This window comes from Ammospiza caudacuta, chromosome 12, assembly GCF_027887145.1.
Source record: "Ammospiza caudacuta isolate bAmmCau1 chromosome 12, bAmmCau1.pri, whole genome shotgun sequence".
Lineage (NCBI taxonomy): Eukaryota > Metazoa > Chordata > Aves > Passeriformes > Passerellidae > Ammospiza > Ammospiza caudacuta.
Genome location: NC_080604.1, coordinates 5,881,726 through 6,020,827, shown reverse-complemented (window position 1 = coordinate 6,020,827; position 139,102 = coordinate 5,881,726). Strand labels below are relative to the sequence as shown.

The 139,102-nt window shown below is 51.6% G+C and overlaps 5 protein-coding genes across 7 annotated transcripts in view; 3 read left to right on the top strand and 2 right to left on the bottom strand.

Annotated features, from left to right (window-relative positions):
- Positions 1–36,451, top strand: part of RAD54L2 (RAD54 like 2) — a 46,857-nt gene extending 10,406 nt beyond the window's left edge. Inside the window, exons 2-22 of one of the 2 annotated variants that reach the window (XM_058812725.1) lie at positions 15,256–15,454; positions 16,837–16,976; positions 18,550–18,681; positions 19,412–19,644; positions 20,127–20,309; positions 20,585–20,718; positions 21,432–21,628; positions 22,307–22,649; positions 23,506–23,683; positions 24,156–24,407; positions 24,981–25,099; positions 25,403–25,518; positions 26,516–26,615; positions 26,942–27,147; positions 28,377–28,552; positions 29,271–29,467; positions 29,580–29,776; positions 30,246–30,335; positions 30,888–30,980; positions 31,193–31,657; positions 34,272–36,451. In XM_058812725.1, coding sequence (XP_058668708.1) covers positions 15,256–15,454; positions 16,837–16,976; positions 18,550–18,681; positions 19,412–19,644; positions 20,127–20,309; positions 20,585–20,718; positions 21,432–21,628; positions 22,307–22,649; positions 23,506–23,683; positions 24,156–24,407; positions 24,981–25,099; positions 25,403–25,518; positions 26,516–26,615; positions 26,942–27,147; positions 28,377–28,552; positions 29,271–29,467; positions 29,580–29,776; positions 30,246–30,335; positions 30,888–30,980; positions 31,193–31,657; positions 34,272–34,339 — 3,818 coding nt within the window. In that variant the 3' untranslated portion in view covers positions 34,340–36,451. Of the gene's footprint in view, positions 1–15,255; positions 15,455–16,836; positions 16,977–18,549; positions 18,682–19,411; positions 19,645–20,126; positions 20,310–20,584; positions 20,719–21,431; positions 21,629–22,306; positions 22,650–23,505; positions 23,684–24,155; positions 24,408–24,980; positions 25,100–25,402; positions 25,519–26,515; positions 26,616–26,941; positions 27,148–28,376; positions 28,553–29,270; positions 29,468–29,579; positions 29,777–30,245; positions 30,336–30,887; positions 30,981–31,192; positions 32,686–34,271 lie in introns of those variants that run through there. The other variant, XM_058812724.1, reaches the window with a different exon arrangement.
- Positions 36,452–36,982: 531 nt separating this feature from the next.
- Positions 36,983–48,607, bottom strand: LOC131562894 (semaphorin-3D-like). Its single transcript, XM_058812680.1, has 17 exons — positions 48,484–48,607; positions 43,220–43,380; positions 42,498–42,560; positions 42,155–42,274; positions 41,741–41,843; positions 41,512–41,640; positions 41,078–41,223; positions 40,743–40,857; positions 40,566–40,635; positions 40,071–40,215; positions 39,772–39,994; positions 39,566–39,654; positions 39,151–39,192; positions 38,729–38,886; positions 38,458–38,522; positions 38,079–38,209; positions 36,983–37,994 (listed from the first exon to the last, which is right to left on the bottom strand). The coding sequence occupies exons 1-17, from the start codon at positions 48,605–48,607 to the stop codon at positions 37,587–37,589; spliced, it is 2,292 nt and encodes a 763-aa protein (XP_058668663.1). The 3' UTR covers positions 36,983–37,586.
- A 17,377-nt stretch (positions 48,608–65,984) lies between these two features.
- RBM6 (RNA binding motif protein 6) lies at positions 65,985–124,808 on the bottom strand. Of its 2 annotated transcripts, XM_058812728.1 has the most exons (23): positions 124,629–124,808; positions 120,258–120,367; positions 116,740–118,078; positions 115,088–115,177; positions 114,024–114,093; positions 101,674–101,747; positions 82,276–82,350; positions 80,660–80,720; positions 79,137–79,205; positions 77,804–78,055; positions 77,148–77,308; positions 76,190–76,287; positions 75,674–75,716; positions 75,033–75,093; positions 74,005–74,096; positions 73,164–73,316; positions 72,207–72,296; positions 71,435–71,524; positions 70,552–70,818; positions 69,927–70,001; positions 69,232–69,329; positions 67,897–68,008; positions 65,985–66,212 (listed from the first exon to the last, which is right to left on the bottom strand). In XM_058812728.1, the coding sequence occupies exons 2-23, from the start codon at positions 120,299–120,301 to the stop codon at positions 66,087–66,089; spliced, it is 3,540 nt and encodes a 1,179-aa protein (XP_058668711.1). In that variant the 5' UTR covers positions 120,302–120,367; positions 124,629–124,808; the 3' UTR covers positions 65,985–66,086. The 2 variants fall into 2 exon arrangements, with proteins under 2 accessions (XP_058668711.1, XP_058668712.1); XM_058812729.1 differs by lacking the exon at positions 124,629–124,808 and having other exon boundaries at positions 120,258–120,432.
- Positions 124,809–124,811: 3 nt separating this feature from the next.
- Positions 124,812–130,050, top strand: MON1A (MON1 homolog A, secretory trafficking associated). The gene is made up of 6 exons (XM_058812727.1): positions 124,812–125,029; positions 126,282–126,423; positions 126,653–127,120; positions 127,310–128,075; positions 128,171–128,318; positions 128,754–130,050. Exons 2-6 carry the CDS (start codon positions 126,297–126,299, stop codon positions 128,892–128,894), a joined length of 1,650 nt encoding a protein of 549 aa, XP_058668710.1. The 5' UTR covers positions 124,812–125,029; positions 126,282–126,296; the 3' UTR covers positions 128,895–130,050.
- A 1,734-nt stretch (positions 130,051–131,784) lies between these two features.
- Positions 131,785–138,856, top strand: MST1R (macrophage stimulating 1 receptor). The gene is made up of 20 exons (XM_058813000.1): positions 131,785–133,002; positions 134,174–134,362; positions 134,444–134,569; positions 134,647–134,817; positions 134,980–135,149; positions 135,238–135,415; positions 135,501–135,646; positions 135,752–135,913; positions 136,057–136,150; positions 136,255–136,482; positions 136,562–136,708; positions 136,785–136,944; positions 137,025–137,117; positions 137,199–137,432; positions 137,516–137,596; positions 137,669–137,850; positions 137,924–138,033; positions 138,129–138,294; positions 138,376–138,512; positions 138,586–138,856. The coding sequence occupies exons 1-20, from the start codon at positions 131,785–131,787 to the stop codon at positions 138,854–138,856; spliced, it is 4,263 nt and encodes a 1,420-aa protein (XP_058668983.1).
- The last annotated feature ends 246 nt before the right edge of the window (positions 138,857–139,102 follow it).

The window sequence follows — 139,102 nt, the reverse complement described above, 5'->3', positions numbered from 1 at the left end:
AACTTCCAACCTCCTCCCACTTATGATTTAGATGAGTTTGGGGAAGAAAATACACCAAGATTTATATGAATAAAATAAAATTAGAAAAAACAGATTTACCAAATTTTATGCCTTATGGTTGAATCTGAAACTCACTAAAGTCAATGGAAAAACTCCTCTGGTTTTCCATGGTTGGTTTAGATCTTATCAAAAAAAGAATTTTTATTTGCAGTGCAGTGTTTGTTTAAAAAGCAAATGATTCTCAAAGCCCAGCAATACTCAGTTGCCAACACAGAGTGTTGTGGGTCCAAGTGTGAGTCTGTCTGAACCGTTCTGGGTGGATAAACAACACCTTATACCGTGTCCAAGTCAAACCTGGGATTCTTGGGTGTTTTCTGTGTTGCTAAAACAACATGGAAACTAGGGCAGGGAAAGTGGCCTTAATGATGTGTATGTGCTACTAGCAGGTGCTAATCAAGAGTGAAATGTGGCTGTCAAGCCTGGTTCATGTTCAGTAACTTACAAACAATTTGGGTTAGTAGGCAGCTTCCCTGCACAGTGGAGGTCAGTGGGGTGTGCAGAAGGAGCTGCTGGGTGTGGAACTTGGCTGGGAGAAAGCCATGGTGTGGGGAAGGGACTGTGCAGCCAGCCTGGAGCAGTTAAGGGTGGGCAAGAAAGGTCTCTTGTGCTTGATGGGGTGGTGATGAGGATGAACAGCCTGGAGGGAAGGGCACCCCCCCAGCTTGCAGGGACCAAGAGCAGGGTGGCACATCAGAGATGCAGTGCTTCTTCTGCTGCTGTCCTTGCTGGGCTTGGGTCAGGTCAGGGAGCAGTCATGGAGCTGCTCAGCCTGTGGAGCAGGGACTGAGAGGTTCAAGGTGGACAGCAGGCATGGGGCTGGGGAAGGAGCTACTCCACCTTGAAGGGAATGCATGTTTTTGGACATTTTGTTGAAACTTATTTAGTTTAACGGACTTCAGTTTGATAATGTTCTTTGCTATACAGGGGAATTAATGTCCTAAAACGCTTAAACACTTTATGGTCAAGTTTCTTGTCCCTATAGACAGGTTTAAGTATGAGTTTTAATGCTTGTGAATTTGCAGTGTTCAGGGATGCTGACATTGCTGCTGGAAACACTGGTCAGCCAAATAAAAAACCTGTTCTGAAGGACCTTTCTCTTAATATTCTATGAAAATACAAACTTCATATTGTTGTGTGGGTGTTTTTTAACAGGTAATGCCCTAAGTTGTTAGCAAGGGAATCTCTCAGGTGACAAAAGCTTTTTGAGAAGCCTCTTGTGACATATAGCACAGTTTGTACAATTGCAAAGAGCTTGTGATTTGAGAGGAGGAAGGTGAGGTGTGACAGCTGGGTAAGATTTCAGACCCCAAAAAGGGGGGGAGAACCTTGTTCCTTACTGGTAAGACTGGCCTCATGGAAAAGCTGTTCAGTAAATGGACTTATCTGTAACAAGATTACCTTCCATGAGGAGATCATTTTATAAACTGACTGTTTCAGGCAGATCTAATTCTTGGTTGTGTGAATAAGTGTTTATCCTGGCTAGCAGTGGTGGCCTCACCAGGAGCCTGTTGTGACTAGAAGGGCTAGAAAAATTGCTTCTCCCTTTTGCATGCTGAGTTGAAGGAAATTCCCTTTTTGTTGCTGTGTTACAGAAGGACAGGTATAGGTTTCCTGTTTCCCCCAGTGTATTGAACTTCCATTTTTCTCATGCTTGACTACTGTAATGTGGATGTGTTGTGGTTTAACCCCAGCTGGCAGCTCAGCCCCACACAGCCACTCACTATCCCCTAGTGGGATGGAGGAGAACATTGCTGGAGTAAAAGTGACAAAGCTTGTGGGCTGAGATAAAGATAGTTAAACAGCAAACCAGAACAAGGAATTCATCAACTCCTCCCCATGGGCTGGCAAGTGTTCAGCCATCCCCAAGAAAGCAGGGCTCCATCACAGTGCCAGTGACTTGGGAAGACAAACACCATAGCTCTGGATATCCCCCCTCTCCTCCTCCTTTCCCCAGCTCTACATGCTGAGCATGACACCATATGGTCTGGGATATCCCTGGGGCCAGTTGGGGTCAGCTGTCCCAGCTGTGTCCCCTCCTCACTCCTTGTGCACCCCCAGCTTCCTCACTGGTGGGGCAGTGTCAGAAGTACAAAAGGCCTTGACTCTGTGTTAGCCCTGCTCACCAATAGCAAAAACATCTCTATTATCAATACCATTTCCAACATAAGTCCAAAGCATAGCCCCATACTGGCTTCTAAGAAAAGAATTAACTCTCTCCCAGCCAAAACCAGCACTGCATGCTTTACAAATACCAGTTGTATTTACCCAGTACTTGTTTTTAAATCTTGCTTTCCAGATTCATAAATTTGTTAGGTCAGATGCTGAGGTCATGTTTGCTTATTTATTCCAACTGTACAATGTCCTTATAAGGTCTGTTACAAGATCCTTGGCTATACACTTCTTTAATATATTTGTCCCTCTTTTCCCCCTTGATAAACATTGTGTGCCAGCCAGGCTGTTTGAATCTGTGACATAGGTGAAAGGCTGTCCTGTTACTGAGGGTCTTAATTGTAATACAGTTCTTTTTTTTTTTTTTTTTTTTTTTGTGAAATTTATATAGCTCTAACTATGAAAAAGCATATTGGGTTTGGGTTTGTTTCACTTCAAAGTTGTGATGTACCCTGAAGCACTGAGGGTGTTTTGATGGCAGCAAGCACTCACAGTGCCCTGCTACCCTCTCAAAGAAAGGTCAAATGAAAATGGCTGGAGTCACACAAAGGGGAGCTGGGCTCTGCCCTGGCTGTTCTTGCAGACTTTTAGATCAGCTTTAGATCAGCTTTTGCTGTTGTGAGTGCAGCTCATTGTCCTGCAGGTCTGTATGGGGGCTGTTCGGACACCGCCTGCTTTGGGTTCCTTGTGTGTGTCCTGGCTTTCCCAGAGCTCCCTCACCAGTTGTTTCAATAAACAGCTGACTTTGTTACATGGACAAATGCTCACTACCAGAGAGCTAATTTCATTATGTTCAGCCGAGGTTTGCTGTTTATTACTGGCATTAGATATGCCTGTGAAGGGAACTGGGCGTGGATAAAGTCTCTGCAACACTTAAGAAGGTTAAGCAGGGTGGATAGCCTTTAGGGGTTCAACTACAGCTTTAAAGGACTTATTCTGCACTTCTTTTTTCTCTCTTGTGCCTGTCCTGATGCAGGTGAATTACTGGGACAAAAACTCAAGTAATCTCTCACTCCACAAATTCTAACAAGTTCTTTCCTGAAAACTTAGAAACTTGCAGTGGGCTACAAGCTGCTGGTTTAACCAAGCGAACAGGATGCTCTTTCACCTGTTGTTGTTCAGACAGGTTACCAGCTCCATCAGATTGCTCAAGTTTCAGTCTCAGTTGTCCAGGTTTCTTGCAAATTAGACAGCATCATGCAAATAGCTTGTAAAATCACCATTGTTTTCAAAGCCAGAAAGTCTGTACTCCTTTTTGCATCTCCTTCCCACCCACCAGTGAAACTCAGAGGCAGAGTTGTGGTCCTGCGTGTCCCCTGCTCTGAGTGTCCTGTTGTCTGTTGGGATTCCCCTTGCACGGGGCCCCACCGGAGCCTGAGTGGTTATGTAAGGATTTTTATTTTATTCTCAGTCTTGGTCTCTGCCACTAGTTGAACTGGATCACAGGCTGAGTGAATAGGATCTGATCCGTACGGCAGCGTGCAGCTCTGCCGCTCCAGAGGAGAGAGACCTCCCCTGTACACACCCACTCAGCCTCCCTGCTCCTCTTCTCTCTTCTGAAACTCTTTTCCCAGGCAAACTGAGCTTGCTGCCGCTGATCGGGAGCGCGTACGGAAGCCAAACCGTCCCGGCAGCACAGCTCCAGGCATCGAGCCCCAGTGGAGCAGCAGCTACCTCGGGCAGGGCTGTGTTGTTTGACTCTCCGAGCAGGGGAGGAGATAGTGACAATTTTTATTTAGGCTGAACACGAGGCATATTTAACTAGTTATGTAACGGTGACCCCAGTCCGTCTCGGCTGGGTGCAGGGAGGATATATACGTACTGCTTCTCGTCACACCAGCTGGGTGGATTCAAGCACTAGGAGCTATTTACCAAAGTTATTTCCAGAAGCTTTAAGTGCAGGTTTCCCTGCCTGTACCCTGGACTGTTTTATCAGCAGTCTTTTCCCGCCTGCAAACTGAACAGCCAGTGAGGGTGGATTTATGCTCGCTGGGCTGTGGGCAGAGATAAGGAGTTGTCAGGAGTGACTGGAAACTTTTGTCCTGAAGACCCTGAGACACGAATAGCAGAAGAGCTGAGAGTGTGCAGCCACGTTGAACAAGTGTGCAGGCAAAGGGCTTGCCTTGGTGCACTGAGCAGCATGCTCCTCTTGGATGAGTCTCAGCAGTTTCCAGGTAGGACACAGGTGGGGGATTTTATGGGTTGATTTTTCTTTCTTTTTCTCCCTTGTTTTCTTTTCCTTCTTGCTTTCCTGTTACAGGCTATTAATTTTCCCACCCCTGGGCAGGAGCACCCCACTCAGTGGCTGGTAAAAGTCATCAGGAACCAAGGCTTTTCTGTAGGTCTCAGGTTTTAATGTGCTCCCTACCAGGCAGGGATGGAAGACGTTTTGATTTCAGAGCCTTGCAGTGCCTGATGGAGGGGGCATGAGAAGGAAGCTCACTCTTCTTTTGCGCCTATAATTCTGAAGTCTTTGGTCATGTGACATTCTGGGTCTGGCTGTTATTGTTTCTGCTGCTGTTGTGTTGTAATTCTGCAAAACTTCTTTTTTCCAAGAGAGGAGGCAGTTGTTAATAGCAGTATCATTTTATATCCACTGTCCTCTCCCCCACCCCCTTCAACTATGTGTGGATACTTTCTCTGCAACATCCTACTTGATAAGAGTTTCAAGAGCTTCTTTTGTCAGTGAAATATTTGGTGACTTGCTGACCGGGCAACAATCTGAGCACCAGGCAGAGCTGTTGGTGCTTGCTCCAGATCCCCTAATTAGTGCCTAAGAGACTAAAAGCTACTTGGCTGTTTTCCCCCTATCAAATGGGAGATGCTGGTGAAATCCTAATGGGAGTTCACAGTTTGGGGATAGCTGCCACCTAATTTGTTTGCTGGTGGGAGGATGTTGGAGAAAAAACTTTGTTCAGATTTGAAGAACTTTCTAAATTTGTAATTTATCTTCTTACTTTGAGGTGAGGTACTTTGTGATGCCAGGCTTCTTGCACTTTGTTCATGTGGCAAATACCTCCAAAGTCATGCTTGGAACCTAACAGACTGATCAAAAATGGTCCCCAGGAGTTCCAGCTCTGGAATCCTGGTTTACTACGGAAGTGCAGTGTGGTTGTCATGAGGAGTTTTTATAGAAATAAGCCATGGAATATTTGTACCCATTAGTGGGAAGGGGGTTTAGGAAAAAAAAAATCTATCTTATTTCTCTGGTTTTGGTGGCAGGAAAAAGAAGCTAATTCTGGGAGAGTGTGAACTGAGAAAAAAGGAATTACAATAGAAAATGAGTTTGGATAAATGAGGAATCTGGGTGATGATACAAGTGGCTTATGTAACTTAGTCTAGATAATAGGTATAAAAGAGAAGACAGGGAGGGAAAGATGCTTTTGGAAATGAGACTGTAGGTCATAGATGGAGGGAAAATACAAGGTTAGAGGCTTTTCAAAAATTTGGGTTGGAAGGTATTTGTACAAAAGTAAGAGAGCAAAAGTGCAAATTAACTCATCTTTGTACTTCTCAAGTTGTAAAGTCTGGGACAAGGTTTGTCATAGCCTCTACCAAAGTCTCTAGCAGTAGAAAATGATCTCCCTTTGAGGGAGCCTTTTTAACTTATATATTGAAGTTCTGTTCTGGCTGGTGGATCCAAGAGTGTGTCCACCACACTTCTGCACAACCTGCCTGTCCCAAAAGAGATGATAAACTGCACAAGGTCACTGAGTGAGTCTGTGCAGAACTTACACGTCATGTTCTTCCCTGGTTTTGTGCTTCAACCACTGAACAATGTTTCTTTTCCTCTCTGATTTATCCGGCTTTTCCTCACTCCAGGTGCCTGAATACTTCTTTGGGGTATTCAAAGTAACAAGCACCTGTATATGCAGTGCTGTGATACTTTTTTATTTTAAAAATGTTGATAGAAAGTTTGAGCAGATTTTAATTACCACTAGCTAGTAAATCAAGGTTTGTTGCAGTACACTACTTATCCCCCTGTTATCCTGCAAGAAAAATGTCTTTTATGTAAAAATCCCTGTTTCCTTGTGATATACACATATATTTCTTACTTGACCATAGAGGTAATTGTAATTTTAGCAACCTTTTGAAGAAACAAGTGCCTGTTTCTTTTCCAGGCTGTAATGTGCTTAGATTTTAGGGTGTTGTGTATTTTTAGGGTGGGCATCCCTGTGGCATTGTGACTTCAATTTGTGTGAGTCTGATTGCCACAAACAACTTTGCAGCCTTTTGTCAAACTCCTTTAGCAGCACCATTATTTTGGAAAGGAAAACTAGAAGCAGATTGTTCTTCCAGCAATGGTGTTTCATCCTGATCTTTCATCCTGGTCTTATTAACTTTCTCCACTGCTCTCGGTCACTTTTCTGGCTGCAGTTGATGGGAGAAGTGCCAGTGGAATGCGGTAGCACACAGGCTCAAACTCAACAATTTGAATTTTTCTCCCAAGTGATGCCTCCCTCATTAAACAGAGTCCTTAAAACTTCCTCTGAAATTTCTTTAGAGACTGAAGCAGAAAAAGGGAATGTAGATGAAGTTCCTGTGCTTTGTTACAGTTCTAAGAAAAATCCACAACTATGTTTTGTTTTTTTTTTTAAGTAGGAAATTATATTTATGGAGAAGAAAGAGAATTGTTGTTTAGAGCATAGGACAGGAAGCCAATAACTTGAGTTACTCAGCACTGATGCCCACCTGATTGCTTTGATTTAGTTTCTTCCTCTGCAAGATGGACAGCAGGGTGTTTTACAGGTACTGTGAGGAGCTCATCATGCCCATGAGCTCCTTTGACGCTGACTAGGGTACAAGTGACACTATTATCATTTTGAAATCACTCCTCCCTTATACCACTACCATCAGGAGCAACAACAAAGGAGGACTCAGATGCTGGAGGTTGCCTTGTGCTGGGATTATTTCCCATGCTGCTCTCTTAAATTAGGAGAGAGTGTCACCTGCCTTCTCCCTGTCCTTGTTAGCAGGTCCTGAGCAAAGCTACGATGTGAGCTTGAGGCAGAGATTAAAGTTCAGCTGGTGCTTGCTGTTTGTTTGCCATTTTGGTGGCCTTGGAAGTGTGTGGCAAAATAATCCCTTCTTTATTATTTCTCATTGCTCTGAGGGTATGCTGATAAAAAGCTACAACTCCCAGCTACCTAGTGTAAATTAATGCTTATGTAATCATTGCATAATGCAGAATGCTTGCTCCCCTACTCGTCCTCTTTTCTTAGTCCCTGAAATTTATCCCTAGAAGAGTCATGGTAGCAGCCAGCTGGATTCACTGTGCTTGGAATATGTCAAGCCCCCATATGCATCTATTTTCTGAAGCTGGAAAGGGGAAATTTGTTACCTAAATCAATATTTAGCCACCTCAATAAACTAGATCATATTTCTCTTTTTTAAAAAAAGCTTTGAAGTGTTGTGAAAATAAATAAGGTTAAATCCGGTTGCTTGTGGTTTAGATCCCCATGGTAATTTTTGTAATCTGGCTGACAAAACTCTATTCTGGGTTACTAGTTAACTGGGATAACCAGAAAGGGGAGCTTTCAGTTCCCTCCTGCGCACAGCTTGTTGAAAACTTCCCAGCACTCAGCCTGAAACATTTCCTGACTCCAGAGCTGTAGCTTTATGTAACTTATTGCTCTGCACACCCCTGGCTAAAGGACAAATGTGACCGATCCCTGCCTCCCCTGCTACCTCAGTGGGTGCCTTCCTGTCTTTGTTTCCCTGTCTTCACTAATGCCCACAGTGTCTGTGCAAGAGAGGGGGCACGGCAGGAGGGAACAGTTTAGGTTTGAGGACTTTCTTCAGGAAAAGTAGTTTTGATTCCATATCTAGAAGAGGGATGGCAGATAGCTGTGTTCTGTATCTCTCCAGGTGTATCTCTCCAGGTTGCCATCTCAAAGCACTATGAAAATGTTTGATTTGAAATTTCACAACCCTCTTTTGAGCTGGAAATGGATATGGGATTGCCCAGTGCTCCAGAGGAACCATGAGCCTCTGGTGCCTGCGAAAGGGAGGACAACCAGACGGTCATCTCACCTGGGCTGCATTCAGGGCCTTGTGCAGGAATGGGAGGAGGTCCTGAGGGGCTGGGTGCCAGAGCAGGTACCTGCCACACTCCAGTGGCAATGGGGTGCCTGTGGCTGCGAGCCTGTGCCATACAACAGTTATATAAGTGCTCTTTGGTGTTTATGTAACCCGGGTCTCAGCGTCCGCAGCATTGAGGCCCAGCCAGAACAAGATCTCTTGGGTATTTGGGGCCTGGTTCTGCTTGCATAATCCCAGGGTTAGAAAATATATCGCCTGTCACCAAAGTTGGCTGTTTGATATTCCAGTTTGCCTCTCGGCACTTCTTGGCCGCTTCCTTTCCCTTTGGTTTCTGGGTGGTATATTCCTAGCTCCTACCCTTCAATTCTGCTGCCTTTTGTTCCTGAAGGATTCCTTCAGGCCAGGAAAGGAGTTTTATTCAGCAGCATAAGCTCATCAGCAATTGATATGCTGAGAGATGTCTGAAGGAAAAAAGAAGGGCAGTGCTGCCTTGTAATTGATCTTTTAAAGTTTTCCATTTATTTGGGCTTACTTCTTGCCAGAGGAGACTGGAGATGGGTTTGACTTGTGTGTGCTGATGGTCTGGCTCCCTCCTCATGCTTTGGCCCACAGAGTCAGTGCTGGTGGCTTTTCTTTAGAGCTCATCTCTTCCCTCCATCCTCTGGTCCTGCACTGGGGACAGAGACAGCCTGCCATCCCTTACCAGCAGATTTCACGTAGGTATCTTGAACCCACAGCGAGTGATCGCTTTACTGATACTTAGAGAAATGAAAAACATGTTACTCAGACTTCAAGCAGCACTCTTTGTTATACCAACATGACAGACTCTGTGTCTGGTTACAGTGACAGGTATGAACGACAGACCTGGGGTGGTTAACTCCTAGATAAATGAGCAACGGGCATGAAGACGTACGTGCTTTTTGACAGGTGGGGGAAGCTTCCCCCGGGAGCAGGCTCAGCCCGAAAGAGCGATCCTTTGTGCCTGGCAGTGGCGTGGCTGTGACTCAGCAGGACACCGGGCACGGCAGCAGAGCCGGGGCGGGAGCAGTGCCGGCGGTCGGTCACTGCCGTGGTCAGTGGGCTGCGTTCCGCCGGGGGCTGGGGCTGCCGGTCCCGCGGCTCTCGGCGTGGCTCCCCGCTTGGCCAGGGCGCGGTGCCTGCCTTCGGAGCTCCACAGCCGTGGTCCTGTGCGGACAGGCGGACAAAAGGCTGGTCCGGCTGTCGTGCTGGCAGCAGCTGCCGGTGACCGGAGAGGGGCGGCCGGGCGCGGGGTCCGCCGTGCCGGGAGCAGCGCGGGCGGGCGCGGGTGCCGCGGCCGGCGCGGGGGGGCAGGTGTGCCGGGTTATATAATACTTACATAATTAGGGCTTTGTTAAGCGCTGGTGGCTGGGAGGGGCGCCCTGCCGTCGAAGACTGAGCCCGATTATTTTCCGGGGAGAACAAAGTCTTGTTCCTAATTAGCTGCCCTGCCAGCGGCTGCCGCGGAGAACCCCGAGTGCCCGTAGGGGCTGCGTCCTGCTCTGTCCTGCTCCGACCCGCTGGCTTTCCCAGTGCTTTGGGTGGAAGCAACCAGGTGCTGATGTGTGCCGTCTTTGTGCCTCTCCTGGGTGTTGCAACAGGTAAAGCCTGGAGGAAGGGACTCTGAGCTTTTCCCTTACTTTCACCTCCTCTGTATGTGAGGGGTTTCACAAGGAATTTACCATCTCTAGCCCAGCCTTGAGGTGCTCAAGTGTTTTCACACAATGCCACCTCTGTGAGAGGTGCTCTGTGCAGACACCACTCCTCCCTTCTCGCATGGCATCCATGCAACAGCTGCACCAGTTGCATACAAAGAATATTTTGAAAATTTTTCATTTTTATTGCACAGCTGAGTACAGGATGAGCCAGAGGACTCTGGCTGTTGCCAGCCTCTGGGTGGATTGCTGTGCTGCAGTTAGAGAGCTGCTGTTCTTCAAGAGCCAGGTACAGTTTCACTCTGGCATCACCTACCCACCACTCCAGTTCCCAGCACACTGGGGAAACATCACATAACCCAGACAGCACCTTCCAGGCTGTCAGAGCCTTTGTAGCTGGGCTTGCTCTGCAGAGTTGCTCCTCCAGCCTTTGCCACTCCAGTTGTAGTTCAGTGTGTCAGGGACTGAGCTGCAGCTGGAGCTGTGCAATTAGAGTTTCTTTGCCATCCCTCAGTGCTCCTCCCATTCCTGCTTTGACAGCTCAGTACCGGCTGTAGTAGCACTAGCTAGTATTAGCTAGTCTCTGACAGGCTTTTGCCCACAAACTGCATAGAAGTTCCCAGAAGGCTTCAATAATATTTAACTGCTCTTTGTTCTTTGTGCAGGATGAAAGAAAGCTCCCAAAGTAAGAATTAACTGCTCACTGCTCTGCATGCAGCTACCTTCTCTACCATGCATGCACATCCCTGTGTGCTCCTACCTTAGGGTAGGAGCACACCTACCTGTGTGTTCCTACCTTAGGGCAGGAAATAATGCTCAAAAACTCAGCAAATTTTTCTATTTGGTATCCTGAGTTTCTGTAGTGAAATGTTTATTTTAGAAATAAACAGGTGTCTGGGTTTCAGTGCTATGTCTTCCCTGGAGTCACTGGAGTTACCCTGGCAATTGAACTGGTCTCCCAGGAGATGTACATACCTCTAGCTAGCCCTGTTAGCTGGCTACTAACTGGGCAGGCAAGGAAGTCACCAACTTGCACAGTAGCTTGTCCGCTGAGGGGTTTCTTGGCTCTTCTTATGCAGGAACCTCAGGTAGGAGACCCTCAGATCTTCTGAATGGGAATTTCTGTACTCCTAGGAGTGCTGACTGTTGCTAGAGCCAAACTGTGGATGCACAGACTGGAACTTACTGAGGGCTGCCTTGGAGCATGGAGATTGGCTATAACACTGATTTTCTCTTACCTTGATGTCAAGACAATGTTAGTTACATGAATGTCACACCTGAAAACAACCTGCTGCTTCATGACACTTCGCAGCAACCTGAGCCATTTTGCAGAGCAGGCTGTGTCGAGAGCAGTTCACTGCTGAATCCATGAGAATATTCTCCAGGCTGGATCCTGTGCTGTTTTAACAGAAGTTTGAAAGGTGATGAGGTGCAATAGGAGGTGCCTGACTGCAGGACAGATCTTTTGCTGTGTTACACATCATGAGTCACAGCTGTGTGCAGTGTTTAGGGACAGCTCTGGCAGTCACACCTCAGAGGGAGCATCTGAAGCAGCGTTACACACAGCAGTCACGACTCTCTTACAGAGACTTCTAAACTGTAACACTGTGACATGCAAGTGTTGGTCGAGAAACCAAACACCTCCCCCTATTTGTATGTACTTCTGGGGGTGGTGCTTGCTGCTGCTTATTGAGCAAAGAAAACTGCCAACCTCTGACCTGCAGCACAAACCAGAGCTGTGCTGTTAACCAGGTCTGTTGGGTTTTGAAAGTGCAGGCACATTTCACACCTCTAAAGTGCATGAGAAAGGATAGTAGTGCCCCTCTTGGCATTCGGGGTACCTTGCAGGACAGAGTGCCTGGGTGTGTGCAGGTGTCCATAACCACTGGGAACTGTGCTATAACCCACCTGAAGGAGTAGCTGCATTGATGCTACTGCCATTTCTCCTGGGAGATCCTCTTTGTAGATCTGGTCACACAGTGCAAAACATGGAACAAAGCTGGCGTGAACTGGGTGATTCTTGGTGCCCACAGCTTATAACCATGGGATGGATTTACACCTTTGCCAACAACCACACCTGGCTGTCTTCTGCTGGGCAGACTTGGGCCTGTATTTTCTGTTGTGGCTCATCTTGCTGTGCAGGGCTGTGCTGGGTTGTCACCCCCAGGCTGGTAGCAATGCTCTTCTCAAGCAGGCAATGTGAATAGGTGCCCAGGTCTTCCTAGAGTGCCCAGCAGCTCCAGCATGATCAGACAGTTGTCAACATGCAAACGTGGCTGATGAATTTTTGTGTTGTGTAAAACACTACTTGTATAACTATGGCAGAGTAGTATGTCAAGTGCCTGTTACAAAACCATAATTGCCTTTCTGTTGTCTATGTAGGTTTGGCAAAATTGGGGCAGGATTATTCCATTGATTACCTGAGGGGACCTGTTCAACTAGGCTGTTCCCACACTCCCCCCAACCCAAGATCAGACCCGTTCTTATACAAAATAGGTGTTAGTGTGTGTAGTTATTGTTTCTTAATGTGTTTCTGTCCCAGTGTGGGTCCCATTTACACAGCTTGGAGCTCACCAAATTGGAGAGCAGCCACATGACTGCAGCAGGGAGCTGTGCTTTTCATCTGGGTTAGGTTTAGGCTGTGCACATAATCAGGAGTTTAATACAAAGCAGCAGCAAAACAATTCCTGCTTGTAACTGCCAGCTCCTGCCACAGGTGTGGTGGGAGCTGTTGCAAGGTTAGACTTGTGATTTTATCATTGTGTTAGTTAAATTTTGTGTAAAGCTTTATTCATGGTGGTGGCAAGGATAGGAGCAGCCTTTGGGAAGCTCGCTGTCCCCTGAATCCCACTGCAGCTGAATCACTGAGATGTTTGGAGCTGTCGCTAGCGTGGAAGAGTTCTCTTGATGCATATGTGTCAGGAATGTGGGCTGAGGCACAGATTGTGTTCCTCACCTCAGAACTTGTATTGGCAGGACAAACACCAGCCTGAGCAGACGTGGCTGTGGCAGATGAGGCCTTTTACTCAGTGCAGGACCAAATTTATCATCAAATTTTGGGCTTCAGGCTCCTGGTCGGATGAGAATTATATTTTAAAAAACCTATCTGATCCAGCTGTGTGTAGGTTTGACCAGAGCTCCTATTACATATCATTAAAAGGAAAGAAAAGGTAAAATGCAGAAATGGAATGAGCCTTCATAGGGATTGCAGAACACATCTGTAAACATAGAGGAGACATAATAATTTGGGCTCCTGAGCCTTTAGGTTTTGCTATTGTCAGCCTTGTCCTGAAGACACCCTTTTGCCTGGCACAGTGCAGGTGGAAGGTTGGCTGCTGGTGGGCAGTTGCTGGAGTGTGGGGAGGGAAGAGCTTCCTCTTCCAAACAAGCATGGCTTTGTGCTCCCTGGTGCCTTGTCAAGGTCCTCAGGCCCAGGGTGAGATGGCAGCAGTGTAACCATGGCAGTGTTTGTCTCCGGTTTAATGACTCATCCCAGAGCATGTGATCACGTGTGCAGCCTCCCTGCTTCCCTTTGCCCTATTTCATCCAATCTTTTGATCTAGTTATATAACCAGGAGTCAAGAGGGGTGGGGGGAAGGAAACAGTGCTGAAGAATTGCAGGTAATGTGACTAAAATGTGTCTGTAGCTCAAATAGCAGAGTTGTTGTCTGGGAAGCCTGAGAAACTGGGTTTATTCCCAGCACAGTTCTCTGTCTGCAAGTGAACTGATGCTTGATATCTGAGCTTGTTAGTCTAAGGAGACATGGTGGAAGGACGGGGCTCCAAGACCTTGGCTGTGGTAGAACTGCTGTGCTTGTAGCAGTGAACGCCTTTGCCTTTATCTCCATAGCTATAACTCTCCTTGCATTCATCATGAGATCTGTTCCATCCTGTAAGCTGTGGACACCTGGTTTTCCAGTATGTGTAGGGCTTGCAGAGACAGATATTCACAGAAATGCTTGAACTCCTCTGCTGGTACTGGTCCATGGTGGGCAGAGCTCTGAAGTCCTAAATCTGTTCTGACATAGACTTGCAGCAAATGCTGGGGTGGGTCTGGTGGGATGTCTGGAGAGGAAGTTTGCAAAGTTGCTGCTTTTGAACAAGGTGTGAATCTACTACTTGTCATCTCAATTTTAAGATGTGATGCGGGAGATAAGGTTAATTTAATGGGCATATCAACATGACAGCTGTAGGTGCAATGTGCTGTACTGAAGCATCCTTCATTTAAGCTCCCAGCATTTTGAGAAGGAATGCTCTCTGTCTCCAGATCCCTCAGAGTCACAGTGTGATGCTTGTTGGTTCTGTATTACTTCATCTGCCACATTCCTCTGCACTGATGTCTTCTTTCCTTCAAAGTTCTGTCTAAGTGTCATTTCAGTTCAGTCATTAGCTCAGATACACAATGTAAGCAAGAAAGCTGATTACAAGATGAAGTTCAGGGTATCTCTTTGCCTGACACAAGGGGACAAGATGCTTCAAAGAAGCTATTACAACGCTTGTCAGAAACAGTTTACTTCAAGGGGAGCTTTTGAACACAAACATTTACTTTCTTTGCTCTGGAAGCATTAGCTTGGTCACTGGCAGCCTGTTGAAGAGCCAAGTGTCACATAGAACAAGGTGTCATTTCACATTGTGTTTCAAGAGTGGAATCAGGCACAAATGGAAGTCTGAAAATCAGAGAATAAAGAGAAAAAGGAATGCATGTGGTTTACAATGTAGAAAGAATATTGCCACTTATATTTTGTTTGACAAAAAGTGTGTTGGAAATTACCATTTAAACCATGAGAGTGAAGCCTCGTGCTAAAACCACTGAGCTGCCTGCTGAGCCATGACCCAGTGTTTGAACCAGATAACCTTTTACATACTATGTTCTGTTAGCTTGGGAGATGGTTACACAGGTGTCATATAGATGGAAATTTCTGCCCTACTTGAATGATGTGAAATAAAGAAAAAGAAATTCAAGTTCCTATTTTCCATCAGAGCTTATCAGGCCCTCATATAAACAGACTCTTGGGGTAGCAAGTGCTCCACATGGACCTAAATAATCTAACTTGTTTTCTTGTCAGGGCACTTTTGGGCTGTGTTGAGGGGTGTTAGTCTTGGCTTTCACTAGGGACGCGTCCTTCACAGTAAAACTTTTAAACTCCCTTTGACTGTCAGAAAGGACCCCAGTTTTGACCCTCAGAGTGACATGCTCGCAAATGAGTGAGAGTAGGGCTTGTCAGTTCCTGTTCAGCTCAAACCCTGCTGATTGCTGGTGGAAGAGGCAGGCTGGCACAGCTGTTCCCATGCCATGTTGTTCCCCTTGCAGACCAACCCCAGGAAGCCGTGTTCAGCGGTGACCATGCGGAGCACGCGGAGGATGGAGAGTGGCAGCGCTCGACTTCAACTACCTCATCTCAGAGCGAGCGGGCAGAGCAACTCTTGCAGAACCAGCACAAGAGCCTGGCCTCTGAGGACACCAAAAAGAAGAGGGCTCAGAAACCGTCTCACATGCGGAGGAACATAAGGTAAGCAGCAGCAGCAGGACAGAAAGAGCTCAGGTCACATATGGTGGTGAAAACAGAATCTCTGCACTTTGCTTCTGAGCTACATTGTGCCACTGCTGGCAAACCAGATGGTTTTTCTTTTCCAAAACCTTAGGATTTCACCAGTGGGAGTAGAGTGATCTCAGACTGGAGTGCTGCATGTGGGTGCAGACTTGTTTGGTATTTCAGAAGAGTGAATATTTGGTTATGGAATATATTGCAAAAATTGTGTAATTGCTGCTGTCTTTTGAGAGATGTAATTGAAAAACAGTGCCACCATTAAGTAAATACCAGTTTCAGATATTTGCTGAGGTGAATCCTATTGCAAACAGCCTAAAATACAGTCCTTTCCTGTACTATCCTGGGTACTTGTTGACAGGAATGCTGATGCTATGACTAGCAACTGAAATGTTGGAAGTCAATTTCACCTGGATTTTATAAAGCAGTAGTTGTTTGATTGTGTAATTCACCACATATTCTGGGACAGGTTGTGAGGTGGTAAATCACTAGGAAATTTTGCTCAAGGGAATTTTATAAGCTCAGAGGAGAACTAATGGAGCAGGAACTTCTGTGGCAGCAAGTGGCTCTCACGGCCTGTGCTGGTGGTCTTTGGTTTCTATTCAAGCTTGTGCAGATTGATTTTCTTAAAGCTGAAGGAATAAACACTGAATAGGCCTTGAAAAATGGGACTTCATTAGGATGAAGGAGATGTCCATGAAGTGTGGGGTTGAGTGGTTTTAAAGGCTAGTTTGGGGAAGCTAGATTTTACCACTGCTTGTACTGCACCTCTCCTCTGGCAAAAGCGCCATGTGACACTGAAGCAGGGGAAAAGCAACTTCTGGAAGTAAATAAAATTACCTGTAAAGGGAAGGTGCTTTGAGGGAATGCCTTGAAACAATTGTTAAAACCATTAGAGATTCTAGCTCCTCAAAGTGCTGTCAGCAGAGAATCGGGGTGATGACTTTTTGTGGGAATATATGGGAATTTTCTTCCCATATATTTTCTTTGCATGGCTTAGTGCATTTTGTGTTTATAAACTGTGTATCAATAAAAAACACCCTTTCAAGCAGAAGAACTGGTCTCTGGTAACCTAGTTTAAGTATGTGCTTACCCACATACCTATTTCCTCCTTTCATTACTTTGCTTCTGTTGAACTTTTGTCTTTTCCTTGAGTGATGGTAGTGTTATCTGTAGTGTTGAAATAGCTGTAGAATTTGCCCATATCTTTTGGGGGATGATGTTCCTACTCTATGTGGCTGACAGAATACCTGGAGCTTGTCAGTCCTCTTTGCAGCAGCTGTGTAGCTATTCATATTTTTGGAAGAAGTGGAGGGTAACCAAATCCTGTTTGCCCCTGTGTTCAGAAAGCTGTTGCGTGAGGACCAACTGGAAGCTGTGACAAAGGCAGCCCAGCAGGAAGAGTTGGAGAGAAGGAAACGGCTTGAGCAGCAGCGGAAGGATTACCCAGCCTCTATTCCAACTGTTCCCCTGGAGTTTCTTCCTGGTAAGCACTGGGAGATGCCAGCCAAAGCAAGAGTTCTAAGGGTAGATGCTGAATGAAGAAGGTGGTGTCCATGAATGAATGAAGAAGCTTGTCCATGATAGGACAAGGCATAATGCGTTTGACCTAAAGGAAGGTAGATTCAGGCTAGATACAAGGAAAAATTACTGTACAATGAAGGTGCTGAAACACTGGCACTGGTTATGCAGAGATGTGGTAAATGCCTCACTCCTGGAGACATTCAAGGTCATGGTGGATTGGGCTTTGAGCAAGCAGATGTAGCTGAAGATATCCTTGTTTGGTGTAGAGGGGTTGGACTGAATGACCTTTGAAGGGTCCCTCCAACCCCAAACATTCTGTGATTCTATGCTGTACTTGGACTTTCAAGTGTAAAGTCTTGGAACAGCAGTTCCAAGCCACTCGTGGGTTCAGTGTAGGCAGTTCCACTTCTGCCCTTGTTTCCTATTAAGGATACAGTAGCTGCTTGGTGAAAGGTGCCAGGTAATGTTTGTTGAAGATATTTTGACGCACATCAAGTGTGTGTAGGGGGATGCTGAAACAGATCTCTCTTGTCTTTCCAGCTGGTATGGGAGCTTAAATCAACAGGCTTGGCAGAAATGCCAGATCCTGTTTGTCCTGGGAATGGTCTGGTAATGCATGTGTCTGGTACTGGGGATAGTGGAGCAATGACTGGGTGCACATATGTTGGTGATGTAACCTTGGCCTTCCTTGCATGTTTTGGCAAGCAGTGAGTTGCAGACAGTATAAATGGTTAAGCCTCACTCGTGTCTTTGGGTGAATATGTTACCTTGCATTGTTTCCTAATGTGGATCATTTTGGTGATTTAGTTTATAGCACAGCTTTAAAAGGTGTAAAGGGCAGAGAAGTGCAGCTGGATGTTGGGCAAGTGTAAGGAATTCTTGAGTTGGCCTTGCCTCTTGAAGAAATAGATATTTTCCCACATGTGCAAATGCTAAAAACACTTTTGCAGAGAAGGAATAAGAGCTGTTTAAAACACTTTGGCTTACGCAGAGTAGGTTCAACCCCAGAAGAATGTCGTTGCTTGCTGTGTCACTGCAGTGATGCTGTTTGGCCCCATTAGCCTCTCCTCCACATGGCAGCACTAAAAACATACAAACAAATGCTCTTGATCAGCAAAAGTTGTTTATGATATGTGGGATGTAATTATTACAGTGTCCCTACTAACAAAGAGCAGTTATTATCCCTCCAGCAGTTGGTACTTTCTCTGCTGGATGAAACACAGCTTTTACTGAGACCAAAAAAAAGAGAAACAAAGGGCTTTAGCATGTTACATGGTCAATGTGCCCCAGTCAGGGCATGAAACAGAGGGTGCCATCAGCAATGGGCTATTGTTTCAGCATATTGAGAATGGAGGAGTTTGTGACCCAGGAAGCTGAGTCATAGCAGGATTGTAGACAGTGAGAGTCTGTTATGGAAAATTCCAGGACTAAGTTGTTGGAGCTAAAGTGGAAGGAAATACTGTCTGGTTTCTGAACAGTTTTGTCTCCTTCCCCATTATTATGAATTACTTATTGTTTGTAATTTATGTTTGTAGAGGACATAGTTTTCAGAACAGCAGAGGCGACCCAGCTCCCCCCTCAGGTCCTGGCTGAGGAAGTGATCTGCCTCGACAGTACCAGCAGTGGCAGTGAGGATGATACTAAAGGAAAAAATAGCATTAAAGATGGTAAGTGACCAATTGCCTCAGCCTGCTCTTCTCACAATATGCTGTTTATTTAGCCACAAGTCTGTTTTCATCTGTTCAGATGCTCTGGTGGTGAATCACTTCAGACTTTTGTAGGCCTATTGCTTTCCAATTATATGGGCAGTTCTGGCCTGTGAGTCCTAAAATGACATTTATAAAATGGCCTGTCAGGCCCTCTTGTGAACTTGTGTTTATTTCTGCTTTATAAATGCACTTAATTTTGCCCCGTGCATTGCTGAAGAATGCTTACAGGAGATGTGGCACCATTTGCTACGTGTAAAAGGAGCATCTAAGTAGTCAGATCTGCAGCTGGAAGTGGTTTTGTGTCCCTTGTCCCAAATGGATTCAACCGGACTCCTTGGTGATCCTCAGACATTTATATCAATCAATAAAATTCATGTCTGGGCTTGGGAATTAAGAAGACATATGGAAGAGAATGTAAAACACTCCTAGAAACTGTCTCATGTTGTCTTTGGATCAGCCCAATTTAATGTTCTCTGAAACATTTGGAAGCCAGGGAAGCTTTCATATGCTGGTCTGAGGGGCATGGTGTGTGCCTGTATCATGCTTGTTCAGGATACATCATTAGGCCAGGGTGGAATTGCAAATGCTGGAGGAAGCCTTATTTCCTGATAGATTTTTTCCATTCATGATAAACCCTGATGTCAAGTTAACTTTGTCCTTATTCTCTCTTGTTTTGGTTACTTTGCAGAAGTGATTGAGCTGAGCTCAGGAGAGGATGATGCTCTCCAAATTGTGGACAGCAGTGACTCTGGCAATGAGGGGGAGGAGGATGGCAGTGAAGAGAGCAGTGGCTCTCATGTGAATGATGCCTTAAATCAGTCAGATGCTCTGGGGCAAGTCATTGTCAACATCAATCATCCACCAAATGAGGAGGACATTTTCCTGGCTCCCCAGCTTGCACGTGCAGTGAAACCTCATCAGGTAGGCTTTGTTAACCTTGAAAATGCCATGAATTCAGGCAAGCCTGCCTGAGAGTCTCAGCAGAACTTCTTTGGTGAGCCCTGTGACCAATCTGGTTGTGGTGGTGACTGTTGTGGACAGTCAAATGATAAAACTGAAGTAGAGGAAGGCCAAGGCTCTGTATAACTTCAGCTGCTGTTACTATCAGACCTTTGTATATTTAGATGAACTTCTAAAAACAAAATAATATTTATAAACAAACTAATCAACCCCAATTCAGATCCTCTGGCTACAAATTAATTTTATTTCTTGATATAGTCTCAAGAAATTCTATGAGCATCTAAAAATAATGAGTTTCTGAACCTTCCTTAGATTAGAGTAGTTTAATGAACTTGAAACATGCCCTTTACATTTTCATGGTCCTCGTGCACTCTGTAAATCCTTACCCATCTCGGACTTTTTGTCTGCCACCATTCTAACACTTTTTCTACTTTTCTGCCTAGATTGGTGGAATCCGATTCCTTTATGACAACTTGGTTGAGTCCTTGGAGAGATTTAAAACCAGCAGTGGGTTTGGGTGTATTTTAGCACATAGCATGGGCCTGGGCAAGACCATACAGGTGATCTCTTTCTTGGATGTACTTTTTCGGCACACGGAGGCAAAGACTGTTCTTGCCATTGTACCTGTAAGTAGCCACATGAAGGGCTGGCTGAGGGGCTTCCCTACACTGCTTCTTTCTTTGCATAGAGAAGGTTGATTAGTGTCCCATCACTCATCAAGCTTTATCACATCCTTGCTGCTCTTACCCCTCTTTCATTCCCTGTGTTCCTGAATTTGCATGCTGCGAGCTGCTGCTTCCATCCAAGCATGCTGGGTGTCATTCCCTAATCTCATTTCTGCTCTTAAAAATCCCAAGTGACTCAATTGGGTTTTTAATTCTTCCATGGCTAACTTTTTCAGGTGAATACACTTCAAAACTGGCTAGCAGAGTTCAACATGTGGCTCCCAGCACCTGAAAACCTTCCTGCTGATTATAACTCCAAAGAGGTCCAGCCCCGCACCTTCAAAGTCCACATCCTGAATGATGAACACAAGTAGGTGACAGTAAAAGCTTTCTGAGCTCTTGGCTCAGGGACCTCAGCTTCTTCCTGGGTCATTTTCCTTGCCTGGATCAGGGCAGTGCAAGTGCAATGGTCCTGGGGAACTCTCAGTTCATTAGCTGTGTCTATACACCTACCTGTTGATGTCTTCACCCTCTGGGTGGGATATATTTGAATCTGCTAATGCTGCTTCAGCCATGTATTTACTGTTGGCCAGGATCTGGTGTACTGTGGGGGACTGAGTGAAGAGAGTGTCTTGATCTGAACCAATTCTGAGCAGGCTAGAAGGGAAGGAAGCCTGGGGGACAGGAGCATTGAAGGAGACAACAGGATAAACAACTGGAAGATTACAACCATCTGCACTGGCAGCTTGTTCTGCAGATGGTTTTTGCAGGGGCAAACTCAGCAGCTCTGTAAAAAGGGAATTCTTGAGTTCTATATGCTTTTGTGCATGACAAACTTCTACACCTCAGTTCCTGTAAGGATTTGTCATTCTCAGTCCTGCTCCATGGCATATCAAAGGTTTCCCCCCGGCTCTGTATCTGTTTGTTTCCTAAAGAAATTTCATTGTAAACCTCCATCTGGTTTGATGTGAGAAAAATGCTTTAAAATACCCATTGAATGGGTATTTTTTCTCATCAGACTCCAATCCAGTGATTCAACCTGAACTTGGAGTAAAGCTTACAGTTTATTTGGTTGTTTTGCAGGACAACAGCTGCACGAGCAAAGGTGGTGAATGACTGGGTGACAGAAGGTGGTGTGCTGCTGATGGGATATGAGATGTACCGTCTCCTCTCACTGAAGAAGTCCTTTGCCACTGGCAGGAAGAAGAGAACAAAGAAACAAACTGGCCCTGTCATTATTGACTTGGATGAGGAAGACCGGCAGCAGGAGCTTCTGAAAGGTGGGAAGTCAGCCCTGAAGAGGGGAGAGTGTGGCCCTCCTGTCCAGCTGTCTGTCAGCTGTGGCAGCACAGGGAAACAGCCTATTACTTGCTTTTAGTATCACTGACATAATAGAACTTTGCTGGGCAAGATTGTCTTTGGAGGCAGAAGGTTGTTGAGCTTTGTCTGAGTCTTTAATTTCTTGAAAGAGCTCCAAGTAATTCAGTACACTGAACTCTGGGATTTCTCATTGTGAGATTTGCCACTCTGATTTGATTCAAGACACCCAACTTGATGCAATGCAGGTCACTGAACAGAAATTAAGGGACAGTCATGTTTGCTTATTACTATATTTTGCTAAATCAGAAGTACTGTCTAATGAAATGTTATCTCCTGCATCTCTTGGATACCTGCTATCTCTAGGATAGTTAGTAAGAAGAGAACTAGTAGAGTTAAGAGTGAAACTGCTGGTATTGTGGAGAATAGGGCTGTTGTGGCTGTAGACATGAGTTGGATGAGAAGGTGGCCTGCTGTGAGGTTGGCTGATAACATTCTAGCCTTGCTCTCTGCACCCACGGATACCCACCTCTGCTTTTTTGTCTTTCAGAAATACCCCTCTATTGTGTAGCTGGTGACCTTAAAAACCAGAACTTTGACTTATTCATCTCTAACTAACACTTAATGTCCCTTGTCCTCAGGGATTGAGAAGGCTTTGTCTCGCCCCGGCCCAGACGTGGTTATTTGTGACGAAGGACACCGGATAAAGAACTGCCACGCCAGCACCTCGCAGGCGCTGAAGAACATCCGCTCGCGCCGGCGGGTGGTGCTGACCGGGTACCCCCTGCAGAACAACCTCATCGAGTACTGGTGCATGGTGGACTTTGTCCGGCCTGACTTCCTGGGCTCCAGACAGGAGTTCAGCAACATGTTTGAGCGGCCCATCCTGAACGGGCAGTGTATCGACAGCACCCCCCAGGACGTGCGGCTGATGCGCTACCGCAGCCACGTCCTGCACAGCCTGCTCGAGGGCTTCGTGCAGCGGTGAGTCCACGGGCAGATCTCAGGGGGGTAGCCCATGCAAACAGCTCCTTCATCACAAGTTACCTGGCATGTTTGTGCAGTGCAACTAAATCTTGATGCCTTATAGAATCATGGAATTGTTTAGGTTGGAAAAGACCTGTAAGATCATCAAGTCCAGCCATTAACCCAGCACAGCCATCACTAAAGCTTGTCCCCATGTGCCACACCTACGAGTCTTTTAAATCTCTCCAGGATTGGTGACTCCATCACTTCCCTGAACAGCCTGTTCCAATGTCTGACCACCCTTTCCATGAAGAGATTTTTTCTTATATTCAATCTAGATCTCCCCAGAACAATATGAGGCCATTTTCTCTCACCCCATTTTCTCTTGCTATTTCTTTTCTCTTGTTTTTTGGGAGAAGAGGCTGTTCCCTTCCTGAATATAACCAGGTAGTCATGGAGAGATAGAGGTTTCCCCAAAGCCTCCTTTACTGCAGGCTGAGCCCCCTCAGCTGTTCCTCATCAGACTTGTGCTCCAGACCCTTCCCCAACTCTGTTGCCTGAATCTGGACATGCTCCAGCACCTCACTGTCGTGTAGTGAAGGACCCAAAATAGAACCCAGGATTTAAGGTGGGGCCTCACCACTGCTGAATACAGGGAGAGGTTCACTGCCCTGACCTGCTGGCCATGCTATAAAGTTGGTTTGCTTTGGTACCACAGACTCTGATAACAGAGAACTACACCTCTAGCTGCCCTGGAGTGACCTCAGGTTTATTTTGATGGCTTAATAGCCAATTTGGATGTGTGCTTTATGACATCCTTATCTTAGAATTCCCTTCCCCTGTATTTATCTCACTCTTTTTATTTCCTCCACAGGCGAGGCCACAATGTGCTGAAGGTTCAGCTCCCATCTAAGGAAGAGCATGTCATTCTGGTGCGTCTGTCCAAGATCCAGCGGGCCCTTTACACAGAGTTCATGAACCGCTTCCGGGACGCAGGCAACAGCGGCTGGCTGGGGCTGAACCCACTCAAAGCTTTCTGTGTCTGTTGTAAGGTATGTTTTGGCAGAAAATGCAAAGAAAGGTTCTAATCTGTTGGGGAAAGAGTTATATAAGTCAAAGAGGAGGTAAAAGAGGGAGATCATCTCTCCCCAGAGTGCTCTGCAGTGGTTCAACAGTATTGTTATCTTTGCTTCCAGAACTGGGATGCAGGGATGTTAAATGTCTCTTTCAAACTGTGCAAGAAACCTGCTGGCATCAGCTGCAACAATCTGGGCTGATACCTTAAACTGCATAACTGTACCTGCTTAGTGCAATTAGGCAGCTTTCTCTGCCTTTGTGCTGTGTGGGGTGCGCAGTGACCTCCTGGTTTGTTCTCAAGGAAAGAATTGGACACATTTAAAGATATGAGAGCCAGAAGAAGTATTAGTTCTTTCCTTTGAATAGCTGTGGAAGCTTTCAGGTCAAAATCATTGGCAAGCAGCAGACCAGTGCAGGTCTAACCACTTCCTTTCTGTATCCCTTCAGATCTGGAACCATCCAGATGTGTTGTATGAAGCTCTGCAAAAGGAGAATCTGGCAAACGAGCAGGATTTGGATGTGGATGACCTTAGCACAGCAAGCACTAATTCCCGCTGCCAGCCTCAGGGAATTAAAGTTAAAACAGAAAGTAATGCTTTGGCATCACCAGTTGGAGAAGCTACTAATAGCAAGTTCCTCCAGAGTGTTGGCTTCAACCCTTTCCAGGAGAGAGCAAATCAGGTCGTAACTTATGAGTGGGTGAGTGTCACTGCTGGAAAACTCTTCGTTTGGAGAGTCTGAAAGACTGGACAGTTTTCTGAAGCAGAGTAAAGAGAAGACTCTTCTGTTTGAGTTGTGGGTTTCTCTTATGTTCTCTTTACCACAGAGCATCTTGATAAGCAGAATCTGCGTAGGGCTAGGAGGGGTTTGTGGTTCTCAGGAGGTAGAAGTGTAGGCAGCACTCTTATGTCATTGTTGTCATCTGACCAAAAAGGCTGTGGAGTTTGTTATTCTAAATAAAGGTGTTAGGGTGAAGTTTGATCTAAATAAGAGGGTGGTAAATCTAGAAGGATGGAGGAAAGCTCTTGAGATGAAAGAGTCATGAGAGGTTGAGAGGACAGTGAGAACTTCTTCATTCATGGAAGAAGTTTGTCATGTGGAGCTTCTGGAATGGGAGATAGCAGCAGTAGTTGGGAGTATCTTGGTCACCTCAAGCAACTGGATGTAAATAACCTTGTTGCCATGATTTATTTCTCTCACCTTGAGACAGGGTTGTTGAGCTAAACAGGGAATGAGCAACTCCACCTGTAATAGTCTCCTGTTTCTTGGTAGGCCAAAGACATCTTGTGTGATTACCAGACGGGAGTCCTGGAGAACTCACCCAAGATGGTGTTACTTTTCCACCTAATTGAGGAAAGTGTGAAGCTTGGAGACAAGATCTTGGTCTTCAGGTAAGCAGAGTATCACCAGCTGATCATACAGTCAAATACTGGAGTAGTTGGATCCCCACCCCAGTACTAGGAGGTTTTTACAGAGTATGAATGGTGTGGCAGTTCCCCTTTTTTTCCTTTATTGTATTAATGTGGATTTTTATCTGTGGATAAAACTTCTGCCACTGTCACATTTACTAGTGAGGAGTGTGCTGCACAAACAGGGTTTGACAAGCATCAGCACTGTCATGGTTGGGGAAGGGTTCTGATACTCCACTTCTGCTGTTGGGAACTTTTTCCTGAACAGAGATCTTGGTTTTGCAGCCAGAGCTTGTCCACCTTATCTGTCATTGAAGAGTTTTTGGCAAAGAGACCGATGCCGAGTCCTCCAGGCTCAGATGGAGGAGTTCATAACTGGGTCCGAAACATCAACTACTACAGTGAGTGCATCCAGTCCTCCTCTCTTTTGTTGTGACACTGTTTGATCATGTGAAGGACTAATTCCTGAAAGTTGCCCACCATCTTCTTTTAGTTGTCTTTGGGTGTGAAAATGCTCTGCTGAAGCATTCTTCTGATGAACTTCTTTCAGACTGTTTTTACTTTAGTTGTTTTGGAAGACAGTGTCAGTTGGATAGCAGCTAAGCAGTAATTTCCAAATCCTCTTTTGACATCTTACTTAGAAGATGTTAGACATCTTTGACATCTCACTTACACACTACTGCTTTTTTTAAGTTGCAAAAGATACTTTTTGCTTCATGTTGGCTATTTGCTAGATCTTGCTTCCAAAACCAGAATCACTGTGCAATGCTTTCCCTTGCTCAAGGCTGTGACTTCCTCTCCCTTATTCCCCAGCTTTAAATCTTTTCCTGGTATGGGTTGTTGCTTTGTGTGGCTACTTTGCAGGCCAGGACTGAGAAGAGTGGTGGATATGGTGTTCCTGATTTTTGCAGAGCTGCCAGAAGCAAGCTGCTGCTCAGGAACAGAGACATGACACCCCCTTAACACCAGCACTTTCTATGCTCAGGTCTAGTTTTCTGGGGGTTTGCCAAAGCCTTTACAATTTTGCTTTCTCTTGATTCCTGGAGCTTCCTGCATACATGAGGCCTTTGTTCCTCTTGTTCCTGCTTGCTATCCACCTTGCCTAAAGCAGAACCTTAAAGGGCTAGATGTGTTGTAGTGCTCCTAGGCCTGGCCTTGACAAGTTTGAGTAATAGTTACTTGATATTTCAGTTGATCAAGTCCCAGCCTGGCTGGCTGCATTACACCTGCCTTTTTGGGCATATTACAGGTACAGAGTGGTCCAGTTGAGATCCTGGAGTATGACTTGAATTGGTTTGGAGCCAGTTTCAAAGCTCAGTGTTTGGAAAGTGGGTTTATTCTGATAGAAATCCCCCAAACCTACAGAGCTTTTACATGTATCTTTAATTCCATTGTCAGGACTGGATGGCAGCACCTCTGCCTCAGAAAGGGAACGGCTGATTAACCAATTCAATGATCCCAGCAATGCCTCTGTTTGGCTCTTCCTTTTGTCCACACGGTGAGTTGGCTGCAACAGAAGGGCACGGGGGAGGACTCGTACTGTGTTCTGGATGCATGTGGGTTTTCAGTTCTTAACTTCCTTTGTAATGTGCTCTCCATGGTATGACAGTGCCATTGGCTTCTGAATTCTCTAGAGATCTAGGATTTCAGCCTTAGGCCTCTGCAACAGCTTAACAGTCTTGGAAAGTAAACTCAGGTTTAAAGTTTGACTGGAAAAAACTTTCCATAGACCCTTTATGGACTCTTGGCTGTGATGGTTGTCCCTGCCTAGAGGTTTTGAAAATTGACCATGGCAGCAGTTTGAAATTTGCCTTAATTTTCCAGTGCTGGGTGTTTGGGTGTGAACCTCATTGGAGCAAACAGAGTGGTGGTGTTTGATGCTTCCTGGAACCCGTGCCACGATGCCCAGGCCGTGTGCCGGGTGTACCGCTACGGGCAGAAGAAGCCGTGCCACATCTACAGACTGGTGTCTGATTACACCCTGGAGAAGAAGATCTATGACCGCCAGATCTCCAAGCAGGGCATGTCAGGTGAGTGTGGATGAACACAACGTTCCACTCTCAGCTTTCACTCCCCTTAGCTCCTATGACTCCTGTTTCTGTGGGTTTTGTAACTTCTTTTTTCAAGGTTGAAAAATAGAGAGGTGACAGGCACCATCCCAGGGCTATGTTTGATGTTTGAGTTGGCAGTGACATGGGATCCTGTAAGAAATTCATGGTGATAGAGCCAGCATCCTGCAGCAAGGTTGTGGTCCCAGTCCACTGCTGAGCCATTTACTTCCCCTGCTCGTCTTCTGGTTACTGCAACAGACTGGAGACACAGGAGGTTGCTCATCCTGTTTTCCTTTCTGCCTGGATATTGCTTATCATAAACTGGGTGTTACTACTTAAATAGTTCTGTGTCTCCATTTTCCTGCAGTAAGAGAGGGAAAATAGCTAAATTAAAGCATATATTGACACCTTTGACTGTTAGTGCTTGCTTAGGTGCCAGGAATAAATAATTCATTGTGGTTCTGACCTGCCTTTGTACCATAAGTATCTTTTGTGCTGCCTTGTTCCAGTTGTCAAACTGCTCTCACAAAATGTGCAGCTGAGGGTTGTGGTGACCCAATGAGAGCTCTGTGTCCTTCTTTGCTCAAAACTCCAGAGGCAGCAGCCCAGCATGATCAGCTCAGTTTGCTGTTGTGCACTTGAGGTGAAGTCCCCTGGCAGCTGGCCTGGCTCCCAGGAGAGTCCTGGATAGAGGTGTTTTCTCCATGTGCTCCCATTTGACCTGTTTGCAGGAGGGAATGTTCAAGGAAAACATTCAGGCTCTTGTGAGTGAGGGAATGTGTCTGCTTTTCTGAGCTTTCCACTTTAGTACATAGTTATTAATTTGAGCCTTTTTGGTGGGATTTGTGGGAGAACACATACTGATATGGCTGCAGTTCTGTCCCAGGATGTGTATGTTTACAGCTTGTTATGTGAGATGGGCCACTATCCATAATTAGTTTTGTGTTCCTGTTTGTCAGGAGCTTGGTGACCTGCACAGCTTTGCTGTGCAGTCTGGAACACAGGCACGTGTCAGCCTGACTTAGTCAAACAGGCTCAGCTCTGAACATGATGATTTTTCTCTTTGCCCTGACATTTACAGAATATTTCTGAGGATTGTGTAGATTGCAGGGAGGGAGTTGCATTAGGACAGAAGTGTAGGAAGGGCAACAGGCAAGCAGTGCTGATCTCTTCCCTTGTCTGCTCACTCCTTTTGCTCTCTTTTCCAGATCGGGTGGTGGATGATCTGAACCCAGTGCTGAACTTCACTCGACGGGAGGTAGAGAACCTGCTGCATTTTGTGGAAGAAGAATCTGACCCTGCTCAGCTCTCCCTCAATCCGAGCAAGATGAAGGAGTCTGTTCTACAATTAGCCTGTCTCAAGTATCCTCACCTCATCACCAAGGTAAGATTAACCTGTTTCTTTGCTGGCACTGCCCTGCACAGGCAGGAGTGGGCCTGGAGGAGTCTGGCAGTGTGATGGGGCCATGGTGGCAAGAAGGATGCTGGTGGGAATAGGCAGAAAATTCTCTAGAGAGGACCCAAAGATCCCTGCCCTTCCCTGTGATATCTTCCTCTCATCTAGAAACACCTCTGTTCTGTACAGGTTTGGGGGCAGGTTGTCAGGCACCCCTTTCTTCAGCTTTGTGCTGGGTGTGAAGGTGGCAGTGGAATATCCCAGCTTGCTGCCAGCTCTTCTCCTGGGGTGACTTTAAACTAAAGCTGGAACAGGCAGCACTGGCCTGTGCTGTCAGGAGTGTCACTGGCAGGGTGGTGCTGCAGATTGGGCCTGTGCCAGGTGCTGTGGGGCTCTGGGGGCTGTGTGACATGGTGGTGAGCTCCGTACTTGTGCTCTTGGCCTGGCCAAAGTTCCTGGGTTTTGCTGTGTGCTCGTGGTAAGTGATGGCCTTGGTTGGGCAGGTGATGGCATTAGCTGGCTGTCACCCTTCAAGATGAGCCTTGGGCACATCCATAGCGTTGCCCCCACTCATGCTTTGCCATGGCCAGCTCTGCCAGCCTGGGAAGGAGACAGGCTGCGGCAGGAGCGGGCACTGCCGTTGGGGGTGTGCTGGTTCCCTCTTGTGGTGTGTGGGTGCCAGAACCGCGGTGCTGTGGGGTTGCAGGAGCCTTTTCAGCACGAGTCACTGCTGATCGACCGGAAGGAGCACAAGCTGACCAAGGCAGAGAAGAAAGCAGCCAAGAAAAGCTATGAGGAGGAAAAACGAGCATCCGTCCCTTACACCCGGCCGTCCTACGCACAGTATTACCCAGCCAGTGACCAGAGTCTGACGAGCATCCCTGCCTTTAGCCAGAGGAACTGGTGAGCACCTGCCCCTTCCCTTCTCCCCACGCTGTAGCCATGAAATGAAGGGGCAGATGATGCTTATCACTGTGGGGCAGGTGCTGCACTCTCCTTCCTCCTCTCTCACTAGGCGACCAGCCCTCAAGGGTGAGGACAAACCAGTGGCAAGTGTCCGCCCAGTTCAGTCCACCCCCATTCCAATGATGCCCCGGCATGTCCCCATGGGTGGTGCAGGATCAACCTCAAGTTCCAACCCTGCTGTCAACTTTCCCATCAACTATCTACAGCGAGCTGGTGTCTTTGTGCAGAAGATTGTTACCACCACAGGTGAGTTGCTACTGCTCAAAGTGGGTTGGGTCACGATGCCCATGGTGAACTGAGGATCAGGGTGAGTTGCAGATGCCCATGTGGGCTGTGGACAGATGGGCATCAGAGGCAAAGATACTGTCTCTCTGCATTTGAGTGGTTCCTCTGTGCCTGGAGGAGTTTCCCTGCAGATATATAAGACCCATGGACCTGGTGGATTGTTGGGAGTGAACTTTCCCTGATAGGGCCTGCAATACTGTCGCTCATGGTTCTGGAGATGCTGTGTCAGAACAGCATGGCTTTAGCTTCCTTGGGGCTTCTGCTACCTTCTTGTGCTGTGTAGAAATAAATCCAGGGCTTGCTTATAGCACAGCACACAGGAGAGACAACTGCACTGCAAAAAACAGGGTTGGTGGTGCACCTGCCCTCTCCTGGCTGTGGCTGACATGTAGCTTAATGGACACTATTCTGTTTCTTTCCCCACTGCCAGATATTGTGATTCCAGGTACAAATACATCCACTGATGTACAAGCTAGAATCAGTGCTGGCGAGAGCATCCACATCATCCGAGGGACAAAAGGTAATTCTGTCCTGCTAAGACTTGTGGATAGGGTCCTAGCCAGTGCTAATTAGCAAAGAAAATCATACAAAGGCATGAATCAATCCCTTGAGAAACAAAGAAACAAGAAGGGAAGAAGGTCTTGAGTTTGCAGTAACTCTGTTGCAGCCCATGCTCTGGGTGTGCTGATGCTGCCTGGCTGTTGCATCTGGGGCTGCTCCTGTCCCTCAGAGGAACTGTTGAACTTTGTGCTCAGTTCTTCCTTCTCACAACACTCACTGCAAGTCCTGAGGCAGCCACACACTTCCTGGTTCTCCCAGAGCAAACTGTTTCCAGTGTGAAGTTCCACATTTCCTACTGGCAGCACACTGGGAGGGGGGATGTCCAGTCTAGGAAAGCTGAAAGGGTGAAAGGGGAGGTTGAGGAAGGGGCTAAAAGCCCTCCACTGGGCCTATGCAGTACTGCTGTCCTATTCTTGCCCAAGGAAACTTGCAGGCTTGTAGATCCAGGTTCTGAGCTGAGGCTGGAGTTGTAATGAAGTTGTTGAATGAAGTTTTCCTGCCTCTGTTCCAGGGACATATATCCGGACCAGCGACGGTCGGATTTTTGCCATACGGACCACTGGGAAGCCAAAGGGCAATGAAGACCGTCGGACAGCTGCCTCAGGTAGGGGCTTGTGGGTGCTGTGTGGGGCTTGCAGGTGTGCTCTCCTGCTGGAGTGTCTGGGGCAGCATTCCCTGTATTCCATCAAGTCTGTGTTAAGGCTTGCCCCACCGTATCCCCAAGATATTTCCACCTTCCTTTCCACTGTTCCCTCTTGGCCCGCAGGTTTTTCTCTGAGGTCGCGTTTCTCACCTGCCCCATCTCCTTCTTTGCAGGCTCCCAGAGCTCTTCCCTGGAGTCCACGAGCAATGGCAGACACAGTGCCTCATCCCCGCAGCTCCCCAGCGCGGAGGAGCTCACTCGGCCCATCTCCCCCGACAGCCCCGAGATCATCAGCGAGCTGCAGCAGTACGCGGAGGCGGCGGCCGCACGCGAGTCCCGCCACAGCTCTCCCAGCAGCACGGCGCCGCAGGGCCACGCCGCCCGCACGGACACCGCGCCCGGCGCCGCCGCCCGAGGAGCCGAGCAGCGCCTGGGGGGTCCCTGCGTGGCTCCCTCCGTGTCCTCGGCCCTGCCAGCCACCAGCCAGCACGGCGATGCCCACCCGGTGTTGGACTTACGGGGCAACAAGCGCAAGTCGACGTCGCCATCGGCTCCGGAGGAGCAATCCCGGAGGCAGCAGAAGAAGCGCCAGTTGCCGTCGTCCTCGCAGCCGTACGAACACGGGTACCCCGTCTCTGGTGGGTTCACCATGCCTCCTGTCTCTTTAAACCACAACCTAACCCATCCATTTGCCTCCCAACCAGGAAACTCCTTGTACATGGGCACTGGCTCCTCTTATTACCAGCTGCCCAATTTACTCCCAGACCCTCATCTGGTGTTCCCTGTGACTACTGACCCTCTGCTGACAGCCGGCACCGCCAGCTCTTCTGCTGCTACCTCAGCCACCGCCAGCGTCCCCTCATTCATGCTAAACCCTTCTCTGGCAGGGGTGCTGCCCAATTACTCGCTTCCCTTCACGCAGTCACTCCTGCCCGAGCCCAGGATGTTCGCTCCTTTCCCAGCCCCCGTCTTGCCTAGCAGCCTTCCCAGGAGCATGGCATCTGCCTACCCTGGCTACATGTCCCCTCACTCGGGCTACCCAGCTGGGGGTCTCCTTCGGTCCCAGGTGCCTCAGTTTGAACCCCAGGAGGTCCCAGAGGTGGGATGCAGCTCTAATGACGAGGACAAAGACGACGATGTCATAGAGATCACAGGGAAATAAAAAGGCCCAGCTCCTGCTCGGTCTCAGCTCCGCCACGAGGCAAAAGTTGCAGGACCTTTTTGGGAGTCAGGATTTTCCCTCTGGGCCACGGCAGTGGGTGGAGAAGGATGCGAAGGGTGTGGCGTGGGGCTGGTTTTGTTCTTTTCATTTGGTTTTGTTGTTTTTTAGCTGTCAAGGATAAGAATTGTATTAGGGGCTGGGAGAGGGGAGAGGGATAGAGTGGACCTTTGAGAGCCGGGGGAGCAAGAGCCGGGGAGGAGGGAAGTAGCAATGCAAACTGTAGGAGTGCCTCCCCCCACGCTCTGTCTGTCTGTCTGTCTCTGTTCTCTGTCTTGTCTGGCCGTGGAGGCTTGGTGTTGTGAGTCACTGCCCTTCTCAGGCCTGGAGGTGCGGGCTTGACCGCTGGCAGGGCTGAGCTCCCTCTCACATGAACTGCCTTATCTGTGAACTTCTTTCACTGCGAGAGGGGTGGGCCGGGGGTGACTCCACCAGACTCCACCTTTGTTGGGGACAAAGTGTTTTTAATGGGGAGGGAGTGGGGAGGCATCTACATTGTGTATGTTGGGGCAGGGAGGGAGGGGATTGATGTCAAATAAAAGAAGAAAGAAAAGAAAAAAAATATAAAAAAAGAAAATACCCCACAAATTGTCACCCTCTTCAAATTCACATGAGACTAATGTGAGTGGAGGGCTCCAGGCAGGCTCCTGTGCCAGGGCTCTGGTGGGGGGCTCCCCCAGGCATTTCTGGAGGGTCCCATCCAAGGTAGGTTGGACCTGTGAGTCTGATGCCACCTCTATGTGCTAGGCCAGATGAGTGGAGCAATGCCACATGTCTTGGTGGCCATCAGAGGGGAATCCTGCTGACTTCCCTGTATCCTGCCAGGCTGTGTGAAGGCCACGTCTCATCCTGCTGTGGCCCACCAGATCCAGGGGTGGGTGGGCTCGCTGCTGCTTCTGAACAGCACCAGGCAGTGGAGAAGGTTGGGAGGGGACACTGGACCAGTGCCAGTTGCTGTTGAATCTGTGACTCGAGAGACTTTCTCCTGCACAGAATCTCTACATTAATTTATTTCATGAAGGCATAATATTTATTGTCTGGGGGAAGTCTTTCTTTCTACTTTTAAATTAATTTCCATATTAAAAAAATAAAAAGCTGGCCTCCAATCATGCAGTGGTCACTTGTTGGGTTGTCTATGTGGGGACAGAAGCAGATGGTTGACCAAAGCCTAGCCTAGGAGCAAGGGCCTACTGTGGAGGTGGCCCGTGGCTGACCCGGGTGGCACCGGTTGGATGTGTTCCAGCAGGACATTCTGCCAGAGCAGGGGCTGCTCTGGGTGCTGAGCAGCTGGAGGGAAGATGGAATCCTCTTATCATGGGGCAGGTGAAGGAGCACATGTGGAAGCCTCCTGTGCTCATTCCCAGTGAGAAGAAGGAGAGCTGTGAGGTGTGTGGAGCTGGGAAAACAGAGCTCTTGCTGGGGAAGTGCCTTTCCCCACGCAGGGAGTGCAGAGCCTGGTCCTGGCCCTGCCAGCCAGCACCCCAGCTGTTCTCAGGGCCAGGGCTCCTAGGGAGAGGCTGGGATACCCAGGTGCAGCTGGACTCGGAGCATGTGTGTGTGTGTGTGGTGTGACCACGCTGGGAAAGGCATGTGAAATGCAGGAGCCTCCGTGTCACATCTGGGTATCGCCATGCAGGAGCTGTGCTCGCCTGCCTTGGATGGCCCTGGAGCTGGTGGTGGCCTGTAGGGGGCCCCTAGGCCACGGAGGCTACAGTCACTGTGCTTGCTGGGACCAACTAGGTGTAGGAAAGGGCAGGATGTCCTAACATCCTCCACCAAAGGGGTGCTGGAAGATGGGGACCTCCCTTCCTTAGAGAGAGGGTTGTGTGTGCACGCGCGTGTTACGGAAATACAATAAAAAATGTTATGGGGCTTTCCTAGTGTCTTTCTCTGTTTAATGGACATTGTCTGTCAAACATAACCACACCATTCATAGAAGCCTTAGATCAACAGTTTAGCTATGCAAATTATTTTAATTATTTTTTTAAAAAATCAAACATTAAAATAGTGCTTTCTTCTTTAACATATCCTAGGAGTTGAAAACCGAGGGGTTCTGAGCAAACTGCTGGACAACTTGTCTTTGGATGCACCATGGAAATAAAAATCAAACCCCCCCACAAAAGTAACAAAGCAAATTAACTGATGGTGTTCATGCAAGTTTCTCCAAAGACTTGACAGTGCTGCATCTGTGAGTCATGCCCTCCTGTGCTCTGTGTGTCCACCTCATGCACTACCCTGTGACACTGATTGTATGACCAGCTTGCCCAGATGTCCGTTGCATCCCTGTGAGGCTGTCAGTTTTCCTGTGGATTTGGGGAATGGACCTAGGCAAGGGCTTTCCTTGTCAAGAGTAGCAAGTGTTGAGACCTGTGGGCGCGTGTGGGAGGTGGGAACATGAGCAGACCCCCAGAGCCCTGCGGCCACCCCAGCCCTTCCTCTGGGGCTCAGAGTTGTGGGGCTCATCCAAAGGACCCTCCCACGTCATCTCTGAATGGGGCCTGTGCTGGGACAAGGTGTGAAGATGTGGCTGGGGGCAGTCAGCACCGTGGTTGGATGTGGTACTGGTGACTGCACACCTCTCTGCTCCTTGCCTCTCCAGGAGAGTGCCCAGGGCTTCCAGAGCAGGCCCTGGCACATCCCTGTGCTGCCACCTGATGCTCTCCAGTGGTGCCCCTGCAGAGCCTGAGCCCTGTGGCTGTAGGAGCTGAGGATGACTGCCATTCTGCTGCCATAGGGTGCACGATGTGCTCCGGGCTGGCTGTTAACCCAGCAGGGCGAGGTGTGAGGACTGTTCCACTTCCTGTGTGGCCATGGCCTGCACAGTCCTGGCACCCTCCTGTGCTGTGGCTGCTCTGTGCATGACCCACTGCTGGCAAACATGCACAGCCCAAGCAGCTCTAGTGCAGGGGCCCTGCACAGCAAGTGCCCCAGGGCAGCCCCAGCCCCAGCTCTGCCTCAGCCACCAGCCCTGGGCCCCCCTCAGGGAGGGGATGGGCCCTGGCAGAGCCTCGGCTGAGATGGGCACAGAGATACCCTGACCACAGGGCTGCCATTGGAGCTGGCAGTGGCTGGGGCTGCTCCAAGGCACCTGCTCTCCCACGGTGCCCTGGGAAGGATTTCCTCTGCCCCACAGAAGCCACAGGGGGTGTGGGTTATCCCCAGTGGGAGGAGCTCTCTAAGCTCTACAATTCCCCTCCCATAGGGCCTGCTCTTCTTCCTCATCTGCTCTCCCCAGAGGTTTCTCCTCTCCAGCATATGACTCTGCTGCAGAGGGTTCTCTCCTGGTTTTCCTGAGCTTGGAACAGGGGCTTTACCTGCATGGGTTAAATTCTTCTTTTGCTGCTGAATTTCTGTCTCCAAATGACCTGATGGGAAGCAGCTGCTGGTTCTCAGAGGGGCTGCGGGTGACACTGAGGACAACAGCGCAGGACTCTCTGCAGAGGGTTTTGGACAGTAAAGATTTCTGAGCACAGCCCAAGGCCAGGGCAGATGTGTGGAGTCCTTGGCAATGGCCAGCTGGCCTCTACGCTGGCACCCAGCCCTTGGCCCTTGCCTTTGGTGGGAGGTTTGCTCTCCTGGGGACAGTTGGGTGAAGGCTGGGTACTGCTGTGGGACAGTGCCATGGGCATGGGGCGGCTGGTGCTGCTCTGTGCCCTGGGCTTGGTGGGCTTGTTGCCCCCACTGCTGCTGTGGCTCCTGGGGCTTCCTGGGGGGCTGCAGGGTGGGGACAATACAGCCCAGCCTGGCCCATGTTGGGCAGGATCTGCTGCACATTGTCCTGGAGTGTCTGGGAGGGTGGGGAGGTTGGGTGCAGCTACTTGGAGAAAGCAAATGTTCTGGCAAGCAAAGGGTGGGATTTCCATGGGGTCTTCACTAGAAATTATGTGTACTTTGACTTAATGATGTCTGTGAATCATAGAATGGTTTGGGCTGGATGGGACCTTAAAGATTGTCTTGTTCCAGCCCCCCTGCCGTGGGCAGGGACACCTTCCACTAGACCAGGTTGGTCAAAGCCCTGTCCAGCCTGGCCTTGGACATTTCCAGGGATGGAGCAGCCACAGCCTCTCTGGGCAACAAATTCAAGAGGCTGAAGGAGCGAGGATTGCTGCTGGTTTGGGGGTGGCTTCCAGGCCAAAAGGGACAAGTGCAGCAAATACCTTCACAGCTGGTATTTCTCGCCACCCTGGAATAAATTTTGTTGATCCAGTCTTGGAAGGACCATGGGTGAGGGAGGGCTAGGGTGGGGGGCAGAGGTTGAACAGGGACCATAGTCCAGCTAGATTCCAGTGAGGGATGGCTCCTTGCACCTTGAAGCAAGCACTCCCTGTGAAGGCACAGTGAGGGGGCAAGTGAGGGAGAGCAACTCTGCCACCTCCCAGACAACCACCACTGCCTCATGGTGCCGCTTCATGGTGCCCAGCTTGGAGCTGGAGTCTGGCACATCCATGGGAGCCTGAAGGAATCCATCACTGAGTCTCTTTGGGGTTTTCTGTTGGTTTGGGTTTCTTTTTCTTTGTTTTTTTTTTCTTTTCTTTTCTTTTTTTACTACCGCCTTAGTTTGTGGCCTGTCTTGCTGTGGTTGGAAAGAGTATTGCTACCGGGCGGGTCGGTCGGTTGGCCCCACGCATGATCATGTGCTTCCCTCTTCTCTCTGTCTAATGGGATGTGCTCGCCTGATCTCCCAGAACAGAGACTTTGAACAATTTGTTGTTTATATGATGTATTTATTTTTACTTGTGTTTCATGTCATTTTTTAAAAAAATAATAAATTGTAAGTTGGTATAACTGCCTGTTGCTTCTCCTTTTTTTTTTTTCCCAGTAAAATAAATATCAAAATGAAAAAAGGAAAGTGGTGTCGTTTGAAGTGGGTTAGAGCTGGGCTGGGCATGAGCATCTCTGCACATCTGGGGCCCAGCCTCAGCCAGCAACTGTGTCCTGCTGCTTCCAGCAGCACCTGGGCTCCATCCACACCTCGGCAGCCACCCAGGTGAAAATCCTGCTGCCTCCGGAGCCGAGGGAGGCATCACACTGCTGGCCCTTGCCCCTCCCTGTTCTCTGTGCATATTATTGCTGCGGCTGATCGTCAGTCAAAGCCAGGGAAAGCAAGGACAATAAATATTGTGCAGGTAAATAGCTCTGAGCCTCGGGGAGGAGGCGCGGGCTGCATGCCTGGGCCCCGGTGCCCCGTGGGGCGCGGACAGGCGGCGGGGCTGGCGGGGGCTGAGGTAGTAACAGCGAGGCGGCTCTGCACGGCAAGGCCAGAGTGTCCCGGAGCTGGTGCCGACGTGCGAGGAGGGCCCTGGAGAGAGCGGGGAGGAAGCTGTGGGCAGCCCGGGCCCCCTCTGCCCTCACAGGCGCTGCGGGTGCCTCCGCACCCGGCCGTTCTTGCTGTCCGGGGCCTGGTGCTGCCACTTGTGCCAGGCCCGCTGCCGCTGCCGCTCCTGCAGCCGCAGAGCATTGCAGTAGGCATCCAGGCTGGTGCCCGGGGCGCCCAGGGCCCGCGGGAAGCCCTTGGAGCCCGGCTGCAGCTCAGTCCGGGGCCGGGGGCTCTGCTGGGTCCCTCCCGGCTCCTTGCTCCGTTTGTACGGGGGCAGCTCGGCGGCCTCATGCCGGATGAGGCGGAGGCTGTAGCGGGTGAGGAGCCGGGAGAAGGAGCGCTCCACCGCCTGGCACTCGTAGGTGCCCACGTCCTCCCTCGACAGCTGGCGGATCAGCAGCCCTTGCTCCAGCACCAAGAAACGTCCGTTGTTCCTGACCTGGGGCAAAGACAGAGCTCGTGGGTCAGTCCTTGGGGATAAAAGGCACCCCTGCTCCCGGTCCCTGCCGCCCTGTCCCCGTACCTCGCTCGGGGCCGTCTCCTCGCCGCGCCGCACCAGCCAGCGCACCGTGATCTGCGGGGAGCGCGCCAGGCACTCCAGGAAGGTCGAGTTCTTCTCCACGCCAAAAACCACCTTGTCCACCGCGGCTGTCCCTGCCCAGGGGAGGGGGTGAGTGCCCTGAGTGCGGGCTGTGGGACCGGAGGGAGGGAGGGCAGGACGGACAGCCAGCCCGCGGTGGGGGCACGGGTTTCCCAGGGCAGTCCCTGCTCGCCATGGCGCTCCCCGGGCACAGCTGGCTGCCCCCACCGGGGCTGGCGCTCCCCGGGCACAGCTGGCTGCCCCCACCGGGGATGGCGCTCCCCGGGCACAGCTGGCTGCCCCCGCCGGGGCTGGCACTCACCCTCTGCTGTGTCCTGGCACTGGCTGAGCGGGTCAGCTTTCAGCACGTCCTGGCAGCGGGCACGCCTGTGGGAGAGCAGAGAGGGCTGTGGGATCCCTCCGTGGCAATGCTCCAAAAAGGGGGAGCAGGAAGGGGTGGGTGGCAGGCAGGCAGAGTGGCAGTGGGGGTCTGGCTGATAGGTAAAGCTCAGGGGCTGCCGCTTGCCCTTCTCTGCTCCGAACAGCATCACCTTGCAGGGGGATGCAGGGGGCTGGCCCGGGCACACACCCACCTCTTCTCGGTGAGCAGGTGTGGGGCGCAGATCTTGCTGTCCCAGGTGCAGTAGGGATCCCTGGCCAGGCAGCAGTCGGTGCAGGTTTTGCCGTAGAGCTCACATCGGTACAGGGAGAGCTGGAGCAGCCCATGGGTGCTGCTCACAAACAGCTCCTGCTACTCGGGAAGCAGGACAGGGGCAGTCAGAGCCGCGACTAGGGCTGGCAGGGAGCAGAGCCCTGCCTGTGCTGGGTGGAGACACTGGGGGACAGTAGGAGAGCGAGACAGAGCCTGCTGTTCCCTCAGTGCCCAGGATCCTGTTCCCTAAACGTGGGCCCCCTGGGGCCAAGGGACCCGGCAGAGTGGCTGGGATCAGCTGGCCTCTATCCCTGTCCCCAGGGATAGAGGCCAGCTTTAGGGAGAAGCAGAAGGGACACTCACCCGCTTTGGTGATAACTTCATGTCCAGGATGGGAGAAGGTACCTGGAGGGGGAACAAGAGGGTGCTGCAGCCACGTCAGTCACTACTGGGTGCCCCCAGGACAGCCCTGCCCAGCAGCCCTGCTTTCAAACCTGAGCTCAACCCTCCCATTTCAGTGTGGGCTCCAAAGTGCAACCCACATGCCCCCTCAGGGACTGGATGGGGAGCTGGAAGATGACTCGGCTCCAGTCCCACTGGCACCCCTCGGTGTTTTTCTGCTGCCCAGGGCGGGTAGAAGCCCTCAGCAGCGAGGTGAGAACCTCCCTGAGAGCGGCAGTGACTTCTGCAGAGCCCGCAGGGAGGTGCTGCGGCCGGGGGAGGCTGTGTGGTCCCATCCTCTCACTTCAGCCCCCTGTGCCACCCTGGCTGCCCGTACCTTAGTGACGCTGATCTCCTCCAGACTGATTACCTCGGGACTGCGGCTCGCCCCGCCGGCCAGGGCCACCTTCAGGACTTTGCCGTCATCTGTAAGGGCAGCGGGCGGAGGAGCTGTCAGGGCTGGGAGCCCCCCGGGCTGGCGGCACCAGAGTGCCACCCGAGCTGCCCGGGTGGCAGCGCTCCCAGGCCGGGCTGAGCTCCCACCTGTGCCCAGGAAGAGCACGTCGTAGTCGCGGCTCTCCGTGTCCAGCCGGTGCACCAGCAGCCGCCGCAGCCGGTAGGGCACATTGACCCGGACCAGCACGGGCTGCCGGCCCTGCGGGTACACGGGCTCCCACATCAGCTGGTGGCTGCGCATGAAGCTGATCAGCTCGTCGGGGAAGTCCTTGGTGGACTGCAGGAGGGGGTCGTAGGTCTCGCTGGGGCACTGTGGGACACAGGGGCTGCATTAGGGCCGGCCCAGTCCGTCCCTCTCCCCCTCCAGCTGCTCCCCCTTCCCTCACCGTGCCGGGGCGGGGGTAGGGGACACGGCCCTTGTATTCCACCCAGCGGTAGTCGAATCCCTCCTTGTGTGCGAAGGGGCCGCTGAAGGCGGCTCTCACGGCAGCCATGGAGTAGACGCAGACGGCAGAGCCACTGAAGACGCCGCTGTGGAGAAACACAGGGCTCTCAGTGTCCCCCTGCCCCACGGGGACCAGCTGTGTGCACACCCACCCCCCGAGCGAGCCCACGCTGTCCCTGGCAGCCCTGGGATCACGCACAGCACCCCAGGGTGACAGGAATTGCTTTGACACAGCCCGTGCAGCCTGGGGATCACTGACTGCCACAAAGCTGCGGTTTAATGATGTGCTGGTGAACTAGCAGCAGGGAAAGTGGGGAAATGCTGGCGGCCCTTCCTCAGCCAGCTGGGTGCTGGTGTTGCCCTTCTCCCCACAGAGCTCCCTCTGAGGGGGGCAGCATGGTGGGGGCTGCACTGTCCCACACAGGGCTCTGCTCACCTGGAGACCGTGAAGAGCCCAAAGACAAGGGGGTTCTGGGGGTCGCGGGTGCGCAGCAGGAAAACATCCTCTGCAAAGAGAGGGGTGGAGGTGAGGCACAGGATGCAGGTGGGCATCCCGGGGCTGTGCTGGAGGGAGCAGCCCTGCAGGAGCTGCGTTACAGGGCTGAGCACTCACCCAGCTGGTCGAAGTGGGTCTCAGTGCCCTGAGGCCCCGGGATGGAGCACACCAGGCGGGCCTTCAGGAACGTGCTCCAGCGGTTGATGAGTCCACGCTTCCCTCCAACATCGTTCTGGCAGGACCAAAGAGCCAGGATCAGTCCAGCCTCTCTGAGTCTCCTCCACTGCTGTGCCCTCCTCACTCCCACAGAGGGACACCCCCAGCCCTGAGCTCTCTGCCTGTGGCCGGTGTGCAGTGACACCCTCACATTCCTCTGCTTGGGATGCTCCTTGGTCCAGAACGGCTAAAACTCACCTGGTGGGACAACAGGCCACAGGGTGTTGGCAACTGACCTTGCAGACCCTGGCCACCCTGGCATGGATGTGCCGCTGCTCCCACTGCCCAGCGTCCATGGCCGTCTCACGGAAGAAGATGTAGACTTTATCATCATTGGGGTTGTAGGTATCAGGGATGGTGTAGGCACCAACAAACATGGGCTCTGAGGGGGAAAGGAGCAGCACAATGTGGCCCTGTGCCCTGGTCCCACCCTGTGGTACTGCCCTGAAGCCCTTGGGAACAGTGTGAGGTGCTGAGGGGACACACAGCACAATTCCCAGTGCTCAGGCTGTGGAACGTGTGCTGGAGCATGGGTCCCACCAGCGTCTTCATCAGTGCTTCCCTCCAAGGAGAGAGGGCCCAGGTCAGAGCTCTGGCCCCAGTGCTGGCCCCAGCCTCTCCCCAGCTGGAAGGAGAGGCCCCCATTGCCCACAGGTGCCCCTGCTCCTACCGTGCAGCCAGTGGTCCTGGTTCTGCTCCGTGCGGATGTAGCTCTGCTCAGCCCCATGCACCCAGGTCCGGAAGAAGGCAGCGCTGCTGCCCATGAAGTCACTGGAGGTGCCTGAGTACAGCTCCCCACCTGCAGGGGTGGGGATGTGGATGGGAAGCATCACCATCCAGCACAGATTATTCCCAGCAGTGCCCTCCCAGCCTCCCATCTGCTCCTCCCTCCCTCTTACCGATGAGGAGTCCCGTGAAGGATTCGTGGGGGCTGTAGGGGCACCGTCCTCGCCCCGATTCCAAGGAGTGGGTCACCAGCTGCATGCGGGGAGCCCGGGCACCCTGCCAGAGCCAAGGGGGAGATGTCAGCCCAGGGGGAGCCTGGGAACAAGCCAGAACTTGGGGGAAAGAGTGGGAAGGAAGTTGGTGTCTGTGATGAGTGGGCTCCTCAGGGGGATGCCAGAACCTGGTCCCATGCCCATGGGGACACCCTGACACCCCCAAGCCAGAGCTGCTCTCTCCATGCCAATGCAGGGCCTGCACCAGGCTGGCCACACTCCCGAGGCCCTGGGGCTCCCTCTCCCGCTACTCCCAGGGTGAGGGGTCCCTTGGCACCTTCTGCCATAGGGATTGTCTGTCCAGGGGTCCCTCACCTTGCCCCGGGCTCCCAGCTGGATGAAGGCACAGACGGGCTGGTAGGAGCCGGTGCCGCAGGCGAACACGTGGCTCTGGTTGTAGGGCTGCAGGAGGCGGATGTAGTTGGCACATTCGGTCTGCACAGGGGAGATGTTTGTCAGGGTTGAGCCCTGCTGGCTGCTGGGGGCGCAGAGCCCGGCCAGAGCCTGTCCTGGCAGCTGCTCAGCTGGGCCCGGCTCCGGCTGGCTCCACAGCGCCGTTCCAGGCAGACCCCCAGGCTCCCCTTCGGGCTGACGGGGTTGTTTAATATCTCTGCTGAGCTGCCAAAGGCAACGGGCGGCGGCTGCCAGCCCCACTTACCTCCACGTTCTTCCCTGCCAGCTGGCAGTGCTCGACCTGCTCCCTGGGGGCTGGCCAGAAAATCTGAAACACAAAGACCCCGTGGATGCAGCCCCGCTTCCCTCAGCCTGCCGTGGCAGCCCTGGGAAGGGGCTCAGCCAGGCTCAGGTGCACAGGGAGAACATGGGGTTGCTCTGGCACAGGTCTGACCCCCTCTGAGTCCCCAGTGGGCAGCCTGCCAAAGCAGCTCGCAGTGAACCTGGCGTGGGGACAGAGGCTGGGCGTGCCGTGGCCCACCCAGGCTGTGGCAGGCCCTCCTGGATCCCAGCCTGTGGGAACACCAGGCTGCAACCCCTTAATAGGATTTTCTTTTGTTGGGCTCTGGCGGTACAGCCGGCCAGCAGGATGTCTTGGGATGACATTAGTGGAGTCACTGCTGCAGCTCTGGAGGCAGCACAGGGACTGGGTGTGACACAGGGCTCTGGGCACTGCCTGCAGCCCACCCAGGTCACATCTCCTGGCCAAGCCACCCTGTCCCTCCGGCGCCAACCCTTCCCAGCAGCTCCACCAGGGATGGGCTGACCCCACAGATTGAGACATCCTGGTGTAAATGTGTCCCTGGTGGGGTTGGAACAGCCCAGTTCAGAGCACATCCACCTCCACGCCCTGGCACTGGGACAAGGAGTGGTTCCCAGGGAGGAAGAGGCCAGCCTGGCCAGGGCCACCATCCTCCCAGCACTGACCTTCTCAGGCTCTCTGCTGGGATGGTCCAGGTGGAGAAGGAAGATATGGTTTTTTGCTCCCACCATCAGCCAGGCCCTGTCTTCATCCACCAAGAGGGCTTGGAAATCCATCCCATCCCCTGAGGCCAGCAGCAGGCGAGAGCTGTTGGATTTCAGCAGGTCTGAGAAGCACAAACAAGGTGGGAGAAAGAGAAACCCATCCATGAGTGACACAATCTGCAGCCAGAGGCCCCATGGCCCCTCTCTGGGGCAGCTCTGGTTATCTATCCTTGCTCCAAGGGTACAAGACATTCGTGCCACTGCCTTGGCAAAACCCACCACCCTTGGTGCCCCTGAGCCCATCATGGAGCCTCCTCCATGTGCTTAACTGAGGGAAAAAGTCACTCCTACAGAGAACAGAGCTGCTCTGACCTTGCCCTGGCTGGGCTGTTTGCAGGCACAGCGCAGGACAGGGCAGGACAGGGGTTCAGCCCCAGTAGCTCAGAGTGCTCAGCTTCCAGCCTGCCTTCCAGAGGAGCTCCTGGAGCCCCAAAGCCACCCTGAAACCGTGGGCAGAGGATGGAGCAGAGAGGTGACTCACTTGCTGTGACTCCTGGTGTGTTTTCCCCGGGCTTCAGATCAAGAGAATTTACATAAAAAAGGTTTTTTGCTGTTTGCTGGGGCAAAGCATCCCTCCAAGGAAAGGTTGGATGGAAACAGAGCCAACACAACCTGCTCTGAACACCTTCTGCACCCACCCCTAAGTCTGTGAAGTGGCTGCTGGGCTCTATCTCATGCACAGCCTCAGGCAGGTGGATGGATCCACTGGAACTGACCCTTGTAGGGGAGATCCCCATCTGTGCCTCCAGTGCCACATTTCCCACTCTGTGTCCTGAGGTGCACACAGCACCCCAATCCAGCACCCCACATTTCCCACTCTGTGTCCTGAGGTGCAGCCTAAACCCAGCCTTGGACTGGCTCAGGGAAAGATGCAGGGGTGCCCTGACCCACTGCGCTCCTCTGGGAGCAGAGACAGGGCAGAGGGAGAGGCTCTGCTCTACTGGCTGCAGCTCCTCCCATGCAGCTCCTCCCGTGCAGCAGCCGGGGCCGCTCTCCAGGCCCTTCTGGCACGGTTGTGGCCATGTGGGTGTGTGAGGAGGACAATAAGCTGTTGTGTCTTGGTTAAAACTCCGGAAACAACATTCCTGGGGCCAGTATTGGTCCGTGCTGTGCAGTGCCAGGTTTGGGAGGGGTCTGTGGGGCAAGCCCCCCCCAGTGCAGCAGCTGCCAGCCCCAGCCCTGCTGCCAGGGATCAAGATGGAGCTTCCAGAAGTCATAACACATCTCTTCCATCTCTAGAAAGGCCAGGACGTGGCTGGGGACAGAGGGCTGGCTCCTCTGGTGAGGCTGCTCCTGGCTTTGGTGTAGAGCAGGGTAATGGGAGGGGGAGATGGGCTGCACTGGATGGGGGCTGAATGGAGGTGGAATGTGGCTGGAAACTCAGGGAAACCTGTAAGATCCGGGCTGAAAGTCTGCCTCAAGCCCGAGGGAGTGCAGCAGAGTGTCAGGAGCAGGGGAAGGAGGCGCTCAGGGAAGCTGGGTGGATGCAGTGTGGCCGGGGGGATGCAGCATGGCTGGGTGGATGCAGTGTGGCTGGGTGGATGCAGCATGGCTGGGTGGATGCAGTGTGACTGGGTGGATGCAGCATGGCTGGGTGGATGCAGTGTGGCTGGGGGGATGCAGTGTGGCTGGGTGGATGCAGCATGGCTGGGTGGATGCAGTGTGGCCGGGGGGATGCAGTGTGGCTGGGTGGATGCAGTGTGGGTGGGTGGATGCAGTGTGGCCGGGGGGATGCAGTGTGGCTGGGTGGATGCAGTGTGGGTGGGTGGATGCAGTGTGGGTGGGTGGATGCAGTGTGGGTGGTGGATGCAGTGTGGCTGGGTGGATGCAGCATGGCTGGGTGGATGCAGTGTGGCCGGGGGGATGCAGTGTGGCTGGGTGGATGCAGTGTGGGTGGGTGGATGCAGTGTGGCTGGGTGGATGCAGCATGGCTGGGTGGATGCAGTGTGGGTGGGTGGATGCAGTGTGGCCGGGGGGATGCAGTGTGGCCGGGGGGATGCAGCATGGCTGGGTGGATGCAGTGTGGCTGGGTGGATGCAGTGTGGCTGGGTGGATGCAGTGTGGGTGGGTGGATGCAGTGTGGGTGGTGGATGCAGTGTGGGTGGTGGATGCAGTGTGGGTGGGTGGATGCAGCATGGCTGGGTGGATGCAGTGTGGGTGGGTGGATGCAGCGTGGCTGGGTGGATGCAGTGTGGCTGGGTGGATGCAGCATGGCTGGGTGGATGCAGTGTGGCTGGGTGGATGCAGCACGGGCGGACGTGCGGCCCCGGCTGCAGGTGCGGGGGACGTGGGCACAGGCACGGCTCCATCCAAAGGGAACCGGCTGCCCCGGGAGGCTGTGTCACTTCCTTCCACTCCTTTTCCAGGGCAGAGGGGAAGCAGGGCCAGAGCCTGCGGGCTCGGATGTCCTCTGCTCCCTGCTGCGCCTGGCAGCGCGGGTCCCTGCCCGCATCCAGCGGCCAGGCTGGCTCCCGGCCGGTGCTTCCCTCTCTCCTGCCCCGGGCAGCTCCTGTCATGGCAGGGACACAAATCCTCCTCTGCCAGCAGCAGCTCCAAGCCACATCAGGGAGCTCCTGGTTCTCCTCCTGCTGCCACAAAAACCACACAGCCCTGCTTCTCTCGTGTGCCCAAGGGCTCTCTGGGTGGCAGAGATACAGGGCAGAAGGCTTCCCAGCCATTTCCCACCAGCTGAATAGGATTAACAGCTAATTCCTGTCCCTTCCTGCAGGCCATTGTCCCTGCTGGGTCTCCAACAACCCTCCTGTGTCTGCCAACGCTCCCAGGACCTGCCTGATCCGGGGGAAATGTCAGGCAGGGCTCTGGGAGGGAGATTGGGGTGGGAGGGCAAAGGCTCATCCAGTACATGAGTGTAATTAAGGGGAATGGGTACAAGGCTGGTCCCAGTGCATGTCCCTTGCTGGTCACTGTCTGACCTGCACCAGCTCTGTATGAGGACAAGGTCAGGCAGGGTGCTGGAAGAGCCCTCTCTGCTGCCTCTGTAGTATGTGGGAGAACCCTGGAAGGACTCACTGCCCTGCACTTGCACCCTCCTGCAGGTTAATGACCAGGAGGGTCTGAGCCTGACCCATGGCTCTGCTCCCTCAACAAGGGACATTGAGTGCTGGGATCCAGAGCCAGGAAGCTGCTGCACAAACCCCAGCCTCTTCTCCCGCTTGGGTCATTAGATCCAAACCTGATGCTGGAGACAGGGAACCAGGGGGGCTCTGCAGCAGCCATGCCATGGCCAAATCTATGGGTGAGCCCAGAGAAACATCCTCTCCTTTGTGTTCACTATCTCCCAAGGCCACGGTGTTTGTCTTTATTGCCGGGACCACTATGGATGGCCTTGTCCCATCCATCATCTCCTCCTGCCCCTCAGCCACAGCCTTCCCCGTGCAGGGTGACCCGGAGCTTCCTGAGGTCACAGCCCGGCTGTGCTGCCCTGTCCCCTTCCCCCTCACAGCCACAGTAGCCCACGGAGGAGATCCTGGAGCCCAGGGCAGGCTCGGTGCTAAATCGGGTATGGCCCCTCACTGCTGTTAGCTGATAAGGGCCGTGCAGAGCAGCCCTTGGGGTGCTAACAGAGCCCTGTGACCTCCCGTGCTCCGGAGCACTTGCTGAGTGTTGGCAGGCTCTGAGTCCTGCCTGGCCACAGATCAGAGGCTGCCAGAGGAGCCTGTGCCAGCTCCCGGGATGTTCCCTCAGGAGGAGCTGCCAGGGCTGCTGTGCTCTCCTGCTGCCCAGCCTGGCAAGGAGAGGCTGCCCCGGGCTGACCCGGCCGAGCCCGGCTGCCCCGTGTGCTGTTCTAAACCTCCTGGGCAGGGCGGGAGCCGCTGCTGCTGCTGCTGCTGGCCCCGTGCCCTGTGCCCCATCCTTCCTGTGCTCTCCCGGCCCTCGCTGCTGTCATTTCCTTCTCTCGGCCCTGCTTACGTGTCCCCTCGAGGCTCTGCCCGCCACCCCCATCCGTGCTGGGATCTGAGGGCAAGGCTGATCCCGTGCATGGACTCTCAAAGCCCTCCTTTTATTTATATATTTTTTCCTAGGGGTTTCTAAACCTAAACTTCCCAAGGCATTGTGTCCTTGAACCTGCCCCGTGCTGTCCATGAGTCACATCCCTTCAGCCATTGTTCACTTCGAGCTTGAGCCCTCCTGATGCTGGGAGCTTCCTCTTCTGCCCCTGCCCAAGGCAGAGGGCCCTTGGCATGCCTGGCCCGGGACTCTGGGGGGCTCTGAAGTCAGCAGTCCCCTTTCTGTCCAGCTGCCCCAGCAGCCCCATCTGCCTCCTCTGGCTCCAAGGAAAGGCAGGGCTGAGCTGGTTCTGGGCTGGGCTATCAGCAGGGCCATCTCCTCACACAGATATCCTGCATCCCTGGGAGATGGGAGATCCCCCTGCTCCAGGGGAGCATCTTTCACTGTGCTGGTTGCCCCTGCCTGGAGAGCAGCTTGTCAGGGTGATGGAGCGGGCCAAGCATGGCCCTGGAGCCTGGAGTGCCCTGCCCATGGGAAAGCTGCTCCAGCCTCTCCAGGTGTGGAGGGGGCTGGTCCAGCCCTCCTGATGGTCACATCCAGGGCAGCACTGGGGATGTGCTGAGCTGCCATCCTCCAAAGAATCTTGCTGGTTTTTACACAGGAGAAGCTGGAAGCAGCTCAATTGGCTACATCCATGCTGCCCATTCATGGCAGTGTGAGAAGCTGCCAAGCTGGCAGGGTTCTGCTCTAGCTGCTCAGGCCATTCCCCTCTAGGTGCTCCCTTTCCACACTTCTCTGGGCTGTGTTTTGTGCTACCTGTCAGTCTGCCCTTGCTGCATCTTCAGGTCACCAAAGCATCAGGCTTGAGAGGAGCAAACTGTGCCTGCTCTGAAGAACTCATCATGCAAACAGAGAACCAGATGCAGGGAGGAAGGGACAAGTGCAGCAGGGAGATGATCTGCACAGGGGATCAGTCTCTCCTGGCAGAACAGGAGGGTCAAAAGCAGGAGGGCTGAACTGGGGTAGGACTGTGGGGGTGGGAGGCAGAGGAAGAGGCTGGTGAGACTGTCCCAGGGCTCAGTGTCCCTGTGAGCTGAAGGCAGGGGACATCCCCAGGGTACCCAGCTCTGCCCCAGCCCAGGACACAGCTCCCCCAGCCCTCCCAGGCAGGTGCAGACCCCGAGGAACCCCCTTACCTTTGTAGGCGAGGCGGAGGCGTGGGGCGTGCTGCTTCCATGCCCTGGTGCTGCCCAGCTGCTGCAGGAGGAGGCAGAGCAGGAGTGTGGCCAGGGACAGCCAGTGGCCAGGGGCAGCCCTCATGCTGGCACAGGGCACTGGGCAGGGTCTGCCCGTCCTCACAGCACCATGCTCCAGCACTGAGATGCCACCGCCAATGCCAGCTGCAAACAGAGAAGGGAGAGGCTGCAGCTGTGGGCACTGGGGCGGTGCGGGCACTGGGCAGGCAGCTGTGGCTGGCACGCTCTCACCTTCCACCCCCTGGGGGCTCCAGCACATCCCATGCCCAGGGAGTTCACAGGGCAGCTGTTCCAGCCTGCCCAGGGGAGGTGTGTGGGGTGGTGCCAGCGTGCCCACATCCTGTGGAACCTGGGAGAGCCCCCAACCTTCCAATGGGCTCTCAAAGCTTGGGCATCCTCTGCTCAGTCTCTGCTCAGGCTCCGGTGCTCGGCAGGGCCTGATGAAGGATCCCTCATACTCATCTGTTCTCAGCTTGGGGTTAAACCTCATCCCTTTCACTCAAAGGGTAATTAATGTTTTGGAGCACCACCCATAAATGCCATTTCTGTGATCTCCCCAATGTCATCCGTGGCTCTGTGTGTGCATGGCAGAGATCTCTGGCCAGGATCTCTGAAATTCCTTGTCACCACAGGAGCTCTCTGAGGCCACCAGCATCCGCTGGCTCCAGGGTCCTGAGGGTTGGTAACACATACCCCCACTTGGAGGGTACAGGGGTTCACATCCTTTAACACCCCCCTGTTTAACACCCCCCTTTGGAGGGTGCAGGGGTTCACAGCCTCCCACAGCAGCTCCCACAGCCCCTGCCAGGAGCAGGGCTGGCCTGCCAGCTCTAACCACTTAATCCAGGCTACTTAGAGGCTTTTTCTCCACTTAAGAAAAACCTGGTCCCTACATGGCAGCTCTGACTAACTCCCCCTCTTGCTGCAAATTAACTTCTTCCAGTCCCATGACTGAAAGATTTAAAATGAGCTTTTTGGCTCATCCCTGGCCAGAGGCTCTTGGCACAAGGAGCAGGGGATTCCTGCCATCCCAGCAATGGGATGTGGAAGGGATGGTGGAGCCAAGACTTTCCACTGCCTTGCACAAGGAGGAGTGCTCAGCTCTGCCTAGGGAGGAGGTTTTGGGCTTTCTCTCCCTCTCAGCAGCAAACTGTGGTTGGGCTGGATGCAGCTCCTTTCTTGCCCCTTCCCTGCCTTCACTGCTGCCTGGATCTGTCTCTGCTCAGCACAACCTGCTGTTGCTCCAGGTCCTTCCCCTGTACAGGACACCTGGCACCACAATGGGACATGGATGTGACTCAGGGTGGTGGCTGTGCTGTGCTCTGTCTCTCTTTAGTTTGGGACAGCTCTCTCCACCCAGCCAGCCCTTCCTGGGCACGTTTCCACATCAACCATTGCCTAGGGAGGGGACAAAAGCCACCTCATAAGCATGATGGGTTTGGCCAGGCACAAACTGCTCCTGGGTTGTGGAGAGGTGGGATAGGAGCCCATCAGCCTCATGGGGATTCACAGGCAGTGCTGCCCTTGCTGCCACAAACGTCCCCAGCAGGCAGCAGTGACAGGCTGCATCTCAGCCCTTACCTTGCCCAGCACCTGCAGTGCCCCCCAGAGCCACCCTGGGCACTCCCAGCCATGCCCTGAGCCAGCACTGCTGCCCCAGGGTCACCACGAGGATGGGGCTGCCATCTCACAGGGATTTTTTTCCTTTGCCGAAGTGTGTTGTGTTGCTGCAGGACTTGGGAAAATGCTGTCCTCTAATTGAAGGGTTCTATAAATGGAGCTGGGTCTGTGCTAGGCCTGACTTTGGGCTAAGGCAGACTTGGAGGAACTTTTCACGAGCCAGGGGATGCCAGGGCAGGCTGGGATTCTGCGGATGGCAGGCAGGGCACTGCTCCTCCCTCAGGACACGTTCACACGCGGTGAATTTAGGGCCAGGCATGCACTCCCCTGTGCAGCTCAGCTATACCAGAGCTCCATCTCCTGCCCTGGGAATGCCAGAAGCAGGGCTGATAGCAGCAGGAGCCACAGCCATGCCCAGGAGGGTCCCAGAGCCCTGGCAGAGCTGGGCACAGGTATAGGGGAGCGAGGGGTTTGCAGCAGATAAGGAAATTTAAAACCTGCCAGAGGATAACCTCCAGTAAGAAACACTTCCCATGAGTGTCATCCCTCCATGGGCATTTAGGGGCTCCCTCCCATCGTGCCCAGGCTGTGGTGAGGCACATTCACCCCCTGACACCCGGCTCAAATCCTGGCACAGCCCCCTTGTCCCTTGGCACAAGGACATCCCTGGCTGTGCCAGGCAGTGCAGGGACACCGGGAAACAGATCAGCTGGAGGGGAAGGGCTCACAGAGTCTACACAGAGAGGGGGAGCTCGGGTGCCTGGAGGATGGAAACAAGCTGGGAATGATGAATCCAGGGTTAAATTAAACACTCCCGACAGCTTTAAATAATCAACTGCCCAGAGCTGCAACTCTTTCCATCTCAGTTTGGAGAGGGAAGTGCTGGTGAGGGTGGGCTGCTAGAGAAGGGGAGGCAGGGGCTGACATTTCATACTCCAGGCACCACAGGACACACAGGGGAGGACTCAGGGGATGGCAGAGCCTTGTTGGGGGGCTGGCAGTGACCAGGAGTGCCAGGCATGGGTGGCACAGATGGTGACACCACGGTGCTGGGCTGAGTCTGCCAGCAGTCCACCAGGTGCCCTGGTCCCAGCAGCTTCCCTGTGCCCTCCCTCCCTCCCCTTCTACTGGAGATCTGCAGAAGGGACAGAATCACAGAATGGTTTGGGTTGGAAGGGACCTTCAAGATCATCTTGTTCCTGATGGTCACAGGCAGGGATGCCACCCGCTGGGTCAGGCTGCTCTGAGCCCATCCAGCCTGGCTGTGAACACTTCCAGGAATGGGGCATCCACTCCATCTCTGGGCACTCCATGCCAGGGCCTCACCACCTTCACTGTAAAGAATTTTTCCTGACATCTAGTCTAAATCTCTCCTCTTTTAGTTGGAAACCGTTTCCCCCTCAGCACTATCTGGCGGTGTAGAAAGTCACTCCCTCATTTTTATGATCTCCCTTTAATTACTGTAAGGCTGCAGTGAGTTCTGCACAGAACAGAAGTCCAGCAGGTCCGGGGTTCTGGGCTGTCACACAAAATCCCCTGGAAAGCCTTGCCAGAGCGTGAGCAGCCCGGAGAAAAGACAAATCCCCTCTGTTTGAGACGGGTACAGGAGGGAATCGTTTATCCGCGGCAGCACCAATTTCCTCCTGACAGCCCCTTTGTGTTGCAATGCCGTGAATAGTTTAAAGCAGCCCAAATTTCGGCGGGGGAAGGGCGCTGGCAGCGGGTTTATCAGGCTGTAGATTATCTGTGAGAGGGAGACATGCCGAGCTGAGCTCCCGCAGCACCGACAGCGGCGCTGCCATGTGCTCGCTGGTGTCACAGCCCCGATTGTGTCCCGATAATCCCCGGCGCGCTCACAGCCTGCTCGCTGCCTTCTCCGCTTACACGGCAGGGCCAGGGGGCGAAATGCGGCTCCCAACAGCTGGGGAACCTCGGGGGAAAGGAACGGGGGGAGGAGAGGCACCGCATCCCGGTCAGCATCCGTCCACAGGGATCGTCCCCACCAGGGGACAGAAGCGCTGGGCTGGAACTCGGCCTGACAGGGGGGAGCCCAGACCCCCTCCATGGGGCTGGTGCTTCCCAAGGATCCCAAGCACCCAAGCCCTGGCTCCCAGGCTCCTGAGGCTGTCCTGCCTCTCCCAGCACAAGCCCTGGTGAGGGTGATTCCCTCTCTGCCTCTTTTGGGAGCCGGGACCAAGGAGTCACAGCCTGGCAAGGGAACCGAGGGCAAAGCCAGGGCAGGAGGTGCAGAGGACTCGGCCCGGGTGCCCGTCCCGCACACGGCTGGGCTCAGCCGGGTGGTGCCCGCGCTCCTGCCCTGGCAATGCCGGGTGTGAGGGGAGCGGGCACAGCCCGAGCTGCGGGCCCCGAGCCTTGGTGAGCCCCTGCCCGCAGCTGTCCCTGAGCACAGCCTGCCCCTCCCTGCTCAGCCCGGGCCGTGCCCGTCCCTCCCCGTCCCCTGCGGGATGATGGATGCCCCGGCAGCTGCAGCGAGAGGCAGCTGTCGATTTCTCCGGTGGAAGGACAAAGACACATGGCGAGCCCACCCTGCCTCCCCCGAGCTGCCAGGCTGGGGCAGCGCCAATCCCGGAGGGAGCCCGTGCTGCTGAGTGATTTGTGGGAGCAGGACGTGACGGTCCCGCTCCATGACATCAAAGCTGGGACCACAAACCAAGTGCCAGAGCTTGGGTGGCACTGGGACAGCACGGCGTGCCCTGGGGAGCATTGGAGTCCCAGTGAAACCTTCAGCAACGAGGTCACACACAGATCTGCAGAGACGAAGGGAAGAGAATTTTGGAGGGGTTGGATAAGGGATTGCTGGGCAGCAGCAGAAGGCTGAGGCTGCTCCAGGTTCAGCCCCGTCTCTGCCATCACAGCCAGGAGCCAGCAGGATGCCGTCCAGCTGGGGCATCCCCCCACTGCTGTCCCCTGGCTGCAGTGAGCCCCAGACCTCCCTCCCTTGCCAGACAGCCCTGCTGGAGTGTGCCAAGCACCACGGGTGGGGAGGAAGGCCCCCAGCTGCCACTGGCACCCTGCAGACCCTCGGGATGCCACCCCTGCCAGCCAGGGGGCTCCCTGCCCACGGGCACTCGGTGACAGTGGCAGAGGGGGCAGGGACAGCCCGGGGCTCTGGGTGTTATCAGAGGGACCTGAATGTCTGTGGTGACACCCAGAGCAAGAGCACAGCACAGTGCTTGTCTCCCTGAGGTTACAGCAGCTGCAGGCACGCTCCAGTTGGGACCACATCCTCTGAAAGCAAGTGGGGAATTGCCAAGCCTGAGGCTGGCCAGGGTATTAATAACTGTTTATGAAGGGATAAAGAGCTGGCTTCCCTTAACATCCTGCTAATCCCTTTCTTGAGACGCTGCTGGCTCAGTCCCCACCTTTCCCTTGCTGCTGAGAGGTGAAGCCTGACCTGGGCTGGCTCTTGGGCATCTGGCTGGGAAGGTGGCCCAGCAGTGGGCTGGTCTCAGGGCACAGTGACAGGCACAGTGAAGGGCTGGACCAGCCCCTGCTCCCAGCCCCTGCAGGACTTTTAGATGTTCCTGAATGTGCTGCTTGAATGGGACATCCACTGTTCCTCCTCCTAATTTACCCCAAGGGCACCCAGCCCTAGGGGGGCAGCAAGTCCAATGTGCAGAGAAGGCTGAATGGAGTCACAGCATTTATTGCACCTTGCAGGTCTGCTCTCACCCAAAATGCTGCCAGAGCACAGGCAGCTCCCAGCACAGAGCAGTGCCACAGGGCTCTGGAGTGGGCAAACCACACTGGGACACCAGTGGGAAGTGGCAAATTCCCAGAGGATTGGGTCCTCCATGGACAGAGCAGAGGAGGGACAAGTGTGGGTTAACTTGGTGTATTAACTCTGGGCTGACTCGGCATACTAAATTCCCAATTTGCCTCCTAGTGCAATTGAGAAGCTTAAATTTCCTTCACAGAATAACAGAATTATAGGGGTTGGAAGGGACCTTTGGAGATCATCCAGTCCACCCCTCTGTCAAGGCAGGGTCATCTAGACCAAGTTACACAGGAATGAGTCCAGGTAGGTTTGGAATGTGTCCAGAGAGGGAAACTCCACAACACCCCTGGGGAGCTGTTCCAGTTCTCTGCTACCCTCCATGTAAAGTTATTCCTCGTGTTGAGGTGAAAATGTTGTATTTGCTTCACGGCCATTACTCCTCATCCTGCTGCTGAGCACCACTGAGGAGAGTCTGGCACCATCCTCTTGGCACCCACCTCTGAGATATTTATTTGCACTAATGAGATTCCCTCTCAGCCTTCTCTCCCCCAGACTAAACAGGGCAACTCCTGCAGTCTCTCCTCAGAAGAGACACTTCATTGGAGGGGGCTTGCCATGTTTAATGCTGTGTCAAGTACCCAAGGAAGGCAGAGAAGAGGCTGTGCCTGCCTGCTGAGCTGCCAGGCCAGGTTCTCAAAGGCTCGGGGGTCCCCAGGGGCAGCCCTGAATTCCTCAGAGCCATTTATACCCCAGTGCTGAACCCCCCCCCTTGCCACCTGTCTGCCACATGGCCTGACCCCCAGCACAGCCCTGGGGAGGCTCCCCTGCCCCACACCGGAGTTGTTCTCTGGGCTTCAGATTTTCCAGGCTCAGCCTGGGTGGATCCCACATGTGCTCAGAGCTGGCAGGGGCTCCAAGGCCAGGGATCAGGAGGGACTGCAGCAAGGGACAGCTCTGCCCGTGCTCCTTGCCATGGACTGCCTGTAAAACTTCCATGGGTGACCCCTGGGGCTCCAACACAGAGCTCAGCAGCGCTGGGGCACCAGCTGGAACCCAGTGCCAGGGCTGCTGCCCCTTGGTGGCCTCTGGGAAAGAGGGGTGGGCTTGGCTGGGTCCTGGTGGGAGCCCTGTAAAGGATTCCAGCAGAGACCCAAGGGCTGGGAGGGACAGCTCCATCCCCGGGGTGTCTCCAGGGAGAGCTGGCCTTGGGGAAAGAATTCCTGTTCCCTGGGCAGGCTGCAGCCTGTCCCAGCACTCCCAGGACAGCACTGATTGCTTCTTGAAGATGCCAAGGCTTTCTGCAGCAAGCCCACAGGACCTGCAGCATTGATTTCCTTCATTCACCTTGGGATTATTGCTTCCACCTCCAAACCTTCATTCACCTTGGGATTATTGCTTCCACCTCCAAACCTTCATTCACCTTGGGATTATTGCTTCCCACCTCCAAACCTTCATTCACCTTGGGATTATTGCTTCCACCTCCAAACCTTCATTCACCTTGGGATTATTGCTTCCCACCTCCAAACCTTCATTCACCTTGGGATTATTGCTTCCACCTCCAAACCTTCATTCACCTTGGGATTATTGCTTCCCACCTCCAATCCTTAATTCATGTTGGGATTATTTCTTCCTACCTCCAAACCTATCGGACAGGGATGCTCAGCACCACTCAGAGAGCTTTTAGCTTGGCCACGTCTCCCTGTTCCGGGCAGGAGCTGCCATGAAACACCTGCTCTGCTGCCCCGTGACCCGGCTCATGAGCCCTTCACCACTGCCAGCCAGCGACACGGCTGCCGGTGACAGTCCCGGGGCCACCCTGTCCCAGCTGGGCCTCCCCCGGCGCTTTCAATCCCAGCCGTGTTTTGTTTTCATCAGCGGGAGCGCCGCTCCCGGCGCTGCGCTAATTGGAACAGGCTGGGCAGGCGTGGGGGGCTCCGCCGGAGAAAGTATTTTAATGAGGATGGAGGTGCCTGACCTGTTATCTGCTTCTTCTCAGAGCCTCTTGGCCGGGCTCCCCGGGAATTCCAGCCTGGATTGCCGGGTGAGGGCCCTCGGAGCCCCGCGGAGCAGCGCGCTCCGGCAGCGGGGACGGGATCTGGTGGCTCCCGGGGCATCCCTGCCATCCCTGCCATTCCCCGGGAGCTGGGACTGGCTCTAAGGGCTCCCGGGGCATCCCTGCCATCCCTGCCATTCCCCGGGAGCTGGGACAGGCTCTAAGGGCTCCCGGGGCATCCCTGCCATCCCTGCCATTCCCCGGGAGCTGGGACAGGCTCTAAGGGCTCCCGGGGCATCCCTGCCATCCCTGCCATTCCCCGGGAGCCGGGACAGGCTCTAAGGGCTCCCGAGGCACTGCTGCCATCCCTGCCATTCCCCGGGAGCCGGGACAGGCTCTAAGGGCTCCCGGGGCACTGCTGCCATCCCTGCCAGCCCTGTCATCCCCCCAGCGCCTCGGCAGCGGCCCCGGGAGCTGCCTGTCCCAGGGCTGCGGCTCCTGTGCCGGGTATTTCCCAGGATCGGGGACCAGCAGGGAGCTGGGATGGACACCGGGCCGTTCCCCCGGGCAGCTGCTCGGTGTCTCTCCCCTGGAGAGGCCGGGTGGGCTCCGGGCAGAGCTGGAGGTGCAGTGGCTGGAGGGGTTGGGACAGGCCGGGGGCTGGGCTGGTGTCACAATGTCACAATGCCCTGCTCTGGGGGAACAGGGGCAGCCGCAGCAGGATGCCCCAAAGCACATGGCTCCCCTGCTTTTGTCATTTTTTTGTCATTTCCCTTTTTTTGTCATTTCCCTGCCCTGCAAACACGGAGAAGCCAGCCCAGAGCATGGACACCAGTGGGGCGCCCCCTCCCTGCACGGCTCCTGTGTCTCCAGAGGGTCAGGAGCAGACAGCACCCTGTGCCATGTCCTCCTGCCCAACCCTGACCTCACCTGAAGGCCTCTCTGCCCCCATGGACTCATCTGCACCATGATGGCTCCACCATGGAAGGCCACCGTGGGGTCATTACCCTAGCGTGGGGCTGAGGCACAGATGGACTAAGGGACCTGCTCATGGCCAAATGGGAAGCACAGCAGGGCAGGCATTGACCCCAGGTGTCTCATCTTCCCCAAAGAGCAGCTCATCCTCCCAGAGCCCAGGGCAGCTCAGCACTGAGCCTGACTCCATGCACGTGGCTTTGGCACACGGTGGCAGAGCTGTCACTGTCGCTGCTGGGAGCACACACTGTGGGAACGCCAGCTCCCCCTCAGAGCACAAGCAAGGCACAGATTGAAACTGAAAGCCCTTGTTTCCCTTTTCACACTACAAAGAGCTCAGGCCAGGCTAGCTGACATCAGTGGTCTCCTCCTAGACAAGGGGGAAATAAAGCTGGATCTGACGGTGGGAGAAGCAGGGGAGTTCCTGTACACAATAAGTGGCAGCTCGCCAGCACACGAGAGCAGAACAATGACCCCACACAGCTGAGTGCCTGTGAACAGTGTCCTTCCAGGGAAACCAGACCCTGGGCAGGCTCCCAAGCCAATGGGGGCTGATGCTGGCAGCAGTTGTGCTCATGTCATGCCATGCTGATGCTGGAGAGGGTTGTGCTGGTCTGGAGCACACATGTGGCATCCCTGCAGGTACAGTGAAGCTGGGGAGAACAGGGGTACATGGAGCAGGGAGGTGGCAGAGCCCAAATATCCTACAGTGACTACACAGGGGAGTAACAAAGGTTTATCTCTGCCAGGAGAATAGAGTGCTCCCTTCTGGGTACCACAGAACCTCTGCCACTCATGGCATCTACCTGCAAGGAGGTGCTGGGGCTTTATGGCTGGGTTTTGGGATAATCTAATCTTTAGGGAGGGAGAATGGCTGGGTGCTCTGTGCTCGGAATCCAACCCTGTCACTTACACAGGTCCTTTCACCATCCTGTGCTTCAGTTTCCCCAGGTAAAATGTTCTGGAGAGGGTACAGCCAGCTCCTGTGAGCAGGGCAGGAGCAGGGAGGCATCAGGTGGCTTGTGAGGACCAGAGGACCAAGGATGGAGACCCAGGGCAGGTCACACTGTTTTCATTCTCTCTCCCTGTTCCCACTCCCCTCTCTGCTCCCTGCTCCAAGCAGTGGGGAGCACAATCCCTGATCTGACCACACCCAAATGGGGGGCTCCTCAAAAAGGGCAGGTGAGGCTGGGTGTGTCCCCCCATTCCCCATCCAAAGGCCATTCCTGGCTGCCCCCCAGGCCAGGACGTGACTCAGCTGACTGACCTCTGTGGTTTGTAACCTGTGTGAGGCCTGTAGGGATCCAATTGCCCTGTGCTGTCTGAGCCACCTCTCTCTGTAATCCCAGACCGAGTGGGGAGAGACCAAACTTGGAGGAAGAGGCAGCTCCAAGTCTGGGAGCCAAAATTTACAATAAATGTTCATGCCTGCAGTAAACAGCCCCTGAGAGGGTGCCACAGGAGCACGGCAGAGAGCCAGGCAGCAGGAACCCCATCTGGAACCCAGCCCTGCTGGCAAAGGGCAAGAGCTGCCAAGGACCCCAGACTGGGCTCCCCCTCCCTGTCCTGAGCTGGGTGCTGCTGCTGGCACCACCACAGCCTGGCATCACCTTGTCCAGCCAGATGAGATGGCTCAGGCTGTGGCAGCTGCTCTCCAGCCTCTGTGCACAGGCATGATGGTATTTGGGAGAACAACTCACATCCTTGGGGGTTTCCTGTTTAATTCTCAACCTAAGGAACTGCAGCAAATGATCCCTGTCTTACACGCTTGTGGAATTCAGCGAGATTAGATTAGGGGTGAATGCTTCCCATATTTCTTATAAGGCTGATATCTCTGCCCTGGCTTTCGGGTTGACTTCCCCATCCCCGGCTCATTAATCACCGGGGTGTTTGTGTCTCTGTCGTTTTCAATGGCGTTAACTCAGCAGGAGCAAGCTGTCTGTTCCAGCAGCCCATCGTGTGGAGCCAGTGACCCGGCAGGGCTGCCTGACCCCTCCCTTTGAAGGCAGAGCGAGGAGTGGCCGGCAGAGAGCCGGGACACGCTCCACTTGGCCAGGAGAAGGCTCCCCATGGCTCCGGCTCGGGGCGCGTGGCCGGCATGTGTGCGGGACAGCGCTGGGGCCACAGCTCCTGCAGCTCTTCCCCCTTCCCTGGGCACATGGCTGCAGGAAAATGCTGCTTTCCAGTGCAGCAGTATTTCCCCGACAGTGCTCAGCAGCTGGGTCAAAGCAGTGGTTCCTTAAAGGCAATAAAGTCCTTAACTAAGGGCAGGCTCACTGGAGCTGATTCCCAGTGGGCAGGGCATCCCATGGCCTGGCTGCCTTCTAGGGCTGCCACACACTCAGGAGCTGTGATTCATGCCAAGGGTGGTCTTATTTCAAGGATAGAAAGAAAGAAATTACCCTCTTTGTCTTAATTAAAGTTCTTCCAGTGTTTTGCTATTTGTTTCTGCGCATAAACAGCCCATTCAGCCTTCTCCTTCCTCCCTCACCCTGAGCATCATCCCCTCACACCAAAACTCGCCCATCACTCTCAGGACACTCAGGTATGCAAGGCCCCCAACTCCTGGCCATCCATCCCCAAGATCTGTGATGCTTCCAAGCAGAGGGATCATTAGTTAAGGGACTCCTTTGGAAAGCACTCAGCATTTCTGAGGCTCTGTTTCTTTTCTGCCTGCTGTATCATTGACCCGAGTTTCTGAGAGCTGAGGCATTGCAGAGGGGGTTGAAGGAACACACTTTCCCTGTCCCAACAGATTTTATAAAGCCCAAGAAGAGGACAATTCCCTCACTGATTAGGGAGGCTGTTTTTTTCTTCTCCTTACATCAAGAACAACACAACCGTTTTGGAGGCAAATGATTGATTTTTATCTGGTGAGGAAGGAAAAATCTGACAAAGTTATCTCTGAGCAGTGGGAAAGCCCCCAGCATGGGCTAGTGACAATTAGCCCAGTGTGGGTTTTGGGCTGTTAAACCTCAGCAACAAAGCAGAGCATTGAAGCTGAGAAACCCTAGAAAACAGCTTCAGTGTAGTAAAAAAGCACAAAACCTCCCGGGACCCAAGTTTCAGCATTAAAAGACACAAAAAACATAGAAGATCAGGGGATCAGAGCAAGGTGATCTTTAGGGTCCCTTCCAACTCAACCCATTCCATGATTCCGTAAGGATTGGTAGAACTTTCCATGCCATGCTGGGGCAAGCAGAGCGGCAGGGCGAGCCCTGCTCTCCCCGCAGGGGCTGGGATAAGCCCGGTCACTCGTGAGTTACCCGGCACGAAGCTGTGAAACACAGATGACAGGGCAAGCAGGGAACCCCGGGTGCTGCTGCCCCGGCAGTGCCGCCCCAGGCAGCTCCCACGGAGCCAACCCTGAGCAGCCCGGGCTGCCCGAGCTCACGGACAATTAATTGAACCCATCGCTCATTACTCACCGGCCCGCGGGCTCCCAGCGGCGATGCCCACCCTGCTGCTGCTCCAGCGGCTTCTCCCAGGGCAGGCAGAGCACCTGGAGCTGCGGGAGGAGCCGGAGGTGGGAGGACGCCGGGGGCAGCCCCTCGTTCACAGCCAGCCCCGGCTGCGGGAGCCTCCGCGTCCCCTCCGTGCGCTCGGCGCAGTTGCCATCTAGCGGTGCGGGAGCGGCCGGGCTTCCATGGAGCCACAGGGAAATAAATATTCGTGTTTTCCCGGAAAGTTCCATCCCTGCCCAGCTCATGGAGGGGGAGAGGAAAGCACCGGCTGCAGCTCCTGCTGTGGATTGGGAAGGCAAAGAGCAGTGGATGGGAGAGACTCGTGAACACGAGCATCAGGGCTGGAAAGGAAAGCTCTGGTCCAGAGAGAAAGGTGGTGAAAAAGCAAATCTGGGAGGATTTGGGCTCCAATGCACAAGCACGGTGCAGCAGGAGCAGACACAGATACCCAAGGACCTGATGTATTAACTATAGATTTCCCCTTGAATCCTGTGTTCAGTTTTGGGCCCCTCACTACAAGAAGGACATTGAGGTGCTGGAGAATGTCCAGAGAAGGGCAATGGAGCTGAGGGCTCAGTCTGATGAGAAGGGGGCAACTGGGGGGTTCAGCCTGGGGAAAAGGGGGTACAAGGAGTCCTTATTGCTCTCTACAACTCCCTGGCAGCAGGGTGGAGCTGGGGGGCGGGGTGTGGTGTTCAGGCTTTTCCCCCAGACAACAAATGTGTTGTGGTTTAATCAGGACAAGAGGACAGGACAAGAGGAAATGGCCTCAAGTTTTGCCAGAGAAGGTTTAAATGGGATATTAAGAAAAATTTCTTCACTGAAAGGACTGTCAAGCATTTCAACAGGCTCTTCAGGGAAGCGGTGGAGTCACCATCCCTGGAGGGATTTACAAGTCCTGTAGAAGTGGCACTTGGGGACATGGTTTAGTGATGGGCTTGGCAGTGTTAACAGCTGGGCTCAGTGATCTTAGAGGTCATTTCCAGTCTAAATGGTTCTGTGATTTACAAGGTGTTTTTTAGCTCCAGACAGGCTCTGGGCTGATCCTGCAGCCTGAACGCCCCTCAGTGGCTGGGGAGCATGAGGTGCATTCCTGGAGCATATTGGGTTTGGTTTCATCTGAAAGGAATCTGGTTGATACTGGCCCAAGCCAGGCCTCTCCTGAGCTGCTCCAGGACACGATCCAAAAGTGGGGGAAGCTGTGAGATGGATTTCAGAAGTGCACCCCAGAGCCAAATTAATGGATCAGGCACAGCCCAACAGAACTTTGGTGAAAAGGGACTTTCCTGTCTGTGCAAGAGCTGCTGGCCCCTCTCCTACACCCCAGAAACAGAAGGACCCAAGGGAGTTACCAAGCCCCTGCTGAGGCCCTGAGGATGCTAAGTGGCCTCAGGTGAGCCCCCATGCACCCACCTGCTGCCCACTGGGCTGGGAGCTCCATTTGAGGCTAGGTCAGCGCTGTGAGCCCTCTCTCAAGCTGTGCTGCAGCTCCAGCCTTCTGTCCTGGCCACATTCAGGCTGAGGTGGGGCAGCCCCAGGTCATGGATGGACCTTGGACAGGAGGCACAGGCAGCTTTGTGACAAGCTGGGGTGACCCTGCTCCTGCTGGTCCCCCTTAACAGGAGTGCAAACCACCACAGCACAGGTGCTCAGGTCCCCAGGCTGATCCTCTCCTTCCCTGGTGGTGGAGCCCAGAGTGGGGCAGAGGGATGTGCTGGCTGGGAGATGCTCACTGGGTGCCTGCAGCAGCAGCAGTGCCTGTGGGGTGGTGGCTGGGGCAGCTCCAGGCTGAGCTCCAAGCTGTTATCCAGCCCTCTGCCTTTTCTGGACCAGCCCATCCTTCCATTGTGTGGGACAGGGGACTCTGTCCCTGAGGGGCAATGCTCACATTCCCAGCTTCCTCACAGCACTCCCCAGCACTCCACAGGGAAAGAGGTGCTTTAACTTCAGCAGCTGGGCAGGACTGGCCTCCCCCAGGCTGCAGAAAGGGCAGAGCAGCACAGACCCACACACCCACCAGCAGCAGTTTGACCAGACCACAACCCCCATCAAAATGTGCTGGCAAGAAAAATCCACATGAAGCTTGGACAATTGTGTCCATGCTTATCCCAGCTATTCTGGGCACTGTGTGACTGACTGTAGTGTCATTCATCTTCCTTTGAAGCTTTGTGCTACCAGAAGGAAGTCCATTAAAGTGCAGCTTCGCAAAGATTATACTTGGTGACATTTGAAAGCATTAACATCCCCAGTACAGGAACAAAGAACAGAATGGTCTTTGTATGGATATGGATAAATAAGGAAATGGAAAACCTACATTAAAACAAGGGCATGAATTGAGCAGCAACCTCCTCTGAACACTCAACTCCTGTTTCTCAAGTCTTAAAACATGAAATGAGCAAAATTGTTCATCATATTCATCTGGTATCTGAGGGGTGACTCCCAGCCTCGTCCTCCTTCCAGCAGCCCCCTTCTCCCTGAGGCAGGTCACTGCTGCAGAGGGAAGTGCACCCCCTGGCTTCTCTCTCTTCTTCCCTTTTACAAACACTTTTCTCAGCCCAGCTTACTGGTTTTTTTATTTACAAGGCACAGCTCCAACCTTTTACATAAATATGTTTCACTGAAAAGAGCCTGAGTCACTGCTGTATCAGTATTAATATGAATAAATATTGGAAATCTAAGACTATCTACTTGCTTTACATTGGAAAAGGGTGGAAAAAAGAAGCTCTTGCCCCAGAACCTCTCAGATGTCTGAAGCCGCCTCCTGCATCCCAACTTGTGTGACTGATAGAGTTCAGAGATCAACACTCCCTTGGGCAGGGGTCAAGGCAGAAGTGCCTCCAACCCTCTAAATTATGGATTTAACCTCTCCTTTGGTTCCACTCACAGTCCAAAGATCTTGTTGCCTGTTCCTTTCAAATTAAATAATCCCTTTAACCCCCTTGTTCTGCCTTTTCTCCCTGGGCTTTTTGTACACACAGTTCCATTCACCCCATCCTTAGTGCTGGTCATGGGTCACCCCAGTCCTCCTCCTGTGTGTAACATCTGCACACCAAGCAACTGCCCACAGGACTTACCCTGTGAGCTGTTCCAATCCTCTTATTAGGACACCTTCCAAAAATAAAAATAAATTGTAACTTGAGCCATACCCATCGCCACAGGATGGCACACAAGGCAATGTGCTGAGCACAGGCACAGCAGAAGCTGTGTGGTGAGTAATCTCTGAAATAAAAGCAAAAGAGTTATAAGATGTAAAGGTAGCTGCAATTCAGCCACGGCTCTGGGTCACCACACTTTAAAAAATATTAAAGACATCAAAACCACTGCACCAAGGATAAATAGTTGGGCTTTCTGCATCACCAACTACGCTGCTGTTTTCCCAAGAGAACATGATGTTTTCTAGTTTGGTGCTTCTTTGTAATGCTTTTAGCTTCTCACTCTATTTGTCTGCTCCAGTTTGTGAACAACCTCCTTCCAGTCACCTCAACCAGCCCCAGAGGAGGGCTCCATGTCCCCTAACCCTGGATATGCCCCTGCAGATGCACAGCTTGGGTGGATGCCATGCCTATGGAGAGATGCATGTACAGTCTATACACACACATCTTCAAGGGAATACACTGGAGCTCACTCTGGGTTACCTTGGGGAAATGGAATTTCCAGGAATTAAGTCAGTATCTATCCAGGGGACACCTTGATTTTCCAGAATACCTCCTACAGTTCAGGTGTTCCCAAGCCACACACAGCCCGTCCCCAAAGTCCCACACCTGTGGGAATAACACTGTGTTGCTCTGACCTCTTATGACTCAAACAATATTCCCGATTTCCCATAAACTTTTACTATGATCATCAACATAGTAGAAGCAAACCCACCAAGTATTTCTATGATTAATGCAAATAATGGGAGGTATATCCACCACCACAGACAGAAAAAGGATTTCTCACTATTTGAGATGGATACATTCTGCAAGTAGGTATTTTTAATTACTTTTTTTTCTCATTTTCACAGCAGTCTGTTCCTGCTCCTCTTCTGTTCCCGACTTAAGCCCTGGCAATGGGCCTGCAAGGAAAGTGTTGTGTTGCTTCTCCTTTCAGACATGCACATCACAGATTAGAAGTAAGCACACAACTAAGCCAAGGAACACACATTAGTTAGTGTGGTCCATCTGTCCAAGGGAAGCTGCTCTTACATTTATCTGCTTTGTTATCTTCTAATTAATCACGTATTATCAGTCGTTAACATGCTCTCACCAAGATGCATGTACCCAATTAGCAAATAATAAAATCAGCTAATGAGTTCTCACATTTGGCAGCTGTGAAGGCTCCCTCTGGGTGTCCTGGTGCTCTGTGGGTGCTCATTTTTGACACACCCAGGTGCAGGACAGCCTGAGCTGCAGCTACCAGTCTGCACCCAGATTCCCCTTCCCTCCCTGACAATGCTGCCCCATCCCAGTCATACTTCTTCCCTCTTTGTGCATGGATAATTTCCAGACTTGACAGCACCACCTTGTTATGCCACCACCCTTTCTCCCTGTGTGGGAGTTCATCCCCAGGAGCCCATCACCTTCCTCACCATCCCTGACATGCCTGGGGCTCCCAGGAGGACTGAAGGCCCTCACCCCCCATGTACTCACCAGCACCATGCACACCTCCACCAGCCCTGGGTGCAGCACCAGGGGCCACAATACTGCAAATGAGTCCACCACAGTCCTCTGGCACTGCTTGTGCCAGAGACAAGGAAACACAACTTGGACAGGTCTTCTGCTGCCTTTGGAAGTTGTCAGCTCTTGCAGGTGGCTCTTCACCTCCAAAACCTGCTGTCTTCAGCTTCCACATCTCTTGCTTTCCCTTCTTTGGAGTATTTGAAAGCAGTGTCAGGCCCTGCTCTCTGCCATGTGCACAGGAAGGTGGTGGTGGGCATGAGATCTGCTCCCACCAGCCACAGCCACTGGCATCATCCTCATCCCTGCAGGCCATACTCACCCCTGTCCCTGCTCTGCTCACACACTCAAACTTTCCTGTGCTTTGGTCAAACTGCTCCTGCTACAAATTCCTGACTCCACACCTCCCCATGGCAGGCCAGCAGCACTTCCCTGGCTTTTCCTCTGTTCCCCTGACCCCCTGGGCCAGCATGGTGATATCCCCACGAGGGTCCCCACACAACAGTGCCACCAGATCCAGCCCACCCCACATGGAATGCCCAGACAACACCCAGCACTAATGAAGTGACCTTCAGCCAATTAAGCTCTTGCTAGTAATTGAACCCCACTGACCTCATCAGTTGCCAGGATGAATCCCACAGAGATCATTCCTGCTCCTGAATTCTTCCCAGGCTTTGGGCCATCTCCTGCTCCCAGCTCCCACCCTGACCCAGCAGTACATGGCACCAGGGGTATCTGTCCCTGAGATAACAGGGAACACTGCAGGACAGTGGCACCACTGGTAGGGTCTCCAAGCTACCAAACCTGTTCCAGTCCTACTGACGCAGCAGCAACTCCCAGTGACCTCATCAGCAGAGAGCAAAACACAATGGTAACCTTTCAAAGCACCATGCTTTTAAAACACACCACTTCAGCCACAAGACAAGCACTGACAAATTTTCAGTTTTATTAAAAAAATTCTAGCAGCAAAACCTGTAACAATTCAAAAAACAACCAAAAAAAAAAAAAAAAAAGAAGAAGAAGACCAAACCTTCAAAAGAACATGACACAGAAAGAGATGGAGATGGAGAGAGACAGATCTGGGGTTGCTCCACTGTTCACTCCAGTTCCTTATAGCGGGCGAACATGACCCTCCGGACGGCGTCGCGGTACGTCTCGTTGGACTGCCTCTTGGGGGGCTTCCCTGGGGCCCCCAGCCCAGGGCCCTTCCTCCTGTTTTCTGCCTGCAAACAGACACAGCTTGTGTCAGTGATTCCTCCTCCCATAAATAAAAAGCTTCCCTGGGCTGCTCCAGGAGTGCTGAGTGCTCCCGTGTGGATCCGCGAGCGGAGGAAGAGCAAACGCTCTGTGTTCCTCCTAAAGCTCTTTGGGAAAAACTACAGAGCTTTGTGGGCAACAAAGGCAGCCAGCAAATGCCCAGGGGGAATCAAACCCCAGGGATCAGCCATGGAAGAGCAGACAGAGGAGTGGGCAGCCAAGGTGGGCAGCCAAGGGTGGGCAGTGCCGGCAGCCACGGGCAAGCCAGGATTGAACACGAGCAAAGGAAAGCTCTGGGCTCCTGGGGAGCTGTTTGCAGTTTGCCTGCATTGGCACAAGCTCAGCTGTTCTCTCTAACAGAGCTCCCATGGGCACTGGTACCTCACTCGGAATTTCAACCAGTTTTGAAGGACTGGCTTCTGCAGCCAGCAGCTGCATTATTCAGCAATACTTGCCTGGAGTTAGCCCAGGAGAGCAGGCCTGAGGCTGGAATTTGCTCTGGCTTTTCAGTCCAACCTACCTGAATACCAGGGATCTCACCAGCTGGGCCAAGAGATCAGAGTTGAGTGGGGCTGGCATGGTCACATGGCTTTGCCCAGCATGACTTGGGAGTGAAAGGCAAGCACATTTCTTCTGGCCTTTCTATGAACTGTAGGAGGGCTGTGCTCTGCCATCAGCTCCCCGTCCAGAGGGGGAGCCCTGATGGGAGCTCAGACCTGCCAGAGTGTGGCGCTGGAGCTGGCTCTGGGCACAGGGACCTCACCACGAGGACTGAGCAGCAGCTCGGACCAGTTCCTGCTGTCTGCACTGAAGAGGGACTCTTGCCTCATGTATATGGGCTTAAGCAAACATGCGTCACAAAGCCGCAAATATTTGCTTTAATGATCTACTTGACTTCAGGCTGAACATCACCCTGTGAACCCTGCTCCAAGCTGCCTGTCCCTCAGCAGAGAGCTGTGGACACCACAGCACCTGGCCAGCCACAGACCTGCCACCAGAACACAGCATTGCTCGTGTGGCCCTGGGCAAGGCAGAGCAGACCCTGCCCCAGGCTGTGTCGCTGACAAACCCTCTGCAGCAAATAAAGGTCCACTGAGAGACCAGCCTGTCACACTAGGCAGGATCTACCTGACCCTGCCTGTCCCTGACATCCTTTGCCCATGGGCCTCTGCTCCTTGTCAGGTGCTATATCTTGGTATTATCTTCTGATGTCCAGAGTCTGCAAGAGCCTCACAAGTGCTAAGCAGTGCAGACACAGAGCATCTTGGGCCCTGTGGCTTGGCTATGCTCACAACTCCCCAGGGGAAGTTCACCTTTTTCCCCAGCTCACATCGCTGCAGAGAACTGAGCTGGTGACCAGTTCAAACCCCAGCCTGGCCTTGAGCAGGTACTAATGAGATGCTCACACCCTTCCTGCTCACTGTTACTCTATTTTCAACACCTCCAGATCCGTACAAATTCTAACCTTGTTCTACAGCCAACATACTTGCAGCCCCTCCCAGCCTGCAAAGTTCATCGGTGCACACATATTATTCCATCAAGCAGGTGCTGAGATTTGCATGCAGCCTGACTTGAACTCCCTCCAGCTGTCCTGGGAAACATTATGGGCTGCAGGACAGTGATGTGCTCTGAAAGGCAGGGAAGACTCACCTCCACTGGTGATGCTGTGCCCTGCTGGTTGTGGCCAAAGCCCTTCTTCCACCCTGGAGACTGCACCATTCGGTTCCCTTTGTTGTTACTGTCAAGCCTTGGGTCATAGTCACTGCAAAAGAACCAGAAGCAATTGTCCAGTCTTGCAATGCTTCAAACACACACCAGGGATATTTAGCTTTGCTAATAGAACCTTCATTGACATTTCAGTCTCTCATGAGGGATATCCAAGTTTCTTGCCAGAAGCACACCGCCTAAGGAAACCATCAGGGCATATTCTGTGTGCAGGGCTCACACACCTCTGAGTGCACAATTTCTTGTCCCACCTCAGGGGGAAATACACCAGGGCACAGGAAATGAGCTCAGGCTTCAAAATATTTACAGTGTAAGCAACCCAGGAGCCTTCTGTGCTTGTATTTCTTAATTGAAGTCTTAGCAATAGCATGAAAGCAAAGTCCAATCCCTGCTGCTCTGTTAGAGCTTTCCCTTTTCCCAGTGCTGTGGTCATGGAGCTCAACAGATGCAGTGTTGATTCGGACACTTTCTCCCACCTCATTATTCATCCAAGACCATTATCCAAAAGCCACAGTTCTGAAAACCTCTCAGCACAAAAGACTCTTCCTCCAGACAATTTCTACTTTCCGGCTGCTGGTGACACTGCGCACAAACTGTTTTAGTTTATCCACAGCTATTCCAGGAAAACAGAGGGAAGAGAAGATGTGGATGTTTAAACTGCAAGACACAGAGGACAGGTCTCCTTCTGAGGTGCCGTGCCAGAAGACACAGGCACATAACCAGTTCCATGCTCAACACATGGCTGGCTGCTCCCCAGCCCACTGAACACGCGAGCTCACAGCAGGCAGGCCTGTCGGGAACTTCACACAGCACGCACTCTCTTCCTCCACCTACTCCCAGCGAGATGGAAACAGCTCCCAGCGTTCCTCTGAGTCAGGGAACAGATGAAACACAGCTTTGCTCTTTCTTTCAATGGCTACATGCCAGGACAGGAGGGCAGCAAGTGCCTTAAGGACGAGGTGGATGGGAACAGGCTGTGTTCTATTCTGTGTCCAGCCAGACCCACTCAGACCCACATCTCACCCCTCCAGCACCAGGCAGCTTTTCTCTGCCCTGCCCCAAACCATTGTTTCCACCCCAGCCCCACCCTGTGTCCTGCAGCACAACAGGCTCTCACTTTGAGGAGCTCTGTCTCAGCCTGTCTGGCTGTTACTTTACAGACCTACCCCACTGGACAATTCCCAGCCTTGGTCTGCCAGCAGCACACACCCCATCCCAGCCTCAGCACCCCCAAAGAGATGCACCCAGAACAGCCCTTACCTCTCTGAGTCCTGCTCATATCTGAGTCGTTTCCTCTCTGGTGAATCCATCTGCTGGAATTTCTCTCTCCGGTCATTTCCTTTGTCTTTATGCCTCCCCTTCACAACAGAAAGGGTAAAGTAAATACAGGAGCTATGAAGGATCCAACACTGCAGGAGACTGCTCTGCACCCAGGTCTCATCTCATGCTCAGCTGGCGGGAAGGCTGTCCTGGGGACTCACAAACACTGAATGCTCACATCCCACATTCATTTGCTCTGTTCAGATGCCATCTGTTGGGCTGACCCAGGGCTGCTGCAGCCTTGCAGCTACTGCACCAGGAGCAGCTCTGACCTTCCAAACATTGGACAGGTACAGCTCTCCTGTCCCTGGCCAGGCAGCAGCAGTCCATACACCTCATTAGTTTTAGATGGAAATCTGTGTCCCACTTAGTCCAGAGCTCAGTGCTGGCTTGCAGGACAACAAAACCACACTCAGACCCTTCTGTGAGGAGCGAGATCTGCTCTTAGAAGTCACAGAACTACCTACAGGTCCCTGTGCAGAATGAGCCCTCAGTTCACTTTTGGGAGGCATCTGATGCCTGGTGCCTGTGTGGATGCCTGCTGACACCTGGAACATAAGTGGAGGGTCCTCCTGGCACCACCACCTCCCAGTGCAGAAGCACAAGCAGCTGCGTGCCCACCACCACCGACGCACCTCACGCTCTCTCTTCTCCAAATATGCCAGTTCCTGCTCGGATCGTTTAATCTTCATGTGAATCTCCAGGTTTTGCTGGAAGGAGGAAGACAGAAGGCAGCATCAAGCAGAGAACACAAGCTGTCAGGGTCATCTGCTCCACCCATAAGAAGCACAGGTAAAGCAGCATGCTCTTGTACCTGCACTGTACCAGGCACAGCAGCCTCTCTTGCAGCCCAGACCACCTGCTCCCCCACAGAGGCCTGGAGCAGTAAGGAAGGCAACCAGTCCTATTTTAACCCATATGCAGCTTGGCTTTCCCAAAAGCAAGAGCTCAAAGGCAGCACAGAACATCAGAACATGGGGGTGCACGTGCCAAGTTCCTACTGCTCTCACACTTGTGTGTGCCAGCACACCACTCTCCCCAAGGCTCAGCTATCTCACTACAGCTTACAAAGTCACACCTTGATGTTACAGCACTCCCATGGCAGGAACAAGCAGTTCACACAATGCTTTGAACAGAGCTTTGGGGGAACTTTGCCTGCTGCTGTGTCGATTTCAGCACAGCTCTTCCCACCCAACCACTGCATTTTCCTTGCAGCTCACAAAGCCACTGAGCCAACGGCAACCCCCAGCTTCCCCATACCTTGTGCAGGTTGGAAAGCTGCTGGTGCTTGATGAGCACCTCCTTGTTGGGAAACTGCCTCCTGCACAGCAGGCAGGCCAGCTTGTTCCAGTCAGTCAGTTTGTCGTCGCTGGCCTTGGCCTTCCGCGCCTGCTCCTCGCGCGGTGCCGGCGGGTGCGCGGGAGGCGGCAGCCACTGAGCCTGGGACTGCTCCTCCTCTTCCTCCTCATTGTCACTGTCTCCTCCATACTCTCCCAGCAGTCCTATCAGAGGGTTCACCACCTTGGGCTGAGGGAAGTGGAGAAAAGTGTGACAATTTGTAGCATCAAGCCTACCAGGCCAGCGGGGCTTTGCTTCCCCAGCCCATCTCCCCGTGACTCCTGTCTCTGTTCCCAGCAGCACAGGCAGGGAACAGGGAGGAGCTGGCTGGCTTCTTTCCCGTCTCACCACAGGGTGGAAGCCCTTCTGCTCTCTAGACAGGCCTTGCTTTGGTGCCAGGCTTTTCCAACTTGCCACACACCTGAGAGCGCAAGAAGCCAGGCGAGGCAGTGGCTGTTTGGCAGCAAGCTGCTGTCACTCACTTCCTCTAGAAATGGAGATCAGTGAGATTTGGCCTTCCTTAGCCTGGAGGTGGCTGGAAGAGTTTTCTGCCTTAGGACTGGCTGAGTGAGATCCTGCTTGAATGCAGGTAAGAAATGTGCCCATGCTAGAAACCCACAAACAAAGTCAGACTTATAAAAACAAACTGCCTTCAATCCCCAGCACTCCCTCCTCTGGCATGAGAGACATGAGAAACATCTCTGGCACCTCTGGCACTCACAGTTGCAGCCAGGCTGTGCTGATCCTCCCTAGAACTGTATCCAGGCTCACACAGGTCAAAACACAATCCTGTGGAGATACTTACTGGGGCTGCACTCTCTTCCTTTTTCACAGAAGGAGGTAAAGGCTTTTTAAAGACATCTTCTGCAGAGAACTTCTCCTCTCCAGTCTCAGTCTGAAACAGTCAAGAACAGGTCTTGAGACTGCCATAGCATGGACTCAGAGCACACAACATGTAAGCACTCATTCAAACAGGCCCCCAGGGAAACCAGGTGGTTGGCAGAAATGAGTTGTGGTTCTAGTGGGAGAGATTCCCATTCTGGGGAATCCAGAGCTCCCCTGGAGCTATACTCATGATTTCAGAGACAGCTGCAGCAGCTCACCATGCTGTCCCAGCCCACCCCACTCTCATTCTCTGCTACACTGTGATGCTGACAGTGATCTCAGTTGTGCCTCATAGCAGTGAGGGAGCTGGGGCAGGGCCAGGTCACATTTGAGCAGCTCTGTGTGTGCACAAAGGACATGAAAACCACGTGCAAAGCCTACCCCACTGCCAGACAACACCGATTTTCTCTGCTGTGACTGTGGCACAACATATGGCCAGGCTCAGCCAACATGGTGGGGTTTCCAGGATCCTCTTTATCCTGGACAGAGGGCACCAGAGACTGCAGCCAGCACTGCACAGGGTGAGCCTGTGATGCTCAGCTGTGTGCTCAGCAGCACAAACAGTAGGCTGGGATGAAGCTTCACTTTCACACATTTTACAGAGAATTGGGCTGGAGCCCTGGACAGGCTCCAATTTAGTGGCTCATGAGTTACTCATACTTGACCAGGGAAGACAAGTGTTAACACCTTACCAGGCCTGTGCTCTCCTCCTTCTTCACAGAGGGAGGCAACGGCTTTTTGAAGACATCCTCTGTAAAGAATCTCTCCTCTCCAGCCTCATTCTGAAAAATCCAAGACTGGGCATTAGGCCAGAGATAACACAGGTGTCAGAGAGCACAGTGCAGCCAGGAAGCCACTCCTGAGCATCCATGGAAAACAGGCAAGTGGGAAAAATGATTTCTGCTGGAGATACTTTTACCCTCCATTCAGACAGGACCATGCTTCTCCTAGGTCAGTGTCCCTGAAAGCCACCATACCTCGTGACTCCTTGGCTGGCTTGTCACCAGCATCAGGGAGAGCTACAACCCAGGTGCCCAGTGCTGGTCATGCCACTGAGCACATTCAGACCAAGAAGCAAGGAAGAACACAAAGTTTCTGCACTGGTGGCTAAATCACTTCCAGCAACTCTCCTGGCATTCCTCAGGTCCTGTCAATATCACAGCCCTGGGTTCTGCTCAAACATCACTTTGGGCAGCTGCTCCCAACCAGCAGCTCCCACACTGGCATTTGCTGACTGGGAACAGCAGTGAAGGGCACTGTCCTGGGACTGGAAAGGGGCAGGAACTGCAGTTAGGGGAGAGCTGAGTATCCATCATCATCTGACTGGGTGTGTTTAAAGGTCTCTGTCAGTATTTTGTTGTCTATTACAACAGTTGGGTGCTTTCAGCAGCATGAGTGAAACATGTCTCAGTTACCTGGATGTGTCTGAATCCTTCATCACAAGGAAGGGATGAGAAGCCCTGGATTTAATTCAAGGAGAGAAAAAGTTCCAGAACTTACTCCCTGGCTGGACAATCACTATGTTCCTTTCCAGCTGCTGACCCCACTGTCTTCTCTCACTGTCCCTTCCTTTTGGAATCCTCTAATTACTCTCTTTCTAACCTCTTTCCTCAGCTTCCTGGTGTCAGGTCATGCCTGGAGCGAGTTACCTTAGCAGAAGTACTTTTCCCTTTGTCCTTTTTGTCCCTGTTGTCCCTGCAGTGTGGCTCCTTCCTGTCACTTGTCCACTCCTGGCTCCCGTGCCGCCGCCTCCTGCTCTCCGTCGGGGGTGGGGAGGGCTCCCGGTCTATTGTGACTTCCCTCTGAAAGAGGCATTTGGAGCAGGCTTAGCCCAGCCCCTGCAGGTTTCTTACTGGGCTTCTTGTCCTCGCTGAGCTGGGGAGACCAGCACAGTAGGAAGGGACTGCAGAGGGCAAAGGCTTCAGAACTTTGCTGGGGGAAAAGCTGAGCACGGCCAGGTACCACAGCACTGCCCTGATCTCCCACGGCATGGACATCCCCAGGATCATGAAAACAAGATTATATTCCCAGAAAATCTCTGATGATCGTTCTTTTTTTGCATCCTTACAGCTACTGCTGGCCAGGGTTGAGAAGCAAAGACACCACAGATGAAAACAGAGCTCTGCTGTCCATTCTTTCTTACAGACAGTCACATATCACATGTCTACAGCAAAATTCAGCTGTGATGCTCTGCCTGTAAGTCTGCTCAAGGAAAAGCAGACTAAAAACTCTCCAAAGTCAGAGCTTCAGAGGCCAGAGGCGGCTACAGCTGGATCAACACACAGCTAATGGGTTCCTAGGCTCTCATTAAGTTGATATTTTGCAACATGCATCCCTTTCACACAGGTCAGGAGACAGAGTGAAAAACACAAAGCTGCCTCTGTACTGCCCTACACTGGCTTGTCTTCAGGATGTGGCTGCAAAATTCCTCCAGAAAAGAGCAGTTTGTAAGAACATATTGCATGTAAAGCTTCCCTCCCACAGACTCACCTGAGTTCTGGGGTCATAGTATGTCCCAGCTATGGGATCATAGTAATTCCCAGTGTCAGGATCATAAATGTATGTGGACACATCTGATGGTGCTGAAAAGAGAGACAGGAGTTAGCACCACAGGCTTCCAAAAGCAGAACTTACCTTTTACAAAGACAAAAGCACAAACATTACACTGGTGAAAGGATCAATAATGGGGAAGAATTCTTTTTTTCTCCTGGCAAGAGAGGTATGAGTATCTTCAGATCCCTTGACCTACATAATCTTTTCTTTAAGGAATAAGGGGGGTGATAAGTTTTCATAATTCTGGTTAGGACTCTGGGAAAACTTCCATATCAAAACAAATTTAGAGGAGCTGTGCTGAGATCACAAGACCACAACACTTGGTCATGAAATTCAGTAATTTCCCTAAGAATGGGGTAATGAGTATCTACATCCACCCACTCCTGTGAACAAGGAAAAGCTGTTCCCTCTCAATCCTGTTTAAAGTGATGACACCCCCCACATCCCTTCCACCCCACTGGTGCATGAAAGCTCCCAAGAAGAAAGGGGAGTGAACTATTTCTACAGGAAAAGCCAAAGGCCTTAAGGGTAGTAGGCCCATAATGTCAGGAATGCTTCTCATTTCCGAAGTGTCCTTTGACAGACCTCAGAAATGCTATATATAAATCACTAAAACAATCAGGAGTGCTCCTCCAGCTCCTGGCATTGCTGCATCAAATGAATTTTCTTCTGTCTTCTCTAGTAACTGCCAGGCTGATTTTATCCCATCAGTTTTCCACAACAAGGAAAAATAGGCAGCAAGTTTCCTTTATCTGCATGTAGTTTCGCACAGTGAGAATAGAGAGAAACACATCATCAGATAGGAAAATGTGACTAAACAAAGTTGGCAAAGGAACTCACAAGTGGGTGTAGCAAACAAACCTACTCTTAGCCTTTAAAAATATTTTTGGGCTGATTTCTACATGTCAGTGCCCTTTTAAGGAAGAAAAGTCTCCACAGTAGGAGTGAAGCAGAGTTTAACTTACACTGTGCTCTGGTGCGTCTCTGTGATTCGCCACCCCTCCTGTCTCTCATGCCCCTTCTGCCCTGGAGTAAGTGAACAACACAAACAGATCAGAGACTTTAACAAACATCAGATTGCTTCTCCTCCCTCTAAAAGGCCCAAAGTTCAGGAGAAGGGCTCATTTATCCATCCTAAACAGAGCACAAGCAGACAGTTTTTCACCTACAGAGCAGTGTCTGTAGATGTCAGCAGTGCCTGACACGGACACTGTCACAAAGCACGAGATCTCTGCTCAAGATGGTCATAGCAATCTGTATGGAGGCCATCACCCCATCCAGGATATGGGAAGAGTCCTGTAGTCTAGTAACAAACACTAAAGAGATCAGTCATCAGTGAAATCACTCTTTAAAGTGTGGCATCAAGTAACCCAGCCCAGAACTTCCTCCAGCAGCACTGACTTGCACTTCTATACAGTGATAATCAGTGTGAGGGGCAGAGCAGCAGTGTGCACATTTGAGCATTATCACCCCATCTTCAAACATGCTGAAACATGTTCTGCAGTATTTCAGCAGCCCAAAGAGAAAAAGCCTAACAGAGCCAAGCCCATCACCCCCCAGTGCTCCCTCCCTTTAAGCAACCTGCAGGGAAGCTGTGCAGACCTACCGGGCCATAGTAGGAATTGTCACCGTGCTCCCCATAGTCATTCCTGTTGAGATAAAGGTTGCAAGTTAATGGCAATTTGGTTTTACACTAACCTCACTATATTCAAAATGATCAGCAGGACCAATAAAGGCAGAAAGACCATCTTTTCTGGCCACATGTTGGACTGTGTCCATCCCAGGAGACAGACTTGGCAAACCACTGTCTCCACAAGAAATATGACTCCACTCTGCTGTGTCTGCAAAGATGAATCTCTCCACATGTTTTTTAAAAAGCTGAACCCACTAATTCCTGCAGAACAGGATTTGATGGCTGGACAACAAGATGCATTATGATCACTAATCCCATTCTGCTCAATCACTGAAGCTTTTCAAGCTTCACTTCTCCAACATATTTTTTGGTTGTAGGAACATCTGTGCTAATTCCCATGCCAAACTTTAAGCACCTGCTCTGACAGCAGAGTTCCAGCCTCACTGTACAGCACATAGAGGACAACTCCACTGCCTCATCTATCAGTACCTTCTCCTCCCTGTAGCAAGATTCACTTCCAACGTACGCCCATCAATGCAGATGGGGGGATCCAGGTTCTGCAGTATCTTCAGCAACCTCAGCGCCTCCTGAAAAAGGAAAAAGAATGTCCCTTTCCATGAGAAGGAAACAGCACATTTTACACATCCAGTCTGCCAGAAAGGAATGTTTTGTGCTCAGCAGGACAAGAAACACAACAGTAAATATTAGTCTAAGTGTCAGTGAAGGGTATTTAGGATGCGACAAAAGGGATAAATGCAATGTGAGGTTCTCTGCTTGTCCTATGACCACTTACAGCAGCCAGCTGGGGACAGCATTCTCCTAGGGCTGCCAGGCAGTGCAGCACTGTGGCTGCTGCTGTCCCGAAGTGTTTTGGTAAACAGTCTCTGGACCAACATCAAAGAACAGCTGTGGAGTCTGGGAGCCACCCAGACAGAGAAAATATGAACCCTCCAACATGGAAGGGTCTGTTAATTGAGATTCTTGCCTTCTACAAACAAATTGGATTCAAGTTCTCTGCAAACCAAATAGCTATGCAAGAAGTGTTCAAGTTTAGAGTGTCTTAAAAGAAACATACTGAGGTGAGAAACTTAATCAGTGTCACAGATTGTGACAACAATCAATCTTTGACTCCTAAAGCCAGAGAACAACAGCTGGACCAGCTGAGAAGAAAAGGGAGGAAAAGCCCCTTTTTTACTTCTACAGGAAAAGCCAAAGGCCTTAAGAGTAGTAGGCCCATAATGTCAGGAATGCTTCTCCTTTCCAAAGTGTCCTTTGACAGACCTCAGTCTGTCAAATTCTTGTACCTGGTCAGACAAGCAGAAGAAAGGACTCACTCCAGCACAGCAGCCTCACAAGTACAGAGCTCTCTTGCATTTCTGTGGTTTCCTTACCTCTACAGATACCAGATGCCAACAGAGGGAACAGGTGAAAGCAGGAAGGTACTTACAGCATGAGATTCCAGCTCAATGAAGCCGTAGGTCTGCCCCATGCGCCCGGCCTTGTTCTTCATGATGCGCACGCTGGACGTGGAGAGCCGCACGTAGGGGGCCAGGAGCCCCACGATCAGCTCGGGGGGCGTGAACCGAGTGATGCGCTTCAGCATGATGGCTGAGAGACAGCCAGGGAGCAGCCCAGGGAGAAAATTAGGGGAAAAAAGATAGTTTAGAACCAAATTTACCGTGACTAAACCACTCAAAGCAAGAGCACAGCTCCTTGCAGTTGAGTCTCAAAGCCATTGTTTTTTTCTGTCCACTTTGCAAGATGCTCCAGTTACCTTCTCCAATTGCTAACCTTTCCTTCCCAGAAAAGAGGAGAAAGTGGCCCCTTCTCAAGAGCTCAGCCCAGGGTAACTGCTGGCCCAAAAGGCTTTTGAAGCTGTGCTAAGTTAACTGTACCACCCTAAGCCAGCTCAGCCTGAACGAATTTTCCTAAAGGCAATTTGTCAGCACCTTTGGAGCTGGACAGCCCTCCATTACTCTCTGCCACAGATTTGCACAACATAGAAAGAGCCTACAGAAGTTTTAGTGAAATGCTGCACTTTCTGCAGACAACCTCATGGAGTGCAAGCAAGAGGAATCCAAAACTGGTCTTTGAGTCACTCACTTCTGCTTCCTCCACCATCTGGTGGCGTGGCTTCCTCTGTTTCCCTCTGAGAGGGCGGCTCCTGGTGCCGGTCCATGTCCCTTCTCTTCTCCTGTGAGGGCCGACGCTCTCTCCCTTCATCTCTCTTCCTTGGCTCCTGTTCCTGAGGCTGACATTCCTGCTGTGGAGCAGGAACTGAGGGCTGGAGAGGCTGCTTTGGAGATCCTGGTTGACCTGACAATTCTTGCTCAGGTGTTTCAAGCTCTGTCTCTGCTATTAAAGAGGAGAAATGAACTGGTTTCACATAAGAATGTTTCAGCAGGTATTTTTTTTATCCTACTTTCTGGCCCTTGCAGCAGTGCTCCTTATAAAAAGCCAAGCTGTACTGCCTGTTGCATACCCACTGTTTTAACATTTGGCAGACACAAGGCTTGTTCAAGTGCCAGCACTCTTCCATTGCCTTGTTTTGTGTTGGGCTGCTTTATAGGACTTTTCTAGTCAGAGACAAGAGGCTTTTGGCCTCCTTTTAGTATTGGCTCTTGCCTGAACAAACGAGAATCCAGGATGGATTTAGACATTCCTTCTACATCCAGGACAACCCTGATGGCAGTGATATCCTTACTATCCATGATGTACTCCTGATCATCCACAACCAAGCAATATCAACTAGCAACTGTCACCCTGTTTATATGCTAGAGGAAAACTGGGTTCAGAACCCCCTGAGACCACTGAGTGAAACACATCCATAAAACAGTCACAGATTTTATCAGGTGCCTACTGACCACAGCTGAGGCAGAAACAATATGGGAACACCCTGCCCCCCTAGTCTATACCATTCAGAGAACATAATCCCAACTAGTTTCTGCACTTGAAGGCCCCTGGATAGCCTGGCTTCACTGCAAAAGAGATCTCTACCTGAGCTTCCAACGCTGCTGGAAAGGGAAGCCAGATCTGTGAGGCTGCAAAGGCGGATACCACCAGCCCAGCACCTGCTGCTGAAGCCTCTTCCCACAAAGAGAAGCAAATGAGGGTGCAAGACATGGCACAGTGAAGCTTCCCTCTTTAATGTCCCTGAGAGTCAGTCCCTGCTCTCCTTCTGTTTGGGCAGTGGGCGGCATGGCAGAACACACAACTGTTGGGAAAGCTGCACAGTGCCTTGCTTGGCTGCCAGCACAGCTCACCTTGGACAGGCTTGTACTCATTTGTCTGCAGTTTGTAGAGTGCAGAATTTTGGCTACAGAACCTCATGGAAAATTTGCACATGAAACCAGTTTGCACCTGCAGCTGTGAAAACTGCCTGTGCAAATCACACAGACATGAGCAGAACCCTAGAGATGGGAAGGGCAACTCTTACTGAATTCTTGCTCAGCCGATGTGTCCTCTCCCTCAGCACCACCTCTGGACTCTGGGCCTGCTCTGCTCCCTGTAAGAGAGGCACACTTCAGTCCACTTCACACCCATCAGTCACAAAGCATGCCAGAACTCATACAAAGCTGCAGTAACCACTGCAAATTCTTGAGACTTGCTTTGTTTCACCCAGTCATAGAGAGGTTATCTTATTGCACCCTTTCCCAAGAAAAGCAGGCCAGTAGGAAGCATTCACCACAATCTGTCTTCACAGCAGGTAAAAGGCTCTGTTTAATTTGCTCCTGGGCAGTTTCATTACAACCCACAGCTACGGTGGACCAGCTGTGTGAATTTTGCCTTCTCAACACTGATGGAGGAGCCACAGAGCATGGAAAACACAACCACAGGGACAGGGCTTCAGTAAACAGAGATCTGTGCATCAGCAATGGATGTACTATCCTTCTACCTGAGACAGGAGTGCAATTCATGGAAGTCTGCTCAAGGATAAGAGTCAAGGCTTACACAGTGGCTGTAATGGCAGGCAGTGCCAGAGGAGGGTGGAAGACTCACTCGTGGCACTACAGCCCCTGGCACTGCACCCAGGGATGGAGAAGGTGGGCACAGCCATCATCCCAAAGAAATCAGGTCCTCACAGAAGTGTGTTTTGGCTCTTGTGCCCTCCCACCCCAGAAATCAGAGGTGTTGGGTGGGGTGAGGAGAAGCTCCTGGAGAACTCCTATCACACATTTTTTACAGAGAGCAAGGTGAGTTCAGCAGCTCCAATCCTGGATTCACCTCTTATCTCCTCTCCCAAGAACAAGTGATAGGACAAATGGAAAGAGTCTCAAGTTGCCCTGGGAGAGGTTTAGATTAGATATCAGGGAAAATTTCTAGACCAAAAGGGTGGTCCAAGCACTGGAACAGGTTACCCTGGGAAGTGGTAGAATTACCATCTCTGGAGGTGTTCAAAAAATGTGTAGGTGTGGTGCTTAGAGACATGGGTTAGTGGAGGACTTGGCAATGATGGGTTAATGGTTGGACTTGATTCCAGAGGTCTTTCCAAACTTAATGGCTCCATGATTCTGTGATCCTAATCTGCAAGTCCCAAAAGTGAGGCAAATCTGAATCTCTGAGTAACACTAAAACCATCTGCATCTCCCAAGGAAGGTGGGTTGAGGGGAAGCCATCTCACCTACAGAGAGCAGTACCAGCTCACAGTGCCAGAGGACACAACTGTAACTCCCTGGATCAAAGGACAATACCAGACAGTAGGAGGGAAAGGCTGTGGGCAGTAAAACACCCCTCCACCAAGCCTCACAGCAGCAGAGAACCTGACAGCAACCCATTGCATGTAACATCTTTGGTGTGGACAGGCAAAAAGGGTCTAAATGAAGGAAAACTAACAATCCTCCCACACAGTGCTCAGCTAGTCCACCAACAGGGATGCCATGGGAAACCAGAAGAGAAACTTACTTGTCAGGTTAGATGAAACTTTTAACTGACCAGGCTCAGGGGAGCAGATATACTCACCATCTCTTGGGAGCTTGCAATAGGAACAGGAAGATCTGTAGCCCACAGTACACACCTTACACTGCAATGGAAGACGGACAGCATGAGGAAGTCGTGTTTTGAAGGCAGTGGGTACAACCTGCTCCAGAATTCCAGACTCTGCAGCGTGCTTTCAGAAAGTAACAGCCATGAAAAGTTACAGTGATGGGGAATGGCAGCAGGGGCCTTTGCTGAAATTGTGGGTACATGCTCATATGACTCACAGCTGGGTTTGCCTTGGGAACAGGGCTTTCACACAACTATGGAGCACACATTTATTCACTAGTCCTTGAGATGGAACTCTGCCTCCTCCCAAGTGATGCTGGATCAAAAGCTCCCTGCTAGGCACAATGTTGATTCAAAGGGTCCAAAGTTACCTTGGCATTCTCTAACCTGAATTCACCCCTCAAGCAGTGCTGAAGTCTTTATCTGAGCTGTAGACACTGATGTAATTTGGAGAGTTCATAATGAGGTGTATGCTAACCAAGAGGCAGAGCTGTACAGGCTTGGATGGTTATCCCACCTGGAGCCCCTGTGGGGAGAGCCAATTGCCCCATTTTCACAGCTCTCACCAAACACAGCACCCCTGACTTCCTCAAATGTATTGCTACTGTTTCATAGCAATTTCTTCCTATGACTGAAGCCTTGTGGATGCTCTGGGGCACAAAAAAGCTCCTTCAGGCCATGGCTACACACAGCAACAGTGGGGACATACAGTGCAGCCACCTCAGTGCACTGAGAGCTGTTTGAAACCATTGCTTGAAACTTGTGTCTCCACCTCCAGAGCACTGCAAGCAGAGCTGAGGCACAGAGCAACAGCTCTGCTTGCAGCTGAGTGCATCCATTCAGCTGGATGAGGGTCTCTGTAGCCCAGAGTGACCCAGTGGACAAGGTGGGACTCTATCTAGAACCAACCCATTCAAGTCCTGCTGCAAACTCTCAGCCTGTAGTCAGTGGGAATGCAGGCAATAATCCTGTCCTTTCTCCTGCAATCACCTCCAGCCTGCTGCAGCCACAAGTTCCTGTACTGGGAGAACCTTGGGAAGGGCATAGGAATAAACTGACCCTTGGGCAATGGTGCCTTCCCAAAAATGGACCAGTTCCAGCATGAACTAGACTTGGCTCATGCTGCCTAGACTTGGATCCATTTCCCTGCTTCCTTCCCTGCTGCACTTACCACAGCCACAGCTAGACCACAGGTTCCTGTGTGAGGCAGAGGGGTGGTTACACACATGAACCAGAGCAAAGCCTGTTCCATTCTGGTTGGCAGAATCACTGTCTCATTGTGGTTTTTAAGGAGAAAGGATCCACACGCTATTTTCTCTGCATTTTAAAAAGGAACTACTGCATGGGGACAAAGCTGCTCTGTGCATAAAAAATCTAAATCTGGCTACCTGTACCACACCCATATGCATGCAGAGGTGAGACCTAAAACAAGGTAGGCAAAAAACACAGTTTAGAAAGGGCAACAGCTTCAGGGCAGGTATTAATTACTCTGAGGGACTTTGGCCACCGAGCAAATATCCAAACTCCTCTGAGCTGCCACTGCCAGGAGTGCCAGCAGGGGAAGCAGAAGGCAGCTCTGAGCACATACTTACACGTTTGCAGCGCCAGAACTCTGGGCAGGGAGTGTATTCAAGGGTCACTTCCTTGCCACCGATGGTAAGAGTTCCCTGTTGAGACAAGGGGGTCAATGACCAACGTGCCCAGCACACACAGGTTACTCAGAGGCAAAGAAAGGGGTGAAAGCTCTGGTTCCTAAAGGCCTTGCAAGTGAAACAGGGTGAAAGGGGGAGAAAGTCTCCCAGTTCAGTTAGCTGGAGCTTTGCCATGAAGTGGGAGGGAAACAGCCTGTGCCCTGCTCTAGCATGGAGCTACAAGGCTGTGGTAGCTAGCTCCAGAGGAGGCAGGCAGGAGAGGCCTTGCCACCTCCCAAGAAGAGCAGAGACAAGGAACTAGAGTGGGAAACTGCTGTAAGCTGCTTTAGTCCAGGTGCTGGCAAGGGGCAGCTGGACAGACTCCCTCATGCCAGCCACCAGGTTGGCCTCAAGGCAGCTACTCGAGGAGGAATGTGTGGAAAAATCCTCTCAGGTGAGAGAATTTTCATACTTGGGTTAGTCTTCATGCCAGTCATGAACCCATGGCTTTTCTTCAGAGAAATACACCAGAAATGTGCTGCTGGCCCTCAGTCAGCAGAGCCAGTGCCCTGCAGCCAGCCCTTCCCTGCTGAGGCTGGCCTCGAGCACCTGAGCAGCAGCACCTAAGGGCCTCCACTGCCCACAGATACACTGCTTCCAGATCCTCAAGTGGTGCTTTGGAGATGTGCCAACACACCCACAAGCTCTGCTGAAATACAGATAGAATGGGTCAGAGGTACAGGTTCCCTGGCTCCTGCCTGGAGCAGCAATGATTGCTGGTGGCTCCCATCTGCCAGGGACAACAGGACATGCCTGGGCACGCAGGATGCAGGCAGGCCAAGTCACAGATGCACACAGCCAGGAGACATCTCCTGTCACTGGAGGCACCGCCAGACCACGCAGCCTGGACTTCCCAGTACCACAATTTGAGACTCAGCATCAACAGAGACCCAGACCCAGGTCTCCCAAGTCCCAGGAGAGCAGCTGCCTGACACACAGACAGATGCCAGGGAGCTGTAAACAGTCCCAGCCTGTTTTGGGGACCTCTGCTGAGTCAGAAGCTTCCCAGGTACTCTGACCCAGGAGCCTCACCATGCAAAAACCCCCAGTGCAAACCATGAGCATGAAAAAACAAGTTCCCAGAGTTATTATTCAGAAGTCATGATACACCCATGCATAAACTGCTCTGCAGAACGTGAGGGAGATGCTGGGGAATATGCAAAGTGGGAGTGAGGAGTTCATAGAAGGGAATCACTGAGTGGCAGTACAACAATCCTTTAACTCCTACGAAAGAACACGGCAGGGTTCCACCACCTCCCCTCTTCACATCCTGCCTTTTATGAACCAAAGCCATCCTTTCCTACCAGGCCTATGTTGAACACTTTGAGGGGTTCCTTTCTGCCACCCAGCTGCTTTCCAACATGGATCTGCCTTTGCCTGACAGAAAGCTGAGCCATTCCCACACCTTGCCGAAGTCTGGTGTGTGCACTCAGAGCACCCTGCTGCATCTTTGGAGAACCTGCTCAGGGCCTATTCACAGCAGGGAGCATTGCTCACTTCACCTGTTTATAAGAGGCTTTGCACCCTCTTTAAGGCATGTCAGGAAACACAAATGAGAAAGGGAAGTGGATATCAAGGCTGTCCCAATGGAACTGTTGGCCCCTGAGACAGACGTGCTCCCTCTCCCAAGCGGGGTACCCACCACATCCCAGCACACACTCAAGAGATGGGCAGTGCCAGGAGCAGGCTAGAAATGCCCATGGGTGCCTCAGGGCACACTGAGCAGAGGCAGGAGGAGAAGGCAGGGTGCACATCCTCATGAGCCCAGGGAAGTCCTGGGGAACAGCAGCCTCTCACCAGGCAGCTGCAGCCCTGCCTAGGAGCTCAGGAAACCAAAAACTCGATTAGAGCACATCTCCTCTGGCAGGGGCAATCCATCACAGAGCTTCATCCTTCTCCCAGCCACTGAGGACAAACCTTGCCAGAAAGCCTTAAGATTATTTTTGGTTTTATGGAAAATGGTATTTAAGTGCATGTTGTGCTGGTGGTGCTGGTCCCTTCCGCAAATTCCATTTTGGGAGGCTGCAGAAAGTGTCTCTTGCATAATTACTCCCTGATTTCCCTAACACCCTGCTGATTGCCTGCTCACTTTTTCAGCAAGCTCTCTCTTACTGATTTCTTCTTGATAAAGTAATTTTCAAGGTTGCAATCATCATTTAACTCTCCAAAATGAGTCTTTCGCTTAGGACACACATTGTCAGGATTCAGTGGCTTTGAATTCCTCATTCTCCCATTTTGTTACTAGATTCCATCACAAATATTTTCAGAACCTTTATTTTATCTAGTGCCTGTCTCTGCTTAACTCCTCTTCATCTAGATCTTTTACTGTGCAAAAATTTTTGGATACTACTCTAAATTTCAGTCCAATTGAGCAGATTTCAATTGAGCAAATCTTGGTGAAATGACAAAGATTTTCTGAAAATTTCAGGGAATAGTGATGGGGAGGGGGAAGAAGGGTAAGCTTAAAGTATGCCGCATATTGTGTCTGGCACCATATTTCTTCCAAATTCAGGCACTTTATCCTGGACTTTTTCACCAACCTGCACTATGTCTGTTAATTCCTCTGTATTTTTAATACCCTGTACTTTGGAGCAGCTTGGCTTTTTCTAAGTCAGAGTGAAACAGAAATGTCTCTCTGGTCTTCCCAGTCAGGAACCTCCCCCTCATAACTAGCAGTAAACACAGAGTTGACTCACCAGTGGAGGGTTTAAAAGGCAGCACAGCTTTGCAGCACCAGGACAGCAAGCTCTCAGCCATGGAAATGCCCACATTTCCAAGGGCATGAACAGATTCTACTGTTTTCTGAACTGCCAAATTCATCAAAACAGAGCATCAGGACTTCACTGCTGGGAGCAATGCTTTGTGCTACTGTTTGAAACCTTTCAAACATAGTTATACATGGATTTTTTGCTTAGAGATCATTGGAGATGCAACAGTGAATTCTAATCCAAGGGATACAATTCAGTCTCAGCCAGTTCAGCTACTAAAAAATCTGCCCTATGGCCAAGTATGTAAATAGTCCTGTCAGCAGACTGATCCATGGAGCAACCCTGCCATGAGATGGTCCTAGAGAGCTGTGCCAGGAAACCATAAAGCCTGTTTGCAGAGAGCACACAGAGTGCAGCCATGTCTCAAAGTGCTTCACTGAGCAGGGACAAACCCCACAGGAACATGTTGCTTTTACAGAGGGAAAGAAAAAAGAGAAAATCCCTTAGCCATGATATCCACAGGTGATGCAATCCTTCTGAAAGCACTTTGGAGACTGTGTCAGCAGGGCACAGGGCTTCAGCAACAAAGCTAGTTTCACTAAAGCAGTTTCCATGCTTTTTGTTCCCAAAAGTAGCATTAAAGAATACCAGGAATGTAGGCCTACCTGTGAGAAAAAAGCCAGACCACACCCTAGGACATATCACGCTCACTTTTGAAGTTGGGTTTAGTTCACCTCTAGTTTACCCTGTGTGTAACAGCACTCCTCTGCACAGAGCCCAGCCTGGCTCTGCAAGTACCTGAGCACTCTGATCCTGCTTCCTAGAGAACCCATGGAGATACTGCCAGGGCCAGGAGACAGCCTGCTGCAGGTCAGGCACGGCACAAGCCACTGCTTCAGCTGCCTTGCTGTCCATTAGCATTTACAGTTAGCACGCTGGGCTTTTTCATGCTTGTTGACAGCCTTTTAATGATGATGACTGGGGGTTGAGGAGGGGGAGAACTTGCCAAAAAAGTATCTCTTTGCTCTCAAGACTGAGATGACAGAATACAAATCATCACTGTCAAAGCTTCTGCTAACTGTTTCTCTAAAAAAAAAAATTAGAGCATCCAAGAGTGACCTAGAAAAGTGGAAATGTGGAAGGAGAGCTCTCAGAACACAGCCACTCCCTCAAATAAAACCAGGCTTCTCCTTTGACTGAATCTATCCAAACACTGAATTCTTCAGTAAAATTTCCCTTTGGAGCCTCCAAGCAATGAGCTGACAGCGTTCCAATATTTCACCCCACAGGTCATGCCTGGGCAGCTACAAGTGGGACTGTGGCACCACAGGGAGATGTGGATGCAGCAGGCAGCACCACCATGGACTGCTGTGGAGGAACGTGCTCCAGCTCCTCCAGAGGGATGGCCGCAGCCATCCAGCCAGGATGCCACCATCCCTGGTCACAAGGAAGACCACAAGTGCCTGACTTAGTGGAACAGCAGTTATCAGTCCCACCTTTACAGACAACACACCTGGGGTGATGCACATCAATTCTGGAACAGAACCAAGGCTCAGCTACCAAGCACCCAAATCCACAAGGATTACAAAGCCAGACTTTTCTTCTTGGCTACAACCCCAAGGCAGTGCAGGAGGTGCCTCCACCACAAGTGAACCCTTCTTCAGACCACCTTTAGCAGCTGGCTCATGCACAAACCAAACACCACGTCAGCTAATTATTTCCTAATATTGTTTGTGGTCTGATTAAATGGAAAATATCTGTACCATGAACTGAAAGGTTCAGGTATCCTTCTTGCTGAGTAATAACCAAGCTGGAACACTGGTTATGTGGCTCAACACGATAAAAATTAACTGAAAATACCATTTGTAAACAGATAAAAAGTTGCATACGAAGATTAGGACAAAAGGATGCTTATGGGCAGCACAGTAAAGCAGACACATTAAAATACCACACTAACCTTGTTTACATGATGTTAATTCAGCCCTCTTCTGCATATTTACTATAATTAGGATAGTTATTCAAAAATCAGTATACATCCGTCATTTAAAAATTATTTAAAATTATTAATGACAAGTGTTTATTGCCTTGGGAATGCTCAGACACTACCCCAGGAGGCAGTCTGGGAATGCAGTGCATGCCCCTGCTCCCAGCAGCACTTCTCTGAATAAAAAGCTCTTGCCATCCTCAGGGTACATTCCAGCCCTGGCCTCCACATGCCCTGGGTGGCACAGCACAGGAGACAAGGGGCTGACAGCACAAGCCACGTTATCTAATTGGAACTGCAAATCAGAATGCATTCAGGTTCTGCTCCTATTTGAGTATGGATTAGAAATGCAGATTTAACAGCCCCCAACCACCACACAATACAAGTTATGTAATGGCATCCTATTCCACTGGCATGCACCATGCAGAGGCTGAGTGGGAGCTGGCAGGGAGAGCACAGGGTTCTCTCCCTGACAGGATTCACCTCCAAATCAGGCAGGCAGGTGAGATCAAACACCAAAGGTCTCCCTAACTACCCCCAGCTGCTCGTGGAATTGAGGAGGCAGCACCTTCCTGGGATGAAGCAGAGGGCAAACACCTGGAAGGGTAAGAGACCAGCTGGATATATTTCAGAAGATCATCTCAGCCACAGAAACCAGCTTCTCATCCCCTGTTTTCCATATGCTGAAGTTTTTATCCCTGAACTCATCAGCAGCTGCTGTACAAGGGACTCAACTGCACAGAGCAACAGGCAGTACATGTGCTTACCTCTGACAAAAAGCAGATGAGAAAAGCTGTGAACCCACAAACCACAACCCATCTCTAATTAAACAGTCAGAAAATGGAACCTGACATGGAGCTGAAGAAACGAGCAATGCAGGCTGCTGCAGGGTACTGCAGCAATCTGGCATTTCCTACAGCAAAAGTAACTACAAGCAAATTCCTCATGAAGTGGGATTTTCCCCAAGGCTCTCAGCCTCCTTCTCGAGCTCTCAAACCAGTTGCAGCTCAGGGATTGCTTTTTATTGGCCTGATCGAGCAGTGCATCCAGCACTCTACTGCTGAGTGGCTTACAGCCAAGGCAGAAAATTCAAGATATACAAGGGAAAAGGATGGTTTGAAAAGTGGTGGATCCCTGAGGAATTGTTACATCGCCAAATGGATCCAAACAACTTTGCTGTGCACTATTATTACAGATTTCTATCAAGGCTAACACTGAGATGACAACTGACAACATAAACACTGTGTTAGTGGCCACCCAAAGAGCAGGACACTTGGCTCTTGGGCATCAGAGATGCTACAGAACTGAAGAGCACGTGGCATCACCTTGCAGCATTTAGCAGTAAGGCATTTATTTCAACAGTGATCCAAGGCCAACCAGCATGGCATGCTCAGGGCTCCTGGTCTTCAGGGTCAGGAGAGGCCTGAGAATGAGAGCCCAAAGCTGTCACCATCCATCCTGAGCTGACAGAACACTGCTTCAGGCACACCACTGGTGGGCATGTTAAACAAAACTGGCACTAACACAGAACTAGGCATTAGGAAGATAACTGAGAGAGTCCTAAACATTCAGTAGCTAAATGTAACAGATTAAGATGCTATATAAGGATTATTTTAACCCAGATACCTTCTGGTACTTCTTTTTCAAAGTCCCTTTATTGAAAACCAGCACTGGGACCATCCACCCTGCCCCACAAGCTTCCATATCTACTTGCTCCCTCCTCAGGCCTCCTCCTGCCTGGTTATCCAGGCCATTTGTCCTTCAGCGGAAGGTGCCAGTCTGCATCCTTTAAGTATCTTATTTCCACAGACACCCCAGCTAGCCTGCTGAGACACCTCCAGTTTTCTTCCTACGGTTTCTAAATTCCCTGGATACCAGCCATCCCCTTTTTAAGCAAGTCCCAGTATCTTTCTACAGCTCACCTCCCCCCACCGATATCCTTTTCGCAAATACACACAGAAATTGCTTTTCAGACTATGCCAGCTCTCTACATTTTAATGCTTGAATTTTGAACTCCAATTCAGCTCCAAGTTAGGACTCTCAAAGTGCTTATCTTTTAAACACAGCATTTGCTTTGCTTGTCAGCACTCCCAGCCCTGCTCTGAGAGCACCAGCACGGTGGGCACAGGCAAGCTCCCAATTACAGCTCCAGGGAAGATCACAGTGATGTGCCACAGCTGGGGAGAACACACAATGTGCTCAGCACCTCACGTGCTCAAGGGCCAGCTCTGGGCAGCAGGTGATATGAATAGCTGCTGCATTTCACCATTTAAGTAGATTTCAACCTGTCTGAAAGTTTTCTTTGATCCAGTGAAGCCAAGTGGACTTTCACATGCCACTCAAGGCCCTAATGCATCTCCTCCTGGCTAATGCCAACCTCCAGCTTCCCTCACTCCTCTGAAGAGGGCACCTTTGCAGATCAGCTTATAGGATCACTGGGAAAAAAATGGAAATTTTAAAATGAAAGCCTTTTCTTTGCATCATGAAGGAGTCAGAAGAGGATTTCTAGAGTCCACACAGTGAGGATCAGGGGACAACAGCTCAAAGAGGGACAAGTTCTGTGCTCTGGTGTTACTGGCTGTGCTTCCACTCCACAGCTAAGAGAAGCATGGAGTTAAGGCCATATAGTGAGAAACTCATGCATATGAGTTTCTTCAACAGCTGGACTTGATCTTAAAGGTCTTTTCCAACCTCAATGATTCTAAGTCAAACACTCACTTTCATGCTCAGAAAATTATCAATCAGGTTGAATCCTCTATTTGAAAAATATACTTAAACTATCAAAACTTAAAAGTATTTAAATATTTAGCATATTGAGTATCATTATTCACAGATGGCTCTAGGGAAGGATCCACCTGGCTCTGCCTCATCAATATTCCTTTACTTTTCATGGGCTGCTGCATGGACAATGTTTGAACAACAGCTGCTTCACAGACCCCCTTCTCTCCCAACAAAGGGACTTCCCTTCTCTCTCCAAAATGCTGCTCTACTGCCTGGACATATTTCTCTTTTATTTTTTTTACATGACCACCTTTTTCCTCAAAGGTCATCTCATCCCATCTCACTGTTAAACAATATAAGCTTAAGCACATTAGCACAATGCACTAATCCAGTCCAGGACCTTCCTGTGCACCTCCCTCAGGGATACTTTACAATTAGCAATGGCCATAAGGAAGCTGGGAAACAATGAGGAAACACCCTGCACCTTAATCATAGGTTTGAAGCACAAATATCAAAACCCTAAAGAGCATTCCCAATGCAAAATCATGGTGGAAAAAAAGGCTGGAAAGCTCTGCCTGAAAGGGACGAATTTATTGCTAGACAATTTAATTAAGCATTTGAAGACCCCACACAAAAAGAACACATGTTCTTCCACTGGAGCATGTACCTATGGGATTCCACACCAATTCCAACACCTGCACAGGGAACAGAACTCAGGGTGTTCTGTGCAGCAGCAAACGTTTGCTAAGAACACACCAACTGTGATGGGGAAGGGTGTGCTCCAGAGGCTCCTCCAGACACAGCTCCAAACTCCACTCTTAGGCACTCAGAGCCCTCCCTGGCAGTGCCTTCTCTGCAGCCAGTGCCCAGGCAAGCTCCCTGCAGGACAGTTTCTCTGCTGAAAGGACCCAAAAACCCTGGGAAGAGGAAGTACTGAAGAAAAGAGGGTTTTATCCTTAGAGACATCATTTCTCAATATTCCTAGATTCCCAGTTAATGACAGAAGTGGGTGTCTGATCCTGCCTCCCTCAGGACAAGAGCCCTGCCACTTGCCACCAGCAGTGCAACACTTACCTGTGTCCTCCCAGTGATGGTTCCCAGCACACCACTGTGACCTTGAGGTGGCCTGTCCAAAAGCCATATCCAGATCCTTAATGCTCACACCTGGACAGAACATCAAGGCAGCTGGCCCACCTTCAGGCTGGCACCTGTACAGATTTCTGTGTCTGAGCAGATGCTGCCTCCTGAGAGCTCTTCTCAGGAACTGATTTGGAAACCAGCTGCTTTAACCTCTTGGCTCAGTATTTGCCAAGAAACCTGACACAGCCTGAAAACAGTTATCCAAGCCCTTTGGAGGGAAATGATTTTTCCCTGCTAGCCTGGCTTGGGTGCAATGTAACACTAGTGGGTGTCACAGTTCCTTGTGGAACCCAGCACCTCTTCCTTTTTCAGGGCACTGAGGTTTAATAAGTTCATTCAGGCAACTGCACAAAGTCCAGAGGTAAATTCAGATCATTCCTTCCTGGTCAGTTCCCAGAACTGCTGAAGAAATGAATTTAGTGCCTTGTCAGGGTGCAGAAGGAGTGACTCTCCAGGCTCTGGTGGCTGACCTCAGCTCTTTGGGAGAGTACATCCAGAGAGGTGAGTGTGCAGGACAGCAGTTCCTCTGACAACCCTGACACCAAGGAAGGAAAAGAAACCAGTTCCTTGTTGTGCCGAAAGTGCCTCAGCATGGCTGAATTCCTAAGGGATTGGGAAGGGGAAACAGCATGCACAGAAATCTCTTTAAACTGTCACATAAGCTGCACAGCAGTGGGTGGCTCAGATATTGTGACTTGAACCCCCTGTGGGACTTGATTGAATATCTGGTGGCTCAGGACAGAGACTGGCCCGTGCAGACTGAGGGCAGCCAAGCACAGGGTACTGCCTGCAGCTCCCTGTGTGCTGCTCACCTCTCTGCAGCAAGCACTGGAACACCAGAGAGCTGATGCTTCCAGCTGCTCCTCTTAGAGCCAGATGGATCAATCATTTGCCTGTCATCAGCAGGTGCCTGTGAAACTTTCTGGAATTCACTTCTTACATTTAGTGATGTGCCCAGCACACACTGGAAGGAAGAAAAAGAAATGAGCTGAATTAATGGAAAGGACAGAGGAGGAGGCAGCAGTGGCAGTGGACACACCACTTCCACATGAACCAGGCCCAGAACAACAGCTTGTCAGGAAAAAAATCCAAACCACCTCAGCACGCCTCTCCAGTGATATCACAGGCTGGGAAGAATCACTCAGGCTTTCAAAACCTTAGGGCTATAAACAGTAAAACACCTTAGTCATCATATCATTAATGTACAGCTTTGCACCGTGAGAAAGCTTCTTAGTGAGACTTCTCAACCTGGTATTAAGTGTATGAAAATACATCTTGGGATTCTTAAGACCTAAAATTACTTTCTCTGTTAACTCTGCTCCTGAGATCCTTGATGGAAAAGTACATCAAATGTTTGCTTGGGCTTTAAATGCCATCCTGGCTCAAATCTGGTTCATGAAGCCCATCTGAATATTGCTAATTTCCTTGTCAGACATGGACTGTACATCACAAAAAATGAAGATTTCCCCAGTTGTCTATGAAAATGGGAGAAAATTACTTTCATTCTCTTGTTCTAAAGACAGAGTTTTAAATACTTAAATCTTATGTTTACAGCTTTATAGCTTTGACCCTCATTATAAATGTAATTTCTTACATGACAGACTTGATTTTATTCCCCTGTCCTTCAGAAGCTGTTTGTTCATCCTGTGGAAAGCATAACTAACTGAACTCATAGGTGGCCTGAAGAGATGGAGATGCAGGAGGCATGTTGTTGGATGCAACATCTGGTAGCTGTCAACACATACACACAGTGCAAGAGCACCACAAAATAAATCTTCAGGCAGACTGCTCCTTTACATCTGATAGCTTTTGTTCTGCAGAAGCCAGGAAGAACTTTCCACCTCCGTCCTACATCTCCTTGTACAAAACAGCTCCAAGATTTTCCCACACAACTTTCTTCTGGCAGCAATTGTAGCCAGGATTCAGTAAGTTGGTCACACAGTGCTACTGAGGACCTGTCAGTGGCTGTCCCATTCACAGATTCCCTGATATGATGGAAAAAGAAATTCTCCCCCTTATGTGAGAGGACTGGGGAAGTTGGTGCCTTTCCTCAGCAGTGCAGAGGGATTTTGCCTGTCAGCACTCTCATTGCTCTTCCCCCTCCTGTGTTTCCTGGTCCTGCACAGATGCAGAATGACAGCAAAACTCCTGATCTCTGATCTTGTAGCACACAGTGTTTCTTGTGCTCTCTGTAGGTATTAAAGCTTTAATAAGAGTCTAGAAGGTGCCCTGTGGCTTGCAGGGGAATGGGGTGGATAATAACTCTGTGTCCTCCTGTGTTAAATACCTGTTTCCTTCTTGCCTGTGATTGATGGATAATGACACAATAGCCCATTTAGGCGTGCCGCCCCCATTTTCCACTGTAATAATTTCATTTCTAGACAAGAACATTAACAACCCAGTTACAATCAAATGGAAACAGAAATTCACAAATAAAAGTTGCTGACTGCCAGAGCTTTGATCTTCCATCTTCAAACTTGAATCTGAATTTAATATTTTACTCCTATGAGTTTCACAACCTGAGCAGAAAACAGCAAAATGCAATGTACTCGTTTGGAATGAGCCCCAATTCCAGACAGCCAAATTTACATTATTTAAATTGAAAAGGTCCTATACAAACTCAGCTGGGAAGAAAACAGACTAAAATCCACATCTGAAGGGAATTCCAGCTCTCTCTCACTATCAAAACCCTAGATGCACAAAAAGCATACATGATTTCTACAGAAGGGCAGGAGACCATTTCTTTGAAGAGAAGGAAACAGTGGTTCTGCCTTCTTCCTTAACCCCAGGAAGCATGCAGTTCAACATTTTTTTCCACCTCTGGAGTCAACGTTTTACCTTCCTGTTCCAGCAATCCAACACCAGCAGTGCATCAAATAATGGAAAAGCAATCGCTGCTAAGATAGCACAAAAGCATGAACGAACAGTTCTGAGGCTGAAGCTCACAACAACGACTCATCAAATGAAAACTGCAACATTTTGGTGTGCTCCCACTTATCAAAACAGTCCAGATGGAGTCCTAGCATTATAATCTGGCTCACATGCTTGTAAAACATATCTGGTGTTCCCCTCGACATTGCTGGAATTAGGCTGAGGACTCATTGGACTCAGCCCAACAATTTGCGTCACCTCGTTCTCAGTGACAGGTCCTGTGCAAACCATTATGGCAAAACCCTGATAGGAAATGGTCTCACTCTGGAAATGAAAGTTGTGGTGCATTCACTGAGATGTCTTGATTCATGACTGAACAAGTCCAGACATTTCCCTCTCACTGCCCGCTCATCTCCCTTAAGACTCTTCAGTGGTATCATCAGCACTGTCCACTTCTCAGAGAACAGAGGGAATTTCTGAGAGTGCAGCTGCAGCTTGGTTAGTCACCAGCTTACTTAGAGGATGACTTCAAAAGCATCAAAGCAAATTAGTGGCATGAGTCCTACTACTTTCATATAGGAGCTTGATCAAGGGATTTCACATCCTAATCCAAAATCCCCTTCTGACCATGTACACAATCTATCAACTGCAGCCCCACACAGTCTGTCCTACACCTGATTTACCATGTTCCTTTGAAGCACGCTGAGGCTACGAGGCACACACCTTCCAATTGGTTACACAGGGATATATTTAAAGTTTCTACAGATCGTCACAGAAAATCAACTAATGCAAACTCAATTAAAAAACATACAGTCTGTGAGAAAGAGCAGCCAGCAGGAAACCATGGCTCTGTTTTAAGTGAAACTTGCACCTATAGGTAGCATACACAGCATAATCTATGACTAAGATTTCCCCACTGGCACACAATTATTCCATTAACACATTAGGAGGAGAGGACCTGACAGCTACAGAGACAGGGTGCCATCTGTATCCTGCCCATGCATCCAAAGATTACTTCAAATCTTTCCTAGCTCAAGGCAAGATCTCACCTAGAAACGAATTCAAAGGATGAGTGTTCCAGATGCCTCATCACTCAGGAAAAAGCTCTGTGTACTGAAAATGACCAAACCAAAGCTATTTCTTAGGGAATGCTCTGCCAGGGAGTCCTCTACAACACAACTTTAGCCCTATGGAAGGGGCAGAGGCAGACTGACCCATGGTACACTTTGCATGCACAAGCAATAACTTTCAGGTGCCCTCATTTTTACAACACCAGTGCTGGGTATGACCAAAGGTCTGGCTGTCCCATGGTGGTTCCTCACTCTGAGCCACCAGTGCAGGGAATATCCAACCTTTTCGTGCCCTGCAGCTGGGAGTGATGCAGCACAAGTACTGATATATCAGATCACACAGCCAATCAACCAGAGAGGACTGGACACCTGTCTTGTCAATCACTCACAGATCAAATTATTGAAACAAATTTCAGGAAATCACAATTATTTCCTCCAGCTCCTAGCACTGTAAACAGAACATCTAATCCAACAGAGAACAACTTGATTACCAAGGCATTTATAATCTATAGGGAAAGAATGGTTATTTCAGAATTACACCATCACACAGATTTGTTAATGTCAATGGGCAAAAAATTGCAACAGACCCATCACCAGAACAGAAATGCAGGGGCCAGGAGGGAGAGCATTTTCATTTTAGAGAAGGGTAGGGAGTGATGCTTTATGTGAAACAACCTATTTATATAGCAGCCCAAGCCAACCTCAGCACACAGAATAGATAATTCTGTAATATACAGCAATATTTGAGTCCTGAGATAACCCTGCTGGGCCACACATCCCCAGCAGCAATCAGAGATACTGAGGAAGTCCCACTTAAGCATGTGCTGCATGCTCCAGCCAGCTCACCCAGAAGCTGTCCTGTAGGACAATCCCATTGCAGAGCAGCAGTTCAGCAGCAGCAAACACACACAGTCCCACCACATGGGTAAGGTGAGGCTGAAGGAAAAAGGAGGACAGGATTTGGGAATACAAGCAGGGAGGTGGAGGGACATGGCAAGCTGGGAATCACACAAGTAGAGCAAGAAGATGCAGCTTCACAACTCTTCTAGTGAAAAGCGAACTTATTTTAAAACACATTGGATAGCATGGTTTGCTTCTCGAGGCAAGGCAGGACAGAGCTGCCAAGAAGGAGGTTGTAGTTTTTTTATCTGGGAAGGGCTGGAGAAAACACATTGATGGGAAGCTACTATTGGCTGAAAGGAAGAGTGTGTGAAGTCTCTGGCAGAAGATCTCTTACAACCTTCTGTGCCAAAGGAAGAGGGACTAAGAGGATTCACACGGCTTGGAGAGCTGAGATGACAGAAGATGTTGAGAAGACAGAAGAGAAAAAGGTCCAGAGAAATATTTTTGGTACTTTTTGGCAGTTACATTTTACAACAAAAGCCACCCTTCTCTGCACATGGAAGGTCTCTGCAGCACACAGAGATTAAGCCAGTCCTTCCAAACAGGCAGTGCATTTATCACAGCTTCACTGCAGGATACACACATGAACACCCACACACCCAGCCCTGTCACAGGTCACTGCAGGCAGATCCAACTGCTTATTCACAGTCAAGTGTCTGCCCAGCTGCAGGAGCTCCCCACTGCAGGCTTCCATACTCATCTCCAAAGCTGACAACTCCAGTTAAATGCTGGTACAATGCAGTGATTAGTGAGACACGAGAGGGAATGAAAAAATGATTGACTCAACATGTCAAGCCTCTGTGATGTAAGCCCAGGGTGAACTCGTGACAAGGTCACACACTGAATCAGGTACAAAAAACCCCAAATCAGCTCTGCTGCCTGGAAATCCACTCATCCACTAGCCTGTGGAGAGAACTTTCCATATAGGTCAGGTGGCTCATAAAAATTCCTCCACAATGTGCATGTTTCCCAAACCATTGGGATGTTTACAGAAGAAACTGCCTAGGTACACAAACCTTTCCCTCACTCAAAGCGGAAGACTCCAACAGCAGATTCTAGAAATCCACAATCAAAAGCAGGACAGGCTTCGTGGGGGTGAGGGAGAGGAGGGGAAAAGGAGGTGTGCTAATGACACAACCTGAGCAAAACCCACACATCTGATATGCAACAAGAAAAGCAGAATATAATGCCACCTGTGAATCCAAGGAGAACAGGTCAAAAGCAAAGCCATCTCCAGCACCCTTAGCCTAACACACAAATGGATTTTCAGTGTATTTGTGGACATGCCACCACCACCCTCCACTGCAGGTTAAAGCTAAAGAGACAGAGTAACATTGTCAAGTGAATAAATGATGGATACCAGACAGCCCGTGAAAATGCATTTGAGGCAGGTGTCATCTTCCATTACAGGGGGAACCTGGCAGACTCTAGAAAAAAAATTCCACACTCCACAGTTAGGGCCATTCTACCAAAAGGAAAGCAACTAGTTTTGATGCTTGGACACACATTTTCTTTTACAAATTGCAACACACTCCCTGTAGCACAGGCTTCAATAAATACCCCAAGGTTACAGGTCACAGGAGAAGTTCCATTCTCAGGATAAGCACATGCTTCTTCCTTATTTAATTGGGAAGCCACACAGAGCTGTGGCTTGTTACTGCAAATGTTTTCAGGACAGAAAGTCCTAAGCTTTGCCTGCTTGTCACAGCATCTTGTGGATTTTAACACCAACAGCTACAGTGAAAAGCCTGTGAAATATGATCTGCACCAGCTCTGTTCACACAGAATACAGAAAGGCCCTGCAGTGAATGGATACAGGAAAATAGGCTCAGAGCAGGAGAAACACACAGTTGATGTTTCTAGTTGCACAGGAGTGGGACATGCTCAAGTGAGCACCCACCAAATCCAGTAAGAATCCCTCTTACTCTCTCCAGTAAAAAACAAGCAGGGAGTGGAGACACTGGTGTGCTCAGCAAGCTGAACAAGGACAGCACTGCAGAGACACTGCTCTGACAAGTACCAGCCTCAGTGCAGGAAGGCACAAGAGCAAGTCTTGAACAACCACTCCAGCACATGCCTGGAGAGCTGCACAATAATGTACAGTGTATGCATTTTTAAAAGTTCATGCTATAGCTCTCCTCTCGCCCTCTTTCTTATGAAACAGGAGGAAAGGATTACAAAGTTGTTAGTTACTAGCAACAAGCTAGGAAATATTCATGCAGCCAGTGTTGCTAAGTTTGAGGCCTGAGTGGATTTGGAGACAATACTACAAAGTCAATTGAGACAAACCATTTGCTCCTGAGCTCATAAAAACCCCTCTTGCTTCCATATGTATAACAACCAATTCCATTTCAGTGAAAACACTCAGAGAATTAAAATATGCAAGCAGCAGAGACAAGCTCCTTCCATTCCTGTTCCTCCTGCCTTTATGACACACAACAGTACAAAGGGTATTTCATTTCCCACCTGATTTTCTCACACCAAGTAACATGCTTGTTATGGCTGTTCTTTTCTACACATGAAGGAGGAATGCAAAAAGATCCCGAGCCTATGGCCAAGTGCAGCCATGGGATGTATTCCCAAAGCTGCTTCCAAGAAGCCAACCTGGTGCCCTCAGACAGGAGCACTACCACACCATGGGCCACACCAAAGAACCGCCAAATGCCACATCCCACCCCTTCAAAAATGAGAATAAGGGAGGGAAAATTATTTAACAAAAATCATGTGACTTAGCAGACAGAAACCTCCATTTTCCATTCAAAATAACTTTCTCCCCAACAGAAAAGCAGCTCATCACAGACAGAAAAGGTCTCACACAACTCTAGTGACAGCCACTGTGAAACAAAAGGCCACCAGGAGCATCACCAACCATGAGACTGCTATAAGGGCTGGATCAAGGCTCTGCACAACAAATCAACAGCTCATCTGCCCTGCCAGGGCAGAGCCCCCACAAAGCCAGGGGGGAGAGCCAGCACCTGGCACCTCACTCATCCAGCCCTGTGCCCAGCACCTGCATGCTGGGAATAACAGCAATCCAGAACCTTCCATTTATATTAGATGGGACCTTGGCACTGGAATCAGTTGTCAATGCAGCAATCAACGAGTCAAAGCAATTAATAAGGTGCCTGTTGTCATTACTTTAGCTGAGGCAGTTAATAACATGGAATGAAACTCTCCTGCAAAATCAGGGCAACACAAATATGGGTGTTTCCTTATCACAATGGATGTAACAGAAAAGCCCCCTCAAATCTCAGCAGTCACGTATACATGCTAAGATTTACTGAACGGAGGGAGTTGAACCTGGTAAATCTGTAGTTTGCAAGTCTGGCAATGATCTTAAGTGGGCGCTGGTGTGTGTTGAGTAAAACAAAAGGATTTCACAATATCAGAATGATACAATATAGAGATGTAGCAAATTGTTCTTCAGGCAAGGGCAGCTCAACAGGCATTAAATCGCATCAAAAATGTTGGTTTTGCACAAGCTATTTATTCCCAGCCTCTAGATGCCTGAGAAAGAGGCAGGTTGACTAGTGAGGGACCAGCATGTCACTTGCTATTTATGCTCTCACAAGTGACTGAATTTGACAGGGACAGTTGATAACCTTCTGAAAATAACTGAACTATCAAAGAATCTGCATCTTAGCTAACACAGATTTTTGGTTTTGCAGCTTGCAAAAATGCAGACTCTCAGTCTAAGGAGATGATCTTGCAACTCTACCCTGGAAGTCATTGAAGTGGAATATCTATTCCCTAGGGACAACTCATAACTCCCTTTCTGAAGATCTCTATTTGTCTCTTACTGAGAATTTTAAAGTCACCTCTTTCCTTTGCAGTATGTCAGGTACAAATGCTGCTAGGTTTTTCTTTTTTCTAATTTAGGTAATTAGAAAGGCTCTTTTTCATGTTCAATCAAAAGCAGATTAGTCCGGTTAACCTATGTGGGGTAATCCAGAAATTACAGCTCTCCTGATCAAATGCACGTAGCTTGGGTCATCCCAAACCCCACATTTCCAGCTTCTCTAATTACTAACACCTGTAGGTCTACTAAAACATGATGAAGATTGGCATATGGAAGCTTGGGAGATGATCCCTTCCAAGCACTCCATCTTTCAGCATTCATCTGCGCACACACAGAGCCAGGTATAGCAGGAAGAAAACTGGAAGACTTTCATGCCCTGTCTGTTTTTAGCACATCCCAGGTGTCTAAGGCTGAGACCTCAACTCCTGTCATTAGCAGGGAAGGGAAGCACAGGAAAGCATTCCCCAGCCTGAATGGCTGCTGTAACTGAAACTGGGGAGGTCAGTGTAAGCAGCAGTGGAACACCAGCCAGAGCTTCTTCCCATGCATGTGTGTGCAGAGATTTACTGGGCACCTGCAGGCACCCAGTTCAGTTTAAGGATTGCTGCCTACAGGCTCTCTGCTGTAGAAATGGACCAAACCTGACCAAGTTAGAACACCTGCCCAATTCTATATACTCCAAATGGGAGAAAGGGCAGAGCAGGTATCAACAATCAGAAAAAGAGGGATTCCCAAATTCCCAGATACTTGGGAATTGCTCTTGCATAGGAAGTTAATTCATATGAGCAGAAGGGTGGAGAGAATATGGAGAGGCATTCAGTTAAAAGCAGTGTCATCTATAATTATAGATTCCCCAGTGACAACAAAATAAATTGGGAATTGTAGAAACACTGAAGGGAAAATAAAAGTTGTCACTGCTGGTAAAAGTAATAATTAATTCTGGAGCCTTCTCTCTCTGTGCTCCTCACCACCACCTCGGTGGGAATGTGCCAGGCTCTTTCCCAGCAACAGAATTATTTCTGTAAAACATTTTTGTAAGTTGCAATACCTCTGTAACTGAAAATAGAGGCAAATGCAAGTGCTTAGTGGGACCTTTGAAACCCCAGCTGTGAAGACTCATTAACTGTAAGTACATTTTTGCAGATGCACAGCTCTGAATCTGACTCATAACTCTCCTCCCATGACAGCAAGACCCAGGATTCAGGTAAAAAGGCTTAAGATAATTGATATGGATCCTTACTCAGGCAAATTAGGAGGAAGAAAGCAGTAAAGAGGAGACTTAAGGGATATGGTGAAGGAAGGGGGATCAGAAGTTGGCTCTATTGAGGGATCCATCATTTGCAGTTTCAAGGCACAAGGAGGCCAGTATGAGATGGGAATCTATGTTTTATCTAACAAATTTTATGCATCTCACTCTGGTATAGGAGAAAACAGCTCTAGTTTCAAATACCAGGTAAGCGTAAAGGCCCCTCTTGAATAGCCACTGAGGATTTCAGTCATTTTGTCCTTTCAAGGGCTGGAAATGTTCAGGTTTACCAGGCTCAACTGCACATGAGGGTAGTGTCTGCAGCTCTGGGTTGCTAAAGGACAGGATAGATATGGGGGAGATGCACAATGAAGCACCTCTCCCACACATAAGGCATATGGCAAAGTGGAGCACTCAAGTCACAGCTGACTCAGAGCTGCACACGAGGGTATGCACCTACAGTCGTGTGTGTGTGTGTGTGTGTGTGTGTGTGTGTGTGTGCACCAACAGCCAGGGGAAGCATCACTGCCAGCACAGCTCTTCCCAACTGCATTCCAGAGAGCACAAAAACAGCAGGGTCAAAACCTGCAGTAGGAGTCTGTCAGCCACCAGCCTCTGAGTGAGCCAGCATGCTGACACACACCAGGGAGGAGGGCAGACCACTTGCTGTCCAGCAGCTCTCTCCTGCTGGCATTTCTAAGCCTGATAGAAGATTCTGGTAACAACATTTAAACCGCGCTGTTGTGTATTATACAAGAACAGATCTTCCTTCACAAAAACCTCATTGGCTTTCCACCACCCCACCAAAAAAAAACTTTTAAAATCTTCTAGCAGCATTGACCGAATTGTAAAGCAACCTGGTTGGCTTCCATGCATCCGATGGCCTCTTCCAAGAGTGAAAACTCCACGCAGACATAGCCATAGTCGTAACCTGGGGACAGCATTTAAATACAGACGGGAGTCATGTTAGTGCCTTGTCATACAGAAAGCCACATTAAATCATCAATTTCCCTTTCCCTCCAATGACAAGCCCTCTAACCACCACCCCTCTACCTCAGAATGAAAAAGAAAGAAACCAGGGACTAGCTGGATGATGATTAACTGTGCAGTTTACCATGAACATTAATAGTAGTGTTCCCACTTTCCCTTACACAACCCAGTGACAGTCACACCCTTTCTTAGGGCAAGAAATAATTGCTTTGCTGTTTGTTTTTTCTAAGTCATAGTGACTTTCCATTGCCAGTTTCACGTATGCTACCTTGGAGGAAGCACTCTCCAAAGTAAGTGTTGATAAATCATTTCCAAGTACCTTGCTGCAGATATATTTTATACGAATAGCCAGCATTTTAATTGGGCAATATTTCAGAGAGAACTAACACAATACCTTTGCCTTTGCTATTTTTCTTTCAACACCTGCTTACTTTTTGAAGTCCAATCCCTTGCATTATGAAAAAATGCAGCTGAGCAGGAATGAAAACTCCAATTTTCTCATTTTGGTATAGATATCACTGCACTCATAAGAGAGTGTGAGAGCTTTAAGTTTAGATTCAAGAAACTATAGAGCCTTTACTCTTCTCACTCCTTGGAAAGCTGTTATCTCCATCACTGCAGAAGGGAACCACTGATTTAACTGTGTACTCCAGCTACCTGCACTGAAATATTATGTCCCAAAGTGCAGGGTGAACACTACAGAATCTAAGACCAACTCAAGATCCATCCCTGATGTTGAAACTATCTCCAAGAACTGGAATGCTGAGGAACAACCTAAAGTCACAACCTCACCACACTCCAAAATAGCACTTTCCGGATGATCATGGGCAGAGATGATTGTACATAGGCACAAGCAGTGACAGAGTTTGGCTCCCTCCTCCTGCTGCTCTTTTGGCTGGTTTGGAACAAGAAGAAGGCTGGTCTGCAAATGATTTGTGCCACTTTAGGCACCTAGCTGTCGTGGTGAGGAGTTCTCTTCCCTTCTACTAAAGATGCACACCTCAACTCCAGTATTTTCAACCCAGGTGTGTATCTGGTTCCTACTGCTTCAGCCCCTCACCTTCCATGAAAAGGTAATTCCATGCATGCTTCTCCGAGGTAAGACATTCCAGCCTCCTGGGAAACAGTCCCCATCTCCCTCAAGCCTCTGCCTAAAAACATTTGCTGCATTCCCTAGTTTTTCCTTCTCTCTCACTTTACCATCTTTGTACTTTACCACATCAAAGACCAGACCACACAAAATTATTTCATCATCAAGCCCTACTGATTTTTTTAATCTTTTTATTTTATTCTGGGAGCTCTTTGCATGCTGTTCTAACAACACAATCCTGACTTTGCACCTTTTGCCTCTAATAACAAGACTCCAATTTGAATCTAGCACCTCTTCCACCTCATAGAGGAATTTATTCAATTTTCCCATATTATTTTAGTCAATATAATTATGCTAAATGGAAATTTATCAATCTGTGTGCTGTTCAGCTCAGTGGAAGATGCAGTCCAGCAGCACAACATCTGTGGTGGAAGGCAGCTAAAGGCACTTGACACTCGTACATCAAGTGGGCACCTGGAACTAGAGGTGTGGTTTCAGCTGGCAGAACTGACAGAACCAAATTGATTCAGCTGTTCCCACAGCATCCATTCTGCTCTGCAGTACAGCCACACCGGATCACATTTTGCAAATGAAGGAGTTCTCCTCTCTGCAGAAGGCAGCTGCTCTCCAGAAGCAGTGCTGCCCCTTGCTGGGAGACTGCTCTGCATTCCAGGCAGTCACCTCTGCTACTCCCTGCACAGTGTGCAGCCTCACGTGGTACATTTTAAAGCCTTACTCAAATCCAGAATTCTCGAGTCGCTTCTTTCCCTTCTTTTTAGAGAAGGGCTGCATGAATGATATTTGTCTGCCCATAAGGCTCCCAGTTCCCCTTCAGAGAGGATTTTTGAAAGCCTGCTGTAATCAGCAAGGCAAGATCAGAGCACTATCTTACTTCTATGTGTAGGAGACCTCGTGAGAGAAACACAAAGCAAGATTGCAGAAGTTTTCATTCTATTTGCTCTGCAATAAGAGGACATTTACATCCCAGTCCTCATGAAGGGAATGAGTAGTTTAGACATGGATTTAATCCAGCATGACACAACTGAGAGTGCAAGGCTGAATGTTATAGAGAGACACAAAAGCTCAGACACTTGGAGGAATGTACGCCAGAGGATCATTCCAAGCATTACATGGAGACAGTTAAGGGGAAGCCCAGCACATTTCTCCTTCTGCACTTTCCCCTCCTCTGCTCTCCCCCACCGAACTCACAAACACAGCAGCAATAACATGTACAAAAACAATAACCATGGGCCCCATATCCTGCCAAAATGCGGCTCCAGGCCAGACGTTCAGCTCTTGTGGTCGGCTCGCAGAGGACGCAGCGTTTCGGCATTCACTACGAGCTGTCCTTGCACAGACAGCACAGAAGTGGTGATGCAAGAAGAGAGCAGCCTGGAGCCACTTGCTGAAAACCACTGCTGAAGATGTGTGGGGGCTTGACACTTTTCCCCTCCTCCAGATCCAGAGCTTTGCATGGATCTGACAAGCACACTCAGGATGTGAGAACTACGGAGTAACATCAGCCTTGGGCGGCACGCCACCCCTGCTCTGCCCCCCTGCCCCCAGCTCCTCCACAGCATCCTTCCATTTTAGGCCATGGCAGGGAGGCAACTGAAATGGAAGCCTGTGGAACAATGGCACCACACCTTCAAAAAGCAATGGCTGCTGATTTTTCCACCATCTGCAACAATCACACTACCCAGAAAACAAACAAAACCAAGGGGCTCGAGGCTGGTTCTTAAGGGGGAGCAACTACAGAGGCTCCTGCCACCAACTGTTGTGCCGCTTCTCTGCCTCCTCCAAAGGGCTGGTTCAGCTCTGTGTAGCAGCTGCTGAGCTTGGATATTTTTGTTTCCGAAGCCTTCCCAGAGTTTGCCTGCCAGAATGCCAACAATTTAGGTGCTGTTACCAGAAGCAGGGCATGGGATTTTGATGGAGGAACAGGGCCAGGCACCCAATGGCAGCAACTGGTTCCACAGGCATCCCAAGGTAAGCAGTGCTCCCCTGTGAGTGACAGTTCTTGGAGAATACCCTCTGATATTCTTCAGGCCATAGAAGTAAAACCAAAGCAATCAAACCAGCAAAGCAAAACCACTGCAGAAGAACAGTGTAGGGTTTTTGACTCAAAGAGGCCTAACTTCACAGGCAAGGTTTCACATGAAGATATAAATCCTGGCCTCTTCACTTATTGATCAGTACAATACTACAGTTTCAGGATGCACAAGAAATTAGAATGGAGTAATGATTTGCAGAAGTATATATGATAAACTCTGTCAAACATAAACTCTGTCAAAAAGGAAAGAAATCCTTATGTGGTATTTCCCCCACAACCTCTGAGCATGCTGCAGCACAGCTACACTGTCCAAATGATTTTTCCAACAGGAACACTTGAACTTGCCCAGATTTTGGCCCTAGCACAGCCATAAAACACTCATGTCCTCATCTCCCCCTATGTTTTAGGTCAACTGTGTAAAAGCACTCTTGTACCTTATTTAGCTACTTCCTTTCAGCTGTGCAAGTCTACAGTACCACAGGCTGTGTACGACAGATGAAATCAGAATGCAAGGAGAGGGTGCACATAGATTGCAGAGGACTTCTGCTTTCCCTTAAGTGCTTCTATGTATACACAATCCTTTACGAATGCTCCCAAAGCATGCTCGGCTGTCTTCTGCACTGAAAATGGCACAAATGCTTAATACTTGGGAGCAGGGACACATTTAGAGCTCCAGGAAGCTGTTCTGTGAGCACTGGAATAAGGAACATTCTGCCTCTGAAACAGACGTGTCTTAGCAAAGTGAATTTTGACAGCACATGGAGGGTCCCTGCTAGCATGCAATAATTTGGCTAAAAATCCTGAAAGCCTGCCTTAAAATTACTGTTCTTTGGCTTCAGATATAGAGATCAAAGACTTGAGATTTAAAATAAGTCTTGTCTCTATACAGACACAGTTTCTACTGAACAACTGACACATAGTAATGTGTTACTTCACCATAGTTTGTTATATCAAAGATCTAAATAAAGGAAAACCATAATGTTGTTCTCAGAGGGGCTGTAAGCAGTGTGAAGACAAAAAAAAAATTCTCTGGAGTTTCAGAAGACCAAATGAAAAGATCCTGTAGTGACAGCAGCCCTGTCTGTGCCAAAGCAAAGATAGTTTTGGAAAGAAGGCAGGATGGCAACATGACAAAGGCAGCCAATCCAAGAGGCAACCCAGCTTCTTGATCCTAGGAATGAGTGCATCAGTTGTGCTCCTGCACGGCCCCAGCAAGCTGAGGGCATTGGGTTACCTCACATCCATGGGGAGCCACCACCTGCCTTTGCAAAAACAACTGTGACAAACCCCCAGCTGCTGTGGTGCAACACAAAGATGTCCCTTCTCCTCTGGGACAAGAAGAGGTCCCCCCTTAAAGTAACTCCATGGAACAGCTCACCAAAGGACACTACAGTGCCCTGGGCAGCTGGGCCACCTGCCAGCATGGTGGAAGTCCCTGCATCTGCCAGGTGGGCTAAGCAGCCTCAAGGCAGATGGATGCCATGCAGTCTCCTAGGCAGAGAGCTTCCCCACCATCACTACAACACTTTTGTTTTTTCCCCTAGGATATGACACAACTACCACAGAAGAAAAGCATCTGCAGTTCTGGAGACTTCTGGGATTCAGAGAGATGGCACATTAAAGCAGAGCCATGGCCAGCAGCTGAAGCAGGAGATTCTTGCTGCTTGCTCCCTCCAGAGACAGCTTGGCAGAGCAGGGTGCAGCTGAGGAAACACACGGCAGAGTTTCACCCATGCTAGAGGAGAAAGTTCTATGGCTCCAAGGGCAGCTAGAGCATAAAGCATGGTGTGACTATGAAGGACTTCTACATCCCTGAAGGAATCTGTGGTCTCACACACTGACCTCTGGGGAGCTCAGGTAATGGAGAACAGAGATTGTGCACCCTGTTCTCAGACAATCTGCCATCTGTGATTGAAAGGAAGACCTACCTCATGAGTGGGAGATTTTGGCAATGTGCCCATGACCCCACGCACAAGATTTGCCTGTTTCCTCCAAGGAAAGATGCAGGTGTAGGTCTGTTATTATTCACTCATACCAGAGTGAAAAACACTGGAGAACACAGGGCTTTCTCTGGATCTCTGTGCTATTACACTGGGCTACTATTAGGAGGCATCATACACTCAATGCTTCCAGGAAAACAGGAGCTCCTGGACATGCTCAGGAATGGCTGTACCTGTGTTTACTCAGCAGGCACTGCCTTTGCAGTGAGGATGGGCACCAGAGTAGTACCTTTTGTGCCAGGCAGAGGAAATAAATCTGTCCCACCAGTCTGAAAAGCTGGAGGGCACCCCCGCAGCACGGCAGGTACAGCAGCAATCTATCTATGCTACCACTGAAGCCAAAATCATGAGCTCTCTCAATACCAGCTGGTGGATTCTGAGCATCCATATATTTGTCAGATCTCTTTACTGCACAGATAAATTGGTCTTCAGAGCTACTAAAGCTGAAGAGCTATACTAGAATAAACAGGACAATCTGCAACAAGCCATATCCCCAGTCCCTTTCAAAGGCTGAGTGTTTACAAGCCACACCTGCTGCTGGGAAAAGGCCTGTCACTTCCTGCTGTCCCTCTGTGTAAAGAAGTACACTCTTACACACTCATTCATGACAGAGAACAACACTGAAACCACAGGAAATGAAACAGAGCTGTATTCTGAAAGATAGAGCACTACAGTCCACTCTCCTTCCTCCATCCTGAAGAACAAGACACAGAGAGGACCTGCCTGAGACAACCTCAAAGGTAGACACCAGCAGCTCCATCAACTACAGGAACTATTACAGTCAGAGCCCCAATGGCTGTCAACCATTCTTGGCCCAAGGAGGACAGTTTATACACAGCACAAAGGAGAGGAGAGAAAAAAACCCAATGTTAACACTGTACACACTGTAGTTTTATTAAAGACAAACTATCACATTATGTTTGTACAGAAACCTGGAATCTGAGGAATGTTGGGGCCCTCACTAGACTCCATGAGAGAGGATTGTGAGCTGCATACCTGGGAAGATGTTCCACCCAGGAGCTTGGTTTTAAAGTGCTGCTAATGTGAACCTGGTGTCCAGGATATATGACTTGGCATCTCAGCACAAAGTAATCAAGGTAATGTCAGTAGACTGTGCAAAGCCTTGAAATTTTGCTCCAGAGATGCAAAAGGAATGAGCACCTTTGTAAAAACGGATTCTGCATGTCAAAAAGGCTGCGAGCATGTTTTATGGATGGATGTGTTTGTTGCATTTTCAGAATAGGCCTTATAACCCTGAACCAAGGCTGATCACCATCACAAACACTGACTTAGACCAGATTTGTACTTCTATTTCCCAAGCCACCACATCACAGATAAGGAAAGAGGAGCAAGAATCCCTTTTGCTTCCAAGAGACAATGCACTAGTGCCCTGAAACCAAGCAAGGCAAGCCAAAAGCCTACTGCCCACACAGCTGGGAAAACTGGCAAGGACTGCTATTGATGACCATGGACTAATTCCAGTTAAGTGTATTTTTTGGTTCTTGGCACACTATTCTAGCTACAAGCTAGAGTCAATTGGCTCAGGCAGATCAGTGCTGGAGATATTTCCACAAGTGCTGGCAGGTGAGCCCTGCAGTCTGCAGAACTCTGCTGATCACTGGGGGATCTGACCACACCTCAAGGGGAAACTCCTTGTGTGTTACAGGATCTCCTGAGCTCAGGGATGGTCACCTCAGCTCTCAGCAAGTGCCTGAGCTCTGCATGCCTGAGTCATGGCTGATGCTGCAGTGAGCCACACAACCACCACTGTGCAAAGCACCAAGCACAGCAACAGGAGATTCTTCATCCTGTGGTGCATCAGCACCAGCCTTGATGGTGAGCCAAGCTGCCCTCTGTATAATCAGCACAACAGGCCAGATGACCCTCTGCACCACAGCATGTGCTAGAGCCATCCCACAGCAACCCACAGCGTGTGTTTGTACCAAACCCAAGAATCCAAGTCCTTGTGGCACCTAGTCCTCATCTAACTCCAGAGAGCTGGGGCCAAGCCCTCTATATGGGGAAGCCACCAGCTCATCACAAACCCACCCTTTGGAAGGGTTTCCCCCTGGGCACTGCATCACTCCAGAAAGGAAACAAAAAGGTTTTTTCTGTTTGGCACAGTTCCAGAAACACTCCCTCCCCCTGCAGATGAGCAGCTCACCTCTCCAGCCCTACCTAAAGCTGAGAGCTGCAGCATGATGGCACCTGTGACAGGAGCAGCATCTTGCCAGCATTTCTGGCCTCCAAGAGCTGCCCTACCCAAACACCACCCACAGCAAGGAAGCTAAAACCCTGTTATATGTGGGCCTGACAAATGCACAACCAGGTCTGCCTCAAGGGAAAGGTGATCTCACTGCCTTGGAATGCACTCCTGCCATGGAAAATGGAGAACTTATCCCTGCTGAGAAGAGATGCACCAATTTAAAAAAAAAGATCTGCACCAATTTTTCCATTACAAGCTGGAAACTTCTGGACTCTTAGATTATGAGTTTTAGCAAAATATAACACTGAAAAATACAATTCTGAATTCCAAAGGCTTCCTGATATATTCCTGAAACCAATGATTCACTGTTGTGATATACAAGATAGACTGCACTTGGAAGGGGGAAAAAAAGCAGCACCTTTTAAAGATTTATCTAAGGGGCTTATTAATATTTAACAGGGCACCAATGCGGCAGAGCTTAGAGAGAAAAAGCAAGATAATCCAGTTTCTTGTAGGACTTGGCCAAGGCAATTTTAAGTTTAACACAGGGAGGGATAAGGGAAGCAGTTCCAAGCACCACATAAGGGGCTGGCCTGGACAAATCAAACAGAGCATGAATGCTAGGGCAAGAAGGAGGCTGAGCAAGCAGTAAAGTACATTTAGTGGCAATAATACTTGCTAAAACACAAGCTTTTCAAAATGGAGCAGGCAGCTGCCATAAAGCAGCTCATGTTTCCAAGTGACACTACATTTCTTGGGTGTTCCTTCAGCACAGGAAGGAGCCTGTCCTTTAGCAGGAGCCACCTGTGTCCATGCGGACATTGCTCTGGCCCCAGGCATTCCTGCTGCTCTACCTGCTCCAGGCATTCCTGTTCACAGGTGCTTTGTTCCTCAGGGGTGCTGCATTGTGTTCACACATACACACCCAGGGTTCAAAAGTGAGTATTTGCAAGGGTCAAAACAGGGTTAAAACCCCAAATCTCCCAATTTTTGAAGTGCTGCACTAATTTAGAGTACATAAAGAGGCTGGGGTAGATGTCACAGTTCCTCTTGACTAGAATCCAGCTCACCTGGTCCCTCCAGGTCCACTTCAGAGCTCCTCTCCACCCTAGTGAGAGTCCATTCTCCACCAGGCTCTCCCAGCCCAGCAAAAATTCTTCTCAGTTCCCCAGATGGGCTTATGGAGTGAGCTAAAGAAGTCTTGTGGGCTGCCAGCCATTTCTCAGGCTCACTTTCCCTGAACAGCTTTCACAGCTGCTGGTACCAACACTAACACGAATCCTGGTTGGAAAACACATGTTCCAAGCTTGTCCCACTGCATGCTGCATGCAGGAGAACAATTTGAACAGAAGGCTCACTGTGGCTTGTGCTTTCACTTATAACTCTGGACACCACTGCAGTGTCCTTTAAGACAAGCAGCCCTTTAAGATAAGGCTGGCTCCACATGCTTCCTTCTCCAGGGCACATGTGAGTGATTCAGCCAGAGCTCTGTGCATATCAGACCCTCAAGATGAGATCTCAGGCTTATGTCTGACATTACTCAGGGAAGTAGAAATAAAGCCTTATGAAAATCAGGCAGGAGATAAGTTTAAAATATGATCAAAATCAAAACCAGGGCAAGGTATGTTCATGTTAGACTCCTTAAAGGTCAAAGGTGTCAGCTTCAAGTTCGTGGCAGTCAGCACTGAGGCAGGAGCGTGGACAGTAAAAGGAGGAAGAGAGACCCCATTCCATGAGCAGCCAGTGCTGTCACACACTGCACTCACACCTCCAAGGAGGGGACACCACGGTGTAAAGCCACATGAAAGCCCAGAGCCCAGCAAGCAGAGACAAGCACCTTCAGATGGGACAGGGGAGCTCACAACCCCTTCCCAGAGAGCTGCTGACAAGTCATCACCACAGACATCCACAGGAGCAGTGGGACATCCATGCTCTGCCTCCACACAAGGCTCCAGGACATCCTGCACACCAAAGCAGCTGATAGTCCTTCAGAAGGCTCCACAATCACCTTAAGGTTTGTTCTTTGCAAAGGTTAATTGGACAGACATAACCAAACACACTTGAGAATGCAAGCTGAAAGATTTAATATAGTTATTTCTGCCAAGGCATATACATCACACTAGAAGAAGCCCTCCTCCACCCAAAAATGGATTTGGCACTTCAGTCTGAACGTACAGGCATCGACTCAAAAATCTAACTGATGGAAATTACAAGTTAATGTCTTTTAGGGTAATACTATAAAGTCTGACTTTGACATTTTATCATTGTAAATATCTGCCTCTTTGATTTAAATAGAATTACTATGCCACTTCTTAAGGTCTCTCACTGCCTTGTTTAAAATCTAGCCATCGTTTCAGTTTGTGGGCTTCAGAGACAAAATAATCTAAAGAATCAACAGCTTGAATGCATACCAAAATCACACCAGGTATATTAAGAACAGAGTTCCATTCTCAGCACAGCCTTCTGTGAAAATAGACTTTCCTTCGCACATACAGGGTATGTAAAAAAAAGGGGCTTTATAAAGAAATTGAGCTGCTTTTTCCAAGAAAAATCAACCATATCTTTTTCCCCAAACCAGAAAGAGTCTTGTAGAAGATCATACAGTGGAATCATTACACTGAAGCTGCTGAGATAAGCTTTATGATAAGCATTATCTTTTTGAGAAACTGATCCAAACCTCACTTATTTTGAGTTAATTGCGTGTTATTTGTTACAGCTGTTATTGTTTCCCCCACAGCTGCAGGCATTCTTCTCTCAAACACACTCAACATGCGTACTCATGATTAATGTTATTTTTAACATTTCTGGACAGCATTTAAAAATATACAACCCACTCAGACTGGCTTAGCACGTGCTCCTCTGAGCCAGGCTGCCATTGTCCCACCGAGCCCATACAGCAGTGCAGGTGTATCCCAGAGACATCAGTAATCCTAAAGGTTTGCTTTTCATTCTTATGGATATTTACATACACACCCCATCATAAAAGCATTGTTCAGCCCATGACTGGCCTCGGGTTTCAGAGGTTTAGCTTTCCAGAAGTTAATATTAAATCATTTCTATACACTTCTCTAGGAGGAGCCAATGTGGAAAGCTGGATTAATTTTACTACAGCTTCTAGTTACCCAATTTCTAAAACAAGTATTCACAATGCAGGAAGCTTTTATTGCCCTAGACACATCCATCTTGTGCAAGAAGGATCAGAGAGCTGTTTAAATGCAGCCTCAGGACACAATGCAAAACAAAGACTTTGGAGCCTCCACGTAACCTGGAACAAAGCTACGCCGCTTAAATGACTGATGTTGACTGGACAGGGTTAAACAACAGCTTTACACAGCTCATAAAACACCACCTAATTTTAACTTCATTCTTTACCTCCCCACAATTGCCAGAAAAACTTTTTAAAAAGCCAACTTTGCAGCTGAAGAGACAGCCTGGAACAGAATGCAGCTTTTGGAGAGACAGCAGAAAACTGCAGCCCTCGCATCACATGTGAGCACCCGCAGATACCGGAGCCTCTGCACTTAACTTCAGACACTGAGTCTCATCCTCAGCAGCCTTTGAAACAGGGAAGGGGAAGGAAGAAACAGCAGCTCTCTAATGAGGGCAGTAAGTCCTAATAACGTACATGGGAAGAGACTTACAAAGAAATTTCCAGTTCAATTTGATTTATTACTGAAGTGACATGTTTCAGAAGGAAAAAAAAAAACAAAACAACTGACAAATCTCATCAGCACAGGCAAGAAAGGAGCGTGTTGCAATTATTGTGTTGCAGTCAGTGCTGTGTGGGTGACGACAGCAATACTGAAATATGCTTAGGAAAGAGGAAAGGAAGCAAGAAAGACTAACTGTGCCCCTTAAGCCCTGCTTTTTAGGCCAGATTACGTGACACAGGGATGTTCTTTAGTTCAAAGGTTCCTGAGAAGGTTGTGAAATCTCCTTTGACAGCTTCCAGAAACAAAAATACACAAATACCCCACTGCCCCAGTTTCTCAACACATTGGAAGCCTTTACATAATGAATTGACACCAAGAATTCCAGCTGCTTCATGTACAACTCATACTGAAAATATGAAAAAAGCACTGACGAATGTAGAAGCCTCTGCTCTCCTAGGTTTAAAAATAAAATTAAAATAAAATACCAGTTTCCAGGTATTTCCTACTAGTATTATCCACACCAATCCCCAGGACTCACCCTTCCTACCATCGCACATCTTTGTTCCAGTACAACTCTTTCACAAAGCAGCCTTGTAAAATATTTCTTTCTTCAGAATCCTATACACACTGATCAGAAGTACAGCAGAACTTTATTCTTTGAATGAGGAAGAACAACCAGACCCAGTATTTGGATATCTGCTTATAAAACTTACTTTGTCTTTTTATTTAACCTGTCTTCGTACCTAAGCAGGGCACCAGTTTCAGGCTACCGAAGGAGAAATGTTAGGATGGAACAGGTTTCCTGAGGACACTATTTGTGCAGCATTTGTTCCACAGTAAGACCACCTCAGAAACGAGATTTAGAACATTCCAAAAGGATTTAGTAATAGTTAAAAACAAAAATTATGGAAAAATTAACCTGCTGTCCCATGGCTTTACTCTTGATAGATATTAGAACAGCCTTAGTGCTCTTCCTGCTGCTCCTACACCTCTCCAGAGGCAGCTGGACACATGCTTTACCTCTGAGGCAGCAGTGAGTACACCCATCAATTTTGAGGCCAAGAGGACAAACTACAAAACTCACAGGGTATTTTCATTAAAAAATACCTGCAATTAGGGAATGTAAGACTTTAACCAAATTGCCTAAGAGGATATTGGTGTAAAAAATACCCTGTTGTCACCTTGAAAGTAGAAGCACTGGAAAAGCATTCTCACCTGAGCTGTAATCTTTCAGTCGCAGGTCCTTCACAGGTGTCCCATCAGGCCCTCGGAAAGCGTTGAGGATCTACAGGAAAAATAAGATCCACTTCATCTCCAAAATCAAACCTCCAAACCCAAGGTACTTGCCAATGCACATTTCTGTCTCCAAGAGTTCTGTTCTTTCTAGGTTAAGGCTGTTACAAACTGACACACTTTCCAGCAGTACCTGAGAATTAAGTTCCAGCCGTACCTGAGAATTGTTACTGAGTTTTCAAAGTATTTTTGGGTTTTGTTTGAAGAAGTGAGCACCATTTACACCACAATTCAACTGTTCAAAGGTTTATTACACTGCTTTCAGCCAGACTCAGATCAGATCCTTATTTAAGGTCAAAGATGTCCTACTGCCTTTAAGAAAATCAAAGTACAAGAGCAACTGTTATGGGTCTTATCATCCTCTGAAGGACAAAGTTCTCTTGTGAGTTCTCCTTTATCAAGCCCCAGAAGATGATCACTACAGTTAGCCCTAGCAAAAACTGCTGCATGTAGGGGTTCTCATGCCTGGAACCTTCACCAAATAAACAAAAAACCCCAAAACTGAAGTCCTAATTCATAAGAAATTGAGCTACTTTCACCATGTAGCCTACATCATTTTATGGGTATTTTTTACTAAAATCAGCAGGAACAGCAGATATCTTTTCCATCTCTGTAAGATCTCATTTAAGCAATTTCAAGTAACTAAGAACAAACAAGTTCGCTTAGACACTACTTGTCTTCTGAGCCCAAAATAGTAGTAACAATATTTGGTATATATAAAGCAGTGATGAAGTAAGGCATGTTGCAGAGTCTGGAGTCAAGGCTTCTAGCTATCAACACCCCACATGCAACCACAGGAAAACTCATCACTTCCAGAAGCCCCAAAAACCCAGAATAATCAGATAACAGGTAACATTGCAATGACTTCTAAATCTGGATTTTCCCCTGGGGAAATGACAGACCATCTGATATGCCTTAACCAGACTTCAAAGTGGTACTTTAGAAACCCTCAAGAGAAGTTTCTGGATGAGAAACATCCCACTTACATCATCCTTTGTGGCAGTTTCAGGCACTCCTCCCAGTCGAATGAGCTTGCTTGGCTTCACATACTTGGGGCAGGTCCGGTAATCTTGGTCCTTGAGTTCACACAATCAAGATGGGTTTACAAATGAGAGATGCTGGCTCACAAGATACACAAGCAGCAGCAAAATAAAGCAGGGGAAAATTCAAAGGCAAAGGCCCATAAGCAGCCTGACTCAAAGCTTTAACCCCTGCTGGAGATTCAGGGAGCTCTGGAGGAGCTCTTCACATGCTCACTGAGCTGTATAGGAAGATATAGCTCCAGGAAAATAAAATGGGCAGATCATATCTCTCTGCTTTCCAGCAGTGGGAGATTCGAATTCAATAGCAGTTATTCAAATTCAATAGAAGTTATTAACTCAGTAGTTACCACTACCTTCATGTTTGCAAGACAACTGAAGGAAAACAAAGTATATATGAGATAGTAGTACACAGGCCCACCCAAGGCAGGAGCTTCTCTCTGATCCTGCTCATAAGCAACATCCAGGGCAAAACAACAAAATACGTTTATCTGTAACCACTTCCCCCAAAACCCTCTGTCAGGTCATTTTCAGCCTGGGGACTTTCTGAACCAAATCTGGTTCTACATATTTAGCAACTCTCACTTGCTAAACTGCACTTCTCTTGGGTGTAGTGAGAGTCTTATGTATTGGATAAGTGAGTCCTGGTTGCTCTAAATGAGCTACAGCTGCAAAGTCCTTAGTTGGGCAGCAGTTGTAGCTCATGAAGGCAACTGGGATAAAAGCGGGTGGGTCTAGAGTCCAGGAGGAGCCCCTGTGAAGCCACGAGGAACTGCACAGCAGAGAGGAACTGCATGGTAGAAAACCAGCCATGAAGGTATGGACTTTAAGAATATCATAACAAGAGTATGGGACTCTAGAAATATGAAATACAATAAGATAACAACAACAATTGGTCACCCCGACGTGATGGAGGTATGCAGCCTGAAGAGCTGTGGAAAATAGGACAGCCTGAGAGCTGTAGCAGCCTGAAGAGCTGTGGAAGATTGTGTGTATTGTACTTGTGTGGTGTATGGGGCCTTTGAGTCTTGGGATAAAACATGTATTGTAAAGAAAATGAATATATTGTACTTGAGTATCTATATTGTATTTGAATACATCTGTTAGTAATAGAAAAAGGGGGAAATGTAGTGAGAGTCCTATGTATTGGATAGGTGGGTCCTGGTTGCTCTGGATGAGCTACAGCTGCAGGGTCCTTGGTTGGGCAGCAGCTGTAGCTCATGAAGGCAACTGGGATAAAAGGGGGTGGGTCGAGAGCCCAGGAGGAGCCTCTGTGAAGCCATGAGGAACTGCACAGCAGAGAGGAGCTGCATGGTAGAAAACCAGCCACGAAGGCATGGACTTTAAGAATATCATAACAAGAGTATGGGACTCTAGAAATATGAAATACAATAAGATAACAACAACACTTGGGAAATGTTTCTGAGATAGAAAGGGTGCCCATTAAATAATCTGGAGCAGAGAATGATCTCAGAGAAGGATGGTGAATTAGAATAGAACTGAAGTGATTGGAACATGGATGAAGACTCCTTCCCAACTCCTCCCATTCTTTGGCCAACACACATTTAACAGAGACATCAATTGACAAAAACACCTACCTGGAGGTTCTTATAGGGCCTAGAATCTTTGCTGGGTTTTCCTTCTGCAAAGGATTTGCCATGTTCATAATCAAACATTTGATGCCCCGGCAGCCGGTGATCCACATCCCGATATTCCATGTTCCTGTAGTCTGTATCTTGCCTCCCAAGGAAATCCAGGTCACCTTCACCCTTTAACCCAAGATCAGCATCGGATCTTTGCTGCTCTCCCCCAGAAAGCTGCTGCTGTTGCTGCTTGTTAGCAAATGTCTGAGGTTGCTCTTCTTGGTCCTGAAGAGTAGGAAGAGGTCCACGGCTATTCTGGAAATTGTGTGAAGTGTCATCTTCAAGACCCAGTCCCAGGGATTCCTCTTCTCTGGCTGGTGCTTCCGAGTGTTGGAATTCTCCTTTTTGGCTACCAAAGGGATTTCTATCTAGACTAAGTGCAGACTCATCTCTTTTGCTGGTGCTTAAACCGGAGCCCTCCCTTTCTGCTAAAGGTACATTAGGTTGGTTGTGTCTAAAATCTACAAGGCTTTGATCCACAGGAGGCATTTCCCTATCTGAAAAGTCCATGGGAGGAGCCACATCTCTGCTCCTAAAGTCCTGATCAGATCGGGATCTGTGTCTATTTCTGAAGTCTGACGATGGTGCGTTCCTGTTTCTGAAGTCCAGATCAGAGGTGCCCATGCCCCTGAAGTCCAAATCAGGTACATCCCTATTTCTGAAGTCTGAATAGGAATGTTCTCTGCCCCTGTAGTCTAACTCAGACATGTCTCTTGCCCTAAAGTCTGAATGAGGCCCATCTCGACCTCTGAAGTCGAAATCATAAGACCCCCTTCCCCTGAAGTCTGACGGAGGTTCCTCCCTGCCCCTGTAATCCATGTTGTGTGCTTCCCTGTCCCTGTAGTTCATGCGGAACGTGTCCCTGTTCCTGTAGTCCCCTGAGGGAACATCCCCAGCCCTGAAGTCCATGGGGGGCCCTTCTCTCTCCCGGAAGTCTCCAGAGTACATATCCCTGCCCCTGTAGTCAGAAGGAGGCGGCTCCCTACCTCTGAAATCCATCTGAGACTCATCTCTGCCCTGGAAGTCAGATGGTGGGAAATCCCTGCCCCTGAAATTGTGGTGCCCATCCCCACCTCTGAAGTCACTACGTGGTCCATCTCTAGCTCCATAGCTGAAAGAAGGTTCCTCTCTGTTGGCAAACTGAGGATTGAGGAGGCCTGAGAGTCCCTGGATATCAAAAGGAAGTGATTTTCTGCCAGAGAAGTTGCCAGAGTGTCTTTCTTGACCAAGACTATCAAGGGAAGGAGGATATTCCCTGTTCCACCCGGGAGCAAACCTTTCTTCTTGGCTCCCACTGTAGAAATAAAGACAGTATTATTCATAACGTGCTTAAGAGTCTGAAATCTACACAGCAGCACATTCTTCTCTAAACTTTTATAGAGCTGTGTAACAGTCTAAGATCCGCAGAAGATAGTGATGTTTGGCAGTTTAAGATGAGGCAGCATACGACAGATGTGAGAAAGTAAACTGGGTGCTCCCATTTCAGCACAATTTCCAGAAGCACTCAACAGAGAATACCTGCAACATTAATGGGTTAATGATGGTAGCAATCCACATAGTCCTGCACTGCACACAGCTCTGCAGCTGTCTGAGGTGCCAGCAGCTGGTGTGTTGGTTCATTAGCATCACCAGCACACGCCTGTGAGGAGCCCAGGAGCTTAAGCTCTCTGGGCAGTATGGAAACAGCTAAATTAACACATCATCCTGAGGCACAGGAAAGCAGAGGTTACCAAACAGGCTTTACTGACATGCTACAAAGACTCATTTATGCTTCCTTGTGCTGCAGTCCAAACTGGAAAATTCTGAAACCATCAGTTCACTGAGGGTGCCTCACAGGACTAAGCCAACAATCAAAATCCAAGATATCCCTGTGCTCATGCCTCAGACTGTCTTACACTGAGTTCACAAGACTGACAGCTATGAGTTCTCCCAATATCTCCACAAAAACACTCAGGAAGAATTTTCCTCTTAAGGCAGTTGTTCAAAATCCAATGGGGCTTTTTTTTTTTTTTTTTTGTGGGCTGGAACTATCTGATTTTTCACCTAAGCAAGGCTCTAATACATATTTTAAAAAACAGAATGATACAGTATCAGCACATTTTAAAATAACACCAAATGCTACCCAAAGCAGTGGACATTTCCTTAGCAACTACAGCAAGTCATGTTGGACTCTGAGTTTCACTACAGAATCACTCACCAAGATTAATCAAAGCATACACAGATTTCCTAAGGCACCCGGTCCATTTCACCACCATGTAGAATAGCAATTAAAACTTGGATCAAGGTTAGCATTCCCCACCCAATACATTAAAGAACGATGCCAATAAAATCCACTTAAAAATCATTAGAACGGCACAATTGATATAATCACAAGACACAATCCCTCCCTCATTAACACTGTTACTACATGTTCTGGAGGATACTGATTTTTATCAGCTTTCTCAACACATTACAGTAGACAATTATTTGAAGTATTCCTAGAGCAGAAACCTAAGGCATGCCATGAGCAGTTCCTTTATCACACTGATTTTCAAGGGACTGAGGTGCACACACGAGCAAAGGATGAAAGAATGATGCACAACAGAGGAAAATTCTAGATTTTGGTGGCTTCATTTTTACAGCCAGCACTCTCTTGCAAACACAGGTCACAAGTAACCACCAGAGGAACACAAGCTAATAAAAATATTGTGTTGTACAGGTCAGCTGCATATTAATCTTTAGAACAGTTGCAGTGACATTCAAAAATGTCTTATGAAGGAGTATATGAGGATATAGATTTTTTGCAAGTGCATGTAGTGGTAGGACAAAGGGGAATTGGCTTAAACTGAAAGAGAGTGGGTTTAGATTGGACACCAGGAGTAAATTCTTCCCTGTCAGGATGCTGAGTCCTTGGCACAGGCTGCCCAGTGAAGGATGCCCCATCTCTGGAAGGGCTCAAGGCCATGTTGGACAGTCTTGGAGCAGCCTGGGATAGTGGAAGGTGTCCCTGCCCACACCAGGGATTTGGAACATGATGGTCTTTAAGGTCCCTTCCAATCAAACCATTCTGTGATTCTATGATATATGGACTTATTAACCTCATGGAAAGAATTAAACTCTCAATATTTTAATAAAATTGTGTGTGCAATAAATGTGGCAGTATTTCTGAACTAATTTTCTTCTCTTACAGGCATTAACAGCACATAATACCAAAAGCCATACAGCATATCACATTGGCTCACAACAGCTAAACTAAGTATCACTAGAAAAGGTGGTGTGGAGGACTTGAAATATTAAAAGCAGCTGTTGCCCAAAAACTAAATTTAAAACTTCACAGAAATGCAAAAACCATCAATTAACTTGTCTGTTCTTTGGCCATCACAACTAGCTCCATAGAGATCTCATAACTTCCACCAAAACAGTAAACAGTGAGTTCCCAAGGCTTATTGTATTTAAGAACATTCCTGAAATAAACCATACATTGAAGCGCTTACCGAAAAGACCCCATTCTGTTGCCTTGTCGATGGTCTCCCCACATTTTGATCTTGTCTGGTAGGCTTCCAGAAATGGTTAATTCACTCTAACAACACCCAGACACCACAACCTGTTGAATAAAAAGCATGATGATAAGCCACAAGGCAAAGAACACACATGACATGAGAAAAACACTGCTGGTTAGAAGGTGTGTGTGTAACATCTGATCAGGATCCACAGATATACAAGACCACACTCGGGCATGAATGAATTCAAGTGTTGCATTTCTACACGTTCAAATTTGTAAGTGCCAAATGACTCCTGAAATCAAACTGTCAATATGGTGGGCAAACAATTTGATATCTGCTTTGATTAACACAGAGCTTTCCAACATACTGTGCTGTCTGACACTATTCAGGGTGCAGCTAGAAAAGTGAGAACGCCGCCATCTATAAACAACAAGGACCGCTGCCGAACAACAGTTTGCAACTAATGTTTAATCCAAACTATTTTTGCCAAAAGCTCTTTGCTGTTCAAGGAAATTATCGCCATTCTTGGTCTACCATGGATACTCTGCCCTCAGAAGTATGTAGACAACAGAGGAGGTTTTGCCAATAAATCATGACAGGCACTGTTCTCCAACGCTGCCCTCATCAAGTAGAGTGACGCAAGTAACACTTGCCTCAACAGAAATCTAAAATTTCATCCACTTCCTCCCACCAGCAGAGAAGGTGAGGATTTCCTGGCGATAACCAAAGCCAGGACTTGAAATAGGAAGTACTTCCGTCTTTCCAAAAGAAAAAAAAAGGCTGCAGCAGAGCATGGAGAAAACTGAGGCAGATGGCAACCTGCTGGCCTCAAACCTGCTTGGCCAGTCCAGCTGCAGTGGGGCAGGAGGGCTGCCATGCCACCAGACCAAGGCTGGGAGACCTGGGGCTTAGACACTGTTCCAAAGAGGGATTATTTACCTCCAGTGGCTGAGGGGACGGAGGACAGCACAGACAGTCACTGCCAGGCCTGGCTGGAGCAGCTCTTGGCACACAAAGTCCTGTTTGTTCTGCCTTCCAAAGGTCAGCGCTGCCATAGCAGAGGCAGGTCAGCAGAGCAGGTTAGGACAGACCTTCCACCAGGGAGCAATTCCAGGCGCTGCTGCTGGCAGCTGTCTGTGCCAAGGAGCTGAGGGAGCTGCTGCTGTGCCAAGAGAGTCCATGCTCTTGCCAGGGTCCACTGCCCACCAGGGAAGGCTCAGGTGGGAGCCAGGGACAGCAGGTTCTGGCAGAAACCAAGCATGCAGAGGCTGAGGAAGGCAGCCTGTGCAACCACCACTGATCCATCCACCCCAGCGTCACTGCCAAGGAAACAGGTTCATTCCATTGGCCACTCAGTCTGCTCCCATTTTACATGGCTCTTGATAAATAACTGCCCTGGTCCCAAGGATTTCCTCCATCTTTCTAGGAGGAAAAGTTCTCTTTCTAAGAGAACTAAGACCACACCCCCTCCATGGCAAGGACAGGCAAAGGGAGATGGTTCCTGTTGTCAGCCAGTCCTTTCATCCGAGATCTTTTGCAGCCTGCAGACCTCACATTTCTTGCTCTTCCCTTCTGGATTTCCCTCCCCCACTCCACTTCTCCTTAAGTCAACAACCTCACCAACGCTTAAAAAAAAAAATCCCTTGCCAGCTGGAAACTGTTTAGACACAATATTCAAATTATCAGAAAAGGAAAAAAATACCACTGGACAGCTACCAGGCCTGGCACAGGCCTGCTGGGCCATGCAGCAACCTCCGGGAGCGTGAGGTCATGGTTCAGTAACACAGGGAGCAACAGTGGCTCTGACAGCCCCCACTCAGCCTGGTCTGCTCCCCGCCTGCCCCTCTGGCAAAGCACCGGCTGTGAGTTGTGCCAGCTCGTGCTTTTCTGGGTCTGCACCACGGATGACCCTCACAAGAGAGTTATATTTAACCCAGGTCACTTCAGTGATACGCTTTACCACACAAGCACACAAACCAAGGTGACAGCAAACTGCAGGACAGGGACAGAAGGGTCTTAGCCTGGCTTCCACTGATGCCAGGATCTCCTGAAGGTACACCCTGCTACAATTGCTCCAAAAAAAGCACACCGTGATGAGACATCGTGAGGATTCACCCTTCTGCCACGGGCAGGTACCTGCCAGCTCAGCTGCCACCTCCCAGCTCCCAGGTAACTGCTGGGAGACAGGTCAGAGTGAGGGAGGCTGTGTGCCAAAGACACCCCAGGCCAACAGCGATCGTGGCAAAAAGCCACCTGCGTGCTTGGAACTGTGCACCCATTAGTTCTGCCATACTCTGGTCACAACCAAGTGTGTGAGGATTGGGAAACAGTCCAGTCACTGGCAGAGCCCAGAGCAACAGCTCTCTAGGACAATAATGAGCAGTTCCAATTACCCTGAACATTTGGGAGGCAGATATGCATCATCCTTCCCTACTCCTATCCCAGCTGGCTCTACCTCCTGGAGGCAAAGCCTCGGCTCCACCGAAGATACAGAAGGCACAACTAAACAAGGAGAAGCTCCTTTGTGGTTTTAGTTCCTCCAATGACTGCTGGCCACACAGCCCTCCCAGGGGAGGCTGGTGGAGCTCCGGATGCTCCCTGGCATTACACCCAATGGCTTCCTCAGGACTCTGCCCCTGCCCTCCCCAGGGCTTCCCCAGACACCCCTGGGGAGGCTCCTGACTCCACTTCCCAATCTGCACGTGCCAAGCCTGACAGCAAACTCTTGGAGCTCTCCTTCCAATTTATATCCTGCTATGGGAAAATAATGATCTTTGATCATGGGGATTGTGCAGCTGAACCAGACTAAGCAACTGGTCTTCTTGAGGACTAAATAAAGACATCTGTCAAGGGGCCAGCACAGCCCTCAAGTGTCTCCTCACCAATTTACACCCAGCTTCACATCTTTTTCCCAAATATGGGGGAGAGAAGGGTAATTGGTGACAGACTGGGTGCTATTTTCAGAAAAATACTCTGATATTCAGAGCTTCTCTCCAAACAGATTTTGCCAAGACTTCGTATTTATAGAGCATGAGGAAATCAAACACAGAACTACACACGAGAGCAGAAGAAGCAGTTTGCTGTGGAACAACTTTCTGTACTCAGTAAAGTTTTTGTAAGGCTGAAGAAAGGAAAAGGCCTCTATGAAACCCACGTTCTGCAGGAGGTACAAGAAAAAAACATTCCCCAAAGGTACAGAAACTGCAAGTAGCCAAGAAAGGCAGCTACATCCAATGTTAGATAGAGATCTCTAATTCAGAAAAAATATCAAAAGCAGGTCACTGACATGTGAAAGGAGAGGGAACCATTTTGGCTCTCATAGGTGTCAGGGTGGAGGATTTTCATTTTAAAAAAAGGATGTGTATACTTTTCATCTATATGATGCTTCTAAAAACATGAATTAGAGACAATTGGGTGAATTCCTAACACACACCCCACCCCATTACTATCCTGACCTTGTTTGTTTCAAAGGACTTCACAAGTTGTTCCCAACCAGTGGATGTTGGGAAAGACTCACACCACAAACACCCTGCCAGGACAGGAAAGTGAATTTCACCTTCAGCAGCACTGTCAAAAGTAACACCACACAACAGCAGCAGCAGCAGCCTCTCAATTGTTTTTAAAATCAGAGCACGGGAGGTCACTGCCATCACTTCCAGCCATTCCTGATCACTGCCTTACGTGGCCTCCACCAGAGCCAGACCACATCCTGCCTCCACCTAAGGCTTTACTCACAGCCCAAAATCTCGTTTAGCCCATCACTTGGGATTAAATCCACTAACACACAACTCCCATCAGATCCCTCTGCACCCCAGCACGAATCCAGCCCACTTCGGTCCAGCCCTTTTACAACCACAAGCATTCTGAGGTGGACACACATGTGACCTGGTGCAAAAAGGCCCAAATCATGATCAGGGCCTCAGAAAACCACTGAGATAGCCACAAACACCACAGCTGCTGTCAGCGATACACACGTGGCAGGCCCCAACACCTCCGTGTGGGATATCGTATTCTGAGCCAGGGGCCGAGCATCCCAACCCCACAACCACATCCCACCAGGGAGTGAGGTTGTGATGGACACCGAGCCCACAGCACGCAGCTGCGGGCCCGCAGCGCCAGTTCCTGCTGCCTCACGCCCGCAGCGGGCCGGCCCAGCCTCACTCTGTTCCCGAGCCACGGGTGACCCAAAACAGACACACACACACAAACCCCCGCCTCATGGACCCCGCAGCCTGCCCTCCTCTACCCCGGGCAAGCCCACCCCGGGAGCCCCTCGGGACACTCTTTGATCCTCCCACCCCACTGAGCGAGATCCCCTTTATCCCAGGCGGTCCCCTTTATCTCCCGAGAGACCCTCATCACCTACTCCTCCTCTTCCTCCTCCTGCTCCGCCGCTCCCGCCTCGCACAGGCCCCACGGCCGCCACGGCGAGAACCCGGAACTTCCGGCTCCCTCCTCCCGCTCGGGCACCCAGAGGATGCTGGGAATTGTAGTCTCTATCACACGGTTCCTGCCGCCCCTTCTCAGCCGTGTCCTTGGGGCTCACGGACTACAACTCCTATGATCCCCTTTGGACCGCACCGCCTACAACTCCCATGATGCCCCGCGGCGGGTCGCCGCGATGGCGGGGGTGTCGCCGCGGTCGGAGCCAGGACCGGCGGTAGGGCGGGAGGTGACCGCCCGCCGCCGGCTCCGGGCCCTTTTCCGACCCGCCTAGGCTGTGCCCGGGGGGCTGCAGGGCGGCCCCGGGAGGAGCCGCGGAGGTGGGTCCCTGCGCGCTGTCATTAAGGGGGGTCCTGGGCCTGGGTCGTGCCGGGGCTGAGGAGCGGTGACACCTCAGCGCCGGAGGGGGAAGGGTCGGGGTGGGTCCGTGCTGGGCCGGGAGAGTCCTGGGGTGAGTCCCGCCCACGGGAAGGTCAGCAGGGTGAGGAGGAAAGGTGAGGACGGGGCCCCGATCCACTCCCTTGCACCCTCTGGGGCTGTCACAGGATTTTAGTGGGGGTTCTGGCTACCCCAGGTGCGGAGGGGGTCCCAGAAAGCTCCCTGGCACTCTCCAGGGCTGGCACAGGCTCCCCCGGGTGAGGACAGAGCCCTTATCGGTTCCCCAGTACTCTCCAGAGCTGTCACAGGGTTTTGTGGGGTGAGGATTTAGCTCCCCAGGGGACAACAGAGCTTTGACTCCAAAGTCAAAGGAACTTTGAGCCAGTTCCCCAACACCCTCTAGAGCTGTCACAGGTTTGGGGCTGGGGGCTGCATGAGCTCCCCCTGGTAAGGAGAGGGCCCTGATCCACTCAGGGCTGTCACAGGACTTTGTGGGGCTGGCCTGGCTCCCCCAGGTGCAGCGTTAGTGGGATTGGATTTGGGAGCAGGAGGTGTGCTGGGGCACAGAGCAGAGCCCAGGCTCCATGAGCTTCCCCAGCAGCCAGGTTCAGAGGTACAGGCTCCTCACCAGCCTGCCTCCTGTTGCTTTTGCTTGTGCTCACTTTTGAGCTGGTTTTCCCCCAGGGAAGGGAGGAAGGAGCAGGCTGGAGGCATGGCCTCTGCTGGAGAGGGCACCCAGCTCCTGGGCTGATGCCAAATGTGCCAGCTCACAAGGAGTGCCACCAGCCTCGTCCCATGGCAGCCACCTAATCCGGGCCCAGGAGGGTCATAAACTCCTCCCTTTGCAAACACGAGGCCTCTGGGATCTCAGGTGTGGGGACAGGCCTCATCCAGGGCTGTGGCCCTTCCCCCTCACTGCACAGGGAGCCTGAGCAGCTTTCGCAGGGGAAATCGGGGCCAAGCCTGGATGAAAGGTGCCGTGGCCAGGGCCTGGAAAGAGCTGGGGCTGCATGAGAGAGGAAATCCTGCTGGATTAGAGCAGCTTTCCTGACATCTCACCAGGGCTCGGAGCTGCCTGCTGAGCCAGCGGGATTGGGCCACGGGTGCTGGCCTGGCCCCGCTGGAGAGCAGAGCAGTTCAGGGCCTGCTTTGAAAGTGAGGGGACACAGGGGTGACACTGTGGGTCACATGCAGGTCCTGCCCCGAGGAATGGCTGCAGATGTCCATAAGAAGAAAAGCTGGGAAGTGCCCAATGGGTCCCTGGCGCCAGGAGATGGGCAGCACACAGAGAGGTCCGAGAGCCCCACGCCGGGGCTGGCACAGGGCACAGAGCCAGGTATGGAGCACAGCTCACCAAGGGGGGAGGCAAGGGGGGGGAAGGAGCAGTTCCTCATGTGGGCTGGGACCTCCACAGCCCTGTGGGCAGGGGGAGAGGGGCCCACTCATCACCAGCAGGACCTGCACCCACAGGGTGCTGTGAGATGGGGAGGGGAGGCAGGTCCCCTCTGCATCCCTCCCCCACATGGGGGACACGTGGACGGATGCTGCACGGCCGCTGTTCCCAGGGGCGGGCCAGGAGGGAGCCATGTTCGTGCACACCCGCTCCTACGAGGACCTGACCAGTCCCGAGGACGGGGCGGCCGTGGCGCGGAGCCCGGAGGAGAGGCGGGGGGAGCCGGCCGAGCCGAGCAGCATGGAGCAGATCAGCAAGGACTTCAGCGAGCTGAGCACGCAGCTCACGGGCATGGCCCTCGACCTGGACGAGGAGATGAGGGCGGGCAAGGAGGGGAAGCTGGAGCCATCCCCGCAGACCGCCCGGCGCGACTCGGTGCTGTCGGGGAAGGAGGAGGAGGACGTGACCATGGACGCCTGGCGCTCGCACCGGAAGCACGTCTTCGTGCTGAGCGAGGCGGGCAAGCCCGTGTACTCCCGCTATGGCTCTGAGGAGGCCCTGTCCAGCACCATGGGCGTCATGATGGCCCTGGTGTCCTTCCTGGAGGCCGAGAAAAACGCCATCCGGTCCATCCACGCAGGTACCACCCCAAGGGGGAGGGGTTGGGGGTTCACAGCCTGCCCATCTATGTGCCTGACACCATGGGCCATGTTACCTGTCCCCAGGGACAGATGGGTTGCTGGGAGGAGAGGCTGCAGCCTGGCTGTAGCCCTGGGGAGCCAGGCTCACAGATCTACCCCCGGCCCCCCGGGGGCTCCCTCCCAAGCAGATGGCTATAAGGTGGTCTTCGTGCGGAGGAGCCCGCTGGTGCTGGTGGCAGTGGCACGCACCCGGCAGTCGGAGCAGGAGATTGCCCACGAGCTGCTCTACATCTACTACCAGATTCTGAGCCTGCTCACCTGGACCCAGCTCAACCACATCTTCCAGCAGAAGCAGAACTATGACCTGCGCCGGCTCCTGGCTGGCTCCGAGCGCATCACCGACAACCTGCTGGACCTCATGGCCCACGACCCCAGCTTCCTGATGGGCGCCGTGCGCTGCCTGCCCCTGGCCGCCAGCGTCCGGGACGCTGTCAGCAGCAGCCTGCAGCAGGCCAAGGCCAAGAGCCTGGTGTTTTCCATTCTGCTGTCTGGGAACCAGCTGGTGTCTCTCGTGAGGAAGAAGGATCAGTTCCTTCACCCCATTGACCTCCATTTGCTCTTTAACCTCATCAGCTCTTCTTCCTCTTTCCGGGAGGGCGAAGCCTGGACTCCCATTTGCCTCCCTAAGTTCAACTCCAGCGGTTTCTTCCATGCCCACATCTCCTACCTGGAGCAGGAGATGGACCTGTGCCTGCTGCTGGTCTCCACTGACCGTGAGGACTTCTTCACCGTGTCCGACTGCAAGCGGCGCTTCCAGGAGCGGCTGCGGCGGCGGGGGGTGCAGCACGCTCTGCACGAGGCCCTGCGCACCCCCTTCTACAGCGTCGCCCAGGTGGGCATCCCCGACCTCCGGCACTTCATCTACAAGTCCAAGAGCTCCGGGCTCTTCACCAGGTGAGGCCCTGGGGAAGCGCTGGGCCAAGGCCGTGGCACGTGGCATGGGCCAAGCCCCTTCTCCAGTGGGTTAATGGGCTGCTGTGTTCCTGCAGCCCCGAGATTGAGGCTCCCTACGTGCAGGAGGAGGAGAAGGAGAGGCTCTTGGGGCTTTACCAGTACCTGCACAGTCGGGCCCACAACTCTTCACGGCCCCTGAAGAACATCTATTTCACAGGCCCCCGCGAGAACCTCCTGGCATGGGTAAGGCCGTAGGTGGGGTTTGGTGAGCCTGTCTTTTGTGGCCCTGCAGGGTGGGGAAAGGGGGTGGTAACACTGCACAGCACCAGCACCGTGGCCCCCAGGGAGGACCCCAGCCTATGCATGGTCCTTTTGGGGGTGAGCTTGCCCCTGTGGGAGGGAGGGACAGGCAGGGGTAGCAGTGGGAGCTGGTAAATTCCAGGACCAAAGGTTGTGCCACGCCCTGTCGAAAAACCCACTGTGGGGCAAACCCCAGGGTTTGGTTCTCCCACTTCTGAGCAAACCAGATGCCACCCATTTAGGATACCCCACTGCCACTTTGTGTCCCTGCACTGGAGCCCCTCTGCCCATTGCTGGTAGCCCATGGGGGGAAGAAGGAGTGCCAGCCCCAGGTGGGGCACAGTCCTGGTCCCAGCACGTGTCCTGTCCTTCTCCCAGGTAACCAATGCCTTTGAGCTCTACGTGTGCTACAGTCCCCTGGGGACCAAGGCCGGTGCCATCAATGCTGTCAACAAGCTCATGAAGTGGATCCGCAAGGAGGAAGATCGACTCTTCATCCTCACGCCCCAGACGTACTGAGGGCATCACCCAGGGCATGGAGGCAGCTGGGAGAGCCCCCGCTGTGCTGGGGAGCCCATTCCCAGGGATTCCCGGGCTGTGTGTCCAGGGGAGAGGGCATGGTGGGACCCCAGAGCACAGGGAAACCCCACCTGCAGGACTGTCCAGCCTGGTTGGTAGAGATGGGGTGCACAGGAAAGGGAAGGGGATGAACAGGACTTTCTCTCAGCTGCAGGCAGTGCCCCAGCTGGGGGGCCTGCTCTTCCTCCACAGTCCTCAGCTCCATCCTTGTTGTGAGGGTCCTGGAATGGGGCTGCTGGTACCCCAGGTTACTAGAGGGGAGCAGAGTGCTCCCTGTGCCTGGCACCTCCCTTCTCTGACATCCTGTGGCTGTGCCAAGGGTGGGGGTCCCCAGGGGAGATGTGGCAGCACTCAGGGGAGCCCTATGTTGCTGTGCCCGCAGATGGCAGGTGACACTGTCCAGGCAAGGGACAGGGCTGGCCCGGGGCACACACTGCTCCTCTCCCTGTCTTGGGGGATCTGGACCCCCCAAGTGCCAGGGAGCCTCTGCAGCCCCAGAGTGGGTTTGCCCCCCTGGCATCTGTATGAGCCTGGACCCTTCCCACTGTGGCTGTGAAAAGGGTGTCTGTCCCTGGGGATGCTGGCAGGCAGGGTGGGTCAGCAGGGTCCTGCCCACCTCACCACAGGGACACAGGGCAGCTCCAGAGAGCCAAGGTGCCGAGGTGTTTGTCAGGCTGCTTAGGGGCTCATGGTTCTGGCTGTGGCTTGTGGATCCTAAAGGGGCAGCTCAAACACATCTCCTTGGAGACCCCCCCAGTACAGGGCCATGGAGCTCCCCAGCCCATGGAGAGTTTTCCCCTTGGCACGGGAGCACCTGTCCCCCAAACTCAGCCCCTCAAGCCAGCTACTGAGCTTCCTGCACCTCCCTGGCCACCCCAGGCACTGGTGTGGGGCTGAGCACCTGTGAACAGCCCAACTCCGTGTTTTGGGGCTGTCTGAATAGTCCTGGAGTAGGTATCAGAGGAGGGGCAGAGCCAGCAGGGTGACACCCCGGCACAGAGGGAGCTGGGAAGGATCCGGCAGGGCTAGCACAGGGATCTGCTCCTGTATTTATGCTCCTGCCAGAGTGTAATCGCTTGTCTTTGCTCATAAACATTATCTGGACCCTAAGTTGAGTCTTGTCGCATTCCTGTATGTTCACTGGAGTGGGGGGATGACCAAGCTGGGCGGGAAGTTTGCTCAAGTTTGGTACGGTGCAGTCCAGCCCCGGGGATCCGCTGGGAGCCAGGAAAGCTGCCGGGGAGCGGTGCGGGGCTGCCGGGGTTGTGCTGGCAGGAGGCGGCGCTGACTGGAGATTGGGAGCGGCAAAATCCCCGGGCTGAGCTGGCCCCGGCCAGCTCATGTCGAAACCGAGAGGCGCAGCCGGAGGAAGGAGCTCTTGGGTAAGGCCCGGAGCCAGCGGAACTGCCGGGCCTTGCACAACGCGGGGCGGGAGCCTGGGGGCCGGGGCTGGCCCGGCGGCAGGCACAGGGCACTTTCGGCAGGCTCAGCCCCTCCTGGGACCAAAGTCGCCAGCACCCCGCTCACCTGGAGGAAAGGTCCACGTGCAAAGCTGGGGTTCACGGCCCAGCCTCTGAGCGCAGCAGGGCACTTGGAGGGCAAATCCATGCCCGTGAATCCGGATGTAAAGACTCTTCCCACATCCCTACGAACAGCAGTCACTCCCAGAGGTGCTGGCACCTCCTGCCACTGCAGGCAGACAGGGAGAGAAGGGACATGAGAAACAGAATGGGCACAACAGAAATAACCCTCACAGCTGCCCTGTGACAGCGGGCTGGGGGCTGCGGCCGAGGGGCCACGGGGTATCGGCATGCAGGACCCCACTCGCACCCAGGGATGCTGCTGGCAGCCACCTCCCAGCCACGGGGAATCCCCGACGGCCCCCCGGACCTGCAGCGAGGCAGAGTGCCAGCCCTCCACCCGTGCTCCGATCAGCGGCCCCGACTCACAGCCGTGCCCCTCTCGGGCACCCTGCCCAGCCGTGCCTCTCCCCGGGAGTGCCCAGCGGTGCCCCGATCTCCTCGTTCCCCCGCACACCCCCGGGCTGCGTGTGCCGGTGCCGGCCCTCGGGGAGCCCCGGGCGGCGGGACCCACCCACCCCGTCCCGCCCACCCCGTCCCGCCTCGCCTGCTCTGTCCCGGCCCCGCTCCGCCCTGTCCCGGCACGGCACGGCACCGCACGGCACGGCAGCGCCCAGGTGAGCGCCCTGCCGCCCGGCACCGCTCGGATCGGACCGGACCGGACCGGACCGGACCGGACCGGACCGGACTGGACGGATGGGGCAGGGGCAGCCGGAGCCAGTGGAGATCCCGGACCTGGTGAGCTGCGGCGGGGCCGGGGGTGGAGGCCGGGAGTACTTCGGGGTCCCGTTCCCGGGAGGCTGGCGGGGGCTTTGTCCTAGTCCCGCAGGGATCCCCGGTCCCTGTTGCTGTCCCGGGGGCTGGGAGGGTCCCTGTCGCAGTCCCCGGAATGGGTCATTGCAGGGCAGAGATGCCCCGGGGTGACAGGCAGCGTCTGTAGGTGGCAGAAGGCAGGATTTGTCCCTCTGCCACAGGCAGCTTGGCATCACCTCCTACTCGTGGTATTTTGGAAGAGGTTTGGTGTGACTGATCCTCCCTCGGCACTACCCATCGTCATCTGGCCCCTGGGAACCCTGGCAGCCCCAACTGACACCCAGCTGTGGCTGTGCCCAGGCCCTCACCTAAAATAAGCGAGTAAAACCCTTCCTTTTTTATTTTGGCAGATGCAATGGTGGCCCATCCTCCATCCGTTCTGAGCCTGCTGGGTGCTGAGCACTGTCGATAACCCTACACCAGTGGCACTGCACAGCATGGGCCTGTTGTGCTGTGTGTGCCTCTGGCTGCTGCTCGCCCTGGCCCTGCTGGGTGCTGGTGCCTGGCAGTGTCCCCGCATCCCTTACAGCTCCACCAGGAACTTCTCCATCCCCTACACACTGCCCAGCCTCGATGTTGGCAGCCCCATCCAGAATGTTGCTGTCTTCACCGACTCCGATGGCCCAGTTGCTGTCTTTGTGGCCGTCCGCAACCGCATTCTTTTGGTCAGCCCTGAGCTGCGCCTGCTCTCTGTCCTTGTCACCGGCCCAGTGGGCAGTGCCAAGTGTGAGATCTGTCGCCTGTGCCCAGCCACCACAGATGGCCCTGAGGACACGGACAATGTCCTCCTGCTGCTGGACCCACTGGAGCCATGGCTATACAGCTGCGGCACGGCACAGCATGGGCTGTGCTATCAGCACCAGCTGGAGGTGTGGGACGGTAAGGTGGCCATCACAGCCACACACTGCCTGTACTCGGCCACGGGCAACAGCCCTGCCTTCTGCCCTGACTGTGTGGTCAGCCCACTGGGGACCAGTGCCACTGTGGTGGCCACCTCCTACGCCTCTATCTTCTACCTCGGCTCCACCATTGACAGCAGTGTGGCAGCACGGTACAGCCCACAGTCGGTGTCCATCCGACGCCTGAAGGGCACCTTGGATGGCTTTTCAAATGACTTCCAGTGGCTGACGGTGCTGCCACAGTACCGCGACAACTACACCATCCACTATGTGCACTCCTTTGCCGACGGGGACCATGTGTATTTCCTGATGGTGCAGCCCGAGCAGCCAGGATCAGCCGCGTACCACACGCGCCTGGCGCGGCTCAGCACCCACGAGCGTCACCTGCGCCGCTACCGCGAGCTCGTCCTCGACTGCCGCTTTGAGTCCAAGCGCCGGCGCCGGCGCAGCGGCGAGGAGGATGCCGAGAGGGACATCGCCTACAACGTGCTGCAGGCAGCCCACGCTGCTCAGCCCGGCGCACGGCTGGCCCGCGACCTCGGCATCAACGACACCGACACGGTGCTCTTCGGCGCCTTCGCCGAGAGCCACCCAGAGAGCCCGGTGCCACAGGAGAACTCAGCCGTCTGCGCCTTCCCCCTGCGCCTCCTCAACCAGGCCATGGAGGAGGGCATGAAGAAGTGCTGCGGTACCGGGCACCAGCCGCTGAGGCGGGGGCTCAGTTTCTTCCAGCCGGTGGAGTACTGCCCACACAATGTGAGTGCTCCACCCTGCGCCGCGTCCTGCCCGGGGACCCTGGGGGTTGGCTGGGATGTGGGAGAGTGGGTTCAGGAGCTGGGAAACACTGGTATAGCGGGGTGGATGGTGGGGTGGGGTAGGGCAGGGCAGGGCAGGGGGAGAGTGGCATCACCCAGGTGTGAGTCAGCCCAGCATCCACCCACCACCTACTGCACGGGCTGCTGTGTTCCGGCAGCCCCGGCTGCACCGAGGAGGCCAGGTGAGGGTGGGGATCCTGTGACCCCCCCATGGTACATGTGCCAGCACATGGGCACACTGCCACATGTCATGCCTTGGGCCAGTTCCTCTCCTGGTATGGCCTCCCCGGCAGCCTCAGCTCTGGCCCCCGTAGTGACTGTCCCTGGACCCCAGCCACCCTCTCCAGCTTGTTTATGTGTGGGGGGCGGGAAAGCCACAGGGCCTCGGTGCTTGGCAGGCTGGATGTTTGAGGTGCGGGCTGCTCCTGCCTTGTCCCCCAGCCACCGCCTTCTGTGGGCAAATAAACCGCAGGCGGAAGTGCAATTAGTCACCGGGGTTCCTCGTCGGCCACGGCCGCGGGGCAGGAACACCGTGTCCCAGGTACAAGCCCCGGCACAGCCAGGATGCAGATGGGTGGGCACTCTGGCAGGGCCCCCTCGTCCCAGCACATGACACGAGTTTTGGTGTCCTCAGCCAGGCTCAGGGCAAGGTGCAGCCAAATCCCCTCCTCTTCCTGCACAGGGCAGACAGCTCACTGCGGCTGACTCACTCTGTAGCAGGAGAAACTCAGAGGGGACCTGAGTCCCTCTGCATTGGGAGTGTCCAGTGGGGACCCCATGGCTCCTGGTGTCCCTCTTCCACCCCAGCCCCTTGCTGAGCTCCAGGGCTCAGGGGACACTGGGGTTGGAGTGAGCATCCTGTGGTGCCAGCACGAGTAACTATATCCAGATGGGGTGGGAAGGGAGGGAAGGATCTGACTCCACATAGGGGACTGAGGAAAGGCCTGCCAATGTGGTTTATTCTCCAAAATTTTCCCAGCCTGGAGGGAAACTTAAGCAATCTGGTGCTGCCCCAAAATATCTCACAGATCAAGCTGGTGCCTGCCTGTGAGGGTGTGGGAGTCGGAGTGCGAGGGCCAGCTTCAAGTCACTCACCCCATGTTTGGCCACAGGTGAACCTGTCAGCACCGGTGGTCAACACTGGCTGCTGGGATCAGCCCACCCTCGTCCCTGCTGCCTCCCACAAAGTGGACCTGTTCAACGGGCAGCTGACAGGTGTCGTGCTCACCTCCCTCTTCGTCACCGCCATGGGGGATGTCACTGTGGCCCACCTGGGCACAGCAGAAGGACGCGTCTTCCAGGTGGGATGGGGGGGTCAGGTGGGATGGCAGGTGCTGGCAGGCTGTGGGGTATGCTCAGCCCCATGCTCTGCCCTGCTGCAGATGGTGCTCCAGCGCTCCAGCTCCTACCTTCTGACCTTGTCCAACTTCTCCCTGGGAGAGCCAGGGCCAGTGCGCGGTGCCATGGGGCTGCAGAGCCGCTCGCTGTTCTTCACTGCTGGCACCAGGGTGAGTGGGGGCTCTGAGGGGCATGGGGTGGGCATGGAGCTCCATGTGTCCCCCTCACCTCCACTCTCCATCCCCAGGTGTGGCTCCTGAACGTCACTGGCCCTGGCTGTCACCACTTCTCCACGTGCCAGCGCTGCCTGCGGGCCGAGCGCTTCATGGGCTGTGGCTGGTGTGGGGATGGGTGCAGGCGCCGCCACGAGTGCCCCGGCCGCTGGGTCCAGGACAGCTGCCCACCCGTCCTCACCGACGTAGGTCTGCGCTGTGTCCCCCTGCTCCTCACAGCTCCCAGCACTCAAATGGGGTGGCGTGTGGGGGGACCCCCTCCCGGGGACGGATGCTGTGCTCCTCAGAGAAGGTATGACCCACAACAGTCACTGCACTTTGGGGTGACAGGGGTGCCTCTCCCACAGTTCCATCCCCGGAGCGCCCCGCTGCAGGGTCGGACACGGGTGACGCTCTGTGGAATGACCTTCCGCTCCCGCCTGGAGCCCGATCCCTGCCGCAGCCCCCGCGGTGCCTGCCGGGTGGCAGTGGGACGGCGAGGCTGCACCGTGCTGCCGGAGGAGAGCGAGAGTTTCAGGTGCGCAGCGGGGCTGGGAGAGAACAGCAGCAAGGAGGGCTCTGGGGCTGCCCCCGGCCTGTGGCTGATCCCTGTCGCTGTCCCACAGATCCCTACCCACCTCCCGCCGCAAGGAGTTTGTGGATGTGCTGGTGTGTGAGCTGGAGCCGGGGGGCCCGGCAGCCCTGGGGGGCCCAGCCGACGTGGTGCTCACTGTGGAGGAGCCCCCCAGACCCTCTGGCTTCCGAGTCTACGGCTCCTCCACCCTCGGTGGCTTCGTCTTCGTGGTACGGTTCCACACCGGCAGTGCCCCTGGCAGGGTCGGGGGGGTTTGGCTCCTTCACCTGTCCCACTGACCCCATCTCTGCTCAGGAGCCCCACGTCAGTGCCCTGCACCCCCCGTTCGGCCCCCGGGGGGGTGGCACCCACCTCTCACTCCATGGCAAACACCTTTCGGCAGGGAGCAGCTGGCGGGTGATGGTCAATGGCTCCGAGTGTGCCCTGAGTGGGCAGCCCAGGTACGCCCCTGCCCTGCCCCTGGCACTGCGGCGTCCCCAGCACGGGACGGGCACGGGGAGCCCCTGCAGTCCCGCTGCCCCCAGACACGGCTGTCGTGTCTCCAGGCAGGACAATGGGACAATCCAATGCACGGCTCCCGCCGCCGAGGGCCTGGGTGCAGCCCGGGTAGCCCTGTGGATTGACGGGCAGGAGTTCCCGGCCCCCGTGCCCTTCCAGTACCGCCCGGACCCCGCCGTGTCCGCCGTCGTCCCCAGCTGCAGCTATGAGTGAGTGCCTGGCTGCCTTCCCCGGGGTGAGGGACAGCCCTGTCCTGCCACTGCCCTGGGCTGGACCACGTGCTGGTGCTGGCAATTGCAGGCACCCTGGGGACCATGTGCACCCCGGGGAACCTGATCCCTGCCCACTGCAGGGGTTCGCTGCTCACCATCATCGGCACCCACCTGGACTCCGTGTATCGCGCCAAGATCCGCTTTGAAGCCGCTGGTGTGGTTACCCAAGCCACGGTGAGCACCGGGGTGCGGGGCCATCGCCCCCCGGCCCTGCCCACCCCACCTGGGCAATCCCCCGGGCACATCCCGAGCCCAGCTCAGCACCTCCCTGCCCACAGGAGTGTAAGGACCCGCTGGCACCGGACCGGCTGCTGTGCCACAGCCCAGCCTTCCCCTTCGAGAGCAACGTGGAGGTGGTGCCGGGGAACCTGAGCGTGCTGCTGGACGGCGCCGATGGCCGCTGGCTCTTCCGCCTCCGTTACTACTCCCGGCCCAAGTTGTACCCCTTGCAGCAGGAGGGCAGGCGGCTCCGCCTCAAGCCCGGCGAGGATGAGATCGAAGTGCTCGTACGTGGGGCAGCGGGGTGAGCCGGAGCAGGGGTTCCACTGCCAGGACCCCCGAGCTCACGGTGCTCTCTCTGGGCAGCAACTGGGGCTGGATGCCGTGGCCACCTGCATGAACATCACCATGACGGTGGGGGGCCTGGACTGCCACCCCAGCGTCCTGAAGAACGAGGTGACATGCCGCCTGCCCCGCGAGCTGCGCCTGCCCCCCGCCGGGGCCCCCGTGGAGGTAGGAACCCCCCGGGTGGGCAAACACCCGCCCCAGTGCTCCCCACCCCATCCCTGCTGAGCCCCTGATCCTCCAGGTGTGTGTGAACGGAGCCTGCGAGGCGCTGGGCTGGGTTCTGTCCCCCCCCACATCGCTGGACCTGGCCGCCAGCCTGGCTCTGGGCACCGGCATCACTTTCCTGCTCTGCTGCGTGCTGGCGGCCGTGCTGTTCCGCTGGCGCTGGAAGAAGAGGCGGGGTGAGTGCCGTGCTCGCCGGGCACACTGATGCCCCAGACCCTGCCACGCCACCCCGTACCCACCCCATTGCTGCCTGCAGGGACGGAGAACCTGGAGCTGCTGGCGCAGCCCAGCCGCAGCGAGCCCCCCGTCACCACCCAGCGCCCCGGCGTGGACTACAGAGAGGTGCTGGGTAAGTGGGGGCCGCCGGTGGGTGCTGGGGTGTGGGTGCTGGGTGCTGCCAGCCCTCACCCGCCTCTGCCTGTCCCGGCAGTGCTGAGCACGGCGGGCACTCCCGGGCCCGTGGGGCCCCGCACGCGAGTCACCGGTGCCAATGGCTGTGCTGGGGCTGGGGCTGGTGCGGCGGGCGGGGGATCCCCCATGCCCCTGCTCAGGGCCACGTCCTGCTGCCTGGAGGATCTGCGGCCGGAGCTGCTGGAGGAAGTGAAGGACATCCTCATCCCCGAGGAGCGGCTTGTTACCCACCGCCACCAGGTCATCGGCAAAGGTGACTCCTAGGCACCCCGATTCGGCTGTGGCCTCACCTGCCCGAAGTGTGTGGTGCCAGCTTTGTGCCTCCCGACCCTGCAGGGCACTTTGGCAGCGTCTACCATGGCACCTACACGGACCCTCTGCTCGGGGACCTGCACTGCGCTGTCAAGTCCCTGCACCGTGAGTAGCTCCCCCTCCCGTGCGTCCCCCCCCGGCACAGCAGCGGCACGGCCACAGCTCGGCTCTCCGCAGGCATCACGGACCTGGAGGAGGTGGAGGAGTTCCTGCGCGAGGGCATCCTCATGAAGAGCTTCCACCACCCGCAGGTGCTCTCGCTGCTGGGGGTGTGCCTGCCCCGCCACGGGCTGCCCCTCGTCGTCCTGCCCTACATGCGCCACGGGGACCTGCGCCAGTTCATCCGCAGCCAGGAGCGGGTAGGGGGCACCCCAAGGGCGGCGGGCAGTGATGGGTGCCAAGGCCTCCGTGCTCACCACTCCCATCTCACAGAGCCCCACAATGAAGGAGCTCATCGGCTTCGGGCTGCAGGTGGCCTTGGGCATGGAGTACCTGGCCCAGAAGAAGTTTGTGCATCGGGACCTGGCAGCCAGGAACTGCATGTAAGTGCGGCTGTGCCCTCCAGACCTCCCCCCCAGGGTACCCGCCGGGGTCTGGGGGTGCCCAGGAGTCCCTACCTCCCCCTGGTGTCCTGCAGGCTGGACGAGACCCTGACAGTAAAGGTGGCTGACTTTGGGCTGGCGCGGGACGTGTTCGGCAAGGAGTACTACAGCATCCAGCAGCACCGCCACGCCAAGCTGCCTGTCAAGTGGATGGCGCTGGAGAGCCTCCAGACCCAAAAATTCACCACCAAGTCTGATGTGGTAGGCATGACCCCCTCCCCTCCCCGTCCCGTCCCCCATCTCCATCCTGCCTGTGCCCCATGGCAGCTCTCTCCTCGGCAGTGGTCCTTCGGGGTGCTCATGTGGGAGCTGCTGACACGCGGGGCAGCGCCGTACGCCGGGGTGGACCCCTACGACATGGCCCACTACCTGCTGCAGGGGAGGCGCCTGCCACAGCCCTCCCACTGCCCCGACAGCCTGTGAGTGCAGCTGGGCTGGGCGGGGTGGCAGGGGCTGTCCCGGGGCTGCAGCCCTGACTGGGTGTGGCTGCAGGTACCGCGTGATGCTGAGCTGCTGGGCGCCGGCGCCCGAGGAGAGGCCGTCCTTCACCGGGCTGGTGGGCGAGCTGGAGCGTGTCCTGGCCACACTGGATGGGGAGCACTATGTCAACCTGACTGTCACCTACACCAACCTGGACTGGGGTCCTGCCTTTCCCCCTGCTCCCCCGGGGCAGCTGCCTGATAGCGAGGATGAGGATAAACATAATGAGGAGGAAGAAGAAGAGAAGGAAGAAGAGGAGGACGACGACACATCTGTGTGCTGATGGGATTCCCTGCACCATGGGGTCTCCCAGGCCCCCATGCACCATAGGCACACTACCCTGAGGAGGGATGCAGTGTGCAGGCAGATGCTATGGGGCACCCTCCCTATGGGATGGGCGCTGGGAGGCAGCTGGGTGCCATGGAGTGCTCTCCCATGGCTCACACCCAGACCCTGCTGGCTGCTCCCCAGGATTGGTCCTGCACCACAGGATGCTGGGGCTCAGTCCTGTGCTGGCTGGGTGGTGAGA

Coding starts and splice junctions, on each gene's coding strand:
- LOC131562894 (XM_058812680.1), bottom strand. CDS start 48,607: ATGAGGGCTGCCCCTGGCCACTGGCTGTCCCTGGCCACACTCCTGCTC. Junction 40,858..41,077: donor GGGTGGCCAGGGTCTGCAAG/GTCAGTTGCCAA, acceptor TGGTCCTGCCAG/AACGATGTTGGAGGGAAGCG. Junction 40,636..40,742: donor GACCCACTTCGACCAGCTGG/GTGAGTGCTCAG, acceptor CTCTCTTTGCAG/AGGATGTTTTCCTGCTGCGC.
- RBM6 (XM_058812728.1), bottom strand. CDS start 120,301: ATGTGGGGAGACCATCGACAAGGCAACAGAATGGGGTCTTTTCG. Junction 118,079..120,257: donor AACAGAATGGGGTCTTTTCG/GTAAGCGCTTCA, acceptor TTATTTCTACAG/TGGGAGCCAAGAAGAAAGGT. Junction 68,009..69,231: donor TATGAGCAGGACTCAGAGAG/GTAAGGGCTGTT, acceptor GTTCTTTTGCAG/TGACTATGACCCAAGGCTTG.
- MON1A (XM_058812727.1), top strand. CDS start 126,297: ATGGCTGCAGATGTCCATAAGAAGAAAAGCTGGGAAGTGCCCAATGGG. Junction 128,076..128,170: donor AGCTCCGGGCTCTTCACCAG/GTGAGGCCCTGG, acceptor GTGTTCCTGCAG/CCCCGAGATTGAGGCTCCCT. Junction 128,319..128,753: donor GCGAGAACCTCCTGGCATGG/GTAAGGCCGTAG, acceptor TCCTTCTCCCAG/GTAACCAATGCCTTTGAGCT.
- MST1R (XM_058813000.1), top strand. CDS start 131,785: ATGGGCCTGTTGTGCTGTGTGTGCCTCTGGCTGCTGCTCGCCCTGGCC. Junction 135,914..136,056: donor GTCCCCAGCTGCAGCTATGA/GTGAGTGCCTGG, acceptor TGCCCACTGCAG/GGGTTCGCTGCTCACCATCA. Junction 137,597..137,668: donor CGCTGTCAAGTCCCTGCACC/GTGAGTAGCTCC, acceptor GGCTCTCCGCAG/GCATCACGGACCTGGAGGAG.